The sequence below is a fragment of the Dipteris shenzhenensis genome, chromosome 23 (assembly GCF_047967505.1).
Source record: "Dipteris shenzhenensis isolate YYH24624 ecotype China chromosome 23, Dip_SZ_1.0, whole genome shotgun sequence".
NCBI lineage: Eukaryota > Viridiplantae > Streptophyta > Polypodiopsida > Gleicheniales > Dipteridaceae > Dipteris > Dipteris shenzhenensis.
The window spans coordinates 9,989,436-10,133,614 of NC_141618.1; the positions used below are offsets into that span (position 1 = coordinate 9,989,436).

The window sequence follows — 144,179 nt, forward strand, 5'->3', positions numbered from 1 at the left end:
GCCTGAACCTCCACAAGTTCACCACAATTCCTCCAGGAATAGAAATAAAAAAGAAAAGATTTATTTGAGGCTAACCCTACATGTCTTCATTGCCATTCTGCGATTGGGATAGTTCAACATTGTCTTTGGGGGTCCAAATAGGCGAGGAAAATTTGGAAGGGTGTTGCAAGGATATTATGTATGTTCCATTCTTCACCCTTCTTCATGACCTAGGGTTCAGTGGCTTGGCTTTCTTTTATGGAGCCTCAGGTTGTTTTTGAGGGACATGATTCAGATGGGGCTTTTTTGGTTCGCCGACACTTAGTTGAGTCATGTTCCCTACAAGATGTTGTTTTTACTCCTTTCAAAGCTGCACATGCTTTGATAGACACATCATGGGAGATTCTAGCTCGTATTTCATCTTGGCATATTTGGAGAGCCAGATGTACAAAGGCATTGGATGCATTCCAAATTCACTCCTATCAAACTTTGGCTGATAATTGGACTGATACTATACATACCTTGATGGCCATCTAAGGGAGTATGCAGGGGTCATTGAGAGTAGGAGGAACACCTTTTTCAAAGTTTGGAGGGGATCTAATTTCTTCTTTGATTCAATTTTAGGGTTGACTTGGCATTTTTTAGCCTCATCCCTAGTTATTTGCTAGTTCTTTTTTAGCCTCATCCCTAGTTATTTGGTAGTGCTGTTAGATATCAATGCTCCACTCTCGGGTAACTACGCGAGAACCAGCTAACTCTACTTGTAAGCCCCCCATATGAGGAGAAGGCATTTGAATAGCTCGGTTATCCGGTAGGTCCTAGTTTGGACACCAGCAGATGGGGGCCATGTGTGGCATGATGGCTGGACGGAGTTGGCACATTGCCAACTAGGCTACATGCAAGTGTAGAACTCTCTGATATATCAGTATTGATAATGGTGGTAGCAATACCAACTAATCTAGGACATCTTTTTTTTATTTTCCTTGTGTCATCACATTGGACTGTACACTTCTTGAATGAGTTGGAAATTTACCAAAGGTAATTATCCTAATAGTTGGTGGAATTGGAGTCAATGCTACCAAAACTATTGTAGGCTTGTCAAAATATGATGATGTCTTATCAATAATAAAATCTCTATAAATGATGAGATTCATTTTGATTAGATTGAAGAGATAATATGCCTTTGATTATTCACTTTAGCCTACAAAGGAACATTTGATAAACAAGCATCCATTTGAAAATAGGTTATGGAGGCCTTGAACCATGTTTATGTGCTTAAATGAAACCAAGCTTGTAAATTTGAAGTATGAAAAATCTCATGTGTTTGTTGAAACCTAGAACAGATTCAATTTCATCTATAGGCATGCTCACAAACTAAAGGACAAAGTAGGCAGATGAAGCTCCCCTACAAAGGATGAAGGGAGCCGACTAGTGAAGGACTCAATGAAGAAGGGAGTAGCACGAATGTGGCAATCCACATGGTGCACTTAATGCCCAAAGCGCAGACTATACATTAAGGTCACCAAGACCATGTGCATCAGGTGACAAGTGATGTAGCTAAGGACCCTAGTGCAAAACACACAAGGAAGTAGCACTACACTATAAAAGGAGTTAGAGGTGAGTGGCTAATATGGTCACTATGGTGCATGCCATCATACTAACTACACCACTTGTCAATCACTCTCCAGTCACTAGACGAAGGATGCCATCACATGCCTTGCACAAAGAATACGTTCATATAAAGTCTATCAACCTAGACCAATATGATGTAAAGGTGCTTGCTCTTCTGACAAAACCTCTAGGTGCTCCATCTCCCTAAAAACAAGGGGGCATAACCACATTGAATGAAAGGAAAAGTGGTTGCATTATTAAAGAGGAGTTTAAAGATAGACTTTATTAGACTTGAATAGTGGTAATTGTTGAGTCTAAACAGTATATAATTGTAGGATATTATAGGAAAATTATTGTCATATGTTGAGTTTCCCTGGGATGGTTTTGTGCTAGATCCTTGAAAATCATTTCTCCCATGTCTACTAATTATCAGAGTGCTTCAATCTATGGTTCTAGACAATTTAGCTATAGTTAGGCTTGGGGGTTGGCATTGGGGAAAAAAAGAAAAGCCCATCCAACTGATTTCTTTTTCAAAGAACTGGAAATCCCCTCCTTTATATTAAGCCTAGGGCGCAACTCCCTTTGGTAAGGATACCTATCAAAATCTTGAGTATGACATGAAGTTAACAATATGCCATGAGTAGAAATTAGTCAAATTAGCATGGTTGTGTTCTACTCTAAAACAGCTTCGAAATGACATGGGTTTTCATATTTTAGTTTAAGGCTTAGGGTCATTCTTGCAACATAGTTATCCTTGAGTGTGTAGGGTGTAGCACATAGCTATTTGGGAGAAGTCATAGAATTTCCTTCCGTCCCTCTTTAAGAATTTGTTTCTCTATGTTATCCATTCCCCCTCATGCTTCATGCACATCTCGCAAGATCCCTATGCATAATGTCCTGATCAAGCTGAGGCATATTAGGCCATAAATGAGGCTAAAAATCATGCTGCACATGTGGCTGCAATTGACCAACAGATGGAGGAGGAGAAACCTCAGATGTGACATCATCATGAACATCTAACAAAAACAAAGGCATCAATCTATCAAAGAGAAATGGGGGATCAACAATGGGCTACTTTTGATAGTCTAGCAAAGGCACAGTGGAGGATTCATCAAATACAACATCCCTATTGACAAAACACTTGACTGTGTGGGGCTGGTAGAGCTTGTAGCCCTTGCTCTCTGGGCTATACCCAATAAAAATGCATTTGACAACTTTATCATCCAACTTGGTGCATGTCCGAGAAGGCACATGGGCATATGCCAAGCATACAAAAGTCCTTAATTGAGAAATCTAGGGCTTATGACCTATCCAAGCCTCATAAGGTGTGATGGTCTGCAATGCCTTTGTGGGACATCTATTCAAAATGTAATTAGCACACATAACAACATCCAACCACAACTTGTTAGGCAAGTGCTTACCTTTCAATGTACACCTAGCCATCTCCATCATGGATCTATTCTTGCACTCAGCCATGGGATTCTATTGAGGAGTGTAAGGCACTGTGCAATGATGATGAATGCCACGTGAGGCCAAAAAATAGCAAACTCCTTTGACATATATTCACCCCCTATCGATTACAACAAAGGCGATGATAGAAAACCAAAGACTCGGTGTCAAGCCTATTAGTGGTGGACAGCAATGCAAGCCCTACATGGCCAAGGAAATTCTCATGAATTCCATGTTGTCTCCAATTGGATGCCTTGGAAAAGAAGAAAGTGTTGGGGAAGTAAAGCTACAATTCTTGGAAGAGCTCATTCCACTCGTAGAGAGTCAAAGGTAATTTATGGTCTATAAATCTAACATTAATGACATACCTCCCATACATCTACTGGTGGGAGCTTTTGATATTATTATAGGTTTAGATGCTTTGTTGCTCAAGAGAATAAGACTAGCAAGCCACTTGTAGAAAGGTATTATAGTCTTCTACTACTAAAGAAAAGATCCATGTACTCCTTCTTTCACTGTAGTAGTTTTCTTGGTAGGGCCAACAACATGGAAAGGCTTTGTCTTCAAGATGTCCCCACCATGGGGCCAGCATCAAGGGTTGACCTTGTGAACTGCATGAGGCAAGGTGGAATGACCATCTTCGTCTCCCATGGATTTAGGTTGATCACACTCATCGAGCCATCGGCTGGACTCACATGTATGATCCAAGGTAATTCTAATTTCCATTTTGTTTCATGCTCATCTATCTGATGCAATGACCATTGGATGGATGTTTGTTTTATTTCATGATGGATTGATGACAATAGCATCATGCGAGATGGAAGAGGAGGACATGGCAAGCCAAGATTTATTTCGGGCGATGCTTAATGCAATGATGACACAATTAGGTCTCCCAGCCATTCATTTCCATGGATTCATGGTGAATCAAACCCAAGTGAATTGGAATGCCGTAAGGATGGTGTTCAATAGGTGACCAAATAATGTGATGGTGGGATAGGAATGCACCTGCCTTTTCCACCGGGGGAAAAGTTTGAGGAAGCATACACAAAGGTTTGTGAAGGAACAACAACACACAAAGCATTTATCAATGTGTGAGAGATGGTAGTTAGGCACAACAAAGCAGAGGCAACTAAATGAAGCAAGGTAGTAAGGTAATAGTGGTAGTAAGATGGGGCAATCGTCAAAGGGGGCATTCTAACCATGGTCATATGGCTTAGTTGGTGGGATGCACGCATTGCTCATTGGGGAAATCTAATGTCTATGGTATGTATGATTGGTGTCCTGTTAAACCATGACCTAGTTTGAGAGTTAAGATCATTTTTCACATGAATCTAACATGAATTGTTTTGTTTATGCAGATCGTTAAGAGCTCAATGGAGTTGGTACATATTCCAAGAACAAATCTTGCATAGAGTATGCATAGTAGTTGGTTATTTGGAGCAGGATTTACGTTGAAGATATCTTTCTATGATGCTTGTGTGTCAGACATGGCAAATACCTCACTACAAAGTTCAAAGCAGCATGTGCTCAACAGACATGCCAAGGACCAAGCCTACTATGTTTGGCACAGAGGGAAACCAATAGAGAAACCCCATGCCCCCCCAAGTTGCATGAATGGTACACAAAGTAGTGGGAGGGATGCCCATGTTTGAGGAGGCAAGGGTGCTTCATGGAGATAAAGAGACTGTCCAATGGAAGAGAAGCAAGGCTTCCACCATTATAGATAGTTTTTACAAACCCAAGCATGTGATGTGGGTGCAGGATCAAATTCCTAGAGGAAGATCATGCAAAATTAGATTTGTAAATGGGGGAGAAGGAGGAGCCATGAATAAAGAAGGTGGGCAAGCCCATGCAATATGGCACAACAAGATGGCATAGGCCTTGGAAAATTGAGAGGTTGATCTTAGTATCATAGAGGAGGTTGGCAATACAAAGAACACCACTAATTCCAAGGTGAAGTGCTTTGGGCTGGCAGATATGAAGGCCAAGTGCGATCAATATATGAAGAAATTGCTCGAGGTGTGGCGGCTCCAATTTTCTACTCAGGATGGCATCACTCTGGCCTAGGAGGAGACAAAGCCCATCTGACATGGTTCTATAACAATGATTGGGAGCATTCTTGGCATATCGATCAAAATTTATTATACCAATGCTTCCAGAGTATTGGAAGGTTGATGCAAGAATGAATATCATAGCTTTAGAGATACATCATTTGCATAGAGTTGTGTTCAAGCTATTGAACGCAAAATCATTATGGGCCGAGGTCAACTCTTCAGGTGTACCAAATACCAAAGCATTCACTCCGACAACCTTGAATGTCCTTGGAGAATCGGATCATATAGTACTTAGCCTAGTGCCACTAGATCCACCAAATGAAGACATGGCAATTCGAAGGAGGTAAGTAAGAGAATTAGAAGTGGAGAGGATATACATGCAACTACATTGCTCAAAATTATTATCAAGCCTACAAAACAATGTATTTCAAATTGCCACCGAGCATAAGAGGCACCCATGATGTGCACATTAGAGCTGAGCCGATGTGTAGCTACCCCAATCTCCTAAAAAAGGACTTGAGAAAAAACCCATACCTAGCTTGCAAGCATCTATGTTATGTGTTTCTATAGGTTATAGGGTTGCATAAGACCAAGGATATGCTCATTCACCAACCAATCCTCTTACGTGCACGAATTGCCTCAATACTTAGTTAGTTAAGAGTCAACATACTCTAGAGAATGCATGTATTGTATTGTAAAAAGATGTGAAGAAACACTTTATTTGACCTGCAAATTTATTAAAGGAGATCATGGAACTAAGCTCGATTAATTTAGCAAGACTTAAGCACATTGGGGAGGCCCCAAATAAAAAATTATTCATGAACATAAGGTCTCCTTGCATGATTAGCCTAAGGTTCCACGGCCATCATAGCTTCTTACAAAATGTCATTGGAGGTGAGGGAAGAGGCACACAGGGAGTGAGACCACAGGGGGTGTTGGGTCAGAGATTTGGTGCTTCAAATCACTACAATGGTTGGAATAGAAACAAGAAACAACACGAACCATTTTGAAAAAACACTCTCATATTCTCTCGTGCTACCTTTACCTAGTCATCCAAGATCCCTTCATTGCACATGATCTGAAAATATATATTTTTGTCTAAGTTCTTGTGTTGGAATTGCTACAATAGGCTCTCTATCAAACACATCACCTTTGGCAAGTGAGAAGGCCTCACTATTCCCCTATTCTTCATTATCATCCTCATTTTCCTCACACCTTGCATCGGCACTACTTCTTTATCAATATGGGGTTAATACAACTCATGCCCACCCCGTTGTTGGCCTTCAACATCTATGGGATTTCTTTCTCGTAGATCAACCATAACTATCTTTGCCTCATGTACTAGCTACATAAATACATCCCAAGAATTTGTCTTCAAATATAAATAACCTGCTTCTTCTCTTCTTCAGCATAAACATCCGCCTCATTTCTAGCATGCATGCTCAGTTCTTCTTCAAGAGGTCCTGGATCCTCTTCTAATTGAGCCTTATACCCATAAGAGCTATATGCTTTTTCTTCACAGTACACGTAGTTTGTGCCGTACTTGCAATCCTGGTGAACGTTATCGCTGACCCAGATATGGTCTAATGTAGACCCATGTATTGTTGTGGGCTTGCTATTAGCTGTTTCATGTTGTATTCTTGCATGTTTTGCTGTAATAGTTTGAGACTTTTGTTTGGTTTAGTGTAGCATATGTTAAAGTCACCGATAATTTATGTTGCATATGTATGGTTGATTTCTTGAAGCAAGTCTTGTAGACTAACGAGGAGATCCACAATTGTGGACCTAAGTGATCAGTTAATGTTGATGATGGCTACATCTGCATGCACTGTGCTTCGGAAAATTGTGGCCAAACACTCGATGCCATTGTTGAAGGACTTTTTTTCCTGATTAAAGCCATGCTGTCTTTGTAGTATGTTGCAAGCCCAAGCCCTTCTGTGCTGAATTCATGGTTGAATTCTGCTAGGCATGTTGAGTGTTTGTTTTTTGTGTGCATCTCTTGCAAGCATAGAATGCTTGCGATAGCTCTTTGATGCGGCAATGTCTTGCTTATGGCCAATGAATGATCTTGTGTTGAGAGATTGCAATGTCATTTTTTTTCACTAACATTGCTGAAGTCCACTTGCAACGGTTGCCATGGGCTTGTGTTTCGTAGCCGTTCAAGCTCTTGCAAGACTGCTTGGTCGACTTTGATGTTCTTTTCTTGGAGGGGATGTAAAAGGTACAAGTTTGTAGGATATTGAATGAGCGAAAGGGTTGTGTAGGTTAGGCTGTGAGTTTTGATTCTAGAGGGATCGATTGCAATGGAAGGCATGTTAACCAAGTGGCTCCTCGAGAAGTTACATGCTAATGAAACTCTAGCCAATACAAAGCTAGGCTTGTGGCTTATGGGTTTTGGTAGATGTATTGCATCGACTATAGAGAGATGTGTGATCCCATCATGTCCATGCAGAGCATCCATATCATCATCACCATTGCTACATCACAAGGCCTTCATCTCCATGAAATGGATGTGAAGATAGCTTTTCTCACTGTTGTCTTGTCTATAACGTGTACTAATGACACATTACCTAGGCTATGTAGCTCTCGATAACGAAGACATAATATGTGTGCTTGTCAAAAGCACCTGGTACCAAAATCTACATCCTCAGTCATAGCAGTGTTTACTTGAAAAAGACCAAACATCACTACTACATCATTGGTTTGTATGTCGACGATCTCCTTCTCACATGTAATGATAGAAGCTAGCTGGAACGAAGCCGGGCAAGGGGATTGATTGGTGGATTGCTCGATTGCCGGGCACTTTTAGGGACTTGATTTGAAGCATTTCTCATAATTGTTGTGCCTCCTCATAGTATATGAACACTTTGTCTAATTACAAAGGAGGCAAGTAGGAGATGCTAGAGATACCCTAACACTACTACTCATAAAATCAAGGTAGTGAATATGAAAAATTGGATTCTCTGGATGAATGAAAGGAGACAATCTATCAGTTGAATTAAATTCCATTGTAAAATTTAAAGAGAAATAGAAAAAAGACTTTCTCAATGTAAAGAAGCTATTTTGGGAGAGTTTACCAAAATGGGGAAAAAAGGTAAAGTTCTATTGATAATGATGAGAAAACTCAAATGAAAATGAAATCAATCTCGAGAATTGAATTAGTAGAATCTTACATACAAATTTGATTCCTAGGACTGAATCTGACTGGATCTTCACAAAATTCATAAGGATGCAACCCATTCAAACAAGTTCTCACGAGGCGTAAGGGTAATCCAATGCCAAAGCTCATATTTGCTATTGCAAATCTTACATGCACATCTGATCCCCAAGGATAAGATATGCTTGAAGCATGTACAACGGCTCCAATCCCTATGATCAAAATATCCTATAGACTCCTGCAAACCCAATCCATCGGATTGATAAGCCTACAAGCTCACATGAAACTGATCCTTGGGATCTCTTACGCTTGTGATCCTCATGATAGATTAGCATGAGGATGCATGCTAATGCAAACCAAGTAATTGGATTAGCATGCAATCTCATGTTAATCCAACTTTGAGGATTGGAGTAGCATGAGATTGCATGCTAATCCAACCCTGAGGATTGTAGTAGCGCGAGATTGCATGCTAATCCAATCCCCAAGATTGGATTGCATGCTAATCCAGTCTTCAAATCAAATTAGCATGCAATCTCATGCTAATTTGATCTCAAGGATTAGATGTTAAACAAAAAAAATCATTTCCCTTTTGTGTGAACATATTTTATTTAAAGATAAAGAAATCAAGGATTTTTTGAAAATAATTTACAAGGAAACAAAAAGCATCAAAATGGATTCTTCTCACTTATTTAGATTTTTGGCCATTTTGTCTGTAAGAGTAGGTTTTGAAAGGTGTTAGCATTGGGAGTAGTGAGATGTCAATTCTTCGAAATAGTGAACAATGTGGGATTAGGGAAAAGCCTTGGGATTTTGTAGACTATGATAATGAGTTCAACATAGATAAAGTTTCCAACAAAATTAATATTTTTTGAATAATCTAACTATCTTTACTTCTTTAAATATAGATCTCAAAATCTTGTTTTTTCACTTAGTTTAGTGCTTTTTGGGTTCCATTTTTAGAGTTTAGTGAGGTTGTACAGTTACTACCCCCTGAATGCCTTGTCTCTACATAGCCCATGGTTTAGATATGGACATTGCATTATTGTGGGTGTATCGATTCCTCGGTGTATTTATTTGTGATCTTTAGCCTTAGTCTTAACCTATGATCCTACAAGTGCATCTTTCCTCCATGCCATCTCATAATGTAAGCTTCATCACCCCCAAAGGGCATTTAGTCTCATCATAAACCCATATTGCTTCAATCACAAGTGACTTATCCTCCGCTAAGCACAATGGACCTACTCCTTTAAAGAACCTATGAAAGTGAAGATTGCACATTGGTTAAAGGTTCACAAAGTGAATGCATCATTTCTTCCAAGCTTCTTGCATTCAAGTAATAATTCCTCACAATTCAAACCATAGTATTGTGTACTCATGGCTCTCACGCCTACTCTTCCTAAATAATTTTGAACACAACACATGGTAGTGCATGGTTCCCTCAGCTAAGCCTTGAATATCAAGAATTGCATTCTCCTTCACCAGAGATTATTCAAGGCGGAGGTGTTGTACCAAGAGATTGAATGACTTGAGCTTTCCACATCATTTTCTTATAAGGAAAAGGTAGTTCAAAGGACATATCTATATGGTGGTAAGCAATATGCCTATTCTCTAGATTTGGTGCCCATGGATCACTTATACTTTTTGTCCTTTGTTCCAATATGGAAAATTCATGTGTTGGTGCAACTAGAGGGGTTCACCTCACATAACCACGTGCATTCAAAAGGAGGGGTATTTTAATTCAAGTTCTCTATTTTTTTAAAAATAGGATTATGATAACAGGAGGGGTTTTTTAATTCACCTTTAGAAAAAAATCCATTAGTTCATAAGTGAAGAGAGGTGGCTTTATTGGGGGAATATTTTAGATGAGGGGTTTTCCAAATACCCCTTGAAGGTAAGTGATATCTAGGGTTTCTTGGCACTGCACCCACTATGAACAGTGGAAGAACCTCTAGTGATTGATAGTGAGTTGAAGTAGGGTGTGGTGGAATACTGTCTTTGAAGGCGAAGCTGTCGTCCTTGATGGGTTCAAGAGTAGCACTCCTACTTTGTGCAATCCTTTTGTGTGGCTTGTTGACATCTTCTCCTTGTTAAGGACAACCTGTACAACCTCAAACTCTACCATGTGAGCTAGAAGCTTTAACCAAGGTACTTGCACGAATGATGTACCTTAGTGCACAACGATCTTGTTGAAGATGAGAAGAGCTTAGTAAAATGTGGGTAGGTTCCATGATTGCAGCTCTTCGATCCTCTTCCACATCCATTTTGAATTGCAAAAGTGGTAGGAAAAGTCTATGCAAGGTCAATCGACTTTTGTTGTTGTGCAATGGTTTAGGACTATACATGCTAATCCATTGAAAGGGAATGTTCTTGAATTAGTTGCATGTCCAAAAAGGAAAAGGGGTACCAAAATCTAGTCACGATTGGGTGTTCTTGATCTTGAATTAATAGACATACTTGTTTATGATTTTCCCTCATGAAGAGCCTTTTAGAGTCTGGCAGCGGCGGCTGGCTGCGGGGCTCATTTGATCCAACCCCTCCTATAGGGAGGAGTTCGAGAGGCAGTTGATCGTTTGGCACCTAGATGTTCGAGACGTAGCGGGGCGTATGTTAGGCTAGCGGATGCATACTGGATGGGCGCAGTGGGACATTGGCCCGGCCAGATCTTTTGGAGTTTGGAGCGCTCCATAGGGATCGAGACACTAGAGGACAAAACCTCTTGAATTTGAGGGGGGCAGGTACACAGATAGAAGAGAATGACGCAACGATCCTCACCTCCTGGTGGGAAGGGCTACGTAGTCCTTGGAGCTGTCATAGTTGGCTTGGGTAGTTTTCACAAAGAAGGGTGCCTTTTAGGGTTCACTTTTTTGGTAGACCCTTGTTTTCGTTCACCGCAAGTCTTACAAAGTAGGCATGTTACAAATTGAGACAGGTGGGGATGGTCTAGATGAGGTGGCCTTGGATGGTTTGGAGTGGCAATGGATCAGGGTAGTGGCCCGCTTAGGCAAGAGATGGCATATTGATCCAGACACAATCTTATCATCCTTGAAAGGATCCGTCTAGTGTTTGTGGTTCTGAGAGGGTCGGCCCCTCCATGATATTTAATGGGACCCGGGGCAGTGGTTCTGGCCAGGTAGAGTACAACACTGAGTAGAGCAGAGAAGGTGCCCTTTTTCTCACATCGGCTATCGTCTTCCGCTCGGTGGTGCCAAAAGCCAAGTGGTCGCATGGAGCATGGACCATTGTTACCGTTTTTGTCTTGGTATAACAAAATTCAATGTGTTTGGGTTTACTTATCTTTAATGTCCGAGTGCCCACCCATGAATTTTCAAGAGTGTAGCTAGCTCCTGGTGGTGAAGTTAGTCTCATGATGAAGGCAGCAGCGTTGGAGCCACTATCAGCCTCCCCTCCGTCCACATCAGACCGCCTTCCCACCTCTCTTCTAGTCGCGCATTCCCGGCAGCTTCATTGTAGAGGCTGCAGGAACGCTAACTTTTCTGGACGAATTCATGCTTTGATTTCTGCTCGTGAAGGAGGAGGATGGGAGCGAGGAGGACGATGTATCGAAGCAGAAGCGGAAGCGCGTGTTTCGCTTACCAAGGCGCCTTCGGACACAACGATGGTGCCTATTTTGCCAAGATGGGTTTGTTTGTTCTTTGGAAAACATGCCTCAATCTTGCTCGAAGCTCCCCTAGGGTGCCCTTCTTCGGCAATTTTCATCGGGTGCTTTCTCTTTCTTGGAGTCAGAGCCTCTGTTGCTGCTCAGAACGGTGTTCTTCCTACGAAGTTGCCTGTCTTTGCTTGCGTCTCCTCGGTTAGGGACAATGCTCAGGCTCCTACGGCAGCTGGAGATGCCAAAAGCAGAAATATCACAGATTCCCCTCAAAATCGGGAGGGTCCCGCCGATCATGTTGATACTGAAGGAAGTACTGCCCATGATGATGCGAAGGCTTCGGCAGCAACCATCAAGGACGGTAGAAAGCCCTTCTCTTCTCAGACGTCGCCTTCAAGGGTCGAGTCGTCAGACGAACAAGGACACGACGTGGAGCTGGTGGAGGATTGCGAAGACGAATTTGACGAAGACCACGAGGCTGAAGATGATGACTTTGACGATTTTGACGATGCTTTCATCGATGTTGACACGGATGAGAGGATTCAGAGAGCATCAACTGGTTTCTCAGAACCTCAAAAGAAGCTCAAGGGTAAGCAGTCAGAAACCTCTCGGCAAGCTGCGGACACTGCAGCCGTCCGCAACGTCACCCCTCTCTTATGAGTGTCCGGAAAGAAGTCATACGTGTATCCAAAAGCATGGATGCGGGAAAAGTTTATTGGATGCCTCGAGGTCTGCTTCCGGGAAATGGCCAGAAAACCCACCTTATTGGTTTAGGTGTATGCTTAATAAAGTGCAACTGGATAAGCACTCTATTCGAGTGCTAAAAATTGGTGGTCATTCTAGCATAAATGAATTTTGTATCTACCGTGTAACGCTTTCATTATTCAACTTAGAAGGCAATTAGGAAAATCATTTTTAAGATTGCTATTCTGAATTTGGACTTACATGAGTTGGCCTCTAGATTTTCGTATCACTTTAAAAGCTGCAACACTATTTTGGCTGCAGGTGACACAGATTCAGCCTCAGAACTTGGTAACACAGAAAGGACAGAATCGACAGCCCAAATGGAAGAAGATAAGGATTTGGAGAAAGCCTTTGAAGAGTGGAGGTCAAAGCCATATAGGTTGACTGTTCCTCTAAGAGTGGTGGGTCTTAGGGGTTCTGTACCTCCGATCTGGCTGAAGGTACGATGCTTGAGCAAGAGGGCGGATTCTGTGCTTAAAGGAGTGATTGCTCCTTTGTGAGATTTATATGCATGATAAGCAGTATTTCAAAGACAACATAAAGGCTGGAAAGGTTGAGTCCGTTGTAAACTTTTGCCCTTACAGAGCTCTAGGAAGGGCAAAACGATGCAAATTAATTCCTCTTGACTTCGTTTAGATGCCAAAGCTAGTTGAGGAAATTTATGATGGCATGAGTGTTTTATTACAGTTTCTTGGTTTAGTGTTCTTTACAGATTTTAATACGTCAGTCACTGCAGCAATAGGGAGGTTGACTTCTTGCAGCATTTATAAAGCTGAGGCCTGCCTGGACCACAGACAAAAATCGTTATTTGAAGTTAATTAGCAATGTTTGGTCAGCACTGATGTGCATGTGTGTTTTTCAGTGCGTGTGCTCTTTTTTATATCCATACGTTGTTCTTAGTAGCACATGCTATTTTTTAATCCATTACTCAATGTTGGTGGACTTTTCTTCAGCACGTCAACTCTTAGCGTGCCCTCTTTGACAGGAGATTGACCAATGCAGGACTTCATTCTTTCTCAAGGAAGAAGAGTCAAGACTACCGTTGAATATCAGGGTGGTTTGAGAGAGATTCTGTCAGCTCTGGTTTCAGGACTCCAAAAGCAAAAAATCAAGCCTCAGTCCCTACTAGCTGCTGATGTGGTCACTGTTGGGGACTCTTGGCTTCGAATGGCAGTGTCTGGGGGATTGATCACGCCCATTAGAAATGCAGAGCAACATGACTGGTTCAAGAGGCTGGGCCCTAAGTGGCAGGTTAATGCCTTTTTATTTGTGGGATCTTTTCAATATCATGAGCTATCATCTCAAAGGATCAGGAACGGGGCATCTATTTAAGGTTGTTTTTGTTTCACTTACTATGCAGTTGCTTTGCTTACAGCAACTGTTTTAAAGTATGAGGACGTTGGCATTCAGGCATTTTTATGTAGAGACGAGGAGGGTCGCCTTAACTCTCAAGGATTAATATGGGGAGTTCCATATAGATGGGGAAGCGTGGTGATCGCATACAAGAAGGACAAGCTAACAAATAACAATATTCCCGGAATCAAGGTTCATTCACCAACTTTTGGCAAGTTCTGAATCTTTGAGTCTAGCCATTTCTGTAAGTGTTATGTATAATGCGCAATCATTCCAGTGTTCATATGTTTTTTTAATTTCAAAAATCAAGACTGTTAGGTCAGGAATCTGACATGTGATGAAGCCAATTTTTGACCTAGACTCTGGAAAATGGCATCCTGTGTTTTGGCCCCCAGGACTGGAAAGATCTGTGGAGGCCTGAACTTATGGGGAAGATAGCAATGGTGGATTCGCCAAGGGAAGTGGTTGGGGCAGTACTGAAGTCCCTTGGGGCATCCTACAATGCCCAGGATTTTGACAGAGATGTTGAAGGAGGAAAGGAAGCTGTAAAACAACAGTTTTTTGGATTACGGAAGCAGGTTAGTGATAGTTTGTTTGCCATCTCTTCTGTTTTTCGTTTTGTCATTTGGCAGTCATGTTTTTCTTTGGGGCTAGTATTTTAACAAATGTATTGTGCGAGATTATATCTGTGGCACATACAACTGGTTGCCTGCTGGACTGCTTACAAATGTTGCAGCGATCAGAACATGTGATGTATTTCTGTCAGAGTCATGCTTATGCGGAAGTGCGATTTCCAGTGATGAACTTAACTAAACTTGAGAATTAAACAGCCTGTCAATCTGAAATCACAATGTACAACATAGTTCATCCAAAATTGACACGAGGGATAGGGTTTAGAGAAGAACTAAATCAAAGAGACACCTGCACCTGATGGGTTGCGAGTGAGGTCCACCCTGACCAAGGCTAAGCTTTGATGTGATTCTTTATATCAATGATGCATAGCTTGAAGCCACAATGGTAACACTAAATTCGGACGGCTGAACCTATAAGCCCTTTAGGTGGGAAATGTGGAGGGACTGTATAATCCACCACTCATTGTGTACTTTTTTATGCGACATCTAATCTATCTACTCTCCCTCCTCCTTCCTCCTACTTGTTGGAATGGTCACCTCCCCATCTGTAAGCCCCCATATGAGGAGAGCATGGGGGGGGTGAACCTAGGAAAAGAAAGAGGGAGGGGGCTGCCACATGGGCAGCACCTCACATAAAGAAAGGAGAGTACCTGGCAGAAGAAAGCTTGCCTCGAGGGTAGATTTGGCAGAGAATGGCCAGGTGACTGTCAAGGACAGAGCAGAGCAGATCTTCGCAGCATCTCCATCAAGGAACGAAGGTGTGATGATTCAGCCACTGTACGCATCTGTATGGGCTGCTGCAGGGCAGTGTATGGGCAGGACATGGCGCCGGCAAAGGGCTGCAGCATGAAGCAACATGGCGGAGGTCTATGGGCAGGTATACAGCCTGCAGGAGCGTCTCCAGCAGCAACCAAGGGCAGCCTAGCAGCAGCCCAAAAGGGCTTGGCTAGGGCCCTTATATAGGGCTGGTTGGACCAGCCAACCAGGTCGTCCAGCAAGCAGACTGGTCAGCCAGTCTGGTTGGTCAGGATGAGGCTGGCTGGTCGGTTTTATGACAGCCCCTTGGGGGCCTATAAAAGGAGAGCCCTCAGGCCTCATTTCATATCCAGCAGAGCAGCTTTGGGAGGAGCAGAAAGGAGCAGCACATCCACCATCCTTGGGCCTCTACATAGGAAGTGAAGGGAGAGAGGTGTTGCTGCAGACTTAGCTCCAGGAAGAGGCTAAACCTAGACTGTCTTCTAGGGCAGAAGGTTGCTGAGATCATCATCACTTGGAGCAGCCCTCAGGACAGCAGACAGGAGCAGCAAAGGGGGAGCCCACATTCAGGAGGGCAAGGTGACCTTAGGAGAAGCTGCAGACTGAGCTAGAGTGGCTGCCCACCTAGGTTGGCTTCCGGACAGCAAGGTGGAAGGGATCTAGACAGAGAATCTACATATGCTCGAGGTGGAGCACGCAGGCTCAGAGATCTAGAAGTGTCAGGCTTGTGGTAGAAGGACCTTTTGGTATTGTATCCTGTCCTACTTTGTGGACGGACGGAAATATAAAGAGTTGCTTCTATATTTGTCTTTGAGCATTGTCTATTTACTGGCTTGCACATCTATGCACATAAGTTAAGAAGTTTGTGATTCCACACCCCACATCACACTGTGTGAGCTCCTGGGCATTACTATCAATCTTCCGCTGTGCGCACCCTCTGTTGGGTAATTTCTAACACTACTTGCAGCCTACCTACTCTCTCTCTCTCTCTCTCTGTGGACTTGGTTAGCACCACGTGAGCTCCTTGTGAAAATGCTTCTACAGAGACCATTAATGGCCTACGAATATCAGATGAGGGCTTGATCGAGATGGCTTCGGCTCCCTCCCCATCCTCCTATCCTACCCAGACCAATGATGTTTGGCACTCTTGCTGGATTCCACTTAGAATGTCTTTTCCCCTCTTTTTATGATACGAAGCCGTCATGGGCAGGATTATGGATTTTTGGTCTTTCGAAGACTTTAATAGACTCTCTCTCTCTCTCTCTCTCTCTCCTTGCCTTCTCCTCTTCTCTTTCTTTCTCTCTCCCCCTTCTTCTCCTCAAGCCCCTCTTTCTCCGAACTGTCCCCTACCCCTTTTCATTGGTATTATCCTCGACGCTCAGTGGGATTTTAGCCCTTTAGTCAGTGAGAGTTTGAGTAGCTTGCTCCCCAGTATGGGGATTATTGAGGCGTTGAGGATGCATGCATTCTTTGCATCACTGACCCTGTTATTGGACTTGAGATCATCCTATAACTTACAATTCTGTACCTCTGTAGATGGAGAAATCATTTTTTGGCCAACCTACTGGTGTGCATTCGATGAGTGCTCCTACGAACACAGTTGGCCCTTTCACCACACTAGCCAGCATGCCTGGATTTGTTTTGGGCTCACTTGGAAATCCACAGCGGTGGGAGTTGTGGTGCAAGGACATAATTTACCTAGTGCCAGACTCACAACATAAGCAGTTAGTCTTGCAAGAAATGCATTCCTCTCCTATGGTTGGATATACAGGTGTCACCAAGACCTATGAGAGGGTCAAACAGAGCTTCTTTTGGGAAGGCATGTGCCGAGATGTGGTCAAGTATGTTGCTGAACACCAAGACTTATGAGAGGGTCAAACAGAGGTTCTTTTGGAAAGGCATGTGGTGAGATGTGGTCAAGTATGTGACTGAATGCCAACATAATAAAGTGGACAGCAAACTATTAGCTGGTCTATTGCAACCGTTACTCATTCCAGAGGGTAATTGGACACATAGGATTTCATCACAAGCTTGCCTTCTACAAAGAGGGGAAGGGACAACATTTATGTCATTGTGGATAGATTGACAAAACATGTCGATTTCCTACCCACTAAGACCCAATATTCAGCATCACAGGTTGCTTGGCAGTTCATTGATAATGTATTTTAGCACCATGGATTTCCCCAGGAAATTGTTAGTGACAGGGATGCAAAATTTATGGGTCACTTTTGGCATATTTACCGCAATGGGTACTTTATTCACACCTAGCACTACATACCATCGTGAGACTGATGGACAGTTGGAAAGGGTCAACAAATGGGTGGAGGAATACTTTAGGCATTTGTGTTATGATACCCAGAGGGCATGGGATAAGTGATTGGCACTTGCTGAATTTTGCTACGACATACCAAGCGTCTCTCTATTGGCATGACCTTGTTTGAGGCAATGTATTGGTGTAAAGTGGGAATGCCTTCCTTAATTGCCGACACTGCTGTGAAAAATCAGCAAGCACGAGATGACTTGGAGAGAATGGAGGCCCTTTTGCAATTTGCTAAAAAGAATATGTAGGATGCCCAAGCCAAGCAGAAGAAATATGCGGATGAACGCATGAGATATTTGGTCTCAAAGATGGAGATTATGTGCATTTATGCGTCCACAAAAATCGTTTTGCTTCATTGAGGGGTAATACGAACACAGCTTGCTCATCGGTTTTATGGCCCTTACAAGATCATCCGCAAGATTGGGGAGGTAGCATATCAATTGGAGCTACCAAGCACTTCCAAGATTCATAATGTCTTTCATGTGTCTTTGTTGGAACGCATATACTTCCAGAGCTGCCACCTATGAATGAGGAGGGTCGTATTCTCTATGTTCCCAAGCGAATTTTGGGTTTCAAAGATCGAGTACTCCGCAACAGGGTATACATTGAGTACTTAATAAGATGAAAAGGGCTTCTAGAGGATGAATAGTCATGGTAGCCAGAGAGTATTGTCCAGGAGTACCCCTATCTTTTACCAAGCTAATCAGCATCGCTTGGATGTCCCAGCACCCTTGTGTAGTTTTGAGGGCAACTATGGAAGGGATGGCTGTAATAAAGGGGCAGAAGGGCTGCTTTAGTGGCACTTTAGTTGGAAATGCGGAGGGACTATAAAGTTACCATCTACCATCATTGTGTACTTTTTGATACGGCATCTAATCTATCTAATCCTATAAACTAAAAGGTACTAAGATATGGATAGCTGAGAAACTCACAAAGTCTCAGTTGAAAGATAAAGCAATAGAATTAGCCAAAGTTAGGGCTGCCAGAAAGAATGGTAAATGAGCAGTGTATCGTGGAGGAATAACAATCATTAAGGAGTTTAAATCAAAACCAAAAGACTCTTAGTCTTAAAATGATGTATGGCCGGCTATATGTTTTTTTCTAGGACATAATCTAGGTACTCTAAATAAGTGGAGTGCTCTATGCACTCTTAGGGAGCTGCCATGTGCCCTCCCTAAACTGATGTATTGGATGGCTTTTCTATTGTCCCATAGACCTTTGGTCTCTCGTGGACGTTAATAGACTTTCTTTCTTTCTTTCTATTCCTCCTTCTCTTTCCTCCTCCTTGCAACCTCCTCTCTCTCTCTCTCTCTCTCTCTCTCTCTCTCTCTCTCTCTCTCTCTCCTTGCACCCCTTGAGGAGACGAGATTAACCGTATCACATGGCTGGATCTCCTCCAATTCCATACATCTCGGACTTTGGGGGGAGACCAAGAGCTCCCCACCAAGTCCGAGTTCTTATCATGACCACTTCATAAGAGTATTGGAGGAGGGATTCATCATCAGACCCTGGTATCTCGAGGACAGAGGAGTCTTGCATGCACTAAGAATTGCCATTGGACAGATATGTGTTTCATCCCATCAGTTGAGGATTGAGACGGGAGAGCAGCAGGCATACTCAAAGAGCAGCGGATACAGCTGTATGCTATGCACACTAGGAGTGGTGGAGACATAGGAACATTTTCTATGTACCTGCCCAACCTATTATGAGATCAGGGGACGATACCATTGCCCAGGAGGGGAGCGGCTTCGGTCCACTCACACAACTGATTCACTTCTAGGACCAGGGCTGCATTGGCCTATATCTACTTGAGATGCATCGACAAAGGGAGACTCTACTACGACAGATTAGAGAGCAATAGGAGGCGACCAGATGACAGGATATAGAGGCTGATACAGCATAGCGACACGCCATAGACTTCTATGCAACGCCAAGACACAACGGGATGGAGGAGGAGATAGTTGACATGCAGGCAGGCTGGATCACCGAGAGAGGGATGAAGAGACCACCTGCAGCACGGAGAGCGACTAGAGCACACTCTATTGAGGTGCGGCCTATCATAGCTTTCCTCAAGGGAGACCGCCCGTGTGAAGAACCAGCCTTCTCAAGAATACAAATGTGTGCAATGCATGCAGAATTTGAATGCCAATTGGCCCTCCAATGGGGAAGAGCGCCCTCCTGAGAGTACTTGTTTCTATTTTCGACCTACATGCAAGGTGTGTGTCAGAGAGGGCGGATGAATGCAAGGTGAATGAAGAATGCTACGTGAGATTCACAATGAAAGGGTGATACCCTTTCATTAATGTCCCTTGAGATCACTCAAGTTCCATCTTCCCATTTACACCTACCCTTAGCCTATGACCCATGCATCTACCATTCAATGCACCTTAATGCACCCTTCCCTTCCTATTGCCTCTAGGACCTAGACACATGTGTGCACATTTTCATTAACAGAATAAGTATCACATGTCCAAATTTGATGCCGTCTGAAGCAGTGGCTCCAGCTCAACTAGTCCTATCTACTCAGATGATCCACCGCCATAACAAATCGGTCGGTGTCCATCATAAATACAAATACATGTTACACCATTGGCGTATAATATATAATAATGTTTTAATGTCTACTAATCACGGATTAGTGATTTCTCTTGTCATGACACTCCCTTCTGCTTGAATGGACATAAGTCCTCTTCTGGATCCTCTCTTGTCTCTTTCTCTTGGGTACGCTTCTCCTTTACTTCTGCATTTGCATCTCCTCTTCATAATTTGCAAATAATCTTCTCTTGGTCGTACACGACCTCTTTTGAATCAGAATTTAAATCTCATCTTCAAGTTCTGGTTCCTCTTGATGCTGAATATTCAAAATGCAGAATTACCACTGCAGTGCCTCTTCAATATCTCTTCATACTCAGAATTCTCTTTTGAATACCAAGCGCTGAAATCTCTTTATAGTAACCTGCTCAATAAGCTGAAACATATTCTCAACTAACTGGTCAGTATTCAAAAGATGTTCTCTCACCCAAATGTGTTATTGAACTAGATAGACCTTGGCTATATATGATTTTGCGATTAAGGGCTACTTAGTCTATAGAAACTATAGACCTTCAATCTGTTTTTCCAACTCTTCTATGTCAGCCCTATTCCTACTATGAGACGCTCTACACGGATTTTTCTCCGTCTATACTCTACAATGAATATGCCTACTCTCTGTTCAGTTCACACATCCATACACTAGTGTTTGCTGAATGGATAGCATTTACTTTTGGTTCTATGTTCACCGTAGAGTCTTGGGATGAGGAGGTAGAAGCCTCACCCTCCTGCTTGGATGCTTTGTTGGGATAAGTATGATCAAGGGCTTGCTCTATGGTGCGTGTGTGCATCTAGGGGAGTCACATGTGTGTTTGTGTGTGTTGTAAAGGCACGTCAAGTGCTATGATGTGTCTAGTGTGTGACCTAAGTGAGGATGTAAGACAAAGGCAATCCCACTAATGTAGGGACTGATTCCCACTGATGTAGGGGCTGATTGCCACTTATGTAGGGAAGGTATTACCTTCTCCCCCTTTCTATAAGAGAGAGACCTCTCTCTCACAATCATAATAGAGAACTACCATCTTTCTTTCATTGTGCTCTCACACCTCTTGCAAGATGCATTTATTCTATCCTACGGGATTCTACACTTGGTATTAGAGCTTTAGGTTCTAGATCTAGCCTAGCCTAGCATTAGATGCTATCTCAAGCATAAACTACAAGTTTCTTCATCTTCTCCATTTTCCTCCTCCTTCCCAAAATCTTTGAGAGCTCTGTTCTCTGCCTACAAACGACCATTGCCCAAACCCTTTGAGCTGCAAACTCCTCACGTATGAGCAAAATTCCAGCTGCAAGCATTTGGTGAAATTTCATCTGTATGCGTAATGCCAACACTCACACTCCTTGACGAACATTCGCGCGATTCCGCCTCTGTACCTACCTATCTGCAAATTCCTCTGAGCCCGTGCTGGACGACATTGAGGGCAAGCTGCTGCTGAAATCTGAGCTCATTTGGACAACTGATGGAGGAGAAAACAACGAAAAACCTTCTCAAGCTTGGCTATGGCGACCTGACGCAACATTGCGCCTCTCCTTGCTGGTAGCCCTTCTTTGGTATAAGGTCCTTCTTCCTGCATAAAAATCCCCTTGAATAGAGCTATGAGCTGTGAGAATTGCACCCTCCAAGTTCTGGTCTCTGTTTTGGACAGTTTTGACAATGTTGTGAGTTTGATGCTACTTTAGCATTTCTGATGTTTTAAAATGTTGAATAGCATCAGTACAACTGTGGCTACAGCTTTCCTTTAAGTTGCTATACCTGGATTTGCTTGGAATACTTTCATTTAGCCACCTCTATGAAGCATGCAAGTGGAAGCATCATTTCCATTATGTTTTGTAGTATGGAATTTGGTTACAAGTCTTTGCTACTCTAAATGCTTGTATTTTGAAGCTCTTCAACTCTTTCTAGCCTTGTAAGAGAGTAGACACTGCCCATTTTGGGTTAGACCCTCTCATGGCTACCATCTTGAATATGGATAAGTTCAATGGTAAAGGCTTTCACACATGGTAGATGAAGGTTAAGTTTGCACTCTGGGGGCTTGTCAAACGTGCTTCAACTACTTCTTCAGCATTCTCTAATGCTGGAGAATCCTCAACTCCGACACATCCGGCAAGAGATCCTGCTAGAGAGGAGAAAGCCTATGGCATTATTGCTCTTGGCTTAGGAGATGACTATATTCATCACATTTCCGATTTAGAGTCTCCTTTTGAAGCTTGGCAGAAGCTTGACATTATTTTTGGTGCTAGCTCTCACATCTCAAAATTGTCACTTAAGATTGCTTTCTTTGAATTGAAGATGGCTAGTGGCACTCCTTTGGCTGCCCATGTCAATTATATGCGGAGTCTCATGACTCAACTTGCTTCTATCAACTCTCCAATCACTACAGATGATGCAATGGCAGTGTTGCTCAAAAGTATGCCTGAAGATTATGATCATGTTGTTACCACTTTGAAAAATCTTCCTAATCCTACTCTTGAAGGTCTTATTACTGCTCTTCAAGAAGAAGAAAGGCACATAGAACTCTGGAGAGGCAATGACACAGCCTATGCCATAAAAACTCAAAAGGGGAAGTTTTCACCTTGCAAACATTGTGGGAAGACTAATCACCTCTCAAAAGATTGCTTCAAGATCAATCCTTGCAAACATTGTGGCAAAAACAATCACCATGAAAAGTATTGTAAAGCCAAAAAGGAAGCAACTACAAAGTCAGAAATTGCCAATCTACTTTCAGTTGATGTGTCTCCACAAGATGAGCCCTCCTATGAAGACTATGCTTTTTAAGCACTTTTTTATTTATCATCACTCGGTCAAATTTTGAGGTTCTCTGCCTGGAGTAGTACTCCAAAAAGAATATGTTATGTAAATCACCTGTGGTCACCATATGATGTAGGCCATGTGGTATGTGTTTTGTCTATCCCATTTCTGTGAACCTCACATCCTTGGGAACCCTTGCTAGCATGAGATCCTAGCCATAGATTTATCCTTGACCGCCATGAGATGGCATGAGAAACTATGAGACTAGATGTATCCTTGACACTACAAGAGGCAAACCCTTGAGGGAGGGTATGTTGGCATAAGTATGATCAAGGGCTTGCTCTATGGCGCATGTGTGCATCTAGGGGAGTCACATGTGTGTTTGTGTGTGTTGTAAAGGCACATCAAGTGCTATGATGTGTCTAGTGTGTGACCTAAGTGATGATGTAAGACAAAGACAATCCCACTGATGTAGGGATTGATTCCCATTGATGTAGGGGCTGATTGCCACTTATGTAGGGAAGGTATTACCTTCTCCCCCTTTCTATAAGAGAGAGACCTCTCTCTCACAATCATAATAGAGAACTACCATCTTTCTTTCATTGTGCTCTCACACCTCTTGCAAGATGCATCTATTCTATCCTACGGGATTCTACATGCTTTGCCTTTTCCTTTTACAAAATTTGTTTTGGCAATTTTGGCTAATAGAGTAGGACATTTATGCCATGGATGCCCTGGCTTATGTTTCTTACATTCGAAACATTTACCCTCCTTAATTAGCTTTTTCTTCTCATCATCAGTCATGGAAGGAAATGGCTGTTAACATTTTGTACAATAGCTTTCTCATTTTCTTTGTTGAAGGGTTTACGAGGATTTAATTTCCTCTCAGCAATCTCAGCGAATTTAGTGAGGTCTTTGAAGGTGGTTGGGTTGAACATCTCAACCTCATATCTCACTTTCGGGGTTAGGGCTACTAAATACTTCTTCCTTCTATCATCTTCGCTCTTCTCATATAATTTTAAAGAGAGTTTCGAGAACCTAGCTGTAAATTCAGCATTATTCTCATTATCGAATTGCCTGAACCTTTCCCAGCGGAAGGTCAATTCTTCTTCATGCCTCGGAGGCATGAAAGTGGTCTTAAGTTGCTCTACAAATTTGGACCATTGAAGAATAGGCTCTTTTCCCATTTGTGATAAGGACCACCACATTAAAGCATCCTTTTGTAGATGCAGTGTGGCAACAACAAGCTTCTCATGGTCGGTCTTATCTTGATGGGACATATACGGGCTGCTGCAAGGGACTGTATGGACCTGTGGCAAGGGATCTAGGAGCTAGACAAGCAGGAAGAGTGCATGCAGCAGGATCGTGGGATATGGGAGGCCATATGGGCTGGATTTGGGGCAGAGAACAGGGCTGGGTTAGTGGCTGGATGCCACATGGCCAAAAGAGCCTGCAAAAGGGAGCCCTGGAGGGCATTTATAGAGCCCCTACCAATCGGCTGGTAGGGGGGATTCCAGTCAGCCCTAGTGGTTTTGCTGGTCGGGTTTTTGGAAGGGGGGGTTCAGGGGGCCTTCGGGCCTGCATAAGGCATCACTTGAAGCAGCCACTGAAGAGCAGAAAGGAGAAGCCCACCTAGGCTGACTAGCCGGGCAGCAAGGTTGAAGGATCACTAGACAGAGTCTACAGAAGCTCAGAGGAGCACACAGACTCGAGATCTAGAGGTGCCAGGCAGATAGTAGGAGAACTTTTGGTAAGATCGGAGGACCATGGTTTGGTGGGACTCTGCATCTCTTTTGTATTGTGTCCGGTCTTGGGCGGAAATATATAATTGTGGATTCTATATTTGTCTTGGATGCATGGTTAATTTACTGGCTTGCACACACATCTATGGTTGTGAAGTACACACAAGTACAGAAGTTTGATTCCATAGTGAAACACTTCCGCATGTAATTCCTGGTCCCATCTATCAGTCTGCTGCTGCGAGATACCCTCTGGTGGGATTTCATTTGTAATAGAGGGCTTTTCCATTGCCTAACGCATGTTTCCACCATTTCCAATATGGTGAGGGTCTTTCTGTGCCATCGCTGACGTCTTATGTTGTTCAGCTGGTTGAAGCTAGTGCATGAGATGGGCTTCATATAGAGCAAAATTAAAAGTCTTATAAGTACAAATGGCTTCTGGATTTCCCTACATCTGATCATAAATTATTGGCAAGCCGTACAAGATCAAGCTGCTTTGGATATCTACAGGTATTTCAACTTATACAGCTATTTCCATTTCGACTTCAGGATAATCATTGGTGTGGTAGGTGATGATGCTTAGCTCAATAAGGATAGTTAAGCCCACTAGCAATTATTGGTGAGGCAGATGAGACTTCCGAAGACAACAAACCTTTGAGTGTATTTTAGCTAAGTGAGTGGTGCCTTGGTCACCCAGACACATGCACTTGGAACAAGAAATATCCATCTCTTAAGCTCATTTGGAAAGATACAAAAGAAAAAAACAACAAATGCAACTCATGCCTTGGGTCTGTTAGAAATTCATCTAGCTCCAACTGAGGCACAACATCATGCAATAAATGAAATGTATGAACAAATGAAAAAGCATCGTGAAGAGCATATCTTAAGCAATGTCCACCTCTTAAGCTAATGTGGAAAGATACAAAAGAAAAAAGCAACAAATGCAACTCATGCCTTTGGCCTATTAGAAGTTCATCTAGCTCTCACAGAGGCACAACATCATGCGATACACAAAATGTATGAACTAATGCAAAAGCATCATGAAGAGCATAGCTTGGATCATAAGCATGAGCTGTAGCAAGGCAAACTTCTGGTGGTCAACAAAAGAGGATGGGCATTTCTGTACAAAGATAAAATACCTTAGTTGAAAGGTAGATGGCTTCAAGAGAAGCAACAAGTCTGAAGCAATTCAAACCAGATTTCAATCGAGTACAAGACTCAAATGTAGCATTACAAACCCTTGAATCAAATCAAATCTGCCCAAACCCCATCACCGTCAATAATTACATGAATGATGTCTGTGATTCTTTTGTGCTTACATGCATTCTTCAATGGGGAATTAGTTTTCGTTGAGGCAATATACCTATGTAGACACAACACCTCCCTAGTAACAATTGAGACGGTTTTTATAGCTGTAACTCCTCATTCGGGGCCTGAACCGTAAAACCCTTGTGCACGAGTACCTGTTTGTACACCTTCATTCAATTTACAGGAGACCATCACTAGTTATATGTATGGAGTCGATGAAGGGGATACCTGCTATGTAGTCTGGGATCTTTGTAGGTCAAGTTTTCAAACTTTTCCTTACTTTTGTGCAATGGTCAAATGCATCAGCACTTAACTTGGGGATTCCAGTGCAGAATGTTTGGTGTTTCCATTGCTTTCTTTACCCTTGGCAGTTCATTTTGCAGGTCAGGCTATTTGACAGTGTCCAATATCTTAAGGCATTGGGGTCTGGTGATGTATGGGTAGCTGTTGGCTGGTCAAGTGATGTGATCCCTGTGGCAAAACGGATGTCTAACATGAGGGTAGTTGCACCTGAGTCGGGTACGAGTTTGTGGGCCGATCTATGGGTGAGTATGTAACTCGTATGGTGTTTCACTATCTTTGACCAATTTATAGTTTCAATGCATGAAAGGTACTGCAGACATAAGAGTCTTGGTGGTTACTTAATCATAGTACTAGCTGTGCTTTTTTTTTTTGGGTAAATTGATAGGCATTTTGTCTGAACGAGGAGATTTTACTCTTCATTTTGTGCTTCTCCAGGCTATACCAGCTGCGAGTGCCATTCCGACTGAGAAAATTGGATCCCGTGTTTATGGACCATCTCCTCTTGTCCACCAGTGGTTTGACTTCTGTCTACAACCAGCCCGCGCTTTACCATTTAAACAAGAAGTTTTTGTGGGGGCATCCCCACTTCACTTGTTTGAAGACACAATTCAGGGAGATCTTGAACCTGAAGGCAATCAAAACAATGTGACTACTGCATCAGAGTTATGTAGACCTGATGAAGCAAGGGGAGAGACGGTAGCAGCTGGCATAATTGGGAAAGGTCCCAAATTTGACTCAAATTTTGTGGAGGGCATGCCACCGAAAGATATTCTATCAAAGAGTGAGTTCTTGGAACCGCTTTCTGATAAGGCAATAGCAGATTATGAGTGGCTGAATTCAGAGGCTACAAAACAGGGTGTCCGGTCAAGTGGCATATGGGACACTATCAAACGCGTACTTCAAGTTCCTATTGCAGGTGCAAATCAGAGGGGGTGACATGGGTGACTTGTGGTCATGAAATGAGGTAGATAGCAACTGCATGACAGCTTTTCTACTGAAAATTGTCATGTCATCTAGGCTTCAAGGTGGTATATTTATGCATCAGTGTGATATTCACTTCTAGTCAAAAAATCCATCAAGACAGAACCCCTAGTCTACTGTCTGAATTGTTTTAGCGACCTGGCATTACTTTAGATCGCAGATGCTTGGTGACCACCAAGGGTCAATGCACGTAATGGTTCTGGAAATCTCAATAGCTGCTATGGACGTTTGGTCTCCAAATCTAGTGACAACAGGTTAGAGATCTTTCCGAAGGAGCTTTGGAGAGGTAGTAGTAGCTGATTTTAGATTTGCAGAAGAGGAATTTGGTAGAAAAGAGAGCACCTTATAGCAGCAATTAATGCTGTAGAATCGTGTTAATGTTTTTCAAAAGCTTTGTAAAGACTGAAAAGCTTTGGTTTTGATTACTCCTCATGGCTTGGTCTTTCATGGTATACAAGGGAGTATGTGTCTGGCATCTTTGTGATTTGAGCCATTCATATAGTAGTTCATGCCTTGGTTTGAATGTTGTACACTCTTTGTTTTTATCATAGGCAATATTGATCAACTTTTAGTAAGAATATGTGTATACTCTTTTAGTCTTGCACATCTCTGTCTTCTGTCTCAGTTGTACAATCATTGTTGGGAAGGGTAATGTGAAGCTCTATTCTTTAGAATCATGTTAAATGCTTTTATAAGAAGATGAACAATGAAAATGGCTTGTCATCATTGTGACCCATGGTTACAATCCTAGCCATAGTTAGTCCATTGATGGTCAAGATGCCATATCACCTGATAATATTGCCTTAGAATATTCCTCAAAGACCATTTACCTTTAATTGTTCTCCAATTGTGAAAGGACCCTTTGAAAGCGATTTTAAAGAAAAACTCAATTGAGGGCCTTGTAAGAACCCAAGTTTAGAAACAAGAGGCCAAATTATTATTATTTAGATACCATTTGAAGAAGCATCATTAGGCACTTCTGAGGCAAAGAGCACCATAATTTGACCAAATGACATAAGAATTGAAAGTAAAGGCAACATTTCATTCTAGCATAGTCATGGCGCGGCGTTGAGCTTTTTATTTGGTGCCATGTCACTTGTGACTCGCCCTCTTCTTTTCCTCCTTACCTCTCCTTGCTTGCAGCTCCCTCATTGGGCTTGTTTTGCTACTATTGCCCCTCTCTCCTTTCTTTTTATGGTGTTGCAAATTTGGTCACTTCAAGCCTTACCACTCTCAACAACAATTTTATAATGTGGGGAGCTTATTTGAGGTGTACGTCGGGCAACAAGGGTTTGGGTAATTGCGGGACTTGTGTTTGGACGAGAACAAAATTCAGCCTCAGAGTTGGGGGCACTTGTGCAAGTGCCGGCTGCCTGTACACTGGTATGGGTGCTGGTTGGTATTGTTAATTGTACTCACCTTGCACAACATCTATTCATTTTTTTGCCTTGAATACTCTTTGAAATTTATATGAACTCTAGGACATATGCCATTAATGCAAGATTTGCACGTAATGTTTTAAGAAATTTCTCGTCTTGTGGACCTTTTGACCTCGCTTGCCACAACAATAGATGCAAGCTTATCATCAAGGTTTGCAAAAACCATTTGGGTCTCTTCAAATTTGTATCTTGATTTTTTTATGTTTCCTCCCTTTCCTCCTTCAAATCTATAGTCTCAGATTCATGAACTTTAGAATCAACCATGTTTTCTTGATGATCATTCTCAATGTGCCACACTACATCATTTAGTTCATCAACTCAATGTCACTATTTCCTAGTTTCTTCATCGGATAGTTAGCTTCCTTACTATTGATCATAGCCAATAATATACACCTTTCTTACTTTACATTACATTTCTTTCTCTTCTCATTAGGAACATGAACACATGCCATGAAACCAAAGACTCTCATGTGAAAGACTAGGTTTCCTACTAGTAAAGGCCTCTTTAGGTGTGTGACCATCTTATGCCTTTATTGGACATCTATTTAGCATGTGCACTACTATGCTGCATGCCTCTATCCACCATGAATTAGAGATATTATTTGTCTAGAGCAAAGATTGTGCCATTCCACCCACAAAATGATTTTGCCTCAACAATCTCATTTTGCAAAGGAGTATAGCAAGTAGGATTTTGTTTTTTAGATACTCATAAAGTATGGAGAGGTGGGAGGAGAGTGTGTAGATGGAAGAGAGATGGTAGGGCATAGCTAGGAAACAGACTACAAATGACTAATTGTATAGAAGCTTAGTTGTAGAGAATGAAAACACACGATCTGTTTAGGTTAGGGTTTCCAACCCTTTTTCTTTCTAGCGTTTATACACAATATTTGGCATGATATTGAGATCGATCATCAACATCTTCCCTCAAGAACAACACCATGAAGTAAGTTTCCCTTAAGATGATGATTTTGTGGTTTGAAAAAGAGCTTATCATTATTTCTATTTTACATCCCCTGAATGGGGATGTCTTCCCTTTGAGTCAAACCAAGAACTTGTTAGATCTTTTCTAATTGGTTTGTTAAAATTGTTTGCAACATCATTTTTGCTTGTGTAGTGTTGTAGTGTGATATCTTCATTGAGCACTCTTTCACAAAACATTAATATGCTTTGTCCTTGAGTGATATATGAGATTCATTGCCAAGGCTTGAGCCGATTGATTACATAGTATGTAGTGGTTGGCTTTGTCCTTACAAGATTCTTTTGACCCAAATAGGTTCACATGGTCCTCTTTGAGAGCTTGTCAAATCATAAAGGCTCTTGTTTAGGCTACATTTGTTTTCTAGTTTCAACATGTCACTACGCTTGTTGCATGTAAACATCTTCATCCAATTATCCATTGAAAAATGCATTATTGGCATCTAGCTAATGCATGTTCCACCTGTCAGTGGTTTCCAATCAGACTAAAAATCTAATAGAGTCCATTTGGCTTCTAAGCATGTCTCTTCACATTATTATCCATACAATTGTGCAAATCCTTTTGCTATAAGTCTTACTTTGTGCCTCTTAATGCTTACCACCATCTTGATTGTTCTTAACATCTTGCTACCGCCATCTTGATCATACTTGACATTATATACCCGTTTATTTGCAAGTGCCTTAATTTCTTGGTGACAAATTACACAATTCCCAAGTGTGGTTTTTAGGCAAAGCATCAATGTATCATTCATCACTTTTTGGAATTCTAGCTTCTAAAGTGCGTCTTTACAATACATTAGTTCTTTTGTTTGCGTGATAGTTGTCATTAGAGCATAATTTGTGCTTTGAACTTGTATAATCTTGACTTTTTTAACAAATTCAACTTTGTTAGTTCTTTCCTTTCTCTAGGAGATGCTTTTTAATTTTTTTGTTTTGCTTATTCTAGTTAGTTGCTATAGTTGGTGGTGAAAAAAAAAGTGAAGCTTGATCAATATTGATTAAGATGCAAAAAAAATATGGTTGAGTCATGGCTAAAACTACAAAAATAGTGTTTGAAGCTACTATTAAACACTAGCAAACAAGGTAGCTCTCATAATCATGCAAGACTCTTGTGGGGCTAAAAGCCTTATAGCCCATGTGTCACTTTCATTGAGGAATCAAAAGCCTTATAGCCCATGTGTCACTTCTCTAGGAGCTAAACTAAGATATTTTTGAATCAAAAGAAAGCTCTTTTTACCCTCTACAAGATCAAAGGATAACAAGCCTCAGTGAACTCCACATGCTCTAATACCATGACAATATGTAGAGAGGGTAGGAGAGAGTTTGATGGAGGAAAGAGGGCACAACTAGGGGAGTAGAGAGTGTAAAAGTAGGAGAGAGGGCAAAAATGCCTAATTGTACACTAAATAAATTGTGAAAAATAAATAGATACGAATCCTTTAGGGTTAGGGTATACCTTTTGCATTTTTTACTCTATAGGTTAGTGCTTATACACAAAATATGTGACAAGATGTTGAGATTGATCTTCAATCGATACCTTTACTCTAAGCAATAGTTTTCAAAATTGTATGATAAATATTCTTCTCAACCATTTGTTCTCAATGTTATTGCATACTATGCATTGATAATAGATTTGATCTCATCGGTGGCCATTTTAATTGTTGTTACTCTAATACTTTTCATAGTTAAAGTCTCATTACTTGCTTGTTTAATGTTCCCTCCATCATTAATAATCCTCATTTAGAGAACCTATCCTTATTTTTGTCATGTGATTCAACGCACCCTATCAATATACCATGTATTCTTTTGTTGATTGCATGCAACATTAAGAAATAAGTGATTATTGGGGCTCCTTAGTTTTTTTGAAAATTTGACCTACATAGTTGTAGTCAAGTCTTGCCTTTACCTTTTTGTTGGTCATTGTAATGTATAACAATTCTTGACATTATGTTGAATATTTCTACACAATAGCAATCGCCTTGCTAAGGAAACTTGTCAAGGTGCTATTTACCCTTCATAGATTGTACAAGTTCTATCACATTAGTTAAAGCTTAAACCAAATTGTGATCTTTCAAATGGCAAATGACCAAATCTATGATGCCAAATCACTCCACCATCCATGATCAATGATGCACTTATTGCCACATATCTACACTATTCAAGCTATAGAGTTTATTTCCTACAACATTGGCAACAATATTAGACTCTTGTTTCAATATATCACACCAGAATTTGCCTTTACAAGACTCTACCTTTACATTTAAATATGTAATAGATCCAATATAGAATAGATTATGTGCCAGCTTTAGCACATGTTGATAAATTTGAACTCACCTTTGGGTATTGTTATTGGTACTACTCCAATGGTACCTTTGACTTGGTTAGAGTTTCACCACCTACTTGCTTAATGTCTTCCCTATTAGTGATAATCCTCAATTGAAAGAACCCAATCCTTCTATAAGAAAGTTCCAATACTCAAAGGTTTTGTGGGTGTTTCAAGACTCACAAATAGTAGCTAGTTTCAAGTCACAATTCAAAAGTTTCAAGGTGGGATTATCATATCAATATTAAGAACTTTCATGCAAGTATTTGAGGTCAACTATCATGCTCTTTCCATGTGAGTTTCATGTCAGTCCTCACACTATTTCAAGGAAGTTTCTCCAAACTAATACTTGCATGTTTTCATGCAAGTTTCTCACAACTTCAAGGCATTTATAATGCTTATAGAGTGTAAATTGGACTTTGTGAATAGTTTATGAAGAGATTTATTATTATAAAATTTTCATGGTCCTAAAGAGATTGCTAGCACAAGAAACAAAGCTAGCTTTGAAAAAAAAATTACATGTTCAAATTGAAGGATTTATCTAAAAGGGCATGTATCCTTATGATGTAGGAAGTTAGAGCTCATTCAATGAAGCCGATTGCATACTTGTGAGATCCTTTTGGGAAAAGTATAAAAAAAGTAGGCATATCTTGCTTACAAGCATATTCAGCTCATCTGAACTAACGTTTTGGGAGATGACATCAACAACAACATACAAATGTTTCAAGAAGAATTAGAAGAAACTACGTAAAGTTTCTACAACTTTGGAATTTTGCTTTCCCATTGTAATTGGTCTCATGTTATTTAGAAAATTGAGTGACAAGAGTTCATAGACCCAAAGTAGAATGTATTGGTGAATATGACTTAGGTAGAAAGCAAAGGGCTACTAAACATAAAATCTATCTACTAACAAGCAATAGACAGAAAGATTGAGGAGAGTAGAGAAGCTCATTATCTTATTAGTTTACCAACATAGTGTAATGCTCTTTCAGTAGCTCCTCTGTTTGGTTTTATCTCTTTACTAATAAATGCATAGTGCTATTTTTGGTGTGGTGTGCCCTAGGAAAATGATAATAAGGGAGAGTAGTAATAAACAAGGTTGAATTATTTGAAGGGATCAATTCTTACTTGTCTTGTCTCCCTCATTAATATTTGTATGATAACATACAATGATACCTCATGTATTTAATAGTAAATTTTAACATGAAGAAATAAGAAAGCATGCAAGAAGAGAAACATGTGATAGATATGAAAAGAAGTTTGTACTCATCAAGGTATGTACATACCATTTTGGAATTCAAAAACCCAAAGTAGAATGTATTGGTTAAGATGACTTAGGTAGAAAGAAAAGGGCTCCTAAACCTAACGGTCTATCTACTAACAAGAAATAGACGAAAGGTTGAGGGGCATATTAACTTATTAGTTCACCAACATAGTTAATATTTCTTCATTAGCACCTCTTTAAGTTTTTTTCTATTTGCTAATAAATATATCCTTGCAAAGTGCTATTTTTGGTGTAAAGGCCTTAGGAAAAAGGATATAGGAGGAGAGTAGCAATAAACAAGGTTGACTTATTTGAAGGGAGCAAATCTTACTTTACTGGTCTTCCTCTTTCAAAATTATATGATAATGGACAATGATACCATATGTATTGAATAATCAATATCAACATGAAGAAATAAGAAAGCATGAAAAAAGAGAAATATATATAATAGACATTGTTAAGGCATTAAGAGTCTCAAGGGAGTCAAGAAGGGATACCAAGGTGCAAGGGTGCAAACAACTGTTAGAGAAGTGGATGGTTGTTAGCCGATTTCCTATGTTCATTCAACTAGACAATGTATCATCATTCCATTCTTCGTGGTGGATAATGCAATGGAGATGGGTCTTCCTCTTACGTTCTTTGTGTTCTGTATTCTCTTTGTGTATTTTTGTTATGCATGAGTATATCTCTTAGTGTTCCATGTATACTATTTCTGATGATTATCCATAGTGTGCTCTTCGCTAGATAGGGGCACTACAAGTTGGCAACCACAATTTTCTTTCAATCCTAATGTAGTGAGTTTTCTAGTTTTCATGTCAACTCACCGGTGTCTGCACCGTGGTACGATGGGCTCTGAGACATAGTACTCATGACTGTGAAGGTTCAAGTGTTGATCTTGCGGGAGCGGCAGGAACTCCCAAGACTTAGGTTGCTGTCCATTTTGTGCAAACAAATCTTCACAACGAGGCATTTCGTGATCTAAAGTTTGTTAGTGCCCTTATTCTCATGGTCTAGAGGATCTGGGCAGAAATTCACACTCTCTCGGGTCCTACTCTAGGGCAAGTTTTCATCATGTATGCGCACAAGGTTGCAAGGACCCCTACCAATGATACAGTAGCCACGATGACATCAACGAATTATCTTGGATGACGGAGTTCCATTGGAGGAATTCAATGATAAGCAGGAGTTGGATAACCCCATGGCGAGAGGCAAGGTTACTCCGCCTTTAGTGCGGTGGAGATCGCCATCTATGCCTATGGTGCGGGTCCATTCGGATGGACAGTAAGTAGAACCATCTTCACCAAGTGGAGGGAATAATTTTTCGGTGCCTGAGGCTCGTTCATACTTCAATTTCGGTATCATTTTGATTGTGGCAGTCGTTTCAATTGCAATTGTCATGACCATGGGTGGCAGTTGTGGTGACAGTCCATGTGAAATACGCAAAGTTCTTTGTAAAGGTCTGGACTCTCATGTCCAACAGTTCAACAAAGTTTATGCACTAAAAAATTTGTGATCGGTGGTTCCACTATAGAAGGAGGCAATGTTCGAATCCACACTTGGTGTGGTAAAGCATCGAGATGCCTAAGATGCTATCAGGGTCACATTCTTGAGATGGATTCATAAGGATAAAATGATTCCGCAAACTCTGGATGGTCTGCATCTCTCGAAGCAAGGAGATTAGGAAGTGGAGCATTACATGGTGCAATTTTGAGCCCTTTTGTAGTAGGTGCTGCAAGTTCAACAACCGGTAGTGGAGGCGCTGAACAAGATCTCTAAACTTTCAAGAGATCCGCAGGCAGCCGTGGCAATAGTGGACAAACCGAAAATGGCACTAACGTCATGATGGATCAAGTGACTCGATCGAGAAAGTCTCTACAAAGTCGGATGATGAAGCATCGAAAGTCTTCCAAGCATAAAAGGAAGAGGTGATCCGCCAAGGCTCTGAAGCACAAGGGTAGTGACGAGGAATTGGAAGAGGAAAGTTTTGATGACAGCTCAGATGACAAAAGTAGTGAGGAAGAGGAAGCCGAGGAGGAGAAAAGATCTAAGAAGCCCTCCAAGGGAAAAATATTGGCTCGGTGGCATTCGGAGGCCCCTTATTCGAAAAAGTTTGGATGGAGTTGTGGTGCATCAAATATCGCAATCTAGGTCATTCGGCAAATGATTGTGCTTTACGTAAGAAATCGTGCACAATTTGAATGCAAACACGCCATTATAATGGACACCCCGGGCAACACGCTCAAGGGCAAATACAATGAACAACCCTCACAACTAATGATCCAGGAGAAAGCATATGATTAGGCATAGATAGGGAAATTCGGAGCCACAGCAACTAGCCTTGCCTAGAGGGGGTTGTGGAGACAAAGACGGTCGCGAGTGTGGGAGCGGAGGCAGTGATGGTTATGGGGCAAATCACCCGGAGAAGTGCATCTTCTATCTAGGAGAGGGGCATGAGGGTCCACAATCCTAGGACTATGATTCGAGAGGCATAAGATGGCCAGCAAGAGGCTTATATATACATATATATATATGTGTGTATACACATATACATATATCCGAGCCGCAGAGTGCAGTTTGCATAGCCTCCCATGTCAGTTCAAGCGGAACCAATCAAGATTGGATGTCGGATTCAATCTTCGCAAGACGGTCTAAGACCTCTTGAAGCATGCAAAATCAGAGTCAAGGGGAAATCAGCTTATGGATGCGGTAAAGGTTGACGCCTGGAGTGGAGTCTCTCTTGGACGCTCCTCTTCAGATTTCTCTGGGTATTATTATCACCAGTACCATAATTCCATAAGTAGTTCATCCAATCATTGACAACAGAGCCGACAGTTCTAGAAGTAGATGTGTTTTAGGCAGCATCAACACCAATTCCCACAGTTTTGCTCACCGACATGAGCATTCTGGTCATCTCAGCCAAGGCACAAGGCCATAAATTTTCTCAAGTGTCGATTGATGGCAGATTCGAAGTAAACATAGTCACCCTCAAGACCCGCCAGGAGATGGGGTGGAAGGATTGGGAGCCAGTGCCCTTCTTGGTGCTTGTGGTGGATCAGCAAACAGGTCGCAGAGATCTCTTTTGTGGTCTCGTTTGTAGTTTTGAATATGGAGGCCCCCAGTGGTGAATATCGCTTCCTCTTAGGCAAACCTTGGTTGTGGTAAGCGCGGGTGAAACACGACAAGGAACTAAACATCCTTTGCTGTGGAGAGGGAAGAAGAAGGTTCATGTGCAATGGGGGTGGCATGCCTGCTGGATGGGGCAATGTGTCCAGTGCTAGCAAGAACATTAAACATGGCGAACGGTCTAGATGATGATGAGGAAGAATTCATGAAAGCTAATCTGAACTTAGTCCCACTATTCGCAATGGATGTGGAAGCCATCTCAGCGCAGTACCTATGACAGGGGAATTTTGCGGAGTGTCAAGATGGAGGATCCCGTGCTTGCAAAAATGGACCTACGAGATGTATTCAGCAAGAGTGGGAGTTTGAAGAGCAGATTTACCGGGTGACACATGTCCAAGAAGACGTTCTTAACACTCTGTTCTTAGGGCAGATAGAACTTCCAAACCAGTCATAAAGCCCAGCACTTTGTTAGACGAGGAGTTCTGGACCAATCTAATAGTGCTACTGGCAAAGTTTGTGGATGCGTTTGCATGGGACTACTCCGACACGTGTAGACTTGACCCAAAGTTTTATCAGCATCCAGTGCATCTCAAGAAATATGCCTATGCGGTTGGGATTCATTGCACCTATTAAAATTTGAATTGGATCTCACCCATCATGATTATCCCAAATAAGAATAAAAAGCTAAGGACATGTGTGGAATATTGTAACCTAAATGCAGATATCATGGATTCCATTTTGGATGAGGTTTTGGGGCATGAAGTCTATTCGTTCCTGGATGGGTTCAGAGGCTACAATCATATCCATATGGCACCGGAGGATCAACTGAAGATGTCCTTCATCACAACGTGGGGCGTCTATGTGTACAGTGTCATGTGGTTCATATTGAGGAATGCTCCTTCAACGTTCCAAAGTGTTTTCAATGCTGTCAGGATCTATCTTTTAGCTTGAATCTGATGAAGTGTGCATTCATTGTTTGTAGTGGCCACCTGCTGCAACACATTGTTTTGGCAGATGGTATTGTGGTGGATCCAGAGAAAGTGGCAGTGATCATGCAGGCTCCTGCACCAATGAGCCTAAAGGAATGTATGTAGTTTTGGGCCAAATCAGGTGGCATTGGTGGCACTATGGTTTTTGGTGCTTATGGCAATTCCTCTGGATGTGGTGGCTCATGCAAAAGCATAGGCTTTTGTATACATGGAGGAGTGTGACAAGGTGTATCGCGAGCTCAAGGTTCAATTGTCAAGGACCCCGGTGTTACTTCCTCCAAATTGAAAAACGACCTTCCATGTGTCTCAGATTGGGTAATTGGCAGCATGCAGGAGGATATGGCCGGATGGTACTGACCAGTGTACTATGCTAGCCGGAGGCTATCTGCAACCAAGAAAAATTACTGAGTGATGAAATGAGAATTGATTTACTCCGATGAAGAAATTCTACCACTGCCTATTGGGCCACCCATTTGTATTTCATGTGGACCATTCCACATTATTGTACCTAGAATGCCACCAAAGTCAAATTGCTGATCAAGAGGATGACATTGTTATCCATGGTAATCCACAAGAAGTCATCTCCCTACTACTATAAGGCAATGGGTAGGCAAATTCTACGAAGAAAATGTTCAAGAGGATCACGATGCTGCTGGTCAATGTTCACTGGACAGATTGGGACGAGAAGTTGGTGGCACATTGGGCATACTGCACATCATTCAAAATGGCTACAATTTAAGCTAGCATTCGGCATTGGAGGCCATTACTCCATTGGAATATGTGGTGTCGAGCTTCTGCATTACGGTTGCAGATCCGCTCCTTTTGAAAGATTCCATGGACTATTGTTTGGATGTTTTGGAGCAGCAGATGAAGCCCGATTGGAGAACTATTATTCACACATGTGGCTCAGGAATGCCAAAAGTGCAGCGTGGATTTGGTAGCTAAGAATAAAAATTTTAAGTGTGGTCAGGTGGTGTTAGTCTTCAATAGTTGGATGGGAAGGATGCCGAGCAAACTAAAGATGAGATGGTCTGGTCCATTCTGGATCTTTGACGACTACGGCTCCACGTCCTTCTACTTGGAAGATCTACAGGGACAGGTGTTGCCACAGCCGGTCAATGGATTCCACTTATTTCATTACCATCATGAGGAACACATTCAATGCCCATTTCCAATCAAGAAGGATGTGTTACTCTCTTTAATCTAGATCGGCACGTCACCTCGATCGGCAGGACTCAAGTGTTTGTGGGGATGATGAACTATTTAATGGTGTGTATTCCTCGAGACTTTTCCTAGCCGTCATGCAGATCCCCTCAATTTGGAATTGAGCGAGTGATCCTCTAGCTCATTTTCATCTTCATCTATTAGCTTGTTTGCAATATCGTGATTCAAGCGTGTCAGCTTTGTTGGCAGTTAGTGGAGGGCAAACAGGTGGATTTCCTGGGAGGTGAGTGGATGATTATGGCCGAGCTCATCTAGGATTGGCTTTTCTTGCCCATGGATGGAGAGAGCCAATTCAACCCGGCCACCACCATGGATGCAAAGTTTGAGAAAGGCACTCGAGGGCAGTACAAATTTAGTAATAATGTAAACGTGGCCAAGGAGCGCTTCCGTTGGATCTTGGAGTCCGTGTTCTTACAGGCCAAAATGCATACAGTTTCATTGAGAATGCAGGGACTGATTGCCATGTCGAAGCACAACCTATTGCATGGGCATGGGTATTGAAGGAGAGGCTGCATGCGAAGGCACAGAGGGTGGCATCGGCAGTGGCAAAGGATCAAGCAGTGAACACGAAAATTCTTTCCCTTCTCTCTCCTATGTCAGATGACTGCACAGTTCCTCGACATAATGGTGCATGCATTTGGAAGTTGGTTCCCGATGGCCCATGGGAGCGAGGTGAAGAGGGGCAATCCTCTCAGGGCGCACAAAGAAGAGGTGCAAGGATGAAGGATGAAGCAACAACATAGAGATGACACCCCCATGATTGGTGTCTCGGTCTCCAGGTGATTTTAGGGTGAAATCCTCCCAACCTCCTATGTCTACGGCCATGGCAACTACAATCTCTATTATGTGACAATGGTGACGACGACCCAGCCCAATGTAGTGGTAAGTTTGATAGCTCTTTCTTTAGTGTTGTGTTTTCTTTGGGGTTTGGTTCTAGTTTGAGGCAGTGGAGGGAGAAACCTGCAGTCGGTTGCCCCAAGAATGGCACTTGTGATAACGGTGGCGAAGGAAAGGGTGGCGGTGTCATCATCATAGATGGCTTGTTCAAATTCTATAGTATCCGCCATTCTTATGACAGCTAAAGCCATGAGACAATTCTGCCTTTACGATCACCACAATCAACACCACATCATTGCCAGTTGGAGGCTTGTGCCAAGTTTCGTATGGATATGGCAAGCCAATGGTCGATGAACCAAGAAGCCCAACAATAGGTGGCGGACTTGCAATCCGAAGTTGCCACACTCAAAAGGGAGAATGCTTTGAATGCGACTACAAGAAGATCAAATCAAGCAAATGGAGACACGATTCATTGTCCAGGAAACCCAAACGAGAGAGGTGAAAGTAGCAGGAGAGGCTACACAGCAGCTCCATGAATACTACATCAATAGCATTAATGCAAAACTGCTATGCCAAAGGACGTCAAATGGACTGGCACATTACCGATGGACGGTTCCAGGTACAGTGTTAGTCAATATGGATCAACCGGAGGACTTGTTGGGAACCTTGTAAGTGGATGTGCAATAGAAATGGAACAATCAGATCCAGCATTGACACTACACTGTGGTTTCAGAGACATGTTGTCGATCGGATGTGTTAAGGTGAGAACCAGATGCTAGTGCGGGTGGTGATTGTGGTGGTTGTTCTAGACGGAATGCAAACCCACCTTTGGTAGATGTGGTGGTGCTTTGCACTTTGAGATTGGCTGGTGCCAATGGGGGTATGGCGGATAAAGGTAAAGGTGGTGCGGTAGCGAAACGGGAGACTTGGGATGTTAAATAGAATAGGCTGGCCAATACTTTTGGGGAGACTATCACTACACAAACAACATTGATTGTACTGCAATTGTAATTGCGTCATAGCGTTTTTGGCTGGAGCTGAGTGCCCTCTCTTTGACATTGCATATGCCACCTCGCTCCACTTTTTATTTAGGTTGATCCATTTTTGAGCATGCACTACTTCAGGTACCACGCCCTTTTGCATCATTGGTGAATCCTCCAGCCTTCTTCGCGTAGGTCTATCAGCGCCCACCAACATATCCGGAGTGCATTGAGCTCAACCTTCCTTGGGACTGCGATGATATGGGAACACATGGAACATTCTCATTAGAAGGCCTTTTTCAATATGGGGTTATAATACACAAGATCCATTATTGATGGCTTGCATCTAGTGAAGTCTTGTTGTTCTTAGAATTTGTGAAGAATACAATTTGTAAAGAGGATGATGAAATGTATTCTATCTATTTCTCATATCATTTTCTTGAAGAATCTTGCCTATGAGAGTTGTAAGGCCATTTTGAGTAGTGACAAAGGCTAGCCACGAAGTAGGAAGGGTGAGCTTTATAAATTGTTGGAAATGTGGAGTTTAAAGACTACCAAAGGAAATATCATCCAAATTTGCTTGCGAGCAATCCAAAAAGGTAGTATCGAGTTAGAATTAGACAATCACAAATTAAGTTATCCTCGATGAGCATTCACTTGGGTAGCCACATCCACAGGATTTTAGGTGCTTTTCAATGTTTCCCAAACCACCTTCGAAGAGTGGAGAGTGTGCACTCATTGTAATTAACTATCAATAAAGTGAACGATGATATCAGGACAAGCTTTTGAATTTGCCAATGTCCAATCTATTTCAAGATCAAAAAGTGGCATGCTATGGTCATAGTAGCGCCAGTGAGTATGACCTTAAATATGGAATGAAGATCTAACAATAGCTCCATCTTTATCGGTCGAATGTGATACTTCTTGTTGGGGAGATTCTAGACTTGAAGATATGCTTATGCTTGTGCTAGGTCATGCCATACTCTATGTAAAATTAATGTGAGAAGTTTTCAACACGAGGGAAATCATGGGATTAATGGTCTCGCTCTAAGATCCTTCAAAGTAAGTCGCACACACATATAGATGGATGAGAAGATTTGCAAGGTATGAGGGCAAATGTGAAGGGGACATGGAAGAAAAGGCGAATAACAAAAGAGAATGAGTGAGGGGCCCCTTTGCATGAGCTCTTTAGAGACAATCAAATAAGGACATGTAGAAATAAAAAAGCATGTAAGAAGAGAAGCATGCATGATAGCCATGAAAAGAAGCTTTTATTCATCAATATATATAGGAAATGAAAATATATAAGTCGAAGGAAATGTAAAAGCTGACAAGAGGAGTCCCCATCTTTTGCATTAGTAGATGGGTGGACTCCACGAATGATAGCTTGAACATTCTTCAAACTCATCGACCTAATTTAGATAATCTTCTTTTGCTATATGATGAATTTGCTATTGTTTCTAATTCTCAAATTAATTTCAGAGAGACATCAGTTTTCTTTGGGAGCAGCATCCACATGGGATAAATCAGTATGGGTTTTAGATTCTCAAAGTTTGAATGGTATCAAATCCTTAAGTTGCCCCTTGGGTCTCAGTATTACTATATGAAATAGCGTATTGTAGTCACTGTCTCTCCCAAGTCTGGGTTTCAAGGGTGTTGGTCACCTATAATCGTGTCATTGCTCATTGTAGCATAGGTGTTCACAAGTGTAACATAGGTCCTTGGATCGTATTCCAGTGAGAGGTGTAGGTTGAAGAGTTCGTACTCACGTAGATGAGAAAGAGGGTTGGATCACAACAATGGGTGGAGGCTATTGCCTCCATGGGAGTTCAAGGGTTTAGAAGGAGGTTGCAGGGTTCACAAAGGGGATAAGGTTGAAAGAGCTAACTAGGAGTTCTAGGGTTCAGAGAGGGTTGCAGCATTTAGGACGTCTATGTTAACTAGTCTTGATTCTTGAAGTCACGTGTTGAAGCGTGGTTTTACTTTGTTGTAGACTCTTTCTTTCTCTAGATTATAATTTTACAAGTATGATTGGATCTTTTCTAGAGAGGATTTTGGCTATTCTCATCCTTTAAGATTCATCATCCATCTTTCAGGCTCAAGATATTAGAAGTGAAGCTTTGCCGCTACTCTACACATATAATGATCTCATCTTCTAGACTGTACTTCTGTCCCTTGTTACCGCAAAGTGAACATTCTCCCAAACCAATTTGATTACCCGCCCTCGGGTGTCCGATGCTTTGAGTGGGAATATTTTTGAACATTATTCCTTCCATGGAGTTGCTTGGTTCTTAGGGTTGGTCTGATGTACCTTCTTTTGAAGTGATTATGTCATCGAAGTAGTCCTTGCCTTGTTGTTCGGTGAGTGCAAAGTTTCTCTTCTCTTGTAGATTACAAATTTTTTCCTTTTGATACTTCTTGGAATTTCTCATCTTTGTCTCGTACATGGTATGTAGATGCACATGTTGAGAGGCCTTGTGTTTGATTGCCTTGTTTGGCATCAAATTCGGCTCACAAAAACATACCCTTTTGCATGATGCGTTCTTTTGGTATAGAATGTATGTCTTCTTGGATATTCAAAATTTATTCATTGTTTTTCGAGAGGAATGCTTAAGAGAGTAAAGGATGAGGTGTTCGATGATAAGGCTTAGCATTTGCATGTGTACATCTTTCGAGGTGAACTTTTAGTATTGACAATGTCAATAACTTGAGTTGAGGGTACCTCGTTCTGTATTGATTTGCACTCATATCAAATGTGTAGGATGATAGCAATTTGACTTAATTAATTAATTATTAATTTGATTTAACTTTTTGTAACAATTACATGTGGAAATTTAAAAAAGAGTTTCAATCCTCCACTATAGCACTAGCTCTAAGGAGGTAGTGCTAATAAAGGTCTCCTTTGATTTCTTCTAAATAATAACAATAATGTTTTGGATAGAAAGCTACTTCATCAATTTGGAGGTTCCATAATGTTACGAGAAAATATTTCTCAAAGCTCTTGTCGAAATGACGTAAAGTATTTATAGGATTGCACTAGACGTGGCAAGGGTTCTATTTAACACTTTGGTTTAGTCAGGGATGCCTAACTAAACGTGTGCCATTAATAAGTATCATGGGTGATGCCATTTAGAAATACTCACATTAATGGGTAGTTATTTGTAAAGACCATTACTTAGCATGATTGGCAAATCATATGATGTATATTATTGTGCAAAGTATTTGACTAATGGTGGATTGGTTTATTCAATAAAGGAAATGACATGGACGGATGCGAGTAAACACACTCAAGGGAATAAAGTCTAAATGCCATGGTTTTTGTGCTGGCCAAGGGTCATTACATTTTTTATAAAGGAGAGTGCTTTAAAGCCTCCCACTTTTGGCATGTAATTCTGGATGAGTACATGAGTAAAGGAGTGACAAAGAGAAAAGTATGGTAAAAGGATGATCAAGAGAAAAGTATAAAAAAGGAATGTTCAAGAGATGAATGACTATTATAAATACTCTTGGTGTGGGATCACAAGCCACACACCTCGAGGGGGGAGATTGTACCCAATGATTGCCTCTTGTCTTTTCATGAGTTTCCGTGCCTATTCAATTTTTGGAGCTATTGTATGTGTTAGAATTGTGATTCATGTTTCAGCGGTATTAGAGCTTGGGTGACGCTCTTGTGGAGGAAGAGGGGAGAAGCTTAGCGAAAGAGATTGGACTTTTGAGACAAGAGTATCACCTGACTCGTGCAGAATTAGAGCTAGGGAGTTTGGATCAAGGAATGTGTCCATTCGTGTGTTCTTGAGCCCAACAAACCTCGTTGGCCATGCCTTTGTCATGTTCAAGACTCCAAGGAGTTCTACTATAAAGCCTTTGACTCCTCAAACCTCCTCAACGCCAGTGTCCTTATATATGCGTTCTCAAGGCCTTGCCCTATATTAAAGTGCGCAGTGCCGCAGTCCATTAGGAACTTTGGGAGCAGCGAATTCAAGTTAGCCGACAGGCGTTCCCCAATGAGTCCCCATTTGCATGCAATGTCTTCTACAACTCATGCCCATTAATAGCCCTTGGATGTCGTGTCCCCATGGTTCACTCAGATCTGCAAATCTCGCCACAAGTCGCCGTTTTCTCTGTCAGTAATGACAGTTGCCACATGTTCACAAATTTCAGAGTAGTCTCTAACCTTTGGGGGATTATGTTTTCGCGCGCTGTCTCAGCAGCAATAGTGGAGCCAACTCTTCTACCCTACAGTCAAGCAGCTAGCTCATGTAGCTCTGCCCGCAGACTTGTTCTAGTGCGCATTTACTACCATCTGCAGACCTATTGTCAGCCGCCATGCAGTCAGTCGCCTCCACCTTGGAAGTTGGGACTCAGGAGTCTCCCTTGCGTGCGCCCGCTTGCAGACTCTGCATAGTGCAGACTTCTTTGCACTCTAATCCAGTGACCAGCCTTCTCTACGGACTGTCCACACATGCACTCTTGGACCCCAGGATAGCTTCTGCGAATCTGTGACCATCTACAGATTTGGCCACTGTGCGTTGCCTCTCGATCCATGTGGCACACACAGTCTGCACTTTGTAGCTGCAGCCATCGTGTGCACCATGCATAGACGACAGAGGGCCCTTGGAAGTTGGGACTTGCCCCATTAAAGCAACTCCATCATATAGAGCTTAGAGGCCACGACCGTTAACGAATCTCATAAGTGCGGATTCCAAAGCACAGAAGGACACTTGGGAGTCGGCCCATTGACAATAGAAGCAACACTGAATTAGTAGCCATCAAAGAGTGCCGTCGTACCATCTCGCATACACTGTGAATTGTATTTTTTCGAAAGGTCGTACAGCGTGACACCATGTTCATAAGACCTTCTCATCAACTGCCGTGCAATCAAAAGTCATAAAGCTCTTACCACTAAGTGTCAAGAAGGTCCTCTTACATATTGACAGCATCATAAAGTTGGTATTGTGGATCTTGGCCAAGACGATTGGCAACGCTAGTGGACGCTCTCAACTCGAGTGGCGAGCGAGCGCACAAGAGATAAGTACATGATTGAGTAAATTTTGTTTTATTGAGTGTAAGAGAGTTTATTTGCTTTCATAAAATGGGATAGCATCTCCCACCATCCCCAACGAAGCAAACTAATGCACTTCACCTTCAACTTTTGTAAGAGAGAGATCATTAAGAGAAATTAGAGAAGGAGCTTGAGATATCTAAGAATAAGAAAAGAAAGAGACATGCAAGAGATGAGAGTTCTTCAGAATTTGATTCTGAGGGAGTGATTCGTAGAGCTGTTAAATCTGCATTGAGAGAAAAGAAGGAAAATAAACTTAGTGGGAAAGCTTTCACTTTTCAAAAATATGATGGGAAGAAAGATGCAAAAATTGTTTCAGCACGATGATTATTTCCAGGGTAAAAGGTTTCCTAAAAAAGACAAAATTAAATGTGTTAACCATCTTATTAGCAATGCGGCACTATGGTGGAATGTGGTAAAAAATAGTAAAAGACGACCAACTACTTGGAAGGAATTGAACAAAAAATTGAAGAAAGACTTTCTTTCGACACAATTCAAGTCGAAAGTCTGTTAACAATGGGATAGTCTGCATCAACTAGAAATAGAGACTGTTGTTTTATATGTTGAGAGATTTTGGCAATCTCTCATTCAACTTCAAACCATACATAGGATTTCTGAGAAAGAGCAAAAGAGGAAATTTGTATCTGGTCTTAGGGCTAAAGTAAAAGCCTAGATCAACATGTTTCATCCTCATTCTTTGAGTTCGGCTATATCACTTGCTACAAATTGTGAAAGAAAGAACGGGATACCCAAGGATAGAGAAAAGAATAAACCTTTTGTTCCTTTTCAAAAGAGGGATAAGAAGTTTAAGTTCAAGCCATATTCTCGCTTTACGCCATCAACTACATTTTCAAAGGATCGCGACAAATCAACACTTCTGATTCAGGTAAATCAGGTAAGTTTTCTTCTTATGCATTGTTAAAAATGAAGGGAAAAATAAATGATAAAGAAATTGCTATTCTACATGATGATGGAAGTACACACGATTTTATTTCTAAACGATTAGTAAAAGCAATGAATCTTAAAGTTTCACCGACACAATATAAGGTTAAAGCTGCTTTTACTGGAACTAGATATAATTGTTTGAATGAAGTGAGAGATTTAGAACTCATGATTGATCCATACAAAGAAAATAGAAATTTCTTAATAGCTCCTCTAAGTGGAAAAGATATAATTTTGGGAATGCCATGGCGACATCAATTTAATCCTGATGTTGACTATAACACTCACCAAATGTGGGTCACACACAAGGATAGAAGAATTTGTTTAAAGGGACAAATAAAGAATGAAATGAATCTTTTGTTGAATCACACACAAGTTAAAAGGGCTTTTAGGAAAGGTGAAAAATCATTTTTAGTTTTGGTTAATTCAATTACGGCCATGCAAATTAAATCGAATGACGATTTCAAAGATTTTATCTCGCAATTTTCAGATTGTTTCTTGGATGAATTACCCCCCGGTTTACCCAAGTCTAGACCTAAAGATCATCGCATAGAGATTTTACATGGAAATTCACCTCCTTGTAGAGCTCCATATCGAGTAAACATCTTAGAACGAAAAAGAGATTCAAAGACAAATAAAAGAATTGCTAGAAAGGAAGCTGATTAGACCAAGTAGCTCCCCGTATGGTGCTCCAATCCTTTTGGTGAAAAAGAAAAATGGCTCACTTAGGATGTGTGTGGACTATAGAGCACTTAATAAACTCACTGTTAAGAATCAGTATCCAATTCCAAGAGTAAATGATTTACTTGACAAGTTGAGAGGAGCTAAAGTCTTTAGCAAGTTTGATCTTAAATCTGCCTATCATCAAGTTAGAATGACGGAAGAAGATGTTTACAAAACTGCTTTTAGAACACAAACCGGTCATTACAAGTTTTTGGTTATGCCATTTGGTTTGACTAAGGCTCCAGCTACTTTTAGTAGAATGATGAACCGAATCTTTCTAAAGCATCAAGATTGTGTGGTGGTATTCTTTGATGATAGTGATTTTTAGCAAGAATACTAAAATCACAAGGAACATTTGAAATTGACTTTTTCTCTTTTAAAAGAAAATCAATTGTACATCAATCCTAAGAAGAGTCTATTCTTTCAAGATCGCATTGAATACTTGGGTCATATTGTTTCAAGTCAAGGTATTCAAGTAGACCAAAAGAAAGTGGAATGTATTGAAACATAGCCAAAGCCTAAAGATATACATGAGCTAAGATCATTTTTAGGCTTATGTAGTTACTATAGGAAATTTGTTAGGAACTTTGCTTTCTTAGCAAATCCACTGACCTATCTCCTAAAGAAAACCACAAAGCTCATTTGGACTTCCAGTCATGATTTATCATTTCAAGCTTTAAAAGAAGCTTTAGTTAAATCCCCAGTACTTCAGTTACCAGACTTCTCATGACCTTTCTTTGTTGTCATACTAATTGATGCAAGTGGAACTGGGATTGGAGCTGTGCTTATGCAAGACAATCATCCTATTGCATTTGAAAGTAGAAAGCTTAAGCTAGTAGAATTCAATTATAGTACCTATGACAAAGAATTGATAGCCGTGGTACATGCCCCAAGGATTTGGAAGCATTATTTAATGGGCTCAGAATTTTTGATCAAGACTAATAAACAAAGCATTAAGCATATTTTGACGCAAAGTAAGAGGGAATGTTACGAGAAAGTGTTTCTCAAGCTCTTGTTCGAAATGACGTAAAGTATTTATAGGATCGCACCAGACATGGCAAGGGTTTTATTTAACACTTTGGTTTAGTCAGGGACACCTAACTAAACGTGTGCCATTACCAAGTATCATGGGTGATGCCATTTAGAAATACTCACATTAATGGGTAGTCGTTTGTAAAGACCATTACTTAGCATGATTGGCTAATCATATGATATATATCATTGGGCTAACTATTTGACTAATGGTGGATTAGTTTATTGAGTACATAAAATGACATGGACGGATGGGAGTAAACACGCTCAAGGGAATAAAGTCTAAATGCCATGGTTTTTGTGCTAGTGCTATGTAATGTATTGAATGTCCAAGGGTCATTACATTTTTTATAAAGGAGAGTGCTTAAAAGCCTCCCACTTTCGGCATGTAATTTTGGATGAGTACGTAAGTAAAGGAGTGACAAAGAGAAAAGTATGGTAAAAGGATGCTCAAAAGAAAAGTATGGAAAAGGAATGTTCAAGAGATGAATAAGTGACTTTGTATCAATGGCTCAATTGCCTCTTGTCTTTTCATGAGTTTCCGTGCCTATTCGATTTTTGGTCCTATTGTATGTGTTAGAATTGTTATTCATGTTTCACATAAGTAAGTTCACTTTACTATTGTGAACTATAAGTGTGGTAAAGCATACACTTAGAAGTCTCATAAGCTATTTTGGTGTAGCTCTCTTCTCAATGATTTTCTCAATAGTGAATTTAAACTTGTCTTTGTCTTGAGACAATGATAATAAAAATGTTTTACGTTTTCTTAAGGTGATTCTTAAGGACTAGAATTCTACTCTTAATATTTATGTTACAACATTTTCTTTTTCTTTTCTCCAAACTTTTGAGTGTAACCCTCCTTTTTTTCATTTGAGCCTAGTTGGAAAATGACATTGCTCTAGGCAACTTTCCACCCTAGTTAACAACAGTATAGTTCATGTACACTAAGGTGCATGGATGTGTGTGTGTGTGTGTGTGCACGTGCACGAGAGAGAGAGAGAGTAGCATTCTCCTAATCCTCTTTGAGTAAGATGCTACTAATCTTATATAATATCCATTGTGATAGTGAATAAGATGTTCTTTCCCCCTATACAAAGAATAGAGAGGGGCCAAATATGAATATAGGTAGGTTTTCCACAACCAATAAGAGACCTTATCTACAAAGGTACTTGAATGAACTACATGCCATAGGATCAATTGACCATCATGGAATTGTACTTAAAGTTCATACATATTTGTCTTTGTTTTTAGGTCTATGCTTTGTGGGGCTCGATTAAAAGTCACTTGAAAGAAATGTGATAGCTACTAAATAAACAAACTGGGACCATTGAAGTTGGATCTAGAGAGTGAGAAAGTAAGAAAATCTATAGTGACACTCAAGGCTTTGATAACATAAGGGGTCTTGAAAATAATGGCCACACTTTAAGGACGAAATTAAGGTCAGACAACAACCACACACATATGCCACATGTTAAAGTTGGCATATACATTCCTATTCCTTTAAGAAAACATGCTTTGGGATCCTTCGATTGTGTATGCTTTATCTTTGAAACAAACTTTTAGAAATTAACTAACACATCCCATGGTTGGAACTAATGCACAACAAAGATTGGCAAATCCGTGGTTTTAGAATATCAAAATCAAGCCTTAAATATACCAAGTACCATGGCTACTTGGTATATATGCATAAGCACAAGGTCTTAAAAAATAAAAGTAAGGAAAAAAGAGAATCATCCATGTACTTATACTACCACGATTGTTAAATGGATAGCCTTTGCAACCTCTTTTTAATGCAAAATCCTATGAAGGCCAAGGGCCCCAAGAAAATTATTTAAAGCATAAGTGGCATGTGTATCATGGGGTCAATAAAAATTGCACAAAAGAGGGACACTTTGTGCAGGGATGCATGTTTCGCTTTCAAGGGACCCAAGCACACTTTAAGAGCACCAAACAAAGAAAATGAGCATACTTTTGACCTACATGAGTGGATTTGTTGTGGAGAACATTTTTTTTGCTTACAAGAGTGTGTGTCTACATGTGGGTAAACTAGATTCCATGAAAAAGAATCATGGCAATGTGATGATCATTTGGCTTGTAGTTATAACTATAGAAAATGCTTCAAAATAAAATAATTGGACAAGTCTCATCTACTAGTTTTATAGACCCTCAGGCCTCTCAACAGAAACTTGCCCAAAAGTTGGCTTATATAACTTTTTTAATGGGATTCCTAGTGAAGGCCTAGAAACCACAAAAAGGTGCCAAAATAAAGAGTAGGGAGGGGGGGGGGACATGTTTGTACAAAGTTGTATTCTATTCTTCATAGATCTCCACATTATTCATCATGTGATCAACCTCCTAACAATTTTAGTAAACCCATACACTTGTGTTAAGCCATTGTAAGCCAAGGAAAACTCAAGAGTTCATCTTAGCCAGGCAAAAAACAATTTAGCTATGAAAATGTGGGGATTCAATGGGGAATAGAGAAAACAAAGCCAAATAATCAAGCATAATAGATGGAGTTAGAAAAGAGGCGACTAGAGGGTGTGTGGTCGCAACGGTTTCTAATGCTCATGTTTGACGTTCAAGCCCTATGAGCGTTTTCGATATTAGGGCCTTGCAAATCGAATACATGGGTATGGGGAGGGGACTTTTAGCATTGTGGATTGTCAATGTTGTACGTGCAACACTTCCACAACACCCACAAGAGAGAAACCAACCTCTTCAATAGAATATGCTTACTTGGATGGTGACTTCAATCATGATTGATGAGTCCATCATGAATGGTTGAATGGTGACTCCATCGTGAAGGCTACGTAGGCAAGGTATTACTCCTACATTATGAATATGGTATTGTTGCTTCGTGAACACCTTGGACTATGAATAGCCATTGTGATATTGACCTTATATATGCAATTGACCTTAGTCTACATGTGTGGTGTATGGCATGAGTGCATAGAATGCACACTGTGTGTTTGTGAGATTGGGCTACCTTCGACTCCTACATTAGGTTGGGGATGGTTTTATAGTGTAGGGTTGCCATGAAGGAAGGCGTGGTAATAACAAAAAAAGGCCTTTTATTTATAGATTCCTCACAAGCCAATTGCAATAAGAAGACGAAGTAGGTCACCTTGTTGTGGAAAGTACCTCTTATTTTTAGCCTTCCATAGGTAGCCTTAGTGAAGGTTGTGGTTTTGAGATGGGAAAAATAATATGATTGTTATTATTTATGCTCTCTTGGTGCAGTTGTAGAGTATTCATGATTTGGGGTCCCATTGTGTGAATTTTGGGCCATTCCTATGTGCACATTCTTAATCTCCTCCCCCTTGGGCAGAGGCAGGCTTAATGAATGATAGATATATCATTCACCTTGTTTTTTTTGTTGAGATAAGGAAAGGATGGGAATTTTGAAGGGGTTGGCGTTGTTGTGGAGACCTTTGTGGGTATCGTAGAGAGAGGTGAGGCGGGTACGGATACGATACGGATACGTCTGGGGTCGTCGTCGTCGTCCCGTCCTGTTCCCGTGAAGAAATATTTGATCATCGCTGCACTCTCACCAAAAGCACCAAAAGCACCTCTCTTTTCCCCCCCTCGTCTCTTCTCCTTCCACAGTTCCACCTTCTTTCCATTAAATCCCTCCCCCTTCTTTGGCTTTTCAGCTCTCTTTAGGCCCAGCAACCTCCCAGTTACTCCCCCGCTTCCCAAGGTTTGCACCGATTCCTCCCTAGCCTGTGACGTTCGATGAAGCGTACTTTTTAATTTGTGTCTAGCCTGGCGATTCCCTGTTGGCGCACTGCAACACTTTGACCTGACAAGATGACAAATTATGATGCTTTGGTTGGAGGGCTCTTAGTCTCGGATGCTTTAAACTGTCCATTGAACTATGCCGGGCAATGGCCATCGGTCCGAATCGCCCTTTTCTTTTGCCAATATCTGATCCTCTGACCCTCAACGTAGCGCGCGGAGAAAGCAACTCGTTGTTCCCGTAGAGTCTCGTGACGCTCTATCTAAAGTTCTTGCTATGAGGGGACTTACTGTTATGCGTCGTAGATTAGCGCTGCTCCACTGGCCATCTAAAATGGCGATGATTACACTGCGGCGAGACTAGTTTTTCCCACGTGTGTGATATTGACCTGAAATAAACATTTCCGTGGAGAGAGAATCTCGTCAATTCATTGCAATAAGTCACACTCTTTATAAGGTCGGGTTTTTCTGTTTGACTGCAGAAAGAAACGAGGCGAGATGGGACCCAAGGACGAAATGGTGACAGGCACGGATGTCTCTATGAAGGAGCTCTCTTGGATTGACCGCATGTACCAGAAATTGGAGAATATGTGCGTTGAAGTTGATAAGAACCCTTCTTTACTTTTTCAGGTAAATTAGCAGTTGCCCTATCAGCTAGATGGTCTAAGCATTTTTTTGCTTGAATGCTCGTTTGAGAGAGACTAAAATGAAATTATATAGTCTTCGCAAGCAGTTGTAGCTTGAATGAAGAGAATGTGGACTGCTTTTTTATAGCCTTCTCCTTTAGTGCTAGCCTTTGTCACGGCTGAGTCTGCCCTTCACCTCCGGAGAGTTGACAGAACCTTAGTACAAAGACCTTTGTATAAATGGATGCTCAAGTATGTGTGGGTGTGTGGATTTGTATGTGTGAGAGCATATGTTTATACTATGGTGTACACTGACTGTTGGGCGCCGATGATGCCAGTGGGGGCATGATGGAGTTTATGGTTTTCAATCTTATGAGTGACTATCGTGAGATTGAAACTGCACACTGTGTTGTATTTTTAGAGGATGAGTTTGGGCATTCTCCTGGATTCATCTAGATATATAATTACACTTTTGCGCCTTTATCAAAAGTCTTGATCCAAAAGGTTGCACCATATTTGCTTTACAGGCTTAGCTCTCACCTATTTTCCTACGTTGCATAATTTCCATATCTTCTTAGGAGCATGGTCAATCCATCTTGCCAGAAGGTTTTCGTGTTATGCAGATGTGCATATGTGTGATGAAAACCTTCTCATTAATGGAAGGGCACGTTTTTAGGTGTTTTTTTTCGTTCTTCTGGGGTTTCCACTTATTTTCTGGGGTATATTTATATTTGATTACAGGAGACGTCAAAGTATATGGAGAGTCAAATGAACGTGGTGGGCACAAATGTGCGGAAGCTTTGTGCTGAGCTGATTCAGGATTTACTTCCTCCACCAGTGTTATCAGCTGAAGTGGCTGTTAAGAAGCCTGAATCCGCAGTACTATGCAATTGGGATTCTATGACATTAGAGAAACCCAAGCAGAAGACGACCAGCAAACCATGGGAAATTACTGAAGGTGGAAACGAACAAGAACTGGAAAATGTTCAGGCCAAAGGTGGTCTTATATACTCTTATATTTATTCTGTGGTCTATCTCCCCCTCTAAATTGAGGAGACAGCATAATGATGTCGGCTGCATTCATCTGTTTGTGAGCTCTTACTGTTTTCATTTGTAATGGCTGACATCTCTCTTTCTCGTTCCCTCTCTTTCTCTCTGTGTCGTTCTCTCTTCCTTTCTTTCATATCGCACATGCATTGACATATATGGGGAGCTCAATGTCTCACAGGCCATACCACTGCTACAACAGCTTTGGAAGAGCGCCGCAACAGGTTTGCAGAAAATGTGACAGAGAAAGACATCACTGGACAAAAAGGTGAATTAGAAATTGAAGGCAGCAGGATAGGAGAAGTTACTGAACAATGGGAAGGAACTGGCATAGAAGCTGATTCCGAAGGGCACATGAGCAGATTGCGAGAGTGTGCAACACAATTGGAAGTAATGGGAAAAGGAGCTGACATGGTAATGAAAAGGTGCATGGAGAACCATGCTTCCTATTACCAGGCACAGCAACCGATGAAAGATTCAGAAACATGTGCAGTAGAGGAAAGTGCGACACAGTTGGAAGTAATTGGGGAAAAAAGTGACATGGTAATGCAAAGATGCGTGGAGAAGCATGTTTTCTGTAGCGAGGCACAGCAACCAGTGAAAGATGCACAATCAGGTGCAGAAGAGGCGAAGTGTGAATTGAGAAGTGATTCAAAGCCTGTGTACAATTCCGTCAGCAGCAGGCATTCAGGGTGCTCCAAGGTTTGTTCTCGTTCAAGCAGATAGATGGTGCACTTTTTATGTTGGTGCTGTTAAGTTCTTTTGAACGTATAAAAGAAACATTCAAATTAACTGAACGTGTCTGACCCCAAAGGTACAGCTTAGTGTTCTTCTCTTCTAATGCTATCTAGCCCTGGTACTAGCAAGGAAAAGCGTGAAAAGCATGTTTTTTATTGGCTTTAAGTTGGCATTCAAAACAAGTGTCTGTAAACGCTGAAACATAATCTCTTAGTGCTATGTTGTGAGCAACTCCACCCAAGCATCTAAGTGAGCTTCACAAAGGCTATTTATTTCGTTAGGGAGCGACATTTTGTGAGCGTTGTTTATACTGTCAATCGTTTGCATTTGCAGCACGTGTGGACTTTCAATGCTATATCATGTGAAGAAAACGGAGGCTTAGGACGTGCAATGGTCATTTTAATCTGCCTAGCCTAACTGGTTCAATATTACAGATGCAAGTTACTGTCCTAGCATGTAGCTATAGGTTGTGAGTTTGCACATAACTTACAAGTGAAGAGTGCCCATTCCAACCATTCAATTATAGATAGGATTTCTTTTTTGCAGATTTTAGGCAGCTTTGGTATGCGTTTGCATGTGATGTTGTTATGCTCCTTAATCAAGGAGTTACTCCCCATTATTGCGGAGGTACACATTATGGCTATTATGGTGACAGAACCAGAGGATATCTAGTGCACGGATAGGGGCGTCACCCAAGCAGGTGACCAGTAGCAATATAGTCTCTTGGACCAGATCATACCTCACATTGCAAGACAACTGCATTAGTCGCTATAGGCAGTGTTCTATTCATCACATGCATGAGTGAGACCTAGATATTCTTGTTGTTTCCAAAGTTTTTAAGAATCTTCTTTCCGTTCATGCCATCACAAGGAATGGAGTGAAGGTACAATTGGATCATCAAGGTGTAAGCAGCTTAGACAAGAATAAGTGCCTGCATGTGGTATTCTAGAGAAGGATCTCTACAGAATGATGGAATGAGGCTACATGCTGCTCATTTTCCACCTCTCCCATGGGGCAGATTTTGTGTATTCTTTCTTCTCTTGGACGTCGATCTTGTCCACCTTCCCTTCTCTACTTTCAGGTCATGTGAGCTAGTTCTCATTTTGCATATTAGATGCCTTTTTAAGATGGATTTGTTTTCTCCAATGTATTTTTGCATTTCATAGCTATCATTGGATAAATTTTCTGTCTATAGAACTGCATTCTCGCACCTAAGTCTTGCCATAGTTTCTGTAGCATCATATGTGTCACTAGCTCTCCGATCTCACATGTATTTTCTGGTATATCAGCAGCTGTTATACCCCATAATTCCATATATTTTATCCCTTCTTGGTGACATCCATAACTCCTAAGGCCTTGGGAGGTATCTTGCTGCCTTTCATCTTCTCAACTTTGTTGAGATAAGTGCATAATGAGAGCCATCATGCCCATCTCAGCTAGTAGGGATGGGGTAGGGTGTCTGAGCCTTTTAACCCCCAATTCCCTTACGAGGAATCTTTTATGTAAAGTTTCAATTCTATTCTAGTAGGTCCTAGAGAGTCTGGAGCCCATATTGGACACCCATAAAGTATCACTGTTTGTACAAGCATGTTGTATATAAACTTCCTCATTTTCCAATTCCACAGGTTGCTGTCCTGCATATATTTTGCGAGAGAGAGAGAGAGAGAGAGAGAGAGAGAGAGAGAGAGAGATTAGGCCTCACGAGCCAATGGGACAAAGTACAAAGTACACCAAAAAGGAAAAGTGCTTAATGGGCTGGGGCAAAGAGTGCGCTAGGGCCCTTGCTGAGTGCTAAACTGAGCTAACGAGCTCAATAGCTCGAGCAAAATCAAGTATAAATCAGATACTAGCTGAGTTAGGCTGAGAGCTGGGACTCAGAAACTGAAACCAGGCACCGTACTGGCTCGTCTGTGTTCGGCAATCTGTCGGGTTGTCTCACGCTGTGGTGGCGGAGGAGGGCATGGTCTCCTTGATCTTTGAACCTGTTGGGCTATGTTTAGAGTGACCCCTCGCCTCATGCACTCTCCCGTGAGGAAAGCTGTGATAGGCTGGGCCTCAATAGAGTGTGCTCTAGTTTCTCTCCATGCCGTAGGGAGAGAGAGAGAGAGAAGATATATTAATGTCCTCGGGTGGCCTCACGGGCCTGTGGGACAAACACACACCAAAAAGGTGAACACCAAAACATCAGTTATACTCCTTGTTATTTCTTTAAGTCCTTCTTTGATTGCTCCAACTCGCACTTTCTGATGAGACCTCCTCTCTTGAGCAGTTGGTAGTTTTAAGTTGTAATGCTGCAAAACTCAATTGGGACCATTCCATCTTCACGGCCTCCCTCATGAACTCTTGTAGGGAGGCATGCTCAAAAAGGTTGTTCACGAGTCTGATAGCAATGGTAGGGGGTAAGGCCTTCAAGAACCACCCTTTCATGACAACATCATTTGATGGCACAGAGCGCCGCCAAGACCCTCATTCACATGTACATTTCAGAAATGTTCTCCCTTGGCTTCATAGTGTCTGTGAGCAACTCTTAAACAATCATATGCTCGAACTTTTCCAACTTGAAGGTCCATGGGAATTCCTCCCCAGTCTGCCCAGGTCTGGAATTGATTGGGAGGAAACTAATTGTACCACACGTCCGTTGCATCCTCCAAGGAGGAAGGACAGATGCGAAGAAAAGCATGCTCGTTCTGCACCCATTTGGCCTTACATGCTGTGAGGATGAAACTGGCCTCTAATCACTCAGAGGGCAGTGGAACTAAACCTTTAATCACTTCAGCACTTATTTACAGCTCACAAAGCATATATCACAACCATTAACCATTGCATGATCACCATTTGGCATTTACCCACTTGTTCACAAACAAAACCACTGAAAAAGGGATGGAGGCTAGAATGCCCCTGCTCAACAGACATAGACAAGTGCACCCGATTGGCCCCAAACACTGTGAAATGATTATATTTAACAGTGAAATGATTACAAGTGAAATGATTTCTTTATATTTCACAGTGAAATGATTACAAGTTGCATCTGGGAGACCTTCCCTGCAACTGAGCACGCAGCCCCAATTCACTAAGCCTTCGCAAGGCTTTCAAGCATAGAACACCATCACGTAAGTGCACTTAACCCATAGGCTCAACCCAAAGGCATTCTCTTCTCCGAGTGCAATTCCATTGGCTGTCCAGATGCAATCACACTGCACCCCAGCTGCACTCTCTTTGAGTGGTTTCCAGATTGCATTCACAAAGCTTTTCAAAGCTCCAAAATAAAATCAGCAAAGTATCCAACCAAAGAATGACTCATGTAGCACTGCCTGGGCACCTGTGAGCCAAGAAAGAGGCGGCACACGAGGCCAACCAATAGCTTATGGCAAAAAGAAATTGCAGTAGCAAAATCACAACTCACCAAGCCCTGAAGACTCGAACCAAGTCCTCAATCGCCAAGAGGACATAGTAGCCAATGCCCAATTGCATTCTCAGCCAAAGAGGAGTGCAAAGGCATGAAGAAAGAGCATTTACAAGAGCCGACCAGCAAGAATTCCACTGAAAAATGCGAAAAGAAGCACTTTTGTCGCGAGGAAGTGGGAGTTCTTGGGCTCAAAAGAAGCGTGCTTCAGAGAGGAATGCATTGAGAAGGTTTTGGAGAAGTTTCACCGCCGGAAAGTCCTCCAAAACTGAGAAAAACCAGTCAACCAGCGCGTCGGACCACTCGAAATTCAACAGAAAGCTGTAGCTTTGCAAGAGGAGAGGCCCAGGAGGCGGTAGAAGAAAAAAGGTCCAAAAAAAGCCACTTTTGCAAATTCGACCAGCAAAAGAAGTGCTCAGCTCTGCCCGTTCTACCAAACGCACGGAGGGAAAAGCATATCACTACGAAGGGGAGGCAGAGGGGAAGCCATCGGGCCAAACGGAAGTCGAGGAATCCAAACGGGTGAGGAGTTATGAAGAAAAACGGAATTCAGCTGAAGGAGGCTGAAAAACCAGTCCAAAATCTCAACAAAGGGAGAAGATGAGAGAGAAAACCACATGTGTGAAGTTTAGAAGGCCCAGGAAGGTCCAGGAATGGAAAAGGAGCATGTAGAAGGCACTAGAGCCACCTTGAACTCTAGGGGGGCCACTGAAGGTACATGGCCCTCTAGGGGGCCCATTAAAAATGTCACATCATCATTTCCCAACAACCACTCTTTTAATTCCTTGGAATGCCTTTGGGCCTAGGGATTAATTACGCTTATGTGCTAGGCACCATGCCGCATTTAATTACACATTATTAAGCCCACGCTTGGACTTTTAAAACCAAAGTTGTCACGGTCTTGTAGTACATTAAAGTACTTAGAATTTCACGCCCTCGTGACATACCCCTCTCTTGAAACAACAAACCACAGTTTGCTGTCCCAAAACACAGGAGCGAGCATGAAATATAGCATAAAAGAGTATACAAGAAAGCCGCAGCTATAGTATACAGAGACACTGAAAATATGGCTAGGAGAGGCATGCATCCATCCATATATACTGCTCAAAATCTATGTGATCCAAGGTGATCAATAGTCAAGATGCATCAATATCATGAAGTCTCACAGCAGAAATACTGTCAACTCAGTATCTCGGATGAAACATACAGTGTCATCAAGCGACCTCATGAAATCACAGTGAGCCCGTCTGTACTGAGGGAGTGGAGGTGCTACCCCCCTCTCGAACATCAGGTAATGCTCCAGACGCTCGCTCTGCTGAACTACCTGTAGGAGCCCGGACCGCAGTCGACTCTAATTGGAAAGCATCAAGGTAAAGCTGCAATATCCCAGGTGAATCTGCCAGTTCACCTTTCTCTATCCATTTCGCATCAAGTGATGGGTAATTTTGAAATTTTACCAAGTAGCGACGGATAACTTTACCCTTGAGCTTTCTATCTCTGTGTGCCAGAATCTGCTCTGGGACCAGAAGTTCATCCTGTTCTTCCACTTCAGGCTGCACCTCATGAGGTACATCCTCGGGAATATCTCCATGATATTGCTTTAATAAGCTCACATGAAAGGCATTATGTATCTTCCAATGCGGAGGCAACTTCAGCCTATAAGCTACCTCGTTTATCTTTTCAGAAACCTGGAAAGGACCATAGTAACGCATGTTCAGCTTTGTGTACAACCTTTCCTTACCTTTCTTATTTTTCAGCCTTGGCTTCTCAAAACGCAGCAAAACCCAATCACCTTCTGTGAATACCAATTCCCTGCGGTGCTTATCTGCTGCTCTTTTCTGCTTGTCTTGACTTCTTTGCAAGGCATATTTGATCTTCTTGTAAGCCTCTTCAAGGCTTTCCACAAAACGATCAGCTTCGAAGATTTTCTCTTTTGTATGCAAAATGGGAGGTATCTTCCTGGCACCTTCCACTATTTCAAAAGGTGCTTTACCTGTGGATGTGTGCACCGTATTATTGTAAGCATATTCCAGCAAAGGCAAATAATGCTCCCATTTGCTTTTGTGGTCTGAGACATAGCATTTAAACATATCCAAGATGGTAGAGTTTTCCTGCTCCGATTGTCCATCAGACTGAGGGTGAAAAGATGACGAAAAATTCAGCGTAGTGCCCATATTTTCAAAAAGTCCTCTCCAAAAGAGGCTGGTCGTCCTCGGATCTCTATCACTGATTATGGATTCAGGCATCCCATGATACTTGAAGACATGCTGCAAAAACAATTTGGCCATTTGATCTGCTGTAATTTTCTTTCTTACTGGCACAAAGTGGGCTTGTTTGCTAAACCTGCAAATTATTGTCCATAATCCATCATGTCCAGTAGGAGTACGTGGAAGATCAAACACAAAATCCATAGCTATGCTTTGCCATGGTCTATCCGGAATTGGCAAAGGGTGTAACAACCCAGGTGCCTTCTGCCTGTCAAACTTTACTTTCTGACAACCCATGCATGTTCTCACATATTCTTCCACATCTTTCCTCAAAGATGGCCAATAAAAGTATTGCTCCACTGCTATAATTGTTGCTGTAATTCCCCTATGTCCTGCATATGGAGGAGCATGACTTTCTGTCGCATTTGATCAGTGACACAGAGTCGTCCATGCATCAAAATGAAACCCTCTTTCAACATATAGTGATCATGCCCTTGACCATCAGAAAGCGGTTCATAAATAGTTGAAAAATCAGCATCATTAACATACTGATCTTTCATCACATCTAACACATTGTTATAAGCAATGCTCACTGTTGAAACACTGGGTTTCTTGCGTGAGAAAATATCTAAGTGACTGATGATCAGTTTGCACATAAAAATCAGCTCCAAGAAGGTAATGTTTCCATGTGGTCAAAGCATGTATCACTGCTAACATTTCCTTCTCGTATGTCTGCAAGTACAATTCAGCATCTTTGAGAACTCTACTCTCATATGCAACCACTCTGCCATCCTACATCAAAGTGCCTCCTATGCTGTTCCCACATGCATCACAAGTTACAGCGAAGGGTTTTGCAAGATCTGGCAAGATAATAACGGGTTCAGAACACAATTTTGCTTCAGCTCTTCAAAAGCTGCATTTTCCTTTGGTCCCCACCGAAACGGTACAGCTTTCTTTTGTAAAGCATGCAAGGGAGAAGCAATTTCTGCAAAGTACTTTATAAACCTCCGATAGTATGAACACAACCCAAGAAAGCTTCTGACTTTATGCAGATTTTTCAAAATTGGCCAACTCCTTATGGCCTCAACTTTTGCAGGATCCATCTTGACTCCATCCTTTGACACTATATGACCGAGAAAATGAATCTCATGCATAAAGAACTCACTTTTCTTGGTGTTTATTAATAGCTTGTGTCTTTTCAACTCTTGAAACACAATAGTGAGGTGTTTCCTGTGCTCCTGCTCATTTTTAGAGAACACAATGATGTCATCGAAGAAAGTGCCCACAAACTTTCTGTGTGCTCTAAAAATTTTGTCCATCATTCTATTGAAAGTGGCAGGTGCATTAGTCAAACCAAAAGGCATCACAAGGAACTCATATAAGCCAAATGAAGTGCGGAAGGCAGTCTTGTAGACATCTTCAGGCCGTATCCTTATCTGATGGTATCCACTTTTAAGGTCAATACGACTGAATATTGAGAAACCTTCCAACCGATCCAATATATCATCAATGCGTGGAATTGGAAAACGGTTCTTAATTGTGACTTTATTCAAAGCCCTATAATCAATACACATTCTCCAACTACCATCCTTCTTTTGCACAAGCAACACAGGGGAACAGTAAGGAGAATTACTTGGCTGTATTAATTCCTTTTCCAAGAGTTCCTTCACTTGTGACATTATCTCTTCCTATTGTGCCTTACTGACACGATAGGGAGGTATATTAGGTGGTGAGCTTCCTGGAATTATATCAATTTGATGATCCTCGGGCCTCTTGGGAGGTAATTCTTGAGGAAGTGCATCTGAGAAACAATCCTGAAAATCTGAAATAAAAGCAGCCCTTTCTCTATCTAAAGCAGAAAGAGTAGAGCCTTCCTGAATTGGTTGGCTGTCCTCTTTGACAAAAATCAAGTACGCTGAAATATGACGCTTTATTACATTGGAAATACAAGAAGCTGAAACTACAAGGATGGACTCCCCTTTCAACTTTACATCAAGTACATGATTTTTGCCTCTATGAGTTAAAGAAATCTTCTTGTTTCTCATCTGCACATCAGCCCCCACCCTGTACATCCAAGGCATCCCAAGCAAAGCATCACACTCTGGCAAAGGCATAATGTAGAAGTCCTCTGCATCCTGATATCCCTGGATATGCATCCTCAACTTGCCAATGATAGGAGTGACAGGTGTGTTGAGTTTAGGGTTGGCCATATCACACATGCCGGATGGCCCCATTTCCCCAGGCTCGATGCCAAGCCTTCGTGCCATATCAGGAGTTATGAAATTTGCCTTTGCCCCAGAATCAAAGAAAAACAAACAATTCTGATTTCTGATTTTTCCCCATGCTCTGCACATCTCAGTCTTTTTCATTTCCTTTTCATCATGTGCATGTGGCAAACTCCCAATCACATCTGGAAGAAGTCCTGTAAAAGGTTTAGGCTTTTTGCCCTTCCGATCAGCGTGTTTATCACCATTCTTATCATCATCTGACCTGTCTCTTTTCTTGAATGGGCAATCATAAGAGCGGTGTCCCTCTCCTTTGCATATAAAACATTTGTTTTGCTCCATGAGTGACTTTTTCTCTTCATTAGATAACTTGGTACGGGGCTGTTTATTAGGCTGTCCACGCCTTTGACCAGCTTTGAATTGGGCTTTTCCTCCCTTTTGAAACGGTCATTTGCCATAATTTTTATTTTCAGATTCGATGTCCTTATCTTGGTGTTTGGCAGCCCGTTTGTTGTCTTCTTTCTTGCTGTCCATAAAGCCCAAATTCTTCTCCTGCATCCATGCATATGCTGTCCTTGCATTCTCAATTAATTGAGTCATAGAACCCACCTTGGTTTTGATGCAATAATCACGTAGCTCACTAGGCAATCCACAACAGTACCTCTCTATTTGCTCTTTCAAAGAAACATGCCTATAAGAGCTCAATGGCAGCAAAACATCCCAAAACCTCTGGGTGTAATCATCAAGATTCTTGCAAAGTTTGTATGACAAGTGATGCCAGTGTGAAAGTACTTCAACTTTAAAAGTTGGAGTAAGCCAAGTAGAAGAGAACACTTGCTTAAATTCCAGCCAAGTAGTAGGTGCATCTCCATGAAGCATAAGGTTGGTGCATTGCCTTTCAAAAATGTGGCAACCTTCCTCATCTTGGATGCTTCTGTAAACAAACCCCCAAGAAATGCAGCATCAAACTGTTGAAAGAATGTGAGGGCTTTGTACCTGTCCTGTACTCCATTATATGTATCAAACTTGACATGAGAACCACCATCCTTAAATTCTTTCTATACATTTGATATTGGCTGTCCCAAAGATGGCTATATATTTGCAGCATTCCCTTCACTAGGGAGAGCCATGCTTGGCTGAACATTAGGCATGAGAGCATATACTGTGGCTTGCATGCCTGGCTCCATTCCCACATTGTCATACATGGCTTGTTTTCTATGCCCAATTGGCGGTGAAATCAACATAGCTTCAAAGATAGAATCTGTACCAAAATATTCAGGTTGCTGCCTCAAATATGGCTGAGGTGGTTGAGCCACATTTATGGACTGCACATTATTATTTTGAGGAGTAGAAATACCCAAACCAAGGCCTTGTGCTGGCTGCTCATTTTGCTGCACTGGATGTACTTTTTGTACCTCTTTCTCAAGTGCTCTTTTGGGCGATTCCTCTCTCTTGGAAGTCACTTTCTGAGTCATTTTTGATGGCTGTCCCTCATGGGAAACTGATGCATGAGTCTGCGGTCCGCCATGAGAAGCTGATGCATGTGTGTACTCACTCTTTCCGTGCTTGTGCTTTCTTGATTTCTTCTTCTTCTTGGCATTTGTTTGCACAATCTGAGCCAAATTTTGAGCCAGCTGAGTCAAAGCAGTCACTGCACTTGCAAGCTGTGCATTCAACATAGTAGCATCATCTGACTCACTGCTAGAACTAGTATCACCGTTGAGCTCAGTTGTAGCTTCATGTCTGGCCTGCTCAAAAGGCATTTGTTGTGCTCCCTGCAGCTGTACACTAGCTGGATCATTAAGGCTTTCCTGCCTTCTCCTTTGAGGAGTTGTGGAGCTCTCTTGCTCATGGGTACTCACCATGTTTATGGTTGTAATATTCAGCTGTCAGAAAGTGCAGCAAAGATATCCTTCCACCAAACTATCGAGGCCCACCTCTTGAGAAAGAGTGTGTGGTATCCCGGCAATGGAACCAATGAAACCGGCCTCTAATCACTGAGAGGGCAGTGGAACTAAACCTTTAATCACTTCAGCACTTATTTACAGCTCACAAAGCATATATCACAACCATTAACCATTGCATGATCACCATTTGGCATTTACCCATTTGTTCACAAACAAAACCACTGAAAAAGGGATGGAGGCTAGAATGCCCCTGCTCAACAGACATAGACAAGTGCACCCGATTGGCCCCAAACACCGTGGCGCCCCTTTCGGTATTTCTTTATATTTCACAGTAAAATGATTACAAGTTGCATCTAGGAGACCTTCCCTGCGACTGAGCACGCAGCCCCAATTCACTAAGCCTTCGCAAGGCTTTCAAGCATAGAACACCATCACATAAGTGCACTTAACCCACAGGCTCAACCCAAAGGCATTCTCTTTTCCGAGTGCAATTCCATTGGCTGTCCAGATGCAATCACACTGCACCCCAACTGCACTCTCTTTGAGTGGTTTCCAGATGGCATTCACAAAGCTTTTCAAAGCTCCAAAATAAAATCAGCAAAGTATCCAACCAAAGAATGACTCATGTAGCACTGCCTGGGCACCTGTGAGCCAAGAAAGAGGCGGCACACGAGGCCAACCGATAGCTTATGGCAAAAAGAAATTGCAGTAGCAAAATCACAACTCACCAAACCTTGAAGACTCGAACCAAGTCCTCAATCGCCAAGAGGACATAGTAGCCAATGCCCAATTGCATTCTCAGCCAAAGAGGAGTGCAAAGGCATGAAGAAAGAGCATTTACAAGAGCCGACCAACAAGAATTCCACTGAAAAATGCGAAAAGAAGCACTTCTGTCGCGAGGAAGTGGGAGTTCTTAGACTCAAAAGAAGCGTGCTTCAGAGAGGAATGCATTGAGAAGGTTTTGGAGAAGTTTCATCGCCAGAAAGTCCTCCAAAACTGAGAAAAATCAGTCAACTAGCGCGTCGGACCACTCGAAATTCAACAGAAAGCTGTAGCTTTACAAGAGGAGAGGCCCAGGAGGCGGTAGAAGAAAAAAGGTCCAGAAAAAGCCACTTTTGCAAATTCGACCAGCAAAAGAAGTGCTCAGCTCTGCCCGTTCTACCAAACGCACGGAGGGAAAAGCATATCACTGCGAAGGGGAGGCAGAGGGGAAGCCATCGGGCCAAACGGAAGTCGAGGAATCCAAACGGGTGAGGAGTTATGAAGAAAAACGGAATTCAGCTGAAGGAGGCTGGAAAACCAGTCCAAAATCTCAACAAAGGGAGAAGATGAGAGAGAAAACCACATATGTGAAGTTTAGAAGGCCCAGGAAGGTCCAGGAATGGCAAAGGAGCATGTAGAAGGCACTAGAGCCACCTGGAACTCTAGGGGGGCCACTGAAGGTACATGGCCCTCTAGGGGGCCCATTAAAAATGCCACATCATCATTTCCCAACAACCACTCTTTTAATTCCTTGGAATGCCTTTGGGCCTAGGGATTAATTACGCTAATGTGCTAGGCACCATGCCGCGTTTAATTACACATTATTAAGCCCACGCTTGGACTTTTAAAACCAAAGTTGTCACGGTCTTGTAGTACATTAAAGTACTTAGAATTTCACGCCCCCGTGACAGAGGAACTTTCTGACATGAGCTTCAGCATCTTCGTGAGAGTCTCTTGGGAGTGTATATAGCATGCACAAAATTGTTATAGTTTAACTACAGTCTACTACCAACGATAATCGGCCTGCATTACATCAGTTTAAGACTGAGAGTCTTTAGGTTTGGATTTGAAGTCTCTTATAAGTGCTTTTCCATCTCTGTAAACAGCCCATTTTTCGTCTTTTCGAGCATCCTTCACTTTAGCCAATTCAGTGGCCTTCATTTTGAGCTGAGTTGGGGTGAGCTCCTCCGCTATCCATATTTTAGTGCCTTTCAGCTTATTGGATAGATTTTCTTTTAGATAATCTTTACATCACAATAGGTGATTCTTTGTTTCAACAAATTATAGGAATCCCCATGGGCACTAATTGTGCCGTCTTTTTTGCAAACTTCTATCTTTTCACTTCTGAATTTGAGTTTATGCAACGTCTTATTTCTATCAATACTTGCCCTAATATTTTACATAAGCTTAGGTAAGTTTGGCGATTTATAGATGATTTATTTGTACCAGATGTTCCTAACTTTCAAGACTTTATGTACTAAGACGCTAGTGCTTTTGGAGAAGGAATCTATCCTCGTGACTCTTGTGAATTGAACTGCACTTCAAGAGGGGATTCTTGTGTTTTCTTAGATCTTAACCATAGGATTAGAGGTTGATATATACGATAAATGTGAACAACCTGAATATAGTGGTTTACACATTATAAAAATGCCTCACATTGACTCAAACATTTCTGATTTGGCAAAATATGGAGTCATTTCTTTCCAATTCCATAGATTTTCCCGCCTTTGTACAACTAAAGAGTCTTTTATCACTCAATGTAGTAATTTGATCACTTTACTATTACACAAGGGGTATAATCCAAAGAAAATAATGAAAAAAGTACGCACAATCTTAGATATGAAGTCTTTTATCTATGGTGTATCGGTCTTAGGTATGTTAGAATGATTGAACATAAGCTGAAAACAAAAAGCGGGGAGCTGAATAGCCCGTTTTTCTTTGAGTTTCAAAAGAGAGTTTGTTTGAGTATGCTTGTGCTTTCTAAGTTAGAAATGTATTTTTGTCTCTTTGTAGGAAACGATACATAAGTGTAAAGGGCCATTTAGCTTTTTATGTTTTAAATAAGAGTGAGAGTGAGAGTGAGAGTGAGAGTGAGAGTGAGAGTGAGAATGAGAGAGAGAGAGAGAGAGAGAGAGAGAGAGAGAGAGCGAGAGCGATATTCCAGTTTTTGGGGAGATTTTGTTTCTTGACTTGCTTGTTTATTTTTGCTTAGTCACCTGCTTCCTTTCTTCTTTATTTCTTGTTTTCTTTCTCTTTTGTTTATTTGACGTATTTTAGTAAGCATTGGGTTTGCCCAAGAGACTCCGCGGGTCTTTAGAAACCTAGTATAGCTGCTTATGCTTGGGCACTGATGATGACATAAGTGTTGCTTTGCTTGCTAAGTATGTCTCTCTTTTGTTTTTCATAAAAGTTTTTGTTTACCTCTTTTTTCTTCTCTTTCATTTTCTCTTTTATTTTCTGTGTAGATTTTTTATCTTTAGAACAACAAAAACTCTAACTTTGTATGATTGGACTTATTCTAGTCTTACAAAGGTATACCTTTCAGCTTATTGGTTTGCTTAAGAATCTTGCTTCTTTTAATCTTGTTTTGGAAGAATACTTTGGCTTGTGTCCCCTCTTGTAAGACATCTATTACATCTTCAGCATCCCATTCTAGTTGTGGGGTTCTTTCCATGATATTTTCCAGTTTTTCCTTTTCAGTTCCTTCAAACCAGCCCTCTGGTAGCCCCCCTATGCGTATGAGTCGTGTATTAGCCACCCTCTTTTCCTGTTCTTGTACTTCTTCATACACATCCGATGTGTTAACTTTAGTGTCCAGTGTTGCTGTAATTTCCTGTTTTACTGATTGGAGCTGATTTGTGACCAGGTCCTTGACTTTAGTCGCCATCTATGGTGTGGGTGTTGATGTATTGTGTATCTGCAGTACCTCGTGAATAATTTCCCGTTTTCCTTGTGCTTCCCACGCATCTGTTTTCCTCTCTAAAGCTGCAAGTCTGAGCTTGAGCTCACGGATTTCCTGTTGTAAATAATAAAATAAACACATAGGGGGGATGCGAGGGGAGAGCTGCAATGGAGGAATATAGCACTTTTGTCGGGGTCGAGACAAGTGTCTTGATCTTGGGGAAGGCCACAGGTCGGTTTTGGGGCTCAGCCCAAACCTTGGGGTTACGTGTCCCTTGCTGGGGCGGACGGTGGCTCTAGTGGCGGCGGCTGTTGGCTTCTTTTGTGGCAGGGCTGCTGCTTGTGGTGGCTACAAGGTACGGGCTACATGCTACAGGCTACGAAGGGCTACAAGCCACGGACTATAGACAGGCGATGGCAAATGAATGGGCTACGGGCAGCGACGACGACAGGAGCAGCGATGAAGGTAGCGACGGAGGTAGCACAGAGAGAGAGAGAGAGAGAGAGAGAGAGAGAGAGAGAGAGAGTTTATTAAAGTCTTCAGAAGACCCGTGGGTCCATGAGACTGTGAAAAAACCTGAGACTTTCACACACACACACAGAGAGAGAGAGAGAGAGAGAGAGAGAGAGAGAGAGAGAGAGAACTTTACCAAATAATTATAGGTGGCATATGAACGATTTTTGTTTCAACTTTTTTTCAAACTTCTTTTGGACAAGGTGGTTTGAATTATTTCCCATGTGTTCAGGAGGAACGTTGCATGCCAAGCTCAGAATTTTTCCTCTCTCTCTCTCTCTCTCTCTCTCTCTCTATCTTTTTCAAATAATTATGTGTGGAAATGAACCATCTTTGTTTCCATTTTAAAAAACCTTATTTTGGACAAGGTTGGTTGAATATTATTTACCATGTGTTCAGGAGGAACATTGCATGGTAACCTCAGGTTTTTTCCTTGAACTAGAAGAGGAAGAGCAGGAACAGTCAGCACAGTGGTTTGTCAGTGAAGATCACAAAAAGTTATATAGAATAGCAAAGTCATCGTCTTCCTCCTCCTTCAATCCATTTGATGGAGATCCACAATCAGAAGGACCTGCTGGAGATTTTGATTCCGACTGGGAATTGTTATAGCATGACGATGTTTATAAATAAGGTTAAGTGTCAAACAACAAAGAGCCTGTAAAATTCTCCATACAATCCAGTGTGGAGCTTAGGGCCACCTTGTTGAGGAGTCTATGCTTGAGAAGAAAGTGTGAAAATGTGTCAGGTTATAACAATCTGACTTTAAGCCCCGTGGTAATCTGCGTGGAATGAATAAAGCTACTTGGATTTCGTGAAGCGAACATATTGTCATTGTACAGCAACAGCATTCAATGGATCATTAATATTTGTACCTTTGTACAAATGTGGGCTCCTTTTTGGGTTTGGAATGATGCTGTTGGCTCTCTCTCTCTCTCTTTCTCTGTCTGTCTCTCTCTCTCTGTCTGTTACACACACTTTTTTTAGTGAATCGGTCACACACACACACACACACACATACTTTTTTTTTTTTGGGTAAAATCCAGTGCACTGTATTTATATTGTCATAACTTTACAAGAGGGAAAGTCTCCAAGAATGGAGAGTATCCCACAGATCAGAAGCATAAAAAGAAAAGCTCACACACACATACACATACACACACACACACACACACACACACACACACACACACACGTGTACACTTACATGCATGCACAGAACCACACCACAATGCTGAAAAGATGTAGCAATGTTGGTGTGTTCATGTGGATAGATTTTTTTGTTTGTTTTTTTGCGAAGATTGGTGTATTCTTACTTAGATCCCTTAGATACATTTGAAAGGGTGATGGCTGCAACCATATGTATTTGTGTATTGCCTACCCTATGGGTTATTGCTGTGCTGGAAAGTTTAGTGGAAGGGTTTTGTTTTTCTGCAATATGACAGTCTAATAGGGATATAGTCCTGTCCTATTGTTTGTCAACTCAACCTGTGACAAACTCTTCTGATTTTGTTTGGGCTTAGAAAAGTGCTGATTGGGCCTAAACAAAGGACATCTGATTATAGCATAGCCAAGGAGAGATCGTACTCTGTGCGACTTTAACAAAGCTGAGGTTTTAAGTGTTAGGGTAGAGTGATTTCTTTTTTCAGGATAGTTGGTTTTTGGGCTGTGTAGTATGGGATCCCTACAGAGACGAGTCGACAGAGATGACTAACGTATCTCCTACTTCCCTCAAACATACTCGTCCCAACCGTCACCCCGCGCGCAAAAGTCTGGGCACTCCCACCCGGTCACGTTTCCCAGTCGTAAGGTGGGCTTTACGACAAAGGAGGTTCATGTAGAAGCTGTTGATACAAAATATCTATTGAAAGAGAGATGCATGTCCTCTCAGAATTTAAGATTTCTATCTTGGAAAGCTGCTATGAGCTCATGTTCTACACGAAACAAAGGAGGTTCATGTAGAACCTGTTGATACAAAATATCGATTGAAAGAGAGATGCATGTCCTTTGTTTCATGTGAGCAGAATTTAAGATTTCTATCTTGGAAAGCTGCAGGGGGCAGATACAAGCTCATGTTTTAATCCACCCATTTGTTTGGCCCAAAGAGGCCAATTGCCACTTAACTTGTACACAAGTATAGGTTATTTTTTAAAAGTATGGCTAAGAGAATTTATTTTTGCTTTTGAAATTCACATTACTATACTCAATAGTTTTTGGCCTGCCATATATGGAGGCCTAAGTAAAGCTGATAGCATTTGAGAAAGCTCATTTTTTTGAGGGATTTGCACCACGTGGAGCCACATCGACGCTTCAAATCCCCTCTCTCTCTCTTTCTCCCTCTCTCCCTCTGTCTCTCTCTCTCTCTCTCTCTTAGCTTTATGCCCCCTTTTCCATGCTGCACATTCAATTCATCTTCTTTTTCGATCTCGGGCAGGCCTTATGAATGATATTCATCTTGTTTTCCTTCTTTCTTTTCTTCTTTGGAAGGAGGGGTTGAGGTGGGGTCGGTAGCCACACATTAATCCTCCAATGGAGGTTCCACTCAATAAGCACGAGTCCTAACATTAAAATATGGAGCATTATGCTATTCCTAAAGGTAGCTAAACAACTTATATCAATAAAAGAGAGCATGATATTCATTCCTCTTCATTCATGTTTCCCTTGCCCTTGATATATATTCATTCCTCTTCATTCATGTTTCCCTTGCCCTTGATATTTTACCCCTCATTAATGGCTATGACAATATTGCACCTCTCCCCTCTTCCCTCCTTTTCACCCTTCCTCCAACTAACTAGCTGCAATATCAATTGTTGTTGAGGTCATAGTTAAAAGCTAGGAACAATATTGATACGTACAATCGTGTACGATAATTGGTTGCAATATCAATCGTTGTTGAGTGGAAAGACCCTCATAGTTAAAACTAGGAACAATATTGATATGTACAATCTTGTATGTTATTTGGTATTTTAATAGATTGCATTGAGATCTACTTATTGATGAGAATCCATGGTTAATCGAAGCTTTTTAGCTCGCCATGACCTTAAGAGCCCACAATAATCAATCCTTAGGCACTCTCTTAATTGTGTGCATCCCATCAACACAGCTCCCTCGGACACATCCATTGCATTAGAGGCCGTCCCTTATGACATGGGAGGGGTTTTGTGGGAAGGGTTTTATGGGAATTTGGTGAGAAATTCATCAATGTGTATTCGTGGGAAAATGGTGAGGGCCTCGTCCTTATGACATGCAAAGATGTCCACATCATAGGAAAGTGAACATAGGAAAGTCTACAATAGTGGGAAATATTACTTTTTCCATGTTCATAGTTTCCCACCATATCATTACCCCTTAAGTTATAGGTGATGACTTTTCTCTACAGAGAATATCTAAAGAACAACTAAGAGACACAAGAGTGATGCACATATTACAACAAAGATCAAACAATCATGTAAGTTTCTATACACTCGGAGCATCACAAAAGAAATCACTTCGTCAATTTGAAATATTATGTCAAATTAATTTAGTTTAGCTTCGACATATCACTTTATCTGTTTTAGTGAGAAGCACCCATTAACGTCTAATAATTTGATGCAAAAAAAGAAAGAATAAAAGAAGTAGAAAAGACGTCACAAGAAAAGCTTTCGAACGAGTGCGGGTTGTCAAAAAAATCCACCTCGATCCATCGACGTCACCATGGATTCTCATCCAGATTGCTATCTTGACACCGGTGCAATCTAAAGGACATGATCGCGATGGTTGATGTGTGGGGCTTGCCAAATTTGTTCTTGACTCTTATAGTCGACGAAGTCACGACGACATGCTAGTTCGAGATCGACGACGTTGAGGCGCTCGTCACATCCATAAACTCGAACTTGACCTAGAGGGAATGCCCATGCCCGATCGAGTGCGCAGTGCTCTTCTACTGCCAGTCAAAGGTGTGATGCAACATCACCTCTTGAAGCCATTTAGAATGCTCGGTCTCATCAAACATCATCTCATCCGATACAAGATCGAGAATCGTAGGTCGCTACATGCACACATCATTGCGTGGGTGCACACAGATGACATCGATAGGATCGCCAATGAAATAGTAGCTTACACACCAGGGGACAACACCCAAAATTCACCACGTGGCTTGTATCTGTTGCAAGCTTATCTGCGCGACCTGGTGACGACGAAACAAATCCATGTGTTTGTCGAAAATCATCCATCGGGCAACTAGGTAGCTAGAAATGCAAGCACGGGTTCCCCTTCGACACATAACCAAACCCTTGCGTGAAGGTCGACAAAGAGACACAGCGATGGCTATACTTTCGACCAAGATACGAGCATCAAAAGGTCGTGCTTTATTATTTGAGCATCGTGATGCTCTAAGACCCACACATGAATATCGAACGTATCACGAACCCCGGTATTCTTCAGAAGTATGCCATGGAGACAGAGCCATGGGTCAACTCAATCTCAACATTGACGATGCAAGACGCCTTAGCCTAAATAACTCGGACCCAATCAAGCTAGAGGTCGTCTTTGCCTTTGTGTTGACTAAGTTGACATCGCCCACTAAGGCATCCTTGAACTACTTGTAAATTTCTTATCCATAGATCGAGGTGGTCCACTACATAGACTTATCGCTGCTCCTTGACTACCCGAGAAAGAGACTCCATGTCGAGGTGAGAGGGGAAAGCTTTCTTCGTTCTCAACAGGCGTGATTGGGCTTTTGGCTAGGAATGCAATCTCGTCAGCGAACGCATACTCCTCATAAACAGACAACTAGAGAAAATCCTCTGCTACAGTGGTTTGTCCTGTTCGTATGTTGATGGGACTGGCTTCTCGATCTCCAATAGAATCATGCAGTCCAAACGGCTGATTGGGAGTTAGATGGGGGAAAGGAGTGTAGTGACGGTGACTAGCAAGTCCATCACCATCAATCCCACTATTGTCTCCATCTCCACCATCTCCTCCTCCACCCCTCGTCACTCTATTCTCAACTCCAGATATCCTCACCATGTTTCTATAGTTAAATTAATGATAAATATATGCGAAGAAGTGAAAGAAGGGGGAAGAAGAGTGTAGGAGGAGCATAGAAGGTACATAGGAAGGGATCTAGAAGGCACAAGGTAAAACTTGAACATATTTAGTGTGAAAAGGTGAACAAAGGAAGTGTAGTTTGTAGGGAATATAGGAATCGGTGTAGGAAGGGTTGGAAAAGGACTGCGTAGAGTCAGTATACGGAATAGGAGAGAGTAGAGGGAACCTTGTTAGTGTAAGAGGAGCTTAGGCATAGCAAATGCAAAAGCAATATGGAAGCAATGTTAAAAACATAGAAAGTAGCAATCATAAGGAGGAGAGCACTAGTAATAAACATGGAAAGGCAACATATGTTTGTAGATAGAGACTTCAATGATTCCATATCATTAAATAATCATTGAAGGAAAAATAATCATGGAATGGTCATACTCATATTTCATGCTTAACATAGATGAGTCAATAAATTATTTAATTGAAATATGAAACATAACAAAGTATTTAACATAGAATGCAACAAAATAGTATGTAGCATAGCATAGTTAGTATAGAGTATAGAAATTATGAGAAAGAAATATAAGGCATGTAGAGAAGGAAAGTGGAAGGATAGTGTATAAGGAGCATAAAAGGAGCGTGAGAAGGGTTTAGAAGGAATGTAGGAGGGCATGAAGTGTTTAAAAAGTCAAATGTAACAAGAAGATGCAAGGGACATAGCAAGGAGATGAAAGGAAACATTGTAACACAACAAAGAGATGCAAGGTATGTATTGTATAGTCTAACCTAGATATCAATGTAGCAAGGAAATGAGGTAAACGAGTTGTGAATTTTGACATAGTATAGATACGAAGCAATGAACATAGCCAGGAAATAAAGCAAGGAATGAAGGAATCAATGTAGCAATGGCAGGAAGCAAGAATATGAATCAAAGATAATAGAAGCTACTTGACGCGATGAAGCAAGTATGAAAACTATGCAAGAGTGTAAGGGAGGAGGGGAGATGTGATTGTGGGAGAAAAATAACTTTTTTTGTATAAAGGTTGAGTTGTAGATATGAACATGAGCATGAGAGTGTATGAAGGAAAGAACAAATAATGCACAATAGCATGGAATATCAAGCAAGGAGGAATCGGAATATCAAGCAATGCACGATAGCATGGAATATCAAGCAAGGAGGAATCGGAATATTAAGCAATGCACAATAACATGGAATAGCAATGTAGTAGACCTGAGAATCCATGCTGCAAAGATCTTTCCACTTGAAGCTCAAAGAGTCAAAATGGTGACCTATGTGCAGAACTTGCTTGGAGTGGAGGAAAAATGGTAGAGATCAGGTGGAAAAAGTGGTCAAGGAGGAGGTTTGACTACAGAAGAGCATAATAGAGGGAAGTTAGGGGAAGGTAGGGGAAAATAGGGGAGATAGGAAGAAATTAGGGGAAGACCGGGGAAGATAGGGGAAATTAGGGTTGAAAGGAGGAAATTAGGAAAAATAGGGAAAATAGGAGAAATAGGGGAAATTGGGGAGAATAGGGAAATTAGGGTAGAATAGGGGAAATTAGGAAAAAAAGTGGGAACTAGGGAAAACAAGGTAAAATAGGAGAATTAATTTTGGAAACGGCTAAGGAAAATTAAGTTAATTAAAATAGTAAGAAATTAAAGGAAAATTTAGGATAGTAGGGGGGGGGTTGGAGGGAGAGAAATAGAATAAAAGGGGAAATAGAAAAATTAGGGGAATGAAGGAAAAAATTAGGGGAAATAAGGAAAATATTGGGAAAAAAAGGAGAAAAAAAGGGGGGGAAATTAGGGGGAAATAGGGGAGATTAGGGGAAGGTAGGGAAAATTAGGGGAAGATTGGGGAGAATAGGGGAAAATTAGGGGAAATTAGGGGAAATAGGGACAATAGGGGAAGCTAGGGGAGGTTATGGGAAATTAGGAATAAATTGGGGGAAATTAGAAAAAGTAGAGTGAAAAATTAGGGGAAAATTAGGGGGAAATAGGGGGAAAGTAGAGTAAAATTAGGGGAAATTAAGTAAAAAGGGAGAGTTTTAATTAATAAAAAGGAATTTAGGGAGAATAAATATTAGAAAATTAGGAGAAAAAAGGGGGGATTTTTTTCAAAATAATTTTTAAAGGAAAAGGGAAATGAGGGGAGTAAAAAAGGAAAAAATTAAAGGAAATAAACTGAGGGATATAAAGGGAGGATGGAAGAGAGGTGAGATAAGGATAGTGAATTAAAGAAGTTAAAGGAAAAATGTTAAGGGAAACATTAAAGATTAAAAGGGGGGGGGGGCCTCTTATATAGAGAGTGCCCTTTGAATAGTCAACACATGTGGGATCCTCTCATCCACATCTCTCCTTGTGGATATCCTCAATCCACATCTCCACATCTTGTAGTCCACATCCTAGGGTGGCTACTTTAATTCTTTCCTATACCATACCTTAGCCCTTTAATCTATATGCTCATGGCACCATATCTCTCAACACCTCCCCTTGGTGCCATGATCCTTTGGCTACTACAAGGTGGTCAGATGTGAGTTTCTACATGTCAATACCTCCCCTGGGTGCTTTCATAGCTACTCTCAGGTGGTCAGGTTTGGATTTTACATGTCAATACCTCCCCTGGGTGCTTTCATAGCTACTCTCAGGTGGTCAGGTTTGATTTACAAAACATAGGCAAGGTTGGCAAGGTTTTTGTTTCTCAATGCATTCCATTGATGTCACCTTTTGGCTCATGGCTTGATGACGATGTTGTTCGCTTCTTCTCTTGACATAGCTTGATGCATGATGCTTTGTTCTTCCATGTGCCTTAATTCTTTATGTGTGGATGCCATGCTTTTTGCTATGGTCATCTCATGCACTTGTGCTTTTGGTATGCTTATGTGTGCATTCATGCTTTGATTTGTCATTTGTTGCAAAGGTCTTACCAATTGATTTCTTTCAATATTGGCAGTGTCTGATTGCATACAATGATTCTGACGTAACAAGCGCATAGAGCTCAAAAAGACGATCACTTTTCCTTTTTGGAGCGTCTCCAAATTCCTCCTGGATTGGAAGTTACACCTTGTCAAAGTTTTTGTGAAGAAGAGGGGGCCTTGATGATGTGGCACAGGAGTTCATATGCTGCTTACAAACCAGTGCTTAGCAGGGTACTGTGTGCTTAGGTGGCACTGTGGTGGCCTATTACCCCAGTTTAGTTAACCCACAATTACTCAAACTCTACCAAGGTTCAACTGACTCAAACAATTAACTTAACCACAGTTAAAGGTTACCACCTTATTTGCCACATGGCATTTCCATGTGGCCTAAGGTTATCAAACCTTGAGAGAGCAAGCTCTGTGCGATTGAAGCTATCGTTGAGGTCGTCGTCGGGTGCAATTGAAGCTATCGTAGGGAGCCTTCAATGGAGTGAGGAGTTTGATGCTTGTTCGATGAAGGCATTGGCTTTTGGAGCAGTCCGATGCAGAGAGCCTTCCCGATGTTGCCTCAGCTCTAGCCGTTGCACTTGCTACAGGAGATCACTATGAGGAGGCTATAGTTGGTCATTGTGGAGAAGCCGCTGGTTGGCTCGTTGATGGAAGGTTCGTTGCTGGAGATTTGACACATGTATTGAGACTAGAATACTCTAGAATAGTGTAGTTTATACCATTCCTAAAAATAATGGCATATAGGGATTCCAACCACTAAGAGTTAAGAAAGAAACTTGGCACAGAGGGCTACATAACACATCTAGAGAAGGTTCTAGCAAAGTAACAATCAAAGGAGAAGGAAGAAGGATAGAAAGGAAAATGGTAATGACTAAAAGTCCCAAAAGAGCTTGATCACATCCTAAATCATGGGATATCTACCAAACCAAGGAGCATACCCGAACACCCCTATTGAAAAGTGAAGATATTGTAAGGTATAATGATTAACTAAGGCTAAGTAAGACAACTAGTCAAAGTTATATAGCTCTAATCTAGTGAATGAAAATTTATTAAGCCTTGAGAGATCCACTTGAATACGCAGGGGAGAGCAATGAAGGCGAGTTAAACCACTTAGAATTATGGAGGACCTTTCGCTCTTTTTTATCTCCTCACAAGTATTTCTCCCTATACTAGTGAGGTCTATACCTCATGGTAGTTGAAAAACATAGTAGGCTTATGAGCTATTTTAGGTATATGAGTCAAAAGATCCATAGTCCCTATCTTGAAAAGAAACAAAAAATGTAAGGAATAGACTCAAGAGCCATATTAACTATTCTAAAAGTAAGTAAAACCTTATGGAATGGACTCAAGAGATCAATGAAAGGGTGTCCCAAACATATACTTGAGAGAGGAGAAATGGATACCTCCAAGCTAAAGAAAAACAAAGTTACCTTTAGCAAAGTCATTGTAAATTAAGAGAGCTACCATTTTGCTAAATAACAAGAAATACCCAACAATTTTTCTAGCTATTATGTGCACTAATTCACGTCGATATATTTTAATATTTCTACATTAACTTTACAAGACCACCTAATCCATGGAAAACCATGTAAGTCACTTATACTACTTAGTTCACTTAAATCACTTAGTCCACTTAAATCACTTAAATCACTTAGTCCACTTAAATTACTTATACCACTTAATTCACTTAGATCACTTAAATCCATAGAAAATTACTTAAATCAATTATACCACTTAGTTCACTTAGATCACTTTAATCACTTAAGTCACTTAAATCACCTAGTCCACTTAGATCACTTATACCACTTAAATCACTTAGTCCACTTAAATCACTTATACCACTTAATTCACTTAGATCACTTAAATCACTTAGTCCACTTAAATCATCTAGTCTACTTAGGTCACTTATACCACTTAAATCACTTAGTCCACTTAACTCACTTATATCACTTGAACCATCGTTGTAGAAGAAGAGTATTCTAGATGGTGGTGCTAGAGTCAATGTAATAGCCACAAACATGTTTAAGAATTGGAGTAAACTACCAGGAAACTACCACAAAATAAGCCTTCTATTTTTATCAAATTGGATGATCAAACAAAAATTCCACTCAAAGATGTTCCAATCAAATTCACACTATTTTTTGAAATTACCTTTATGATGATGCAAGTGCTCAAGGATTGAGAAGATTCCATACTAGGACAACCTTGGATGAGGATGGCAAGGCTTCTTAATGATTGGGGTAGTAGCTATGTCACCATTGCAAATAAAGAGATTTTAGTAAAAGTCAACCTCAATACATGGAAGGTCTTGCCAAAAAATTCCATACCTAATGAGGCAAAATAAAAACAATCATCCATAGGTTAAAAGCCAAGTGAATTTTGAATCCAAATGTAAGTAGAGGATAAATATATTCTTAAATTAATGCACTTATTAGCCACAATAGATGTGCTTACTAGCTTGATTATGATGAATGCATGTCCTTTTTAAGAGCACTCATCAAGGGATACACCCTATGAGGAAGATCAACTAACCGCTACACTTCATGAACAATGGAACTTCCTAAGTTACTTCATGAACCTCTAACTAACCATACAATGTAAGAGGACTAATCAAACTTTTCCATGAAAAGCTATTAGAGGAGGAACCCTAATGATTTCCAATGGACCCCTCTAGAATAATTGGATCTTGATAATCTACATGCCCTAGAAAAATGGCATAATTCTATAGCTAAACTTATAAATATGAAAATTGAGGTGTCAAGGATAATAGGTTTGAATTCCATTGATCATGATGTATCTCTAGGAGATAAAGAAGGCATCATATGTCACACACACAACACACTAGAATGCATCAAACCTAGCTCTCTAAACTATCCTTACCTTATATTGTCACAATCAACTTCCAAAGAATCAATGTCCAATAAAGACATACTTTCACTTGAGAATGAAGCAAGCACGTAGATCGTCGTCATGCATGTAAAAAACCTAGCACCTACAACAAGAAGTAAATCAAATGCAAACAAAGATGAAAAGCAATAAGAATAAGCTACCAGAGTGAATACCAACCAAGAGGAATACAGTAATGTGATACAAAAGTAGTGAACTAAAAGCCCAAGTGAACAAAAATGGTTAATAGCCTACCAAGAATAGAGCTAACTTACACATGCTAGGCTAGTGAACTACCAATTATGACAAGAGATAAAACATACAATTTGCTAGAACACTAGAAAGACCAAAACTAGCCTAGAACCACTTTCAAGGAATTCTAGAGCAAAATGAAAAGGATCAAAACATAACCTCTAAGCAATTAAGTAGAAAGCTAGGGAGCAACCCAAAAAATCAAACTTCCTTGAGCAACCTACTTCTAGCACTAAATAACTAGTTGACCTTGCATTGAAAGCAAATAGAAAACTAATGAACTGATCATATAAAGAGTTATGGATTTCCCATTTCCAAGAGCCACTTCCATTGTGACCACTGAACGTTTTAGAGATTGTGTTGATCCTTGTTGTGTCTCCATGTATAGAATCTAAGGTGACTTAGTCATCGCATTTTCCATGGGCCATTGAATGTTCATGGACTTTGCCAAATCTCCTAGCATGCTTATTAATCCCATCACTCTAAGTATGTGTCCATTAACAATCTTACTACATGTATATCTCTCTTCATGTGGTATAAAGCATGTCATTAATATCTTTTATGAAATATGCTTTTGGCCATCCACTTTGACATACGCTATCAGTAGTTAGATTTTTGGCCTTTATTAATATGGGACTTCCACTTAGCATGTGTAACATGTTCAACTCTTTGATTGTGTCCAATGATTGACTCTAAAAATATATATGTCTGTTAGACGTCATGGTTCATACTTTATGCTCTTAAAATGTCTTGGATTGAGGTTCTTTTTTATTGATTTTCACTCCTACCTTATTAAGGGTCAATGCGTGGTTTAGAGCATACATTCCATTAACATCAATGGCTACTTTAGCATGAGAATGTCTAGATTGTAGGTGGGAGTAGTTGTTGGTATATGCCTATCAAAGGTGAACAACACATATAGTATGTGTTCAAAATTCTCTATGATGCTTTAAAACCATTGGTAGAATTATAAAGGGCATAGGAACAAACCCTAGCCCTAAGGTGTGAAGGTGTATATATTCATCTTCTTATTCATTACAATGTAGTGTACAATGTGTGTGTGTTCATGTGCATGTGCAAGTACATACATGTATGCAAGCTTGCACATGCGTGTGTGCATGCACATGTGTGTGTGTGTGTGTGTTTCTCTCCTCTCACACTCACTCCTCCCTCTCTCCCACTTTCTCCAACACGGTGTTTGAGCCCATGGCTCCTTGTTATTGTACCTACCTTAGTTGTAGTATTACCCATCTTGTGGCTTAAGAGGAGAGTTGCACTTTTTCTTTTTGTAGCACCTTGATTTGAGCTCTCTAGCTACGCTCTACCTCAAGATACATCATGTTGTGCTTTCAACACCTTAGGTTTCCAAGATATCCAACAATCCAATTTTTTGTTTTGCTAATTTGCGAGCTTGGAAGTATTTTAGGAGAGGGTTTTTATTGCGAGGGAGACCTCCTTTTTTATTTTCTCTATTGGCTTCTTTAGCTCCTACATGGAAGCTCACAAACCTTCAAGCCATTTGACAACCATCTTTTCAAGCAAAGTGCCTTGGAGCATGCAAAAGGCCCTAAAGATACTATGAGGCCTTCAACCATAATCCATTCCACCTTTGATGCACAAACTTGGAAGCTCTTGTGAGAGAACCCTTTGGAGGCCTCCATCACGATTTAGACCCATACACACGTGCCTTTTGTCAAGCCTTTTTGGAGAATTATTGCACCTCAAGCCTAGGGGGTGACTCAAACCCTAAGGTCATTGACAAATCAAAAACCCAAGGCTTTCTAACACATTTTGTGCCTCTGAACATGCTACCTATACCAACTATGGAAATGCCCTTGACACCCCAAGCCTAACCAACAGTGGTGGACATGTAGTCTCCATCAGTGATGATCGACGATGGTTACATTTTCTGTTGCAATAGTGATCCACAATGTTTGCATGTCTTGTTGCAATAGTAGCAGTTAGAGCAACCTTGTAGTCTCCATTAGTGATCAATGATGGTTGCATTTTCTATTGCAATAGTGATCCACAATGTTTGTAGTTAGAGCAGACTTATTAAATGGCACTACCAAAAACCTCTCCTAGGGTTTCCCTTCATGACCCTCATGCTTTGCAAAGAAAAGTCTAAAGGGCACCAACACAGTGTGTTTCTTTTATGGGAAGGAGGGGCGCCAAAAAATCAATTGTCACCTATGGAAAAAGAAACTCCATATGCTTCAAAAATCATGATGCAACCAAGAAGATTGCACACCCCATGCGGGTGTGGTGACAATCACTGTGGACTTGGCAATAATCACCTGATCACAAGGGGCATCCCAAGCATAATCAAAGAAGCCAAAAGAGTAGCAGTTCCATTGGAAGGAGGAGAAGCAAATGGCAATGAAGGTCAACCAGCTAAGAACCACTTTCTTGTTGAAGTGGAAGAAATGTCAGATTGACAACCTAAGGGTGACCGATGGAGTAGAACAAATGAACAAATGGGAACAATGGAACCCCAATTGAAGAAGTATCCAAAATGCTACTAGAGCAAGAACAAATCAAATCAGTCTAGGACAAGAGCTGAACACAACAATTTTGATTGGCCAATTGATGAAGCTCACTATCAACTACCCAAAATTCTTCCAAAGCTCAGTGATGGAGCAACAACCTAGTCGTACCCCTGGCATCGAACACTAACGTGACCAAAACAATGATTTAGGATGAGTTGTGGTTGATGTTAAGTTCTAGCATCATACTATGAAGGTTGTGATAGTTGATGGAGGCTATAGGCCCAAATATCTGGAGGCCAAAGAAAGCTCCACCTGAGACATGGAGGAGAGGCTACTCACACTCAATATCATGGTAGTTGCAATGATTAATGCATTATGGGTGACAATCAAAATACAAATAGAGCAAACCAACAAAATCCAAATCATGAGGTGTTGGCCACAAATCAATTCATCTCAAACAAACCTTATAGGCAAAATCTTTAAGGAGCAAATGGAAGCAACCAACCAAAGGGTGCTATTACATGTCAAGTCATTATTAAAGGGATGATCATGTGGAATCATGATCAAAAGGAGTGCCAAAATTGGGCATGCACTCCCAAACAAGTAAGTCTCAAAGAGGTCAATCTTAGAGTGCACAATCTAATAAAAGTAAGGAGAGGTGACAAATGTGATGTGAACTGACAAAAATGGGCCATGAGGGGAGGGGAAAACCCTAAATCACCATCTATATAAGCATCTTGAGGGAGAGGGAGCTCCTCCTCCCTGTTCAAAAAATCATAGCATGGATGTGTACTCGTACAATCCAAATGCAAGGTTCAAACCACCCATGCACATTCCAAGGGCTCTGGCAACAAGAGCAACTGTAGTAGCTATTGAGCTGAATCCAACGATGCTACAGTTTTAGCAAGGAAATGCTTCGACTTAGAATCCAACTTTGAATTACGGAGGAAAAATGCATGTACTATTCTAGGGCAATGCCAAGGACTCGACTGTCCACTCTAGTGTAAGCATTGGGAAGCTCTAGGCCTCCTTGCTTAAAGTTACTCCTGAGCCGACAAGCACCATGATGGCTTCCCAACCTAAGAATAGAGTGACCCCAATGGGTGACAGAGCTACATCAACAAACCAAAGCCAACAAACCCACAGGGTCTAGACCTACACAGTAGTGACTCGATGCCATCTTAGCATGCCTTGACCTAATCGTATTGTGTGAATTCTATGAGCTCCTGTGACTAGACGTATTTGATAGGCATATTTACGTTGAAGCCATCAACACTTATGATTCCACCACAAATCTTTTAGAGTGAGGGAAGGATGGTCAATCCCTTCTACATGTCTTCATTTGGCATCAGTGTTGGTGGATGCATCGACCTACTTAACCAAGGATTCGCCTTCTTCTTCAATTTTTTAAAGCCTTCTTGTCTTGATTTCAATCCCTTCAAGCCACTCCTCTCTTCTCTATTGGTACATGAATTTGACATCTTGTTCTTGCATCTATCTCCATCATTCACCAGAGTGGATTTGCATACACTCCATTATCTTCTCCAGTGCACAAAATTGTAGGCTCCCCAACAAGCTTGCCAAATGTTAATGTCGAATGTGTGGCGTGACTAGTGGTTTGGCTCTTTGTTAGTCTAGGTTTGCAGTGCAATTGCCTTTTCCAAATAGGTAAGGAAAGTAGAGCTATATTGAAGTCTCTTGCATGTAGACATTTGGGGATTTCTCAAAATTCAGGTAATTTCATTACTATCTTGTACATTCATTTGGGCATTTTGCCTCCTTTGGGCATTAATTGCTCAAATTTGAAGATCTTCACATTCGGTGACTCTCTGATCGGCACATTGAAGATAGCAAACATGGTACTCCTCTGCTAGCCTGTTCTACTAGAGCTGATGTCTAGAAAGAGCATGCTAATTTGGTTGCTTGTGCATTGGTTGCTACAGCATGCAATGAAGAGCCATTATGCCGTAAGGATGCCTTTCAGAATGATTGTTGGTTGAAGGCTATGCAAGCTTGAATTGGATTCTATTTATTAGAATAACACTTGGGAGTTATGTGACTTGCCTCTGGCAAGAATGCCATTGGAACTAAGTGGGTTTACAAGATTAAACGGAAAGTTGGTGGTCCAGTGGACCATTACAAAGCCCGTCTTGTTGCTAAGAGCTATGCTTAGAAGCAAGGCATTGACTTTGAGGAAACTTTTGCTACCACTTCCAGGATCACCACTACTTGCATTGTTATGGCCTTTGCTGCCCACTTTCATTGGGAGGTACACCAACTTGATATCAAGAGAGCTTTCCTTCGTGGGCATTTGTAGGAAGAGGTCTATGTTTCCCAACCTCATGGCTTTGAGGTTGAAGGTTCTGAATGCAAGGTATGCCACTTAAAGAAATCCCTCTCTGGATTGAAGCAGGCACCTCAGGCTTGCTATTCTAGGATACATGCTCATTTGCTTACACTTGGCTTTCAGAACAACCCTACAAAGGCTACCCTTTACATTCGCAAGAGTGGGATAGGTTTGTTGATTTTAGTGATCTATATGGATGGCATGCTTGTGACTGGGACACATGCTAAACAAATTGTAGCTTTTAAGCTTGATTTGCAGAACACATTTGCTATGTCTTATCTTGGTCTTTTGCATTACTATCTAGGCATTCAATTTGCTAGCAGTGAGGGGGGCATTTTGATGTCACAATCCAACTATATTGGTCAGCTTTTGCAATGTTTTTAGTTTGAGGATTGCAAGCCAGTATCCACACCATTAGCTTGGTTTTCACTTCTCTTTTGAGGATAACACTTGAGTGACTTTCTCCTTATTTCAATTATGTTTTGTTGGACTGATTTTGGTGAACCATAAACGTATGAAGAAGAAATGCACATAGAATCCAAAAAGGAGTGGGAGCGAGGCATGGAAGAGGAAATGGACTCTTTGCTATAAAACCAAACTTGGGATTTGGTTCGCTTGCCCATGGGAAAAATAGCATTGATAAATTGGTTTACAGTGTGAAGGAAGAAGATGGAGGAAAAACAAGGTACAAGGCAAGGCTTGTTGTAAAGGGGTATAAACTTTGATGAAATATTATCTCCTGTTGTTAAAGTGACTTCAATTAGAACTATGCTGAGTCTTGTGGCTATAGAAGACTTGCATCTTGAACAATTAGGTGTGAAGGCAAATTTTATTCATGGGGATCTAGAGGAAATATAACACATGGTAGTGCATGTTTCCCTTAGTTGAGCCTTGGATATCAAGAATTTCATCCTCATCCTCCCATAACTCATGAGTCTTTTATCAATGTACAGCCGTCACTTTATCAGGTCCTTGGGAGGAGTAGATCCATAGTACTTAGCTCTTGGAGGTGAAGGCAATGTGTGATTGAAGTAATCACAATCGACAATGGTCCATTTGTAGCCCAAGTGGAAGTAAAATGAACATTAGAGTGCCTTGGCACCTTCAAATCTCATGCACTCCTTCTTCAAGCTCAATTCCTTTGAAAGACTAAAGCTCATATGACCCATGGCTCGCTAATACGTTAAAATGAAGAGTAGTCACATCCCTAATTATTGATTTCTAGGTTGTATGAAGAGATTGATGGCTCTTCGGGTATTTTCTAAGATGATATAGAGGAAGATGCCCTCGCAGGATCATAAAGATGAGACAACAAACACAAAGAGGAACTAGTACACTCACAAAAATGAAATGCCCATGAAAAAATGGCATTTAGGGGTAGCAAATATACATCCTCACTCAATCCAAAAAATAGAACCCAAAAAGCATCAAAATAAAGAAAAAGTGGAATTTGAAGTCCAAATTTGAAAAAGGAAAAAAAAAAGCTTATTTTAGAGAATATTAATTCTAGATTGAGAAAATTATTTATGTTTATTTCACTCAACCCTAAATATGGAACCCAAAAAAAAAAAAGCTAAGAGAAAAAATGGGTTTTTGAAGCCCATATTTGAAAATGTAAAAAATTTTACATCATCCTGGACTTGAGAAAGTTATTTACATTTATCTCCACCCTAAATATGGAACCCAAAATGCATTGAACTAAGAGAAAAAATGGTTTTTAAAGTCCATATTTGAAAAAGTTTTAAAAAAATCATCATCCTAGAAAATATGCATTCGATTTTGGACTTAAATTACTTCTTTACACAAATTCTCATTTCATTTATTATTAATATTTTACCAAAATAATAAGTGTTTTTATTTACAAAATTAAGTTTCTGTATCCCAAATCCCATGTTGATTCGATCCCTAGGATCGAATTAGCATATGTAGTTACATGCTAGTCCAAAGTTGAGGATCAAATTAGTGTGATAATTCATACTAATCTAATACAAGGATCAAGTTAGCATGATTCTCCTTTAAATTTGATCCTAACGATTGGGTTTTACTTTAAATGTCGAACCTTTTGATCCCTAGCATCGATTGTGGATGGATTTTGTCTAGCATTTTGATCCTTGGATATGATTTTTGGAAATTTGTTTTGTATTTTGATCCTCAAGGTCAATTTTTCCTTTGTTATAGGGCATTTATTCCACCTTTATGTGTAGAATCTTTCTCTTTCTTTGCCATTTTCACAAGTTTTTTGTGTGAAAAATTAGTTTCTTTGCCCTCAAAAAGTCTATTTGTTATTGTATTAATGTTTGATGAAGCTTTTAGAATGAATTCTAATCAATTGCCAAAATTTCACTATTTCTTTTTGTAGAGCTATAGGATGTGTACTATAGAGACCTCAACAAAATGACTTTAAAGATTAGGTTTCCTATTCCTAGTGTTGATGATCTCCTGATGAATTGAAGGGAGCCAACTTCTTCACCAAAATAGACCTTAGATTTGGGTATCACGAGGGAGGAAGATGAACCTAAGACAACCTTTAAAACTAAAAGGGGATTGTATTAGTTTAGGGTATTGACATATGGCCTCACCAATGCCCTAGCTACTTTTCAAGACCTCATGAACAAAATTTTGTAGCCTTACCTTTGCACGTTTGATTTGGTATTTTTTGATGCTACTCTTATCTACAGCAAGTCAACGAAAGACCATCTCTCTCATGTGAAGTAGATTCTAGAGGTTTTGAGAGCCCACCAGCTATATGCCAAGCCAAGCAAGTGTACCTTCATGGCAAATGAGGTGGAATACTTGGGTCACATTATAAACAACAAAGGAATAAGGGTTGATCCCAACAAGGTGAAATGCATTATGGAATGGTTACAGCCTGTAAATGTCACTCAGCTAAGAAGCTTTCTTAGCCTTGCCTCCTTTTATAGGAGATTCATTAGGGACTTTGCCAAGATTGCTCCCCCTCTCACTGATCTACTATGGACATTAGATACAAAAAAGAGCTTTCAACAACTTGCCATCTTTTGAGCACCCATATTGGTATGCCCTAATTTTTATTTACCTTTCACCATTGAGGTTGATGCAAGTGGAAGAGGCATAGGGGCAGTCTTAAAGCAACCCCATCGAGTGATTGCCTACAAGAGTAAAAAGCAGGATGCCGAATAGATATATGACCAGGAGATGTTGGCTATACTTCACGCCATTGAGAAGTGGCATCATTATGTATATGGCTTTCTTGTCTCAAACTAACCTCTCTCCGAAGCAAAAGAGGCGGCTTTCTATCATACAAAATTATGATTCTGACATTGAGCACAAAGTCAAAAAGGAGAATATTGTGGTTGATTCTCTATCTAGGATGTGGGCATGTACCTTAAGCTCTATTACTAAAGTTTATAAGAGTGGATCCATGGAATATAAGAAGAATTTGTGTTAGATCCAGACAGTTTTATCATTTTCCAAGACCTACAAATCATGCTTATGAGGAGAAGTTGTTTGAGGAACATCCCAATTACAAGTCATTTGATGGCTTATTATGATACAAGGAAACTCTATCTACAAGTTGCTGGGAGATGCATTCATCTCCCTTGTCTGGTTATATTGGTCTATTTAAGACCTATGAAACAATAAAACAAAGTTTTATATGGAAGGGACTATGGAACGATGTTTACAAGTTTGTTTAAGGATGCAAACCATGCCAGCAAAACAAAGAGCTTAATCTTAGGCTAGTAGGTCCTCTCCAACCATTATCAATCCATGAGGTTAAGTGGACTCATATATCCATGGAATTCATACTTGGTCTTCCTCTGTGATAGCTAAGGGATGGAATAGTATTTATGTTGTGGTAGATAGGCTTACCAAAGTAGCACATTTTATTCCCACGAAACACAATACTCAACTTCTATGGTCACCTCACAATTCATGAAACACGTGTTCAGATTGCACGATATGCCACACAAGATAGTGAGTGACCGTGATGCAAATTTTTATAGTTTGGTATGTACCAAATGGAGGATTTTGGTTAGCTATAGTAGAGATTGTTCAGTGTTTACACCTACTATACCAGATATGAGCTCTCTTTCCATACTTTGGTCGCAATTTGTTATAGCCCCTTGCAAATTTAAGGGCAGGGAGGACTGTTAACGAAGGTGAAATTTATTTAGTAGTTTCTAGCATAGGCAACCTTTAAATGGCTTTTGTAAATAAATAGTACTTTAAGTAGGGGAAGCCAGAAGTCACCACGTGGATCCTAGGAAGGCTATCCCATAAACATAGGTGTATTTTTGCCATGGCCTATACCTATATAAAGGGGACCTGCTGTTCTTTGCACTCATCTATCACACATTTCATTATTGAATACAAGATAAAAAACTCTCATTGATAGCTAGGCCTTGTTTGCTACAAGCTAAACTATGATATCAACTCCTACACAAGGAGTCAACACCCTAGCCTGTCGCTTGTGCAACCCCTCACAAGCCAAGGTCTCTCACATGGATTATAGGTACTTTTGATGATTGTGTACATGATAACTTGCTTTCCTATCATTTTACTCCTTGAAACTATCATTTGAGCTAGTTTTGCCCAGTGATTAGGGCAAATTTAATGAGGTTGTAGGCTAGCTTAGTTATAGAATTTGAAATAGCCCACACTTTTTTTGAAAAGAAACCCATTCGATGCTTGAACAAACCCCTTTGCAAAATTAGTAGCACCACTATGGGAGGAAAATACATATGTCCAATTTATATTGGACTCATATGTGACAAACCGTTGCACCTCCTACCTAACAAAGATAAACAATACTATAACCAAAACATTCCATGATATAATCAAGAAATCGAATTAAGAAAATAGCGATGCTACCGAACGAATTAAGAAAATGTGAACATTCTTTTTGAACTTGCAGCAAATGTCAGCCCAACAAGGAGTCTACACAAGACTTTCACAACCATTACATCATGCTTCCAGAACAACAAAGTTTATAAATACATCACCTTCACATCGATCAACAGCAGTATTGAAACCCAATAAAATTGTACAGACATTGCCAGATGACTCAAGCAACATCATGTGCCTTTCCATTATCGATCGCTATATAAGGAGGCCAAGCATAATTGAATATGTATTTCTTGCGACGCCTATGCTTGAACATACAAAAGGAACAAAAAAACTCGTGTAATCAAATACACACATTTTGATAAGCACCGCGACCTATAAAAATCCATTATAGAGTACTAATGTTGTACATCACGTACTGTGGATTGGAGGACACTAAAAAAAAACATACGAGACATGGCACGAAGCTTACATAATAAATATAGATTGAATCACATGAATTTGGGACAAATCCAATTACAAGGACTCAAGCAACCAAATACTAAACTTGGGCAAAAGCTCGAACATAAGTCCATGAAATGGCCACATAAGCAAATAATATAATATGGGCTGAGACATTTAACAATGCTATTTTAGTAGACCCAGCAGATATAATAGATGTGACACATCATGATCACATGTAGAGTCTAACATTAGACCTTCATATCTTGACATCAAAGCAAAAGCCAACAAAAATAAATGATAATTTCTTTCAACTTTTACAACCACTCAAAATTTTAATTGCCACAAAAGATCACAAGTCCCAAATACAAATGCTAAATAGAGGAAGGAATCTTTTTGATGACATGATATAGAAAAAGAAAAACAACCCCCATGACCCAATCTACGTATTCTCACGGGACAAGCCGAAACTAACAAAAGTATACGAACTCTTGTCCAACAATTGCTTTGTATGTACAACAATGAACCTAGTTCACACCCACTTAAAACAAAAATATTAAAAATGGCATTCACTGGTAAAGTTGCATACAACATCAATGGAACAACTCTCCATTCAAGTTTGGCCATACCAAAAAATTTCAACTAACAGCCGATAGGGTGGACAACCTCACAAAGAAATACATGGATCTTAGAACAATCGTCCTAGATGAAGTGTCCTTGATTGGAAAAAGGATACTTGGATTCATAGATAGATGCCTACTTGCCATCAAACACGTGCACAAATCCCTTTTGGAGGCCTAGACATTATAATAATTGAAGATTACCAACTATGCATGACAAGTGCATCTTTCAGTAGGAGAATTTGTTCAAAGCAAACTTTTGGAAGGACCACATTAGATGTTACCAAAACAAGACGATCAAACATTTATCAACATCCTAAACAAAATAAGAAGAAACACACAATAACAACAAGACATAAATACATTCAATTCGATATGCTATCAACCCACACCACCTGATTGACATTGCCAAATCTATTATGTACCAACAAGCCAACTCATGCGATAATGAGCACGTATTCCTAAAAACAAAGGGAGACACTTATATTTTCTATGCTAAAGACCAATGACATAGACATTGTGCCAAATCTTTATGTTTGCTAGACAACCCCAACAAGACTACTGGACTTCACGGAGAAATAAAATTGGAAAAAGACATGCTCATGGAGTTGAGCGTAGGGAACTAGAACATGGCCGACACACTTGTAAATGGAGTTGATGGAACATTCACATCCACAACAAAATTTAAAATCGATCGCAATCATTTGGACTCAATTCTCGAGTCATAGCACTAGTGTTCATAGACATCAACAAACAAGACACTTGTATGAAGATCACGTTAACACATCTTGGACGACAATACTCCCAAGTACCAAAAAAAAAAGACGGGGAAAAATACCAACTACACCATCACACGAGAACACAATACCCAATACAACCAATAGCAACACGAATGGTCCATGGCGCACAAGGATTAACGCTATAAAAACTATCTTTTGATCCAACTAGCTGACTACATCGTGGGATCATGTTCATAGTGCTCTCAAGGCATGCAATAAATAAGAATTATACCTTTCCAAACCAAGAAAAAATGACCATTTCCACATAGACGCGTGCATGAAAGATGATATGGATAGACTCCTCACCTCAGCAACCTGGCAATTCAATGTACTATCCTGGAAAAATGGGCTCGAATGCACACAATCATACAAACACTAAACACAAGGTCATTACAGTCCAAGTAGACAACATTGCCTTAATGAAACCATAACAACAAACCCTTCCATATACGTCGATACCAAAAAATTATCCACGATAATAACATTTGACAAAACATGCACCTCACTATTATATAAGCCTAATATTTTCCAAACTTTACAAACAACAATGACTTCAAAAGGGCTTGAGGTGATCACAACACATTCCCAACCAAATTCAAGACTATCAATATTAATTGTAGCAATATATTGTGCTGAAGCATACCATTTCAATACGTTCTTACAATATATACAATAAATATTACATATCAGAAACCCACATGTTATCCAACATTCCTAATTGGAGACTTCAATATTGACATGCTATAAGATTCACCAAAGAAAGGACAACTAGAAGAGCTCATGGAACAACACCAACCACATGTCAGTTTACATGAAAGCTTGTGGTGGAGTTGGGCAATATCAATGAATGACAAGGCTAGTTGCCTAGCTAGATTTGACTATGTCAAGTAGTATGCACATTTGGGACTAGCGAAGAGCATCTTGGAGATCGAGAGGTTGGATCGTGGAGCAATATTGTTTTAGTCTTGATGAATGGAGAGTTCTACATCAGTTGACGGGAGCTCTACATGATGACTAGCCTTCTGACCCGATTCTTGCATTGGATTGGGGGGTAAACTGTGGGTAGGGTGGGGACTTGAAGAGGATCTCGGCCAAGGTGGTGTATTCCTATCTTGTGGAGAACTTTTCGCTCTGTGTGGCCCCCTCAATAATAAATGGAAGGTTCAAAGAACCCCAAAATGGTGGAAAGACCGATTTAAAGAAATAAGTGGATGTCCCTTAGGGGACAAATGGCGAAGTGGAAAGACATCAACACCTTATGTCCAATTCGTAGCCGTACTATGGAGGACGTGTCGCATCTATTATGGTCATGTGTAGTTGCCAACAGAGTTTGGAGGGCCTCATCAGATCGGTTGGTCTAAAGGGAAAGTTCAATTTGTGTGCGGAATGGTGGCTTTTACTCCTGGGTGAGATAGAGAGTCTTCTTTTCAACCTTGTCTGTTTGCTGGCTGTATATTAGAGCTGCGATCTTTTGGGGCATATGGTGCACCATAATCAAGTTCTTTTTTGGTTCTTCTCTAAATATTGGCTTGAGGGTGGATGCAATTTGGAACCTCTGATTCTTGCACTGGATCAGTGGGTGAACCAATGGACTGTGGGTTTGAAGCGGCCAAGGTGGTGTATAGGAATCTTGTGGAGAACCACCTCAATAATAAATGGAAAGTTTGGAGAACCCTGAAATGGTGGAAAGATCGATTCAAAGAAATATGGGGGGGATGTAAGGTAGGAAGAGCTAGCTTCCTTCTATGAAAGATCCTACATAAGTGGCTGCCCCTTAGGGGACAAATGGCGAAGTGGAAAGACATCAACACCTTATGTCCAATTTGCGGCCATGTGTGCCGGACGTGCCGCATCTATTATGGTCTTGTGTAGTTACCAGCAACCGGCCCATCAGATCGGTTGGTCTGATGGGAAAGTTCAATCTGTATGATAAGTGGTGGCTTGTACTCCTGGGTGAGACACTGAGTCTTCCTTCAACCTTGTTAGCTTGTTGGCCTTATATCAGGGCCGTGATCTTTTGGGGCATATGGTGAATCACAAACAAGTTAGTTTTTGCTTATTCTCTAAATATTGGCTTGAGTGTGGATGCGATTTGGAGCCTTACCAAGATGACTCTAGTTGACATGGTGACGATTGCAGGCGACGAGGTGATCAGAGATAGTCTAGTGGATCTTAATCGTTGTGGATGAGTTTTAATAGCTACTTAGCAATCGTAGGTCGTGGGGAGTGTTCCCCGATCAAATTTTAACTTCTCCTTTTTTCTTAATAATGAAGCCGACATTCCCCCCCCCGAAAAACACCAACCACAATTTCAAATCGCAAATTGATCAAATATGGACAAACACACCTATAAAAGCTAGTCACATAGGAACCACCAAAGCATATTGGACTGACCATGTCCCTGTATACATAGCTTATCAATTACCACCACAACTGCCATCATTTAAAACAAAGAAACCTCCATGCCTGCCATAAACACTAGCGCACTCGCGCACTCTTGTTCTCACGATAGAATATGCAAAAATATATCGAAACGGACTTATTCTATTCGAGTAGCGTTGTATAGGGGAATGGGTCGGGGGAGACATTTTCAAGAAGGAAAGTGCCCGGACAGTGGCAAGCGGATGGAAGCTGTGAGCCATTGGCCGGGCACTTTCCGACCCAAAAATGGCCGACCACGAGCCATTCCCTCTTAAAAAAATTTTTCGTTGTGCCGGAATTTACACAGGGTTGATCCAATGGCTGAGATTTGATCTCAGGAAACGCAGGGTTGGGACTTACTCTCGCACTTGTCCGACCCTCTCCATTTGCAGGTCGATTTTCCTGTCTGATGGATGTTCTACCTAACACGAGCGAGAGCTAGCCGTCCGAAAGGAAAGAGCGAGTGATTTCCATTCATTTTGATGAAGTGTTACTAGTCATCTCAGGTAAATCTGGATGGTGCGTTGTACAGGCCTCCGAGCACGATGTCTGAGTTTAAGAGAAATCACGGGAACCTTCGTCCAAAATAAGGACGACTAAGACCTTTTCAATGGATAAAAATATGACGCTCTTCAAACCAACTTGTCACATGCCCTGAGGATTTCAAGTCAAAGTCCCACCAAAAACTTCGAGATATATCACATCAAGGTACTCACTATCTGTGAGGCATTCTTTTCGGCCCTTTCAATCTCTATTCAAAGGCTACATAGATTTTGGTGCATCAAACTCAACAAATTGTTAGCAAGCTAGGCTTGAAATAGGCTACCACGGTATGATGTTACATCGGACACCTCAGCTAGCTAGGTTTGTGAATGTAGTCCTCTGGTGCCTCAATGCTCAAGCCGGCACTTGGACTGGACCAGAACGATCTCGAAGGCATGGACGCAGATATGTGGATCGTATGTGACCTAAAGAAAGTCATCCGTGTAGAGCTTACGTTTTGTAGGAAGCCTAGTAGTCCAAGACCCAAAGTATTTATTTTTGTACTGGTATGATTTATATGTAGATCCAATCTCAGTTTCATGCACAATCATGATAGTTGCATTTTATGGTTTCTTGGGGATCAAGTTTTGGGTTCAACAATGACATTTGCCGAGAATAGACTTACCAAGGGATATGTTTGCAAAGCGGGGAGCTGAATAGCCCGTTTTTCTTTTAGTTTCAAAAGAGAGTTTGATTGATTATGCATGTGCTTTCTAAGTTAGGAATGTAGTTTTTGCATCTTTGTAGGAAGCGGTACATAAGTGTGAGGGGTCCATTTAGTTTTTAATGCTTTAAGAGAGAGAGAGAGAGAGAGAGAGAGTTTTTATTCCTGTTTTGTGGAAGATTTTGTTTCTTGTTTTGCTTGTTTATTTTTGCTTAGTCACCTTCTTCCTTTCTTCTTTATTTCTTGTTTTCTTCCTCTTTTGTTTATTTGATGTATTTTAGTAAGCACTGGGTTTGCCCAAGAGATGCCGCAGGTCTTTAGAAACCCAGTATAGCTGCGTATGCTTGGGCACTGATGACGACATAAGTGTTGCTTTGCTTGCTAAGTATGTCTTCCTTTTGTTTTCCAAAAAGTTTTTGTTACCTCTTTTTTCTGCTCTTTCGTTTTGTCTTTTATTTTCTGTGTAGTTTTTTGGTCTTTAGAACAACAAAAAATCTAAATTTGTATGATTGGATATATTCTAGTCTTACAAAGGTATATTATTCAAAGCCACATGCTTATAGAAGCTGGAATATAAATGAATTAAAAGCAAGTCATGAACAACCAATCCAAGGGTTCTCCAATCCGTAAGGAAGATGCTTGCAAATGATTCCACTAATCCCACAGATTAGTAACTTCCAATCCGGGCTTGAAACTTGCAGAAATAGTACTTCTAGTTTCTAAATGCAACCTCAAATGCCAAGAAAAACACTGTATTGACTCAAATTTTGGAGAGGAAGTAGCTAAGATGCATAGGGTGGCTTTCACCAACAAAGGGGAATAATTGGAGTTGAAGAAATCTGCCAAAAAGGTGCTAAATTGTAGAGAGAGAATCTGTAGTAATGTTGCTCCAAAGACTAATTGCAGAGAGAGAACCTGTAGTAGAGAGAGAAAGACTAATGGTGGAGAGAAAGGCTTATGCTGCTCTTAAGGGAGGGAGGATGGTGAGGATAGTCTGCTGCATCAAACGGGAGAGAAGGGTGGAGAGAATCTGTTCAAATGTGGTCTAAAACAGTAGAGAGAGTGTGTTCTGCAGTAGAGAGAGAAAGTCTGCTGTAGGGGAGGGAAGGTTTTTTGTTGAGGCTCTAGAGGGGAGAGGGGGATTAGATGCACCAAGCAAGAGGGCTGGACGGCAAGGGATGCAAAATGAGGGGAGGGGACCTCTCCTTTTATAGGAGAGAGGGGCGGCCCATCTAGCTGCCCCCAAATGCAGGTTCCAGCCCCCAAAAGGAATGGGGGGGGCTGGCCCAGCCACTTGCACCTTTCCTTCCCCCCACATGGCCCCCTTTGGCCTTCTACTCGGCCCCTCAAGGTGTCAAGTGGTGAAACTTCTGGCATGGCTGCTAAGTGGGCTGCCCAGTCAGCTTGCCACGTTAGCACCGTGCCATGTCAGCACATTGTGACATCAGCATGCCATGTCAGCAATCCACCATGTCAGCAGCCTGCCACGTCAGCAGGCTGAAATAAGGGCTAACCCCTCAGAAGGTCTTTATTGCAATAGAAACTTCTTTGTACAAGGTGGCTCATGTCGGAGCAGAGTTTGGGTATAATTCTCAATACAACTAGGAGCCTAGAGGCCTTTATTTTATAGAGTAGGCCAGCCAACTAGAAAGCATGTGCTTTCTAAAAGATAGGCCTTCTTTTCTTGCCTAGAATAGGGCTTTTCTCTAAAAACTCGAGCTTTCTCCAAAATCTAGGGCTTTCCCCAAAAGCAAGCTCTTTTCTCTATAGAGTGGGGCACCTTTAATGCTTCTAGCTCAAGTGGGCCCTTGAGTGAATGGGGTGCCACTTGTCTTGTGCTTTTCCCCTTAAAAGGTGGGGTTATTTAGCACTCTCCAAAGTCCTGCATCTTGCACAAACAATATCCAACATTTTAATTCATTAGAGGTTAGCCAAATGCATGCATTCTAGTTCTTGGACCAATCCTAATCCCTTGTGGGCGTCCCCACAATGTTATTGAACCAATGCAAGGCAAAGGAAAATAAAACTTTTTCTAGTTAACTGAAGTCAACTTTCTTTGACTGGAGTTAATCTTAAAGATTTCTCTTTATTTCTTGGAGAAGTTACAAACTTGTGACATCCCCTCGGCTTCTAAATAGTTGACCTCAATTGCAAAGCTTCTTGTTACAACTGTAAAACTTGGGGGTACTCGGAGAAAAACTCCTCATCCATAGAATTGGCATCAATTGCTGAATAATTCTTGAACTTGACCAGGTACCTTGGGTAACCTTGCCTGTTGGTCCTTCTTTTTCTGTGTGATGCATTTGTTATGGCTGGAGGGTGTCCTCCATTTCTTCCATCTTTGGTGGTTTTTCTTGAAGTTCAGTGGGTTCTGGTCCTTGATATTTCTTTAGAAGACTTCTGACTCACATGGAAAGCATTGTGGATCTTCTGATTCTCTGGGGGTTGTAGTCGATAAGCAACTTCATTTATTGGCTCACTAACTCGAAAAGTTCCATAACACCTGGTTAATAACTTTGGATATACCTTTTCTTTCCCTTTCATCTTTCTGAGTTTGGCTTTCTCCAACTGAGGAGTACCCAATTCCCTTATGGAAGATTTAGGTCCCTTCTATGCTTATCTTGTTCTCTTTTATGCTTTTCTTGAGATTTTGGATGGCTGTCTGTACTTGAGAAAAAGCTGTCTCAAGGTCTCAAACATGTTGATCAGCCGCAAAAATCTCATCCTTCATCCTAAGAATAGGTGGCAAAATCGCCTTCCCATGGATCACTTCAAAGGAGCTTTTCCTTTAGAACTGTGAGTGGTGTTGTTATATGCAAACTCCACTAAAGGAAATACTTTTCCCACTCAGCTTTTTGCTCAGACAAATAGTACTTTAGAAGATCTAGCACCGTGGAATTTGCAATCTCACTTTGGCCGTCTGTTGGGGGGTGAAAAGAAGAAGAAAAATCTAACTTCGTCCCCAAGCTATCAAATAAAGCTCTCCAAAACAAGCTTGCCATCCGGGGGTCTCGGTCACTTACTATTGACTTTGGTAGCCCATGGTGCTTGAAAATCTGTGCCAAAATAACTTTGCCATGTGGTCCGCTTTGATGGTCTTTTTGACAGGAATGACGCGAGCTTGCTAAACCTATCAATAATAGTCCAAATCATGTCATTTCCATTCTTTGACCTTGGTAGATCAAATATGAAACCATGGTATGGTTTCCCATGGAACTTGAGGCAGTGGAAGTGGCATCAACAATTTTGGGGTCTTGTGTCTATCATACTTTACTTTTTGGCAAGTAAGACATTCCGTTACAAACTTATGGATGTCATTTTGTGTGTACTTGGCCGAAAGAAGTACCTTTCAAAAGCTTTAGTCGTGGTGGAGATACCTCGATGATCAGCATAGAGTCTTGCATGAGATTACTCCACGACTTTCATCTGCATGTTATAGGTCACACACAAGCAATCACTGAGATACCCATCCTTGAGAGAATATTGTCTGTCGACTAGCCTTGCTGAATATTCTCCATGAATTTTCCAAAGTTTGGGTCTTGCAAATTGTGCTCCCTCATCTCTTTAAGGTTAGTATGATAGGCTATGGTGCCATTATTCGCATGAGGCCTCCTAGAAAAAGCATTCGCCACTCTATTCCATGCTCTTGGGGTATGAAGAATCTGAAAATGGAATATGGATAGAAAGTTTGCCCATTTCATATGCTTCTTCGAAAGCATAGTTTGTGTTAGGAGATACGTGAGACTATGATGATCTGTCTTGACAGTGAAATCAGCCCCTAAAAGATAGTGTTTCCAGATAGTAAGATCATGAATAACAGCCAACATCTCTTTCTCATATATCCCAATATATCTCCTGGCATCATGTCATCTCCTACTTTCGTAGGCTATCACATGCCCATTCTGATGAAGAGCAGCTCCAACACACTCTCCACAAGCATTGCAACATCAAAGGGCTGATATAAATTAGGAACAATAAGAATCGGTTCCGTGGTTAGCTTCTCCTTGAGAGTGTTGAAAGCTGTCTTTTGACCCTCTCCCCATTTGAAGGCTGCAAATTTTTTTCTTAGGTCATGTAACGGAGCTGCAATATCAGTAAAATGTCCCAAAAAATCTTCTATAGTAGGAGCAAAGTCCTAAAAAACTGCGTACTTCATGCATTGTTTTCAGCTGGGGTCATTCTTGGATGGCTTTGATCTTTGCGGGATTCATCCTTATTCCATTTTTGGAGATAATGTTTCCAAGGTAATGGATTTCATCCAGAAAGAATTCGCTCTTCTTCCCATCGATAAAAAGCTTATCGTCTCTGAGGTTTGAAACACAGTGGCTAGATGTCTTTTATGCTCCTCTTTTGACTTTGAAAAGACAAGAATGTCATCAAAGAAAGTACCCGCAAAGCGTCTATGAGGTTTCTTTTTCTTTTTAACCTGGGTCTAGTCCCCTTTTGAGGGGGTAACCCAAGGGGTCTGAGACTCCTGTTGCTCTTCCCTGCGAGGATGCTGGGCTCGGGCTTGCTGACTCTGTCTACTCTGTGGAGGGGGGAGGGTGAGGCGCACAAGGGAGGCCACGGGGGCAATCTCTGGCGAGGTAACCCATCTGTTTGCATCGAAGACACTGGCCTGGTAAGCCAGAAATCTCCACCCTCTGGCGAAGTGTGCCCCCTTCAAAGGTCTCGAGAAGGATCAACTTTGGGAAAGAAGAACCTTAACGGCCGTCGGATTCGAGGGTGCTGCCATAGAGCCTCTCTGGCCAACCAAGGGTCACCACCAAGGTTTTCTTTCGCCTTAACAAGCCCAAATGCTCCCGTTGCAGGGAGGAAGAAGAAAAAGGACGAAGAGCATCAGAGGGGGAGGCGGAGATGAGGCGGGGTGAAGGGGGGGCAAGGACGGAAGTGGAAGAAGGAGGGCAAGGAGGGTGGAAGGCGGAGAAGGAGGGGGGGAACGAGAAGGCAAGGAGGGAGAGAAGGCGGAAAGGAGAGGGCAGGAAGGCGAAGAGGAGGCGGGAGGGGGGAGCGGCAGGGGGGGTAGAGGAGGAGGAGGTGGAGAAGGCGGAGGGGGGAGGTGGTAGGGGCGGCAAGAGGTTGCAGAGGGGCGGCGGGAGGGCCGCTTCTATGGAGTTGATTGAACCTACCAATTTTTAACATTTGCGCATGGGCAAGAGGTCTTAGCTCCGCGTCCTAGCACACATGTTCAACTAGGCAGGATTCAGCTAGATGAAGCCACTTGTCCCACGTTTTCTGAGTGTCAAAATAGAATGTCGGAGCTATTGTTCCAACCACCTATTTACCCTTTCTGTTTGGCCATTAATTTGAGGATGATCAGTAGTATTAGGGGTGAGAAGTGTGCCATAGATTTAAAGAACTCCTGCGAAAAATGCCCCATGAATTTGACATCATGGTCACTCACAATCTCCTATGGCAATCAATGTAATTTGAAGACATTTTCCATAAATTGGGAAGCAAGCCTTTGTGAGCTTGTCAACCACAACATAAATGCTATTGCAGCCTGTAGGAGTCACAGGTAGACTTGTGATAAAGTCCATGGATGTGTCTCCATTTACCTTCTGGAATAGGTAGAGGTTGGAGCAGACCAGCTAGGCTGAGGTTTAATTCTCTGCTTTGCTGGCATGGCTTACAGGATTGCACATAATTGTACACATCCTTCCAAAGCCCCTTCCAATAAAAGCTTTGCTTCACTCTCACATAGGTCTTGAATAACCCTCTGTGACTGGCCATTGGTGAAGGATGCAGCTACTGCAGCACCGACAGCTTATACCCCGAGTTTTCAGTAAGGAAATTCCCGTTATGGAACCAAATCAGCCCATTATGTAACTTGTAATGTGGATGATCAAGGCAATTGGGGTCCTGCAGGTCTTGAAATAAAGTTGCAGCTACTAGATCTGATAGGTATTCCTCTTGAACCCATGGATGCAATCCTTATAGATCTCAGTAATAGAGGATAAAGTGTATGCCTACATCCTAGAGAGTGAATCAGCCACTAAATTCTTCTTCCCACATTGTATTCAATGTCAAAATCATAGTTTTGCACAATGGAAACACCCGCTTGGAGCACCACCACTATTGTGCCGATACACAAAGCCAGTGACCCTATGGTGGAGACAGGGAATTACCGCACCCTCATGTTTGGTCAGACTCTGGCCAAGATCTATGATTGGTTCTAGAGGGGGAGCTCAGTAGTCATACAGAGGCTTGGGGGCAGTGCGCACTAGGATAGGCAAGATTCCGAAGGCAACATTCTACCTTAGATCACGTTCCAAAGGCTATTATTGAGGAGGCGAGATCCAGACACCAGAAAGTCTACACATGCTTTGTAGACTTTCGGAAGGCCTTTGACACGATCCCGCGTTCCCGCATGATCAAGAGACTACAAGAGATGCAGATCCCCGAGACGTTGATTTGGGGTGTGTTGAGCTTATATGAGTCAGTCAGAGGCAAAGTACGTGCCCTAGGCGGTCTATCGGACTGGGTCGAGAGCACAATTGGAGTGAAGCAGGGATGTCCACTCTCATCGACCCTCTTCGGACTCTACATTGATGAGATCACATCTTTCATAGATCGCCTAAGAGGCAAGGGCTCACTATTGGGTGACCTCATGATTCATATATTGCTATACGCTGATGACATAGTCCTCATATCATCCTCAGCGGAAGGGCTGTAGAGACATCTGGATGCCTTAGAGTGTTTTGTAGAGAGAGAGAGAGACTTGACAGTCAACCTTGGGAAGACCAAGGTTATGGTCTTCAACACCTCACATGCATTGACTCGTCGACTCAGTTTCACCTGCCGTGATGAGCCAATGGAGATAGTGCAGTCCTACACATATCTGGGAGCAGTTTTCACAGGACCCCTTTTCACGATAACCCATGCAACCCAGGCACAAGTCACATGAGGACGTGGTGCTTTGGCCCAACTAGAGAGACAATGCTTCCAGGCACACTTTTAGGACCCACCAACAAAGAGCTGGCTCTTCGACACACTAGTGCGACCGACGGCCATGTATGGGTGTGACTTACCGAAGACCGAATGGAGGAAATTTGAGCGGCTACAGGTGATCATGGGGTCCAGGATGATTCGGAGTAAGCCCTCAGTTCCACATGAGATAGTTTAGGCAGAGCTCGCCATGACTCCCCTATAGATTGATGTCATCTTTTAGACAGTGACTTTCATCCATAGAGTCTGGGAGGGGGACTTGCCTCGATGGAGACATTGAGACTGACCTTGGAGTCATCCAGGCGACTAGCAGAGAGTGGAGCAGACACATGGTATGCATGGATATCCACATGGTTTACCAGGGATGGTATCCAGATGGACAGGCTCCCCCTTTTTCAGTACAGCACGGACGCACCCCTTGAATCGATCCTACGAGATGAGATCAATTGTATCATATGGCTAGATCTCCTTCAGCTCCATACGTCTTGGACTTGGTAGGGGACCAAGAGCTCCCCACCAAGTCCCAGTTCCGCAACCACTTCCTGAGAGTATTGAGGAGGGATTCATCATCAAACCCCAGTATCTTGAGGACAGAGGAGTCTCACATGCACTGAGGATTGCCATTGGCCAGATGTGCGTTTCATCTCATCAGTTGAGGATCGAGATGGGTAGAGCAGCATGGACACCCAGGAAGTAGCGGATATGCATGCTTTGCACACTAGGAGTGACTGAGACAGAGGAGCATTTCCTATGTGCTGCCCAGCCTATTATGAGATCAGGGGACGATACCGTTGCCTTTACTAGGAGGGGAGCGGCTTCGGTCCACTCTCACGATTGATCCACTTTCAGGACCAGGTCTACATTGGCCTATATCTACTAGGGATGTGCTGACTTAGGGAGACCTTACTACAACAGATTAGAGAGTTGTAGGAGGCAAACAGACCGCAGGACAAAGAGGCTGATAGAGCATAGCGACACGTCACAGATTTCTATGCATTTGAGTCAGCTCTAGGACATAGCGGGGGTGGAGGTGGAGGAGACAGTTGACATGCGGACAGCTTGGATTACTAAGATATGGACGCAGAGACCACCTGCATCAGAGAGAGTGACCTGAGCACACTCTATTGAGGTCTGTCCTATCACAGCTTTCCTCAAGGGGGACCGCCCGAGGCGAGGGGTCACTCTGAACATAGCCTAGCGGGTTTAGAGATCGAGGAGACCACGCCCCCCCCTTCCGCCACCACATCAAGATACAGTCCGGCAGACGCAGATCCGATACATTTTCGCCGCTCATAGACGAGCCACCACGGTACCGGGCTTTGGCTTCTGAGCCTGAGTCTCAGCTCTCAGCATGCTACAGCTCTCAGACAATTGCTAGGTTCTAGGTTTTATCTGATTTTGATTTTGCTCGAGCTATTGAGCTCTGCAGAGTTATCAGTTTCTCAGTTTATCAGTTTAGCAGTCTTAGCACTCAGCAAGGGCCTTAGCGCGCCCTTTGCTCCAGCCCATTGGGGCGATTATCATTTTTGGTGTACTTTGTACCTTGTCCCATAGGCCCGCGAGGTCTTCCGTGGACGTTAATACATCTTTCTTTCTTTCTCACGCGGGCGCGCACACAATCTTTTTGGGGATAAAAGGTAGTATCTCATTAAGAACAAAATGTACATTCGTAGCTGCTCCAATAAGCAACAGCTACTACTTGAAAACTAAAAACAGTGAAAAAACACTTCTAATTGGGCCGGAGGAAGGTCTCTGAGAGAATGCGCATCCTGAAGTGAGTGATGCAGGGAGGAACGAAAAAACGATAACATCCTCAGAGGAATGCCTGTACAGCTGAGTTTATAAGCATGATATAATGACCACAGAGCTTAGTAACGACACCAACTAAAGATTTGAACATAGTCGGGGATCCAAATTCGTTGTGACCGTGACCTGGAGCCTATGACTCGACAACTCAGATAGAGAGTTGACACATAGATCACACTGGGACATCCCCTCCATGTTTAGAGTCGGGTCTCGCCCGACATGGGTCACAGTAGCCCTGGTTAGACGCAGAGCTATGACCATGAGACATGCCAGGGCTGCACCTTTGAGTGGCCCCCATTGCCACATCCACCCTGATGTCTTGATGGTGATGGTGATGATGATGATGATGATGAGATAGTCGAGGGCTGCACCGATTCATGCCCCCATTGCCACATCCACCCTGATGTCTTGATGGTGATGGTGATGGTGATGATGATGATGATGATGAGATAGTCGACTACCGACATGACATGACTATGTTGTACTTAGGATTTAGTACTGACATTCTGCATATTTTGCATTTGCATTGGTGTGGATGCTCGTTTAGTAGCTCCACCACCACAGCTCGTTTGTACCAGGTTTTTCACAGTCTCATAGACCCATCGGTCTTTTGAAAACTTTATTAAACTTTCTTTCTTTCTTTCTCTTTCTGGTTGGCTCTATGAACTTCATTGTGCTGCCTCTTGTGTGTTATAAGCAATTTGATATGATGGCTATGGGCATATTCTGTATTATTTACATGTACATATTTAGTATATGTTTGATTCCATTTTCAAACAATGCAACCATATGATGAATTATTTTTTTCTTATAATTCATTATAAGATTGCAATTGCACTTTTGTTTCCAGTTTGATATGATGGCTTTTAGCATAATAGGATGGATTTTAGCATGTTTCTATATCAGTCTAGGTGTACACAGCTTTCAATTAATGCTTAATTCCATATTTATTTTGATCATGTGGTTTGGGGTAATCTTCTCAGATTGGACTCTCAGGATTTTTGTCAACAACTAGTCTTTCGGTTTGTTAGATACTTGGTATTGTTATGGTGACAACAGATAGGAGGCAGCTTGATTAGAGGAGCTTGCTTGATGCACTAGAATGGACGAGGCTGTTGATCCAGAGGTAATTGCTTCTGAATAATAAAGGAGTGGTGTTTTGTGCACATAGTTTCAGTTTCCTTATGCAGGTATATTGTGCAAGTTTCTGGAATGCAGTATCTTAAAATGGCTCTATTGGATTTGGGACAATGTTAGAAATCAAAAGAGTTGCTATCAGAATCACATTACAGGTTTTTTGAAATGGTAAGGGTGCTCTATATCTAGTATTAAATCGAGAAAATTCAACGTCCTCCTTTGTGAGGTTAAGTCACAAATTTATCTTTAGAACTTGTTAAGCACTTTCTTATATTTGTCCTACTTTCAAAAGTGGCTGAATATGTCCTTAGTCCAATAAATACAGGGCATTTATGCTCGGGTTTGAGCATGCGTATGATGATATGTAGTATCTCCATAAAAATACATAAAGGTGGGTGTGTACACCCTGCAAATCGTCTTTCATCGTTCTGTTCTTTAATCTTGACCCTACGTATACTTCCTATTTTATCTTTGAGCCTTTGTTTTTTCGTCCCTTTGGCACGTGTGTGTACATATGCATACACACTCATGCACAGGCGAGTGTTTAATTTGGAAGCACAAGGCATTTGCAATAACCTTTTGGTCGAGCGAAAAACATTAGGACATTGGCAGCATTCCAAGAGAGAAGTAATCTGATTAAATGGAGACATAACAAAGATATGATTTTTGTATAGAAATACAATATGGGCTAAAATTAACGAGGTTAGAGAAGCAGCAGTAATAAAAACCAATGAGAAAAATGCAGGAACCTTAGTATAGGATGTAAAGTCACAAGTAGACCATTAATGCATGCCCCACCTATAAAGGGTTTTCCTATTCAACGTGCACATTGGATGCATGATGGACTAGCACATAGGCTGATCAATGCTGGTAGATTGGTGGGCAAACCGAATGTGTTGGTGGCTCCTTGGCTGGCTGGTTGGATGGCTATTTGATTGGCCCTTGATTGGCCTTTGGCAGGCCTATCATTGACCCTTGTTGGCTGTGTGGCTATCCCTATGGGCAAACATATGGCCACCGGCTGGAGGTTGCTGTTGATGCTTGGCTGTGTGAGGGGAAGGAGCTGACCATGTGTGGGTGAGGACTGAGGGCTGGGTAGAAAGCAAGGATTTCGAGATACGTTGTGAACAAGCCGTTGTCCAGTTAAATTGCTTCATGGACCCTCTATGCTGTTATTTTGTTGAGGAGATCTTTGGTTTAAATCACAAGCCATGCTTTAACTAATGGCCCAAGACGGTGGTAACTGAAGCTGCAATGAGACCTCATTGCTTCTGAGTCTACAAGCTTGTATACGTTGTGCTAATAAAAGCATGAAGTGAAAATAGATAAAAAACAAAGCATCAAAGAGCTCACTATAACACACGCATTGCTTTGGAACTGCCACTCCTCTAAATAGAGTTTTTATCATCATAATGATGCCGAATGGATGAAAGATATGACACCCCAAGAGCTAAAAATGGAGGGCTTCCTCTGGTTACAAGAAGGTAAAGACTTTGCTCATTAGTGGCTTCCTAGGATGAGAACGAGGTCTTAATGGCCTCTTGATAGCATCCAGGGCCCTCATTAGCATAGCAATGGCACCATGCCACCTCTAGTTTTTTTTCCTACCAATTTGTGAGCATCTATGATTGGAGGGACCTCCTCTTTGAAGGTACTCAGAAGTATCCACAGCCTTCGCGGGTTATGCCTGTAGAAGAGTACTGGCTGGGTGTAAACTGAGTCTTTACTGGCGCAACCTTTGTCTCATATAAATGCTCTAAGGTTTCAATTATTTTGTGTGCCTTATCTTGGGAGCATGAGGAAAGGACCAATGTAGTAAAAGTATGATTGCTAATTTGCCCAATCATAGGTTCAAAAATACTCTTGTGCTGTTCATATTCTATTACCATTTTTTCGGACTGGCCTATATATAGGCCAAGCAAATTGGGAGATGGTGAAGAGCCTTGCTTGATTTCTATGTCAGTTGAGAAGACCTCTAAAAACCCTTGTTTCATCTTGATCGAGCATGCTGCATTGCCCATGTGCATCAGGACAGCCATATGACTTTGAGGCACTCATAGTTCCTTCCATCCTTGAATGTGATAGATTAAGGAACTGCTTTCTGTAGCAATCTCATGCAGTGGAAGGATCAGTCACTCTCTCCAATCTCCCTCTGAGATGATGCACAAGTATGCTCAAGAATGAACCCATAATGAACAGCAGAGAATGAGGGCGGATGCTTGTGAAAGGGTAGGGTCTTTTAGTGACACATCCCCATGAGGAAGAACCCTACAACAAGAGGATACAACTCTATGGAGCAGCACACTGTTTGATGAAAACTCAAAACGGACAATTCTACTTTTTACTAAAACTTCAAACGTTCAGGTACACGCCTCTTTATGCACATACCTTTCACTCTCTATTTAAGAGAGGCTATTGTATGGAATATGTTGTTGAATTCAGATTCAAACTGTTTTTCCTCCGACCCCGCCAAAAAAGTACTTTTTATTTATGCTTGAAAACAATACAGAAAATTAGCTGTCCGCGAGGTGCTGAAAGGGAAAATGTGGCTGCTGTGCAGCATCCTGGTTCACTGTCTACGGTAACCTAGGAGTAGGTGCCAATAACTAGTGTGGTGGGCAATGCAACCAACCGATTTCTCGATCATTCTTTCTGCTAAGAGGTCTTCCTAGAACCATCAGTACCTTGTTCCCAGATGACACGCAATTTCTAGCCATATGTTGATGAGAGTACCCTTCCATCATCAGGCTGCATTGTACCGCCCAAATGTTCCAGGTGGTAATGTTGGCTGTTACGCTCAAGTTGAGGTAACATGACCTCGGAAGGGTCAGTCGACATTTTCCTTTAAAGGATCAATGTTTGTATTATATTTGTTTGGGCTTCATGTAAATGATAAAAAAGGAATCAAGGTCAAGGTCCTTGGTGAGGGTAACATGGCACTAGACTAGGTGGATCTAAGGCTAAGGGGCCTAAATGCATGAAATGTGCCAAGGGGCAAATGGTTTCAATGATAACCCAAGAGAGGGGTAAATGATGCATTTAGGAGAGACCCTAGAATGAAGATATGTGGCATACTGGATCCATCTAGGGAATTTTTGGGCTTGGTGGAATTTGTAAACAGGAGCCTTCACGTAGCGAAAGATATAGAGAGCTTACTACCACGGAGGTTGGTTGGGAGGATAATCCTTGTGTCTATGCCCGTGATTGAGTAAAAGTTGCATCGTTGCAGAAGTCGTTGAAGAGCGGCGTGTAGAGGCGATTGGCTGAGCTCGCTGGCAAGACTTTGGTGGGAAGCCTTAGGTGCTTGACTGGAGGCTGTGCACGTTGCTTAGGGTCGTCATTTGCAAAGCCCGTGGTTGGAATGTTGCTTAGTCGTCGGAGAGCTGCTGGTCGTCGTCTTTGGGCTCGTCGCTGAAGAGCAGTTATTGGAGTATTTGCTCAAGCCGATAGTTGGAGTTGCTCGTTGTATTGCTCGCAAGGTCGTTTGTTAGCAGACGTTGTTGCAGGTGTACAACTTAGTACCTTCAGGGCTTTTTGGCATCGCGTGAGGAATTTGGTTAGTGCTGAAGACTGGGACGGAACATTATATGATTGGCTGGCGTTCATATCGTGGGTCGATTGCGGTGCGAAGTCCGTGAGTAAAATAGTCACGTAGATCAGTCTTCTTCGTCATCGAATTGATCACTTTGGAATGAGAAAGATGACGCATTCTACCATGCGTAAATTCAGTCGTGACTGCTGATATGCACTAGATGTGGAAAAGCTGCGTATTTTTGAATTGGGTTGGCTGCTGCCTTCATGCGTAGGGGTCTCTTCATTTGAAGGCGAGGTTACTAGAATTACGACTACCTGCAGAGAGGTACTGTGTGGTCACGAGACTTGCTTGTGACATTTTGTTATTTGGAGATTTCGGTTATCAACGAGTACTATGCAGATAACAGACGATAACTGTTGAAGTGAGAGCTGGGGTGTTTTGGGTCTCCAATGAGGGTGTAGCTGAGCCATAGCAGGAATATTCATCTGGTTCAAATATAGGAACAACTTGATCTCTCTATGCTATATGAATGATCAGGGAGTTTTCTATGCCTTCTAAGTTTATTTGCCTCCGTGTTTAAGTTAATTCAGATTGCAGGAGTTTCCCTAGCATAGGGAAAAGTGGGTTTGGTTACAGTCTGATATATGCCTGGTTAGCTGTAAATTTGGAAGTTGGACTTTCGATTTGTAAATACAGTTTCAAGCGGTGTTTTATTTATTAAAAAAAAAAAAAACACACCCATTGACCAAAATGGAAGTAGAAGAAGAAGCTTCTAGGGTGGATCCCGTAGAGTCGGGAGTCAGGCCGACCCCGCAAGTGTCGCGCCCAGTAGGCCATATACTTTCTGGCAGAATTGCAATGTTAGAAGATGCCTTGCAGTAGATTTTAGCGCAACAGTTACAAGCAAATGTAGGGCAATCCGAGCTCATGAAAATGGTTCATAGTATGTCTGCTAGACCATCTCGAGAAGAGAAAGGCAAATCTCTAATGGAGCTTGGAACCAGTGTTCATACGATCGAGCCTAGGAGGGCTAAGGTGCCTAATATTGCTAATTATAGGCCAGAAAAGTATTCTGGTTGAATCTCTGACCGTAGTTCCGATATCATAGAGACCTGGTTACACAAATGGGACGAGGCCTTCACCATTTGTGAAATCAGGAATGATATGAAAAAAATCCGCGAGGCCACCCATATGTTTATTGAGGTAGCGGATAGGTGGTGAATAAAACAGCTGAAAGATGGATTGGCATCCACTACTTGGGAGGGGTTTAAAAAAGAATTTAGAAAACACTTCTTACCTCCTGACGAAGCATCCCAAGCTTGGGATTTGTATCGAAATCTTCGTCAGAGAAATTTATCAGTGGCAGAATACACAGATAAGTTCAGAGAAAGTGTAATAAAAATTTATGAACCTCTACCTCAGTCAATCCAGGTAAAAGATTTTATCTTTTGGATTAAATGATCGGATCAAGATGGAAGTTCGGGCTAAGTATGCGAACACGCTTGATGAAGCAATTGCCATAGCCCTAAACTATGAGGATGCAAAAGGGAACAGACCAAGTGGATTTGTGCAGGTTGGGACTCGGTATGAGTACCCGAAGAAGTGGATTAGCAAAGGGAGTGCCTCATAGCCTAGTGGTCAAGCCAAGTAGGCGAAACCAGTAGAGACTCCTAAATCAAGTACTACCATTGGAATGAAAAGAAAACTAACATCGGGCTTGGTCGAAGTCTTCTTTGAACCCAGAGCGAAGGGAAAAAGCGAGGAGAGAAGGCTTGTGTTTTGGATGCCTTCAGCCTCATCAGTGGAAAGATTGTCCACGAAACAAAGATTGTCGGATGGCTGAGATGGTGATCTCAGAATGCGACGTGGAAATGGAGGGAAGTCCCAGAGCAGAACAGATGCAGATTCAGCTAGCGGGATCTTCTCAAAGATCAGTACCTGTTTTGTTATGTGTGTCTATTGCTAAGCTAGTAACTAGTGCACCTGATAATGTCCTGTCAAAGCCCGCAGGAACGGGGTATACAACCTTTAATGATACGGAGTTAATTAAGATAAAAGGGCAAGTGGCTAATCATGATGTCATTGTGTTGTTTGACTCAGCGTCAACGCACAATGTAATTAACTCCAAGCTTGTAAAGAGGTTAAAACTAAAGACTAGCCCATTTGACTATGCATATACAGTCAGAATGGTAGATGGAAGTTCAACTGAAGTATGGAACCAAAGGGTTACCCAGTTGGAGCTTCGAATTCAGGACTATGCTAAGAAGCTTGATTTTGAAATGACAAAGCTTGCTCATGCAGACATAGCCCTGGGTAAGGCTTGGCATTCTAGGAAGAATCTAGCCATAGATTGGAAAAAGCACATTTATCAATTCAAGATGAATGATGTGCTGTATGTCTTATGAGATGAAAAAGATATACCTCAAGGACCGTTGGTTTCCGTAATGGAATTCGAAAAGCTCAAGAAGAGTTTTTGTTTCTTTGCACAGCATCGTTAGAGCCGATTGATGATTCTTCGGCTAGCACTGATGTTGCTTAAAATGGAGAGATGGCCAAGCTGGCTGATCAAATAGCAGAGGAGTTCTTTGATTGTTTTAGGGATGAGTTACCTTATGGGTTACCTCCAGAGCGGAATGTTTAGCATAAGATTGAACTAATCTCGGGGGCAGAACCTGTAAATAGATCTCCCTATAGGTTGAGTTTTACCAAAGAAGCGGAGGTACGAAGACAACTGGAAGAATATCTCAAGCTGGGACAGATTCAACCAAGTTTCTTACCTTTTGCTTCGCCAGTGATATTAAAGAAGAAGAAAGATGATACTTTTCGCCTCTGTATAGATTACAGAGCATTGAATAATATCACTATTAAGCACAAGTATTCGATGGCTCGGATCGATGATTTGCTAGATGCGTTACATGGGGCCGTAATTTTCAGTAAGATAGATCTTAAATGTGGCTACCGTCAGATCCGTATTAGAGCCGAGGATGTGCATAAAACCGCTTTTAGAAACAGGTTTGGACTTTATGAGTTTTTGGTAATGCCCTTTGGACTTACAAATGCTCCAGCTACATTCGTCATGCTTAGGAACGAGTTACTACGTCCGTATATGGGAAAGTTTGTAGTGCACTTTATTGACGATATTCTTATATTCAGCAGAAGTATTGTTGAGCATTACGAACACTTAAGGATAGTGTTCAGTACTTTGAGGGAAGCCAGTCTTTATGTAAATAAAAAGAAAACTATACTGTGTATGGTAAGACTTGAATATTTAGGATTCATAATTACTCCTGAGGGGATAGAAAATAGATCCAAAGAAAGTGGCTGCGATACTGACTTGGTCAATCCCTCAGAGTTTGACCGCTTTGCGATCATTCTTGGGATTTGTCCAATTTTATCGAAGGCATATCAAAGGATACTCCGAAATAGTATCGCCATTGATTGATTTGACCTCAGATAAAGTATCTTTTTTATGGGGACAGAATCAATAGGAAAGTTTTAACACCATAAAACAAGCTGTGGTTTCATGATCGGTGTTAAAAATAGTTGATCCCCAGAAACCGTTTTTCCTTGAAACCGATGCAAGTGGCATTGCGGTAGAAGCAATTCTCCTCCAAGAGGGAAGGCTAGTAGCCTTTGAAAGCAAGAAGCTTTCTCCCTCTCAACGAAATTGGCCAACTCATGAATTAGAGCTGTATGCTGTTGTCCATGCTCTAAAAACATGGAGACATTATTTGTATGGGTCAGAGTTTTATGTTGATGTTGATCATGATACTCTGAAACATTTTTATAAACAACTTGATTTGAGAGGCCGCCAAGCTAGGTGGGCAGAACTCATGCAGGAGTTTAATTTGACGATTCGGTACCGAAGAGGGAAGGATAATAAAGTTGCTGATGCGTTGTCACGTATTATGCATAATATGAGTTTCATGGTATTAGAGAGTGCTCTAATGACCGAGATTAGAGAAACTCAAAAGGTGGACGAGTTTGTCCAGAGCCTTTGGCCTAAGGTTCATGTGTTCAAACCCGGGGAAAAGGATGACCTGGCATCCAGAAAAGGCCAAACTTATGCAAGATATATCATAAGAGATGGTATGCTGAAAAGAAATGGCAAGGTAGTAGTACCTAATCAGAATGATCTTAGGCAGAGAGTCATTCAACAATGCCATGATAGCCGATGTGCGGGACATCCATATGATCTCGTGAAGCGAGATTTCTTTTGGCCAAAGATGAAAAAGCATATTCATGAATATGTGACACGTTGTTTTTCGTGTCAGGTAAGTAAGGCAGAGCGGGTGAAGCCACCCGGACTTTTACAACCCTTGGAAATACCACTAGGTAGGTGGGAGAGCATTTCCATGGACTTTATTGTAGGTCTGCCTACGACACAAGGTGGATATGATTCTATCCTTGTGGTGGTTGATCGTCACTAGAGAGTCTGTTAGTGCCCCGCAAGTGACGGATTTGTTTATTAGACATATATTTCGTTTGCATGGATTACCCAAATCCATAGTGTCAGATAGGGATGTCAAATTTACTAGTCATTTTTGGACTGCGGTGTTTGAGACACTAAGGACTGAGTTGAGAATGAGTAGTGGAAATCATCCAGAAACGGATGGTCAGACGGAAAGAATCAACCAAATTTTAGAGGATATGCTTAGAGCATATGTGTCATTGAGGCAACATACATGGGACAAGTGGTTGCCATTGTTAGAATTTGCCTATAATGATAGAAAACATTCCTCTACAGGGTTCAGTCCGTTTGGTATGCTCAAGTTGAGGTAACATGACCTCGGAAGGGTCAGTCGACATTTTTCTTTAAAGGATCAATGTTTGTATTATATTTGTTTGGGCTTCATGTAAATGATAAGAAAGGAATCAAGGTCAAGGTCCTTGGTGAGGGTAACATGGCACTAGACTAAGTGGATCTAAGGCTAAGGGGCCTAAATGCATGAAATGTGCCAAGGGGCAAATGGTTTCAATGATATCCCAACAGAGGGGTAAATGATGCATTTAGGAGGGACCCTAGTATGAAGACATGTGGCATACTAGATCCATCTAGGGAATTTTGGGGCTTGGTGGAATTTGTAAACAGGAGCCTTCACGTAGTGAAAGATATAGAGAGCTTACTACCACCGAGGTTGGTTGGGAGGATAATCCTTGTGCCTATGCCCGTGATTGAGTAAAAGTTTAGGCGTTGACAGAATTTCATGTATCACTGGCAATGGTCTCCCAAATGGTATCCTTTGGAGAGAAACCGGGGTGATGTTCATGGGTGGAGTGACCCTCGGATCTCTTGGCTTGTAATCGTCTCTAGAGAGAAGTGCATTAACTCTCTGTCAGATAGGCTGCCATCTTCCATGTAAAGACAAAAGGTGTGCCACACAATTGCAACGAGCATGGCATTGTGGGAAATCGTCTCTTGGTCTCATGCCATACGGTAGTGATGGGTCCCATCCCTCATCATTACCTCAACTAGGGTTAAGTGGGGAGGCCACCTAATGCTACCGACCAGAAGAAATAGGATGCTTCAAGTTTGGACCGAAGCCAAGACAAAAGCAAAGTCCAAAGCTTAGTAAGTACCTCATGGGGTATCTGCTGCAACAACCAAGGTCTCTCTTATAAGGGGAGAGTGCTTGTTGCAGGTGTTTGCTATATGAGTAGTCTACAAAAAGACAGATACTTGCATTGTTCTTGCAGATTGCTCTACTTGGGCTATCTGAAACTACTCTCCGAAACTTGTAGATTGCTGTATTTCTCTTAGGGGGCAAACCTCCCAAAGCCAAACCCTTCATTGGGCGTACTCTGCAATTGATCTAGGATCGATGGTCCAGCTGGCCTCCCAACCACTATAACTTTTTGCCATTGCAATGAAGTAAGCACCTGCCAATTAATCTCCTCTTTGCACTTTGCGCCGGTCCAATGACATGTTGTGTAAGATAGCATCTGTCCAACCCAGCTTCCCTTCTGTTCTCCCTGGTTTTTGTAGGCCATCCTTTGGTGGTTCTAGTGATGCCCTATAGGCCATGGTATGTGCCTTGTAGGCATAAGTGTAGGCACTTATTGTGTTAGTGCCTTCTATGCCACATAGGACACTTAGTGCTATGTGACACCTAGGACACTTAGTCCTAGGCCTAGATACAAGTACTTTGTACTTGTGTTTAGGAACCTTATCTATCAATCTAAGTTGACGTGACTTCTTCTTCGACTCGTCCTGTACTGCACACTCTCTCTCTCTCTTCGTTTAGCATCTACAGTGGTATCAGAGCAGGTTTTGCTCTTGTCTTCCAGCTCTACTCAGCCCCCGAGTCCTCCATTGCTCTTTGGGAAGTCTGTTGCCCTGCTGGTCGACATATCTTCAGCACATGTAGTTTTTCGAGGTCACCTGTTCCGTACTGCATACAGTACCTTAGCCGTACAGCCCGTACGTGAACAAGTACATTGCCGTCGCCGTACAACTGCGCGTCACCGTACTATGCATCGTCGTACCGTACTGCCACAGTCCATACGTGAGCAGACCTGCATCACTTGTACCTTTTGCGTCGTTGCCGTATGCCGTACCTTTAGTGAGTCGTCAACTGCTCTCGCGTCGTACATTCGTCGTACCCGTACTCTGCTCCGTACAGCTGCCGTACCCGTACTCTGCTCCGTACATCTGTCGTACCCGTACTCTGCTCCGTACATCTGTCGTACCCGTACTCTGCTTTGTACTTTGCGTCGTACATTCGTCGTACTCGTACGTTCAGTGGTACACCGTACAACCACCGTACAGGGTCATACCTTCAGTAGTACACCGTACGTCCGTACAGCCGTACAACAGTACTTAAGCTGACAGTACAGCTATACGTTGTACTTGAGCTGTTTGTACAGCTAAGATTTGCAGGACATTGGGTCACATTTGCGAGATTCCAGCAAAATTTGGGGCTTTCCCACATTTGCCCTCTTTTTGGCCTATTTGCCCTAAATAAACTTGGGGCTTTTGCCAAATTTGCTGTTTTTGCATCAGATTGCAGTACATTGGGTCAGATTGCAGGACATTCAGTTACATACTTACCATGCATGCTTACACGGATAGTGACTGGGCAGGATGTTCCGACACCAGAGTGTCACATACTGGCAATTGTTTTTTGCTTGGCAATTCATGTATTTCTTGGCTCAGCAAGAAGCAACCGACAGTTGCGACGTCTAGTTGTGAGGCTGAGTACAGGGCAGCCTTCACCGCTACGGTAGAGTGTGTTTGGCTTCGACAGTTACTTACAGATCTTGGTATTTGCCAGACATCCTCCACTATTGTCTACACTGACAGCCAGAGTGCTTTGGCCATTGTGCGTAACCCAGTGTTTCATGCGCGTACCAAGCATATTGAAGTTCACTATCATTATGTTCGGGAGCGGTTGTCAGCAGGCGACATAGAGTTGTCCTATCTTCCCACAGAGGACAACATCGCAGATATGTTTACAAAGGCACTTCCTCGTCCCAAGTTCGAAGTCTTCCGACAGGCTTTACACTTGGTTCCTTTTGTTACATGATCTGACATTCCTTGTACATTCATAGGTGGCTATATCCTTTTGGATGAACATGTGCCACCATGACCAGAAACTACCAGATATTCTGAGACGTTTCCAGAGTACTTCAGCCCATCCCATGGAGGGGGGTTTGTAGGCCATCCTTTGGTGGTTCTAGTGATGCCCTATAGGCCATGGTATGTGCCTTGTAGGCATAAGTGTAGGCACTTATTGTGTTAGTGCCTTCTATGCCACATAGGACACTTAGTCCTATGTGACACCTAGGACACTTAGTCCCAGGCCTAGATACAAGTACTTTGTACTTGTGTTTAGGAACCTTATCTATCAATCTAAGTTGACGTGACTTCTTCTTCGACTCGTCCTGTACTGCACACTCTCTCTCTCTCTTCGCCCAGCAGGGTGTGGGAGCGTGGGCTGAGTGAGAGGCAGAGGGGAGAGAAAGGTCGAGTAGTGCGGAATGGTGTATGACCCCTCCAAAGTAGGTGTCATGATCAGAGAGAGAACTGTAGCGGGAGAAGAAGGGAGAGATGGAAGAGATGGTGTCAATGACAACCCCTCTATCCTAGGGGAGGGTGGAGCAATCGATGTCATGGGTAGGGGTATATCAAAGCTAGTAGTTGTAACTGTAGAGGCCGTGGGCAGAAGTCGAGCTGAAACTGGAACTAGAGCTGACGCTGAGGCTGAAGCTGAGGCTGGTGCTGAGGCTGAGTATGAGGATGTAGCTGAGACCGAAGCTGAGGCTGAAGCTGAAGCTGTGGCTGAAGCTGAGGCAGAAGTGGGTCCTGCCTTTGCTTTTCTGTCCACTCCGAGTCCACTGCAGTTGTAGTGTGTTTTCACATCTTCTAGTTTTAGCTGTGTCTGTTTCTTGGCTTTGTTGTCATCTTTCTTGGCGGCTTTATCTGTATCCTTGACACCTTTCCCCATTTCGTTTGATTGACCCGTGTTCGGTGCAGATCTTAGTGCAGGAGCAGGAGTGGGAGCGGGAGCATGACCCCCCCCCCCCCCCCCCCGTTATGATGGGAGGTACCCCCAGGGGGCTGAAAAGAGGCGGGAAGTGGGAGAGCTCAATGGAGGGGGCAGAAGGTGGGGCTGTAGGTTGGGGTGGAGGAGGAGTGAATGTGGAGGGGAATGGAGGAGGAGGGAGTGGTGATAGGATACGGAGATGCGGAGAGGGGAGCCGCTGGTACAGTGTCTCCTCTTCTCTTGCTTGCCTCAGTGCTTCATAGCAGTGGATGACTGCCCCTTGTATCTTTTTCCTGGTTTTCTTTGCTTCAAAGCCGATTTCTTGATGTTCTTGATTTTCTTGAAATCTGCAGGTCAGGGACAGATGTCAAGGCTGGATGAGGAGTTGTGGGGGGGACTGTTGGCCAAGAGAGGCAGCCTATCAGCTGCTGTTGGTGTTGCCCCAGGAGAGAGCAGCCAATAGGCTGCTGTGTGAGAGTCGGGGCAGCTCAGGCTGCTCTCTAGATTCGCCTAGGCCTGCTAGGGGCTGTAGAGGGTGTCGGGGGCTGTAGGGTGGTCAAGGTAGGCTAGGCTAGGCAAGGCTAGGCGCAACAGTCTAGGGGGGCTGTAGGTAGGGTGAGAGCAGGCGGGGGGCTGGGAGGGGTGTCGCGACAGGGAGGGGGTGGCTGGAAAGCAGGCGGGGGTGGCGAGGGGGGGGTGGCTGAGGGGTGGCAAGAAAGGAAGAGGGAGAAGGGAGGGGGAGGTTGAGAAGGGAGAGGGATGGAAGTGGCTGAAGGGGGAGGCTGAGAGGATGGTAGGGGCTGAGAAAGAGGCAGAAGAAGGGAAGAGGCTGAGGGGAGCTGGGGGGCAGGGGGGGGGTGAGAGAAGGGGGGAGGGGCTGAAAGCTGAGAGGTGAGGGGAGGGGCTGAGAGGAGGGGAGGCCTGAGAGAGGGGGCAGGGCAGCAGGGAGGAGAGGAGACTACAGAAGCTGTTAAGATTACTCATGATATGGAGACCCAGGAAGGACGCAAGGAATTAGAGCATGTTGACAGTACACAAGGAGATAAGGAGTTGTAGCATGCAAAGATCAAAGAGGGACAAAAAGAATTAACATTGGAGAAAAATAAACATCAAGTAACTGCATCTCTTTTCTCTCTATTCATTTGGTAATTGGATATAGTGCAAAAAGCTTGCTTAATTGAGTTTTCTAGATTTAGGGAGAGGCGGGCTAGCAGCAAGGGAAGGTCAGCAGCAGGGTTAGGCGGAAATAGCAGCAGGGAGGGAAGAATAAAGCAGTAGGGAGAAGCAGGTAGCAGCAAAGGAAGGTTAGCAGCAGGTGGAGGTGTTAGCAGCAGCAAGTGGGGAAGAACAGCAGCAAGCGGGGTGAGCATGGAAGAAAGAAGGTGGTGGGATGGTTAGGAGCAGGCGGGGATGAAGCAGCAGCAAGGTGGTAGCAGGGTGGTGGGGAGAGAGATTGAAGTGGGGAGGAGCAGAGGGAAGGAGGGGGATGGAGGGAGCTGCAACGGGGAGTTGCCATTGAATTGGGTCAGTTCTTTTGGTACTCTCACTTTGGTTTGCATTGCACCACCATCTCTTGATTAGATTAACTTCTCGCTGTGACAGATTGTGTGCGCCATAGACTCAAGATGACATGCTCCAATTTTCAAATTCCAAATGACAAGGATTTCCCACAATTTTCCATGGTTTATTGGCTCTGATTACAAATGAAGTCCTGACTCTAGCGTAGTGAAGACTAGTACAGCAGGAGATAAGGCTAAGCAATGCTAGAACTAGAGAAGAAATGTCCAATGGAAGCCGAGTAGGGTAAAACAGTTAACAAAATGTACCTTTGGAATTGGGAAAGAATGAGCCTTGGTCCGGACTCACAATAGTGGCATGTGATGGGCTGCACATGGACAGAATGGAAAACCCCTTGTTGAGTTTAGCTTGAGCAAGAGACTCAGCTCAAACAAAATCTAGATTCATTTATAAGTGTGAAGAAATGTGGGACAGCAGGCCTTTTATAGTTTTAAGGCTGGCTCTAGAATTACGACTATGTATATGGGATTATGTCATTACAATGGGTGATACACTATTGTATATGGGATTAATCCCAATGTGCGACATGGGATACTCAACCAAGCTTAAACCAGAAGACCTAAATAACTCCACTAAGACATACCAGATTTTAACAAGTCAGTCACGCTTGACCTACTCATCAAGCCTTATTCACCCCCTCCCCCCTTTTCCATAGTGCAACCTCCTCCCCCCTTCTCCTTGGCACCCTTCCCCTGCCCATCCTTTTCACCGACTACATTCTCAACTTCTTTTGCCCCGCCCACCCTTTGTGGTTCCTCCTTTAGCAAACGTTGCTCTTTGGATACCAGCACCAACTAGTGTTCTGGGTCTTGGGACCCCCTCCTGTCCAGCACAGCAAGAACCCAATACTGTTTCGAAACAAGTTTCAAATACCAATGCTATGTCTCTTGCTAGAGCACCATTTCGAGAGGTTTCTTCTCAAGGCCACCAAAGGGCTCTTCTTCACAAACACGCATCATTTGTTCAGTGCTTCAAAGTGGCAGCAAGTTTGTCCAAAAAGCTTATCTGCTGCGTCAATGGATGTTCAAGAATTCTTACTAGGTGTAGAACATACTAAAACGTCAAAAAACGCCCATAAGCTAGCTGGAGAGTTATTTCCGACCGCAATGGCCGACCAATTGATCCTAATCCAATTTTCTAAAAAATGTTAGCACGTAGCCCTGGTATGAGCCTTGTAGGTCAAGTGAACTCTAAGAGTTGACTTCACTGGTCAACGATATGGTTGACTTAGGGACCATACATTGGAGCTGTATCTTTTCAGGTTCTCAGGCATTCCAATCACTCTATTTGAGTGATTACATCTGACATTTGTTGTTTTAGCAGTCACATTTGGGATATTTTTTGCATTTGGCAAGACATTGCAGTGACATTGCAGGACATTTTGTCACATTTGCTTTATTTCAGCAAAATTTGGGACTTTTGTTCATTTGCCCCAAATTTGACAGTTTTGCCCTTCTAGAAATTGGGGTGTTTGTCAATTTTGTTTAAATTTGCAGTGACATTGGCTTGGTACATCCATTTTTGGGCGTTTGGTAGACATTGCATGCAAGAACATTGACATTGGCTTGGAACTGCAGCACATTGAGTCACATTTGCAACTTGCAGCACAATTTGGGGCTTTTCCCATTCGCCCTCTTTTTGGCATATTTGCCCTCTCAGAATTTGGGGCTTTTGCTAGATTTGCTGTCCATTGCAGTGACATTTGCTTTATTTAGCTGAATTTGGGTATATTGTGCATTTGCCCCTTGATTTGGGCTTGTTGTCCTGTCAAATTTGAGGCACACAGCCTCCATCTGGGACATTTACAGCTCAATTGATCATTGGGTACATTTGCAGACATTTGCCCCTTGTTTTGGGCTGATATTTTTGCAGGACAGCTATCTTTGGTAGGGGGTCCTTTGACCGGACATATATTGTTTTGCAGGTCATATTTTTGGGGACAGCACGTGCATTTAGCTCATTGTTTGAGTAGTCAATTTTGGGTTGGTCACTGCTTGACATTTGCTGTCATTTTTGGACAGCCAGTTCATTTTGCAGTGAAAGCCTTGAGGCTACTCTTGAGCACATATTTTTCCTTCAGGGATTTATTTTTGCAATGGGAAGCAATGATTATCCCATGTGGTCACACATGGTGAAGCATTTGCTGGTTGCCAAAAAAATTGGGGTATTGTCTCAGGATCGGATCTTCGACCTTCCTCTATGGCATCCACTTCTGATACTGCTACAGCTGGTGCAGCTGTTACAGCCACTTCTGGATCTACTGCTACTGCTAGTGCAACTGTTACAGCCACCTCACTACTCCAGCCACACCTCCCACACCCGAACAAGCCCAACCTTATTTTATTATTGCTTTTTCAGTCAAGAGACATATCATTCCTCACATTTGGTCTTGCAAAACATCAAAGGTTGTTGGCTCACCTTTACCAGGTTCGCAATGAGGCACGTGTTGCTTTCTTACGCAGGCAATTGGAGAATGTCAATATGGAGGGGGGGGACAACATGGATGCATACATCACAAAAATCAAGGATTTTCAAGAGCAGCTCATTAATGTGGATGAAATTATTTCAGATGCTCAGGTAGTGTCCACGACACTCAATGGGCTTCCTGAGTCCTACCAGGGGTTTGCTACTACATTGAGGTTGGTTGCCATGGGCAATCCCAATACTTATACTTTCGACCAGCGTGTTTTCCCGAGGAGCAGAGTCGCACAAATTGTGTTGCCTCTCAAATTGCAAATCAGGCTTTTGTCGCTAATCACAAAAGTAAGGGAAAGAACGGGCAAGATTACAGCAAACCCAAGCCTAATGGAGGCTCATCTACTGCTGGGCACTAATCTAATTCTGCCCGGTCTGATGCAAAGAAGAATAACAGCAAACGTTGTAATTATTGTAGGAAGCCAGGACATGACATGCCGTCACTACTATTGCTGCTGTCCCAGATCACGGTCATGAGGCAGCAAACATTGCTCACCATGGGTGGGCTTTCACGGTGACATACCAGTACCATCCAGAGAAGCATGCTACAACCTTGTCTGTCTTAGATTCTAAGTCAGATTGGTGCTTCGACAGTGGTGCTTCCAAGCACATCACTTCTTGCAGATCACCCTTTCAGACATTGGGTGCTACTTCACATGGTGGCATAGTGACATGTGCCAACAATGCATCATATCCAATGAAAGGGATTGGCCAGGTTGAGGTCACTTCAATTGCAGGTGATACAATCACGCTCATGGACGTTTTGTTTGTCCCAGGTATCAAGAAGAACCTTATCTCCATTGCAGCCATATCCTTGAATGGTTTTCGGGTTCTCTTTGATGGTTATCGGTGTGCCGTGTAGGACAACCGGTACGATGAAAGCATAGTACTTACTGGGACACTTTCTTCTGGGCTATATCATCTTGATGTATATGACAAACAGCCTGCTATAGAGGCAAATTTGTTGGCTGAATCTGTAATTTCAGATTCCCACTTATGACATGCGAGGTTGGGTCCCCTCAACTACAGAAGCTTGGTTAAAAATGCATTCGCAGGACATGGTGGTTGCTCTCCCACCCATGCATGCACCAGCTAAACATGTTTGTGAGGCATGCTTATTGGGTAAAATGCATTGTTTCTCATTTCCAAAAGATGGGACAGTTGGTGCATTCTGGAAGCTTCACCTTGTGCATAGTGATGTGTGCGGGCCGATGCGGACAGCATCTCTTGGGGGCTACCTTTACTTTTCTACCTTTGTGGATGACTACACCAGATTTACCTGGATATATGGCATGAAGGCCAAATCTGATGTGTTCCCATGCTTCAGACATTGGCTTGCCATGGCTTATATGAATTAGGGCACAAGCTCCTTACTCTACGCACTAACAGGGGGGGGGAGTACATGTCCCATGAATTTTTTGATTTTTTGGCAGCTCGGGGTATTATTCATCAATGTACAGTGCCTTATTCTCCACAACAGAATGGGTTGGTAGAGAGGAAAAACCGGTTAGAGATGGAAATGGGCAGGTGCATGCTCAAAGGGAAGTCTCTGCCAAGTAAGTTTTGGTTGGATGCTGTCATGTGCTTCAACTATGTGCTCAATCGGGCACCCACAATGGCATTGAAGACTATCACACCTTACGAGGCATGGCACGGTCGCAAACCTGAAATTTCTCATATGCGGGTATTCGGGTCATTGGCTTATGCTCATATGCCATCTCAGCTGAGGCACAAGCTTGAAGACAAAGCTGTAAAATGCATATTCATTGGTTACAGCACAGAGAGCAAGGGTTTCCGGTTGTATCAGCGCAGCACGGGCAAGGTCATTGTTAGTAGGGATGTTATATTCGCTGAAAATGTGCCTTTACCTTGGCTGGAATGCAAAAAACAGTGTACTGATGATGCCTCAGATGTCTTTGATACATTGTTGCCTCTCTTTCAGTTGCCCACATATCCAGAGCAGCCAGTGCAGACTGTTGTGCCATACACTTCTAGCAGTGCACATCCTCCACCAATAGCTCGTGCTCAGCCTGATATGCCTTCAATTGATGATCATGCTATTGAGCAGGCATTTGCACAGGGGCGCGCTGTCATTAAACAGCAAAAAGCAGTCCCGAGATGGCTTTTGGACACCCTCCGGGACAGCAAACAAGCTGAGCCTTTGCCAGCCCGTACTAGAGGTGCGCATAAACAAATGCATGGCAACTATTTGGGTGTAGCTTTGGTTGCTACTACTTGCAATGAGGAACCTTTATGTCACAAGGATGCCTTTGACAGCAAGGAATGGATGGATGCCATGAAGGGTTAGCTTGAATCCATTCATACAAACAACACTTGGGAGTTGTGTGAGTTACCAACAGGCAAGCATGCCATAGGCACAAAGTGGGTCTACAAGGTGAAAAGGAAAGCTGATGGCAGTGTTGACCGCCTCAAGGCCCGCTTGGTTGCAAAGGGATATGCACAGCAGCATGGCGTTGACTTTGAGGAGACCTTTGCTCCCACCTCACGCATTACTACTATCATGTGTGTTATTGCTACGGCATCTCATCGGTATTGGGAGGTTCATCAGCTAGACATCAAGACTGCCTTCCTTCATGGTGATCTTCAAGAAGAGGTCTATGTCACTCAGCCACTTGGTTTTGAACAATTGGGTTCTGAAAACATGGTTTGTTGGCTTAGAAAAGCCCTCTATGAATTGAAGCAGGCACCCCGGGCATGGTATGCGAAGATACATGCATTTTTGACAGCCTGTGGCTTTCAGAACAGCCCAACCGAGGCCACTCTTTATGTCCAAAAGAGTGCATCAGAATTTTTAATTCTATATGTGGATGACATGCTTATCACTGGACCAGATATGGAACAAATTGCAGATTTCAAGGCTGATCTACAGCAGTCTTTTGCCATGACAGATATGGGCCGGTTGCACTATTATTTGGGCATACAATTTGCATATGTTGAGGGGGGTATAATGATGAGTCAGTCCGAGTATATTGGACAGCTCCTTGATTGCTTCCAGTTCGAGGATTGCAAGCCAGTTTCTACTCCATTGGAGCTTGGCTTTCGTTTCTCCCGAGGATGGAAGTCTGCCATTTGATGCATCCCTTTATCAGCAGCAGGCTGTTGGATGCCTTATATACCTTTGTCATACCCAGCCTGATCTTCAGTATGCCATTTCTCAGCTCAGCAGGTACATGCACAAGCCTAGTAGGGAGCATTGGCAAGCAGTGAAGCGGGTTTGTTATGACACTAAGGTGTCACACAGCGGCAACTGTTTTATGGTTGGAGCTTCATGCATCTCTTGGTTCAGCAAGAACCAGCCTACAGTTGCCACATCCAGTTGTGAAGCTGAGTACAGATCAGCTTTCGCAAGTACAATAGAGTGCGTTTGGCATCACAAGTTACTTGCAGATCTTTCAGCCCGGCTCTACTACGATCTACACCGATGATGAAAATGCTTTGGTGGTTGCTAAAAACCTAGTGTTTCATGCGCGCTTAAAGCATATTGAGGTCCACTATCACTATGTTCGAGAGCGACTATCTGTTGGAAAATCTAGTTGTCCTATGCTCCCACCGAGGACAACTTGGCAGATCTCTTCACGAAGGCTTTACCACAGCCCAAGTTTGAAGCATTTCGACATGCTTTACACTTGGTTCCTTCTATTACGTGAGGGATTACTGTGTACTTATCATAGGTTGCTATATCCCTTTGGGACGAATATGTGCAGCCATGATGTAGTTTCCAGGTATTCGCGAGATATTTCCAGGATACTTCAACCATACCATGGAGGGGGGTTTGTTAGTACTTAGCCCTGGTATGAGCCTTGTAGGTTAGCTCAACTCTATGAGTTGACTTCATTGGTCAACCATATGGTTGACTTGGGGGCCATATAGGCCACCCTTTGTATTTCCCTCTTATCCATTTGAGCAGTACTACGTTTTTCTCCAGCTGCTTGTTTGCTTCTTGCACTCCACTCTTTCTGCACCCAACAAAAAAGGGCGAGGACCATGCACCCAATGAACAGAATGATATAAAACCTGTTGATCAACTATTGGTGCTGCAGACTTAAAAGATTTCTTCTCCTTTGATGGACCAGCCTTTTTGCCCTGCTATGAAATCGACAATGAGGTTTACAATAACGACTGTCGGATATCTTCGAAAGGGATAGCTGATGTCTTTGTTTGAGAGACTAAAAATGGCTATGACAGTCAAGAATCACTCGCTTTGGTCTATGAGGAAACAACCTCTATACTTAGATGCCACGGGGGTGTGAAAGTCTAAGTACTTTAATGTACTACAAGACCGTGACAACTTTGGTTTTAAAAGTCCAAGCGTGGGCTTAATAATGTGTAATTAAATGCGACATGGTGCCTAGCACATGAGCGTAATTAATCCCTAGGCCCAAAGGCATTCCAAGGAATTAAAAGAGTGGTTGTTGGGAAATGATGACGTGGATTTTTAATGGGCCCCCTAGAGGGCCATGTACCTTCAATGGCCCCCCTAGAGTTCCAGGTGGCTCTAGTGCCTTCTAAATGCTCCTTTGCCATTCCTGGACCTTCCTGGGCCTTCTAAACTTCACGTGTGGTTTTCTTTCTCATCTTCTTCCTTTGTTGAGGTTTTGGACTGGTTTTTCAGCCTCCTTCAGCTGAATTCCATTTTTCTTCATAACTCCTCACCCGTTTGGATTCCTTGACCCCATTTGGCCCGATGGCTTCCCCTCTGCCTTCCCTTCGTAGTGATATGCTTTTCCCTTCGTGCGTTTGATAGAACGGGTAGAGCTGAGCACTTCTTTTGTTGGTCGAATTTGCAAAAGTGGCTTTTTCTGGACCTTTTTGCTTCTACAACCTCTTGGGCCTCTCCTCTTGCAAAGCTACAGCTTTCTGTTGAATTTCGAGTGGTCCCATGCACTGGTTGACTGGTTTTTCTCAGTTTTGAAGGACTTTCCGGCGATGAAACTTCTCCAAAACCTTCTCAATGCATTCCTCTCTAAAGCACGCGTCTTTTGAGTCCAAGAACTCCCACTTCTTCGCGACAGAAGTGCTTCTTTTCGCATTTTTCAGTGGAATTCTTGCTGGTCGGCTCTTGTAAATGCTCTTTCTTCATGTCTTTGCACTCCTCTTTGGTTGAGAATGCAATTGGGCATTGGCTACTATGTCTTCTTGGCGATTAAGGACTTGGTTCGAGTTTTCAGGGCTTGGTGGGTTGTGATTTTGCTGCTGCAATTTGTTTTTGCCATAAGCTATTGGTTGGCCTCGTGTGCTGCTTCTTTCTTGGTTCACAGGTGCCGAGGCAGTGCTACATGAGTCATTCTTTGGTTGGGTACTTTGCTGATTTTATTTTGGAGCTTTGAAAAGCTTCGCGAATGCCATCTGGAAACCACTCAAAGAGAGTACAGCTGGGCTGCAGTGTGATTGCATCTGGATAGCCAATGGAATTGCAATCGGAAAAGAGAATGCCTTTGGATTGAGCCTATGGATTAAGTGCACTTATGTGATGGTGTTCTATGCTTGAAAGCCTTGCATAGGCTCAGTGAATTGGGGCTGCGTGCTCAGTTGCAGGAAAGGTCTCCGAGATGCAACTTGTAATCATTTCACTATGAAATATAAAGAAATACTGAAAGGGGCGCCACGGTATTTGGGGCCAATCGGGTACACTTGCCTATGTTTGTTGAGCAGGGGCATTCTAGCCTCCATCCCTTTTTCAGTGGTTTTGTTTGTGAACAAATGGGTAAATGCCAAATGGTGATCATGCAATGGTTAATGGTTGTGATATATGCTTTGTGAGCTATAAATAAGTGCTGAAGTGATCAAAGGTTTAGTTCCACTGCCCTCTGAGGGATTAGAGGCCGGTTTCATTGGTTCCATTGCCGGGACACCACACACTCTTCCTTAAGAGGTGGGCCCTGGTAGTTTGGTGGAAGGATATCTTTGCTGCACTTTTTGACAGCTGAATATTACAGCCTTAAACATGGTGAGTACCCAAGAGCAAGAGAGCTCCACAACTCTTCAAAGGAGAAGGCAGGAAAGCCTTAATGATCCAGCTAGTGTACAGCTGCAGGGAGCACAACAAACGCCTTTTGAGCAGGCCACACATGAAGCTACAACTCAGCTCAACGAATAGTTCTAGCAGTGAGTTAGATGATGCTACTATGTTGAATGCACAGCTTGCATGTGCAGTGACTGCTTTGACTCAGTTGACTCAAAACTTGGCTCAGATTGTGTAAACAAATGCCAAGAAGAAGAAGAAATTAAGAAAGCACAAGCACGGAAAGAGTGAGTACATACATGCATCAGCTTCTCATGGCGGACAGCACACTCATGCATTAGTTTCCCATGAGGGACAGCCATCAAAAATGACTCAGAAAGTGACTTCCAAGAGAGAGGAATCCCCCAAAAGAGCACTTGAGAAAGAGGTACAAAAAGTACAGCCAGTGCAACAGTACGAGCAGCCAGCACAAGGCCTTGGTTTGGGTACTTCTACTCCTCAAAATAATAATGTGCAGTCCATAAATGTGGCTCAGCCACCTCAGCCATATTTGAGGCAGCAACCTGAATATTTTGGTACAGATTTTATCTTTGATGCTATGTTGATTTCACCGCCAACTGGGCATAGAAAGCAAGCCATGTATGACAATGTGGAAATGCAGCCAGGCATGCAAGCCACAGCACATACTCCCATGTCTAATGTTCAGCCAAGCATGGCTCTCCCTAGTGAAGGGAATGCTGCAAAAATACAGCCATCTTTAGGACAGCCAACATCAAATGTATATAAAGAATTTAAGGATGGTGGTTCTCATGTCAAGTTTGAGACATATAATGGAGTACAAGACAGGTACAAAGCCCTCACATTCCTTCAACAGTTAAGAAGGACATCAAAAATGAAAATAAAAATTATGGCAAACGACCGTTTCAAAAGGGAGGAAAAGCCCAATTCAAAGCTGGTCAAAGGCGTGGACAAGCTAATAAAAGCCCTGTACCAAGTTATCTGATGAAGAGAAAAAGTCACTCATGGAGCAAAACAAATGCTCTATATGCAAAGGAGAGGGAAACCGCTCTTATGATTGCTCATCCAAGAAAAGAGAGAGGTCAGATGATGATAAGAATGATGATAAATAGGTTGATCGGAGGCGAATTTCATAACTCCTGATATGGCAGGAAGGCTTGGCATCAAGCTTGAGGAAATGGGGCCATCCGGCATGTGTAATATGGCCAACCCTGAACTCAACACACCTGTCACTCCTATCGTTGGCAAGTTGAGGATGCATATCCAGGGATATCAGGATGCAGAGGACTTCTACATTATGCCTTTGCCAGAGTGTGATGCTTTGCTTGGGATGCCTTGGATGTACAGGGTGGGGGCTGATGTGCCGATGAGAAACAAGAAGATTTCTTTAACTCATAGAGGCAAAAATCATGTACTTGATGTAAAGTTGAAAGGGGAGTCCATCCCTGTAGTTTCAGCTTCTTGTATTTCCAATGTAATAAAGCGTCATATTTCAGCGTACTTGATTTTTGTCAAAGAGGACAGCCAACCAGTTCAGGAAGGCTCTACTCTTTCTGCTTTAGATAGAGAAAGGGCTGCTTTTATTTCAGATTTTCAGGATTGTTTCTCGGATGCACTTCCTCAAGAATTACCTCCCAAGAGGTCCGAGGATCATCAAATTGATATAATTCCAGGAAGCTCACCGCCTAATATACCTGTCTATCGTGCCAGTAAGGCACAACAGGAAGAGATAATGTCACAAGTGAAGGAACTCTTGGAAAAGCGATTAATACAGCCAAGTAATTCTCCTTATTGTTCCCCTGTGTTGCTTGTGCAAAAGAAGGATGGCAGTTGGAGAATGTGTATTTTTTACAGGGCTTTGAATAAAGTCACAATTAAAAACCGTTTTCCAATTCCACGCATTGATGATATACTAGTTGGAAGGTTTCTCAATGTTCAGTCGTATTGACCTTAAAAGTGGATACCATCAGATAAGGATACGGCCTGAAGATGTGTACAAGACTGCCTTCCGCATTTCATTTGGCTTATATGAGTTCCTTGTGATGCCTTTTGGTTTGACTAATGCACCTGCCACTTTCAAAGAATATGTGAGAACATGCATGGTTTGTCAGAAAGCAAAGCTTAACAGGCAGAAGGCACCTGGGTTGTTACACCCTTTGCCAATTCCGGATAAACCATGCAAAGCATAGCTATGGATTTTGTGTTTGATCTTCCACGTACTCCTACTGGACATGATGGATTGTGGACAATAATTTGTAGGTTTAGCAAACAAGCCCACTTTGTGCCAGTAAGAAAGAAAATTACAATAGATCAAATGGCCAAATTGTTTCTGCAGCATGTCTTCAAGTATCATGGGATGCCTAAATCCATAATCAGTGATAGAGATATGAGGATGACCAGCCTCTTTTGGAGAGGGCTGTTTGAAAATATGGGCACTACGCTGAATTTTTCGTCATCTTTTCACCCTCATTCTGATGGACAATCGGAGCAGGAAAACTCTACCATCCTGGATATGTTTAAATGCTATGTCTCAGACCACAAAAGCAAATGGGAGCATTATTTGCCTTTGCTGGAATATGCTTACAATAATACGGTGCACACACAGGTAAAGCACCTTTTGAAATAGTGGAAGGTGCTAGGAAGATACCTCCCATTTTGCATACAAAAGAGAAAATCTTTGAAGCTGATCGTTTTGTGGAAAGCCTTGAAGAGGCTTACAAGAAGATCAAATATGCTTTGCAAAGAAGTAAGAACAAGCAGAAAGGAGCAGCAGAGAAGCACTGCAGGGAATTGGTATTCACAGAAGGTGATTGGGTTTTGCTGCGTTTTTAGAAGGCAAGGCTGAAAAATAAGAAAGGCAAGGAAAGGTTGTACACAAAGCTGAACATGCGTTACTATGATGGTCCTTTCCAGGTTTCTACAAAGATAAACGAGGTAGCTTACAGGGTGAAGTTGCCTTTGCATTGGAAGATACGTAATGCCTTCCTTTCATGTGAGCTAGTTAAAGCAATATCATGGACATGTTCCTGAGGATTTACCTGATGAGGTACAGCCTGAAGTGGAAGAACAAGATGAACTTCTGGTCCCAGAGCAGATTCTGGCACACAGGCTACTATGTCTTCTTGGCGATTGAGGACTTGGTTCGAGTTTTCAGGGCTTGGTAAATTGTGATTTTGCTGCTGCGATTTCTTTTTGCCATAAGCTGTTGGTTGGCCTCGTGTGTTGCCTCTTTCTTGGTTCACAAGTGCCCAGGCAGTGCTACATGAGTCATTCTTTGGTTGGGTACTTTGCTGATTTTATTTTGGAGCTTTGAAAAGCTTCGCGAATGCCATCTGGAAACCACTCAAAGAGAGTGCAGCTGGGGTGCAGTGTGATTGCATCTGGACAGCCAATGGAATTGCACTCGGAAAAGAGAATGCCTTTGGATTGAGCCTATGGATTAAGTGCACTTATGTGATGGTTTCTATGCTTGAAAACCTTGCGAAGGCTCAGTGAATTGGGGCTACGTGCTCAGTTGTAGAAAAGGTCTCCCAGATGCAACTTGTAATCATTTCACTGTGAAATATAAAGAAATACCGAAAGGGGCGCCACGGTGTTTGGGGCCAATCAGGTGCACTTGTCTATGTTTGTTGAGCAGGGGCATTGTAGCCTCCATCCCTTTTTCAGTGGTTTTTTTTGTGAACAATTGGGTAAATGCCAAAAGGTGATCATGCAATTGTTAATGGTTGTGATATATGCTTTGTGAGCTGTAAATAAGTGCTGTAGTGATTAAAGGTTTAGTTCCACTGCCCTCTTAGATGCTTGGTTCTCTTCATTCGACCCGGATTCACCTACAGCAACTAAGGCCCCGGTGTGGGTTGAGCTTCCTGATCTCCCTCTTGCTTTTTGTAGCGAGCCTGAGAGAGGCTTTGCTCTAGCATAGGCAAGGTCTTAGGGTTGAAAATGAGACTTTCATTAACCCTCGTTCTCACCCACAAGTTTGTGTTCAGATGGACATTGGAGAGAAGCTTCCCAAAAATCTGTGAATTTTCTCCAAGCGAGCTTCTTGCCCTCGAGTTCAGCCCTAGTATACAAAAATTTGCCTAGCTTGTGCCTTCTTTGTGGAGTTCCGAGTCACACAATTAAGCCAAGGAAGAAAGATGTGTGTGAGAGAGAGAGAGAGAGAGAGAGAGAGAGGTGTATGTGTGTGTGTGTGTGAGAAGGAGCGACGGTGAGTGAAGGCGCCCGATACCCTCCCAGGTTTCTCTCCCTCCGTCCGTACGTCCGTACGATCGCCGTACGGACTCTCCCGACGTGCAGGCCCGTACAGTTCACTGTCTTTCCGTACGTATGTACGTTTCTTGTCAGCCCTTCTGTACGACGTGACACCTTCAGTGCACTCAGCCTCCCCGTACCACCCTTCTTCTTCCCGTACAATTTCGTACTTTTTCGTGAGCACTCCTTTGTCCGTATAGAATCCCTGTATATCTTTCCCGCTGTTCCGTACAGTTCATCCCTTGTACGATCCTCCGTACAGCACCCCTTCGTCCGTACAGTACTTTCCGTACAGTTCTTCTTGCTGTTCCGTACAGCCTATCCCTTTCGTACAGCTTTTTCGTACAGCCTCTGCCGTATTGTTCTGCACCTTCTCCCTGTGCCTTTCCGTACATTTTCTCTGTCTGCTTTGTCTTTCACTCTATTTCTTCCTTGCTTTGCCATATCTCAATCATGGCTTCAGGTTCCGATGTCTGTACATATGCTAGAAAAGAAAGATCTACAGATGCCAAGCGTCGTCCTTCTCAACCTGCATCACAGGATGATGAGCTTACTATGGAAGCTCAATATGTGTTTGATACACTTAAGGATGACTTTCAGCTGTCACGACAGGAATGGGGCAAACTAGTTTTGGAGGTCACATACAAATTGAAATTGCCCTCCCTTGTGAATTCTCTTAGAAAGCTATCTCAAACCGCGGTAATTATTTTCTTTCCAGGAAGAATCCTAGCCGCCAGTGATGTTGCGCAATGGATCAAGTCTATCCTTGGAGCTTTCTCCCCTCTTCTACGGGAAGCAGATGGTACATGCCATGCCTTGGTCCCCAAACAAGGACTACCAAAGTGTTATACGCCATCATTGTCCTGTATGGGTTGAGGTTGTTAACTTCCCGGATTTTATGCATGAAGAATTGCCTGGCCTGGCCGCTTCATTGGGACAGGTCATTTGTCCTCCACGCCCCATGGGAAATCGTAACAGATTTTGCATCCTCTGGGACACTGACACACCTACCCCTCCTTCTATTGCAGTGGAAGTTGAGGGTGTGCAATTGGGGAAAAAGTGTTTTGACTTGAAATGGGGTGTATTTGCAGGCGCTTGCTTTGCCTGCCACAAGTTTGGGCATCTAGCCTCTGAATGCCCAATGGTTCTGCATCAACCCCCTCCTAATGCCTTGCCGCCTCAGACAAGGGAAAAGACTGAGAATGTGCAAGCCAAGGCAGCAAATCGAAATGGAGCAAAGAATGCTAAACCAGTTAATCAGGTGCAATCACTTGTTGGAAAAGGAAAAGAAAAAGAAAAAGAGAAGATGAAGGAATCTGTGGGGACAGATCGGGATGGTTTTCAACAGCCTAAGAAGGTGGTTGTATTGAAGCAACGCCCCTTTCAATCTCGGCAATGGGATGCTTTCTCTCCCTTACCAGGACAGGCTTCTACTTCAGCTCCTGTCCTTCAAAATTGGGTGGGGGTTTTGAAGAAGGGTATTCCCATATGTGATTCTGAAGAAGGGGAGAATGCCATATCTTTTATGGATCATGAAAGCCTGCAACCCATGCAGGCAGAGGCTTTGCCTCTCTGATATCTTGTTTCATACTTATACTTTCCTGTATATATCTCTTTCATGCATCAAACACTTAAGTGCTTTACATACAATGTACAGAGCCTCTGCAATGTCTCAAAGTGGAGGCTTTTCTGGAATTATGTACATAAAATGCAGCCAGATATTGTTTGTTTGCAAGAGCATAATCAACACTCTAAGGCTGGTCATCATGATCACTTTGGCGGCTATGATATATATTATGCTGGTACCACTACCTACTCAGGTGTATGCATAATGGTCAGACATGAGCTGGAGCCCCAGTTAGCATTCAATGACAGCAGTGGCCGATGGATAGTCATACAATGTAATGTCAATGGTGACATTTTTGAGCTTGCATCAGTTTATGCCTCCCAGACCTCTGCCATGAGGGCTTCTCTATGGGATTCTTTAAGCAAATATCCATGGAGATCCAATGCATTTATCTGTGGAGATTTTAACAATTCTCCTCTGCTGAGAGATAACACCACTTCAAGATCTCATATGCTTTCATCGGAAAGACAGAAATGGGCCACTCGAAAGAAAAACTCATGTCTAAGGGTAAGGAAGCTAGATGGCTCTTGGACGCACTCTTTCTCTGATCTCCAAGATGAATGCCAAAATTACTTCCTAGACACTGTTCTCTACCCCTGGCTCCCCATCAAATCAAATGACTGATGCGAGGACTGAATATGTTTCTGGGATAGTGGAAATGGATGATGCTCTTTTATTTGAGAGACCTTTTACTGACACGGAACTTGATAATGCATTGTCCCATCTCGGCAAATACAAGTCCCCTGGCTGGGATGGTCTTACGGTGGAATTTTATATTTCTTGTTAGGATGATTTGAAAGATGTTCTCTTACAAATGATCAATGTTGCCTGGCAAGAAAATCAATTGCCACACCTTTGGAAGCATGGCATAATCAAACTTGTGCAAAAAAAAAATCTCTGTGATCATATGTGAGATTGGAGGCCTATTACTTTGATGCCTGTAGTTTACAAACTCATTGCCAAAATGATTGTGTATAGGCTTCATGGGATACTGAATGCGGGCCTTCATCCTCATCAGTATGGGTTTGTGCCGCGAAGACAAATCCATGACAATATCTCCAATGCATTGACTGCAATTGAATATGCTAAGTACTCGAATCAAGATGTGCTCATATTGCAGGTAGATATCACTAAGGCATTTGACACTGTACAATGGGATTTTATCTCTCAAACCATGACAAAGTTGGGCTTTGGTCCCAAGATAGCAAATGCAAGTTATTGGCTTTATTCTGGATCTACTTCCCAGTGCATTCTCGGAAGTCATCTATCTCGGTCATGGATATTGGGTAGATCAGTCAAACAGGACTGCCCCCTTAGTGCTCTTTTCTATGCCAGTGCGACTCATCCCCTCCTGATGTATCTTGATCATCTTACAAGCACAGGATAGATGACTGGTCTTAAAATCCCTGGGGCTGCATCTTTTTTGGCACAGGCATATGCAGATGATTCCTTCTTTATGCCACAGAACTCTCCTCGGGAAGTCCGCATGCTTATGACCACATTATCATTGTATGGATTAGCAGCGGGATTGCATGTCAACTTTGACAAATCCAAATTGCTTCCCCTGAAACAATGTGACTGGCATTCTATTCTCTGGCCTGGTGAGATAGTGCATTCCAAAGATGTAGTCAGGCATTTGGGATATCCTATAGGATGGCATATCACCAGGAAGCAGCAGCTAAAATGGATCTTCCAAAGACTTCAACATAAATTGGAATATTGGAAAATTTCTACTTGGCCACTTCATGTCAGGCTCAGAATAGTGCAGTCTATTGTAATGTCTTATGTTCAGTTCTTTTTGCCTTTGCTACATTGGTCCTCTAGAGATATCTCAACCTTTATGTCTCAAGCTATGGAGCTGTTATGGAAGACAAAAACTGCTGTGAAAGCATTGAGACTGCTGAAGATGGAAATGGTGTGCTCCCCTAGGATGCATGGAGGACTTAATGTTCTAAATATCAGATATCATGTACTTGCAAGGAAGGCGACTATGCTCCATACCTTTTTCCGTCAAAAACAGCCATGGACTTGTATGAGTATGATAGCATCCATGTGTGTCAACATGAGGACAACTGCTTATGGCCATTGGACTACTAATCATTGGGAGGTTGTCGTTGGGGGATTTGTAGGGAAGATTCCTTGTCAGTGGGAATCACACTTGCCAAACGTCACATTGCACCACCCACTGGCTTAACGGTGTCACGCTCCTTCAGAGACTGTCCCTCATTTGCTTTGGCATTGCCCGTCTACTCGGAACCTCCTTGGGAAAATTTCAGATCATCTTCGCCTCCATTTCCCGAGTCACATATTTGGGAAACATTTTTGGTTATTTGGCAGATTTAGGAGGCCTTTACTCTTTCTCTCATGGGTGAGATATTGGGCTCTTTGGACAATCTGGGACAATCTGGGAAGAGCACAATTTGGCATACTTGGGCCGCCAGTTTCAAAAGTCATATGAATCTTTTAGAGCCTCATTGCGGCAATCTTTATATGATGCCTGCCATGAGGGTGATATACATGCATCTTGCATTGAGCTTTTCTTTTTATGCTTCTGATCTGTGGGATACTCTCCATTCTTGGAGACTTTCCCTCTTGTAAAGTTATGACAATATAAATACAATGCACTGGATTTTACCCAAAAAAAGTGTGTGTGTGTGTGAGAGAGAGAGAGAGAGAGAGGTGTGTGTGTGGTGTAGGAGCGATGGCGACCTTCTCCTCTGCCTTGACAGCCTCTGGCTCTAGCCCGTCCCTGTGTTCCTCTTCTCCGCCTGCTCCCGTTCCCTCCTCGTTCTACCTAGCCTCTGCATCGGTTTTATCTGTCCCGCTACAGTCCGTATCTGTCCCGCTGCCATCCGTCTTTGAGCTGCTGCAGCCCACCTCTGTCCAGTCGCAGCCCACCTGCTCTCCACTGCTTTTTGGCTCTGTCTCACTTGTTTGTAATTCTGCCCCACCTGTTTTTTCCTCTGCTCAGTCTCCTTTTGCTACCACCCCGTCTGCTCTAGATTCCTCCACGTCTGCCTTTGGATCCTTTCCGTTGCCTGTTGTGCCTCTTCCCTTTTGCTCTCCTTACAATTCCAGTTCTCTGTCTCCTGCTTTTCACTACGTTCGGAAGAAGAAAAGGGGTTTTGTATCTTCGTCACTTTCGGAAGGGGTGAAGGCTGCCAAGTTTGATTCCTCTGCCTTCCCCTCTTCCTCACTTCAGCAAGACTTGCTATGTCAATTGTGTGTTGATTCGGTGACTTCGCCTTCCACTGCTGGACTTTCCTTACGACGATCTCTCTCCCTTGAACCTTTGCTTCAAAGTCTTCGCCAGGAACATCAACTTGGTGTCTGCTTATACTTTATGGGAAGAGTCATGACAGTGGCTAGTTTACAAGCCTGGTCTTCAGCTGCAGTGGGTGCTGGGATACAAGTTTTTCTAGGAAGCTCGGAGCAGGCTCTCAAAGATCCCTATGAAACAAATCGCAGATGCATTTAGCCTGCAAGGACGTGTCAATAAGGAAAAAGTAACTAAAAAGGACAATATGTGTCCTGTTTTTTTTGTATCTTGAGGATTGGAAGACCTCATAGAGCTCTTGTATTTTCTGAGATTACATAAATAAAACCTGCAATTCTCCAAAAATTTGCAAAGGTTGCTTCTCTATTAGTTCTTTTCGATTTGGACAAAAGCTTCTCTATAGTCTAAGTGGTGTGTTAGTCCAAATGGGGTCCTAAGCCACAGCCTTTGAAAGTCGTAAACTCCAAGGTGTTGAAAAAGAGTTATTGTTGGCAATTTTGCATGTGCTCAATCTTTGGAAGCATTGTTGTATGATTATGAATTCAAGGTGAAGATTGATCATCAAAAAGCGTGCTCAGCTTCAGGACCTGGCTGCTCCCACTGCCCCCCTCCCGACATCTCCTCCTTCCCGCAGCCCCTTCCACCTCCTCCACCATCGCGCCGCCTCGCCGCCTCTTCCCTCTACCTCCTCCGCTACCTCTCCGCCCCCCCTCCTCAGAACGTATACGGGCTCCACGACCGTGTTCGTAGCCAGCCGTAGTACCTGATACTCTGGTAGGAGTTGCAGAGGGCAGTGGTAGGATGGGCAGTGGACATCCTTACGATTCAGGAGCACATGTTTTCAGCTTCAGACATCAGACGATGCCATCACCTTCTCCCAGGGAGAGGTCCTGAGGAGTGGTCCCTTGCGGTAGGACAGAGGGGAGGGGTCTGCATCTCAGTCTCACAGACTTTGGCCCCAGAGGTCTACGATCAGGGCGAGATTCCAGGACTGGAAGTTTGGATGGGAGTTCAGACGGGAGAGTCCAGGATCGGGATCCTGAACGTGTATGTCCTAGCATGTAGACAACACCGCCCAGCCTTTTGGAGGAGGCTGTAAGAGTGTCTTCCGGATGTAGACTCCTGGATTGTTGGAGGTGACTTCAATAACCTAGAGTTTGGGGAAGACAAGCAGGGCGGAGCCTCGTTCTCTGAGATGCCAGCAACAGAGTGTAGCACGTGGGAGCAGTTCATTTTCATGATCAGTGGCAGAGATCCGTGGAGAGCCAGATTTCAGCAGGACACCTGGCAGCCTTCTCTTCTCCTTTGGACAGAAGAGACACGATGGATTGCTAGAGAGACTAGACCGTTTCTATGTTGGGGATTGGGCACTACACAGAGGCGGATCTATCGGGATTCTAGCAGGTATCACGATGTCAGACCACTCTCCAGTGGTACTTCACTTGGATCAGCCCCTTCGAGGTCTCCTCAGAAGGGGACCCGCATTCCAGAGGACATCCTGCAGGACGAGGAGATTCAGCAGGTCATGGCAGGGATTTGGGAGCAGTCAGAGACGGCACTGTGTGAGTGTTGGAACACTGAAAGGAAAGAGTAGAGTGGACACAAAATCAGAATACTTGCATATAGAATGAAGAAGAAAGAGGTCCTTAAGTAGGCACCTCATACAAGGTCACTGACATCACTGATGACCTCAAAGCTCCACAATCATCTCCTCAATCTGCTCCTAGATTCACTCAATCATCCTATGTGGCTTTTCCACCACCTAACTGTGCTTGTGGGCACCTAACTGTGCCTCTAGCACTCACACATAGAAACATAAGGTGTGCCTAAGGCATACACCTTGAGATATCCCAACAAACCCCCCCTCAAGGAAATGCCTCAGGCTATGTCATGGATACATCTAGTCTCATAGTTTCTCATGCCATCTCATGGTGGTCAAGGATTAATCTATGGCTAGGTTCTCATGCTAGCAAGGGTTCCCTTGGGTGTAAGGTTAACAGAAAGGGATACAAACAGACCTTCCAATGGTTATCTCCCCTACATGTACATGCACACAATGTCTGCAGGAGGTACCATGGAACAAAACATACACATGGCCTACATCATAAGGTGACCAGAGGTGTTTACAAAAACACACACAATAATTTATTTTCATTCATTTTGGAGGACTATCTAGGCTGAGTACCTTGACATAAAAAGAGAGATCTGGGGCATACATAGAGATGATTTAAAATGCATAATCTTCATGGGATGCCTCATCTTGTGGAGGCAAATTCACTGTAAGTAGATTTGCATTTTCTGTCTTTGCTTTGTCTCTGCAAAACTTCTCACTATGGTTGTTTTTGCCACAGTGCTTGCATGGATTAACTTTGAAGCAGTCCTTTGAAAGGTGATTTGTCTTTCCACAGTGATTGCAAGGAGAATACTTGCCCTTCTGGAATTTCATAACATAAGCAGTGTCATTGCCTTTCCTTAGCTCCATGTGTCTTTCTTCTTCTTGGAGAGCTGAGATAATGCCTTCAAGGTTAGGATTGGGAAGATTCTTCAAAGTGCTAACAATGTGATCAAAACTTTCAGGCATACTCTTAAGTAACACTGCCATAGCATCATCAGGGGTGATAGGAGAGTTGATAGAAGCTAACTGAGTCATAAGACTCCGCATATAGTTGACATGAGCAGCTAAAGTAGTATCACTTGCCATCTTTAATTCAAAGAAAGAGATTTTAAGTGATAGTTTAGATATGTGAGAGCTTGCACCAAAAATCAAGTCTAGCTTCTGCCATGCTTCCGAAGGAGACTCCAAGTCAGATATATGATGTATGTAATCATCACCCAAAGCTAAAGCAATTATACCATATGCTTTTTCTTCTCTTGCTGGATCCCTTGCCGGTCGTGTCGGAGTTGAAGATTCTCCAGCATTTGAGGCCGTAGAAGAAGCGGTAGGATTAGGTTTGACAAGTCCCCATAAGTTCTCCCGCATCAATGCAAATTTTACCTTCATTTGCCATGTATGGAAGCCCTTTCCATTGAACTTCTCAAGATTATATAAGGTAGCCATGAGAGGGTCTAACCCAGATATTGGGCAGTGTCTATCTCTCTTACAAGGCAAAAAGAACTGAAATACTTCCAAAGTATAGGCACTTGATGTAGCAAATAGTAGTGACTAGTTTTCAAACAATGATGCTACTTTTTGCATGCTTCATAGAAGTGGATGAAATAAACACTTTCCAATCACAACCAGGTCTAGCAAGTCAAAACAAAACTGAAGCAACACTTGTAGTGAAGTTATTGAAAACTTCAAAAGACCAGAAATGCTAGAGTAGCATTTTATGTAGCATCATTTTCAAAAGTATGTCAAAACTGTCAAAACTAGAGAGCTGAACTTGGAGGGCTCATATCACACTCTTCAAAGCAAAAGAAAGGGGGCTTTCTGAGGCAAAAGAAAGCTGGTATACCACAGTAGATCCTCTGGGAAGAAGAGGCGAAAATATGCGTCAGGTCGCCTTCACCTTCTTGAACAAAGTCGACTGGTTTTTCTCTGTTTTCTCCTTCAATATGCAGCCATTGCTGCTCAGATTTCAGCACAAGGTAGCTCTAGGTATGGAGAAGCTTGCCCTGAAAGGAATTAGACAAAGATGGAGCAGGCGCAGAGAAATCGCAGGAAGAAGAATCGACGACTTTCGTGCAATGGCGACCAGCAGCGCGTATTATTCTTCAATTCCTTCGAGCCCGAAATTCGCCCCAACAAGAGGGATCTCCAGCAGAAAGGGCGTGGGAAATGGGTGAGAATCAGAGGAGAACAAGCTCAAGCAAATTTTTGGAAGAAGAGGGAGAGATGGTGAAGAAGAAGAAGAGGAAGAAGATGATGATGTGGCAGAAATGGGCTCAAGGGGGATCAAATGGCTCTGATACCATGTTGGAACACTGAAAGGAAAGAGTAGAGTGGACACAAAATCAGAATACTTGCATATAGAATGAAGAAGAAAGAGGTCCTTAAGTAGGCACCTCATACAAGGTCACTGACATCACTGATGACCTCAAAGCTCCACAATCATCTCCTCAATCTGCTCCTAGATTCACTCAATCATCCTATGTGGCTTTTCCACCACCTAACTGTGCTTGTGGGCACCTAACTGTGCCTCTAGCACTCACACATAGAAACATAAGGTGTGCCTAAGGCATACACCTTGAGATATCCCAACAGTGAGGGCTAGGCTACGTGGGGGGCCGATGCGATTTAGAGGAGTAGCGAGGAGCTGCAGGCTCATGTCCTTAGGCGGAGGAGTATCCTTCAGGAGCGAGAGCGGGCTTTGAGGAGAGACCTCGTCTCCATTGAGAGGCTCAGGGAGCAGGACCCAGTGTCTCAGTGGCTTAGTGACAGATTCGAGAGTGCTCGTCTCGAGCTCCAAGACACGGAGGTGCGGCAAGCTGAGTTCTCCTATCATTCCTCCCGGGCCTGATGGGTGCAGCAGGGGGACATGACGAAGCAATTCTTTCAGACTCCTGGGCCTCGATTGGCAGGCACACAGCTACAGCGTCTCCGGGACTCGCAGGGCATCATGCACACTGAGCCGCAGGAGATTCTGAACATGACCACGGGTTTCTACAGCCAGATCTTTCAGAGGGAGAGGATGACCCCAGCTGGTCTTGTGGCTCGGGAGCTAGTTTGGGATCACGTTCCGCCAGTAGTCTCGCAGGACTTATGCAACAGACTTGAGGAGCCTTTCACAGATGAGGAGCTCTGGGAAGCCCTTAAGGCTCTCCCGACCCAGAAGTGCCCGGGTGAGGATGGCTAGACTTTGGTCTTCTTTTGGAACTTCTGGGAGATTATCTCCACCCCTTTCCGTTTAGCTTGCCAGGAGATTTTTTACACAGGCCTTCTCCCTCATTCTTTGAGCAGGGGGTGGATTTGTTTGGTCCTGAAAGGGGGAGATAGGTCAGACATCCGACAGTGGAGGCCGATCACTCTGCTTGATACTGCATACAAGATCCTCGCCAAGGTCTTGAGTTTGCGGTTACGGGCCCATCTTACCGACATCATCCATGACACACAGACTGGGTTTGTCCAAGAGCGTAGCATCTTGGACAACATCTACATGTTGTGGGAGGTAGCAGATTGGTCAGAGAGGAGTCACAGCCGTTGGCCGTCCTTCTCTTGAACTTTGAGAAGGCCTACGACAGGGTGGAGTGGTCTTTCTTGGAGGGCACTATGAGGAGATTGGGTTTCTTAAACAGATGGGTCAGAGGAGTTTCAGCGCTATATGCAGGGAGCTCTAGCCATATGCTTATCGGAGGGCTCAGTCTGCCAGGGCTGCCTACTTGCTGGCGGATGCTTTGGGCTACTATTTGAGATCACAGGTGGCGGGTCTCATAAGGTTGAAGCTCCCAATCAGACAGGAGGAAGAGCTACTTGACTTGGAGTTTGCAGACGACACGACCTTGTATGTTGAGGGCACCAGAGTGAGTCTGGCGAGAGTCACGGACGCCCTGGCTATTTATTATGAGGCCTCAGGGGCACGGATCAACTGGACGAAATCTATAGGTTTCTTCACAGGCTTTGAGGAGACACAGGAGATCCGAGAGTGGGGGAGTGACTTTGGCTTCAGATGGATACCGAGAGGCCAGACAGCGAGATACCTCGGATGCCAGGTGGGTATTGACATTACAGCAGAGCAGCAGATTGCCCCGGTCTCGGCCCTCCAGGAGCGGCCTAGCTAAGCAGGTGGAGGAGGTGCCCTTCTTTTCCTACATCACACGGATTGGCAGGAGGCTTCAGATGGACTCGTCGAGGTGGACCCCTTTGAGGGAGAGACATTGGGTGACCCAAAGAGTGCCCCGGGATGTGCGCTCCAGGTTCTAGACACGGTTGTGGTCCAGCTTGCGGCCGAGGAAGATCTCTTACTTCTTCTGGCTGGCCGCCTACGGAGGCTTGCCCATCGGACCGTGGTTGGAGCAGATGCAAGTGGGCGGGCAGTGCCATTGTTGCTCTGATGGTGCCTTGGAGACTATTCCGCATTGCCTGTGGAGCTGTCGTAGCATATCGAGGATCTGGATGGGAGCCCTTAGGATCATGACACGTATGCAGAGTCTTCATAGAGACTACACCTGGGGGATGGTTTCTTGGTTGATAGAGGGAGGACACGCGTTTCAGATTGATGAGATCTCCCCAGCCTACCGGATATAGGGTCAGAGCATCCAGAGGATCGCACTCCACGAGGTAGTCCCCCCTGACAGTCTAGCTCCTCCTAAGGAGGACAGTGTCTGGGAGGTGGTAGCCAGCATCACGGCTTGGAACATTTTGGTGGCTCGCTGCAGTCTTGTGATGGGTGAGCACCCGGTTCCACCCGCGGCTACCGTAGTTGCTATATGGCATGATATCATTTACACACTACGGTCCACCTGGGAGCGTGGGACTCCAGGCTCCGGGGTGACTATTGAGAGGCGCGCTCGTTTTTGCAAGGCTTGGCCTGTAGGTGTTTTCTACATCTCCACTCCGCGAGGGATTCGTTGGCTGTATAGTCCCCCCACTTGGCTGTTAGCCCCAGTTCCAGAGATCCGCTAGGCAGTGAGCTGGGTTCCTTTGGAATAGGCCGGTTTTTCTTTCAGTCTTTTCCAGTTTTTCCCATACTCAGCACCTTCGGGGCTGCTGTCTTGTAGGAAATCTTTCAAGCATTAATAGAAGGTTCCTTTCTTTGAAAAAAAAAAAAAAGCATTAAGCGCTATTCTCTCTTCTCTATCATGTCTACTAGACAAATCGAATGGGCTGAATATTTTCAATCTTTTGGACAAGCTGTATTGGAATATAAAACTTGGGAAGGAGAATGTAGTGGTAAATGCCTTGAGTTGATCGCCTAGTGTAAATGGAATCTTGGAAAAGAGTATGGAGACATGAGAGTAGCTTATCTTTATGATGAAGACTATGTTGAAATATATCAGAATTACAGCAAGAAGTGTTGTCAGAGGAGTCCTTCGGCTTATCACTGTAGATGCAGTGCTTGGTTCTTTGCATAGACCTCATTCTCCTCCCATAGACTCAGGTTGGGAGACCATTGCCCGTCTTATATCCTTGGGGCACCCACCCAACCACCCATTGGATCGGTCCCCTACAATAGCTGGTATGATGATGAGTATAAGGCCTTGCACGTCAACTCAGATTCAAGATCAAGCATCATCTTTTGACTGAGACGGAGACCAAATGAGAATATCATTGACTAGTGTGGAAGAAGGACTTCATTCCCCAAGATGAGGAGGAATTACCCACTAAGGTGAGGAATATCACCAACTCTACTAATGAGGCCATTGTGGTTTGCTGCTGCTGTGTGAGAAGCACACTTTGAAGTTAGGTCAGAAAGGCAGACAGTTCATAAAGAGAGCATACATGGCCCACTCTTGCTCTTCTAATGTATGCACCAAAAGTTTTGGCTAAGCACAAGCTAACCATTACTTGGAGCCACTGCTGCCCTACAAACAAAAAGTCTGCAGAAGTAAACAAAAGGCATGAGTTGAGACGCTACAATATTTCTTGTAACACCGACTGTTCGAAGATTCTGAGCATAAAATGCAATTCCGATCGTCATTCCACCTCTCAAACTTAGAAGCACTGCACAAAAATTTCAAGCTAAGTATAGATTAGCTGAGACTTCTTGGCTGACTCGCTACTGAAACTTTTTTAATCCATATATTGTCAACTGGAATAATTAACTGTAGTTTTCTGGAAGACTAGATAATGCTTTGTCTACAGTTATTTGTGGATTTTAATTTTTGACAAATTGTGCAGCAGCTTCAAAAATTGGAGCAGCCATCTGAAGGTTATGAAACAGTGTGTTGGGGATGTGGACTTCGGTTACTGCTTCCCTCGTGTGTTCCTGTATTCAAATGTGGTTGGTGTGGGGCTATTTCAAGTTGTGATGTACAGGCTAAAAAGCAAGGGCGCTGCACAGGTTGTTCCCTTATTGTGGATCGTGTACTGGTCACCACTATACTTGCTTTGATAATTCTTGTTATTTGTAAGTCTTCTGCTCCTGCATTTGTGAGTCATGTGTTGAGTGCCTAGTGTAAACACTACTTTCTAGGATGTTGAAGAAGTTTCCTTGGATTAGATGTTCCCTATATAACTATGACTGCATTCTGTTCAGGTGGAGGATCATGGGCTGCATTTCCTGTCCTATTCCCAGCTTTCGGTTTTAGTTTTTACATTCATGTGGTCCTGACAGCCATTCTTTCCTTCAACACACTATTCAACTACTGCATTGCAGCTTTTGTACAAGCTGGTCCCTTGCCACAGATCGCTTGGGGAAGTTTTGAATGTGTTCCTAAGCATGCTCTAGAGGGACATCGTTTTTGTCATGTCTGCAATAAACCAAAACCGCCTAGAGCACATCATTGTCGGGCTTGCAAGGCCTGTGTACTTGAGATGGATCATCACTGCCCCTTTGTAAGTAAATTGAACCTTGTATATTACTGTATATGCATGTGCGTAACAATTGTGAACTTTTAGTAGTTCTGGTGGGGCACCATCCTGTGCCTTG

General features: G+C 42.5%; 3 protein-coding genes across 8 annotated transcripts in view; all 3 read left to right on the forward strand.

The window, feature by feature from the left end:
* Window positions 1-11,457: 11,457 nt before the first annotated feature.
* Window positions 11,458-27,890, forward strand: LOC147886967 (putrescine-binding periplasmic protein-like protein). Its single transcript, XM_087394503.1, has 7 exons — window positions 11,458-12,449; window positions 12,866-13,044; window positions 13,607-13,855; window positions 14,015-14,149; window positions 14,353-14,535; window positions 26,434-26,595; window positions 26,789-27,890. The coding sequence occupies exons 1-7, from the start codon at window positions 11,615-11,617 to the stop codon at window positions 27,287-27,289; spliced, it is 2,244 nt and encodes a 747-aa protein (XP_087250629.1). The 5' UTR covers window positions 11,458-11,614; the 3' UTR covers window positions 27,290-27,890.
* Window positions 27,891-51,774: 23,884 nt separating this feature from the next.
* Window positions 51,775-69,201, forward strand: LOC147886968 (uncharacterized). 2 transcript variants are annotated; one of them, XM_087394013.1, is made up of 5 exons: window positions 51,775-51,950; window positions 52,471-52,618; window positions 53,356-53,611; window positions 53,843-54,363; window positions 68,721-69,201. In XM_087394013.1, the coding sequence occupies exons 2-5, from the start codon at window positions 52,487-52,489 to the stop codon at window positions 68,925-68,927; spliced, it is 1,116 nt and encodes a 371-aa protein (XP_087250139.1). In that variant the 5' UTR covers window positions 51,775-51,950; window positions 52,471-52,486; the 3' UTR covers window positions 68,928-69,201. The 2 variants fall into 2 exon arrangements, with proteins under 2 accessions (XP_087250139.1, XP_087250138.1); XM_087394012.1 differs by having other exon boundaries at window positions 51,776-51,950; window positions 68,718-69,200.
* A 24,472-nt stretch (window positions 69,202-93,673) lies between these two features.
* LOC147886969 (protein S-acyltransferase 11-like) overlaps window positions 93,674-144,179 on the forward strand; it is a 51,785-nt gene continuing 1,279 nt past the window's right edge. The window contains exons 1-5 of one of the 5 annotated variants that reach the window (XM_087394599.1): window positions 93,674-93,712; window positions 93,853-94,028; window positions 104,341-104,407; window positions 143,429-143,657; window positions 143,787-144,085. In XM_087394599.1, coding sequence (XP_087250725.1) covers window positions 104,384-104,407; window positions 143,429-143,657; window positions 143,787-144,085 — 552 coding nt within the window. In that variant the 5' untranslated portion in view covers window positions 93,674-93,712; window positions 93,853-94,028; window positions 104,341-104,383. Of the gene's footprint in view, window positions 94,029-104,312; window positions 104,408-143,428; window positions 143,658-143,786; window positions 144,086-144,179 lie in introns of all 5 variants that reach the window. The other 4 variants (XM_087394598.1, XM_087394602.1, XM_087394600.1 and 1 more) reach the window with 4 other exon arrangements.

Coding starts and splice junctions, on each gene's coding strand:
- LOC147886967 (XM_087394503.1), top strand. CDS start 11,615: ATGATGAAGGCAGCAGCGTTGGAGCCACTATCAGCCTCCCCTCCGTCC. Junction 13,045..13,606: donor TACCTCCGATCTGGCTGAAG/GTACGATGCTTG, acceptor TGACCAATGCAG/GACTTCATTCTTTCTCAAGG. Junction 14,150..14,352: donor ACAATATTCCCGGAATCAAG/GTTCATTCACCA, acceptor TTTGGCCCCCAG/GACTGGAAAGATCTGTGGAG.
- LOC147886968 (XM_087394012.1), top strand. CDS start 52,487: ATGGGACCCAAGGACGAAATGGTGACAGGCACGGATGTCTCTATGAAG. Junction 52,619..53,355: donor ACCCTTCTTTACTTTTTCAG/GTAAATTAGCAG, acceptor ATTTGATTACAG/GAGACGTCAAAGTATATGGA. Junction 53,612..53,842: donor GGAAAATGTTCAGGCCAAAG/GTGGTCTTATAT, acceptor AATGTCTCACAG/GCCATACCACTGCTACAACA.